The sequence below is a fragment of the Triticum aestivum genome, chromosome 1B (genome assembly GCF_018294505.1).
Source record: "Triticum aestivum cultivar Chinese Spring chromosome 1B, IWGSC CS RefSeq v2.1, whole genome shotgun sequence".
Lineage (NCBI taxonomy): Eukaryota > Viridiplantae > Streptophyta > Magnoliopsida > Poales > Poaceae > Triticum > Triticum aestivum.
Window position 1 is genome coordinate 586,929,023 of NC_057795.1, and position 144,179 is coordinate 587,073,201.

A 144,179-nucleotide genomic window follows, 5' to 3' on the forward strand; every position below is an offset into this window, starting at 1 on the left:
AAACTAATGCATAAAAACTGGGTATGAAAAGTATGATCAAAGTGTGAACTTGCATGTACTGTTGATGAAGATGATTCGCACTCAACTCCTGATAGTTCTATTCGTCTCACTCCGTTCATTCTATCGTAAGCAAGCAATAGTAACCACACATAAGCAATCACTCAAAAGATCGGAAAGAACAAAAACACAGTTCGGGAAACTCCAAAACCAAGCAAATAACTCTTGCAACATAAAACAATTTCTAACAGTACCAAAATTTAGTGAATTTGGCCTTATCAGAAAGTTTAGGTCAAGAGCTTCGATTTGCAAAAAGAATCGAGTAAAACGGAGTTATAGAACTCGAGTTACGATCAAACGAAGTTCAAATACTAAATTGTTTGAAAAACAAATTTTTAAACTTTCAGAAACATGTTTAAGTTGGTTATCTGGATAGAGGGGATCATAATAAAGAAGTGGGCATTTCTTTCATTGCATTTGGATACACGAGTAACAAGTTGTGAGCGTTTGAAAACTAGGGGCTAATTTGTAAATAATTATATTCACGGATAGGTCCCTGACGTAAATAAACTGAAAAAGAAAAGACTAAATCATGAAAGTTCACCGCTGAACTCTAAACTATGAACACGTTCGCTCTAGAGGCTTAGACCATGAACGTTTGCTAAATAGAGGATACCGGTTCGAGAATAATAAAAAAATTAAAAAAAACTAGATCTAATCGCAGCCCTAGATCTATGATCGGACGGGCGAGGGCGGCCGGTGGCTTACCGCGGCGACGGTGGCTGCCGGCAGCGAGGGAGATGGCGGCGGCAGCTCGGATGTAGATGGGGCCGCGGCTCCGGTGGGTCTCCGGTGGTGGCGAAGGCGTCAGGGGCTCGGCGCGGTGCGACGGTGAGGATGGAGGAGGCGGTGTCGGTCAGGAGGTGCGGGGCGACGGCGAGGAAGCTCGGCGGCGGCAGCAACTCTGGCGAGGCGGCGGCGAGATGCGGGAGGGGGCGGCGTGACGCGGTAGAGAGGAAAAAGGCGGCAGCGGCGCAGGCTTATATAGAGGGGGGGCGAGGGGTTGTGTGGAGGAGGGGGCAAGGCGGCGCGGAGGTGGCTGGGTCGGTCACGGCGGCAGCAGACGGCGTGCTGACGGTGGAGTCTCCGAGCGGAGCTCGGGGACGAGTAGAATGGGCCGTTGGGCCGTGGCCTGGTTCGGGCGCTGGCTGGGCCGCTTGCTGGGCCGGCTAGCCTGGCGCGGCGCAAAAGATTTTTTTTAAACAAACTCAGAGACAAAAATAAATGAAAATAAATACAAAATATACTATAGGCATATAATATATCAAAATTTTCAGAAAAAGATTCTCTACGACTTGAACATTTTTCTAATGTGAAAGAAAATCCACAGAAATTTACATAAATCAAAGAGTGCTACTCCTCTAATAAAATCCAACAAAAATCATTTTAAAAATACCGAAATTAATTCAAATTGATTTCTCTCCAATTTTCTAATGTAGGGAATCATTTTACCCTAATTTCCATATATTTTATTTTTGGAGAAAAATAATTTGAATAAAACCCAAATAAGTCCAAATTGAAAATAATTTTCTAAGGGGACTTTAAATTGGATTCTTCTAAACTCCCAACTCATATTTCATATGTTTTGAAGAATTCATTTTATATTCTCTCATGAAAATCATTGAGTTGCATAAAGTTTTTGAATTTAAAATATTTCCAAATGAAATTCAAATCTCTTCAAAACCCTTTTCATTTATTTCAAAGGAAGAAGTCATGTCATCTTCTCTCTAGGATTTTGTATTTGAAAAGTATTTGAATTCAAAGGTACCATAAAAGAAAGATGAAAGTTTGGGAAAGTCCTTTTATTCCCTCTCATTTAAGTTTCAAAAGTTCAAATGTCACTCAGTTTCACACAATCAATCAAACAATCAATCAAAACTCTCTATTAATATAACATTCCAAAATTTAGAATTTTGGGATGTTACAAACCTACCACCCTTAAAATGAATCTCGTCCTCGAGATTCGGAGAGGCTAGCAAGAAATAGGTTAGGATTTGGGGTCTTCAAAATCCATCGATCATCACCCGGGTCTGGGGTGCTACCACCCTTAGAAACATCGATACGGTTCCATCAAAACTCATATACTCCATCCTTATTCTTGACAGTGTCGGTCTTCTCAGATCTTCAAGACAATTCCTTCTTTGGCTCTTCCGGTAGTGGCATAAACTTTTCCTCAATTCTTCTGTCCTTTCATCTTGGTACGGTTATTCCGAGACTGGGTCTTCTTAGCTGACAGGTCTGGCGCCAATACTAAACAACTATCGATATCTCATGGTGGTCAACAATTTATGTTTTCTCCTACAGGAAATGGGTCTAGGTTGAACCTCACCATATATGCTACGATTGGCATCAGCTGCCTTGTACAAGGGGAAAATTGCTATACCACTCTAAGGTTTAAACAGGGTTTTGATCGTCGTCTCTCTACTATAGGTAAGTCACTCAGATTTACCATCCCACATAGCAAGACGAATAATAAGAGTAAGTCGGTATGGTGATCAATCCATCCTGCACCCAAATCATTACCTTGTATATGGTTTAGCGAATCTCACATTCTAACATTTGGTCATCCTCACAAGCGATGCAGAATTTCTCTTGTCGACGAACTAAGTTCGGATAAATCCATGGATTCTGCAAGCCAAAGAAACATCTATCGTTCCTTCACAACTCTCAGGTTTTGCGTTGCTCCTATGAAATCATCTATTGACAAAGTCATATCTTCTTCCAGGGTTTTTCCTTCAGAAAGAGCATGCTTGCTTCTTGGCAGATCCTGGGGCCTTTGGGTTATGGCCCATCTCATCACTTGCAAACCTTGAACTCATCATTGGGGCAACCGATCATTATTCCAACATCCAACTTCCTAGCATTTCCTTAAATCTATCCAACTATGCCATCTCCCTTACTTCTACTGGTACCAAACTAAGAAGTGATTACTCAAACTCATCATGGAGTTACAATTGCTCCATATTACCAACCTTATATCTCCTTTATATCCCATAATACTTCAATCCTTCATACTCTTGGGGTATCCCACATATCGAGACAAAACTCCTTCTTATTTTGTCCGAAGTCCACTCCGTGGAATATCATAATCCTCTCCAGAGGTCAAGGGTCCTCACAGGGTACTACCACCCTTAAAATGAACAAATCTTCCATAGACCATATTTCTCATTTCCTCGAAAAGGGTCAAAATCTTTCTTCATAGAGTAACATCTCATAAACTACAAATCAGTACCAACGATGCCAACTTTATTGATTATCCAATTACTACAATCTCATGTATTTCCATTACAGGCCTCAACTCAACACCTCAATAATAAAAATGTTCTCACTACTTCTACTATACTTCTCACAGACTCGACTATTTATCTCAAATCTCCTTCTCCTTGGGACAATCTCTAGCAAGGTGCCCTACTTCATTATAGCGGTAACATACTACTACTGACAATTCTCGAGGTTTCCTTGTGATCACATAGCCTCCTTGGGTCTTCGGCTTCCTTTTTGGCCAACTGCTGAGGTAGTGCCCTGACTCCTTGCACCTGTAACAGGTGATATGACTCAGGTCCTTCCTGGTATCCAATCTACTTCTCTTCCTGGATTTTTCCGTTCCAATCAGGGCTTCTATTTCCTGTGGGTCATACTTCACTTCCTCTGTCGGGAATGCTACTAGATCCCCCTTCAGACAATTCTGGGAAAAATTTCCTTCTTCTCCACACGGATAGCATGACTTAATGCATGCTTTAATTTTGATTCCTTTGTGTGTGTGCTCCACCTCTTTCTTCATCATAGGTTCTTATAAAGTTTCCTTGAGGGCTCCTTTCTTCTGCTGGATGGTTCTTTGTACCATGGGGTAAATGTGACACTGAGCAGGGTAGTGGGTAGTTCCTTCACACAAGAAACAAGTAATCTGCGTAGTTGCGCATTCTTCAGCTGGGTGACTTCCTTCACAATTAGGGCATTCATCCTTGTGTTCTTTATGGGTGTGTCCTATTTCCCCACAAAGCTTGCATGCACGGAGTTTCTTCATGTGACCTCCATAAGGCTTCAATTTCTGGGACACAAACCGAGACTTTGGCAAAGTCAACTTAAATTCCTTCCAAGTGGCTACTCCTTGCCATCCATTGATGGTTTGGTACATCATCCACCAAGTAGCAGCACCTCTTTCAAAGCATTGAAGAGCATGCTGGGCTATATCCTTTCCGTCTATAGGGTTATCCTTCATATGATCCTCCATGTTCTGAATCCATCGGTCCGTCTCCAATTGACTCATCAGTCCAGATAATATGAGATCATCTTCATTCATCTTCTATTGGGTCCAGGGGTTTTGGGGTGAGATAAGAGAGATAGAGGGGGGATACACACAATACAAACAATAGTTTTAAAAAGGCATTTTATTTTGTGGCTGTTGGAAAAACATCAAACAAATGACAGCTCACAAACGTCGCATCTAGCGTAAGTGTTTAACAGGGTTTTGGTCTTCTAAAGGTCAATAAATTTTCAATGTCGCCAAACTCTTCTTGTTCATGTCTCCGATGGCTTCTTCCGATCATGCTTGTCCTTCTCAGGTTCTTTTGCCAGATCATCTCTATTGACAGGAAGTCTCTCGTGATGTCCTTTAATATTCTGGAGTTGCGTTCCAAACTTCTGGGTTTCAACATCCTTGACATGAACCATGGTCCTACTGTCCTTCATTTCCTGACAAATCTCCGGTATCTCGAGGTTTAGCTCCTCCAGTTTGGCTACTTTCAGCTTCTGGTTCCGAGTGCTTCATGAATTGCCTCCTTGTCAAATATAGCTTCATGCATATCCATCTTAAACTTCTTGATGTAATACTCCAGGTCCTAGTGATACACCAGCTAAGGTTAAAACTTGATCTCTTGTTGGTAGGTGCTCCATTAGCCCTTTTGTCATCCAATTCTTCCGAAAGATGCATGCTTAACACCTCACGGTGATAATAGCATGAGCGAGCGATAGCATCATGGAAATCCATGTCTATGACTATGTCTCTGCCATGAGCTATCATTCCATAATTGTTATCTCATGTCTTGGGGTTTTCTCGACGACCAAAAATTTGAGTTTTGACGCTCCATGTTCTGGTCTTTCTCCGACACACCTTGATCTCGGGTATTGACAACTCTAATAGTCTCACTAGTTCCATAAGGGTAACTTTCCTAGGTCATACCAATCTAGGAATTCTTCAGAGCCTTCAAATTCTCCTAGTCCTTGGAGTCTTCAACCATTGTAGTTTCCATCATTGTAATGCACGGTAAAAATCCTCTTTATTCCAAGGTAGTCTTAGTTGTCCGATATCTTGTACTCCTTGGAGTGGTCTCATCAGCCGAATCTTCATGTGGTCAAAAGGGGAAAGGGGTATATTCTCACTAAAAGGAAATATTTGAATAAGCTCAGAGGAGAAGAGAGGTAAAAGATCCTTTTTGAAAAGGAAGTTGTAGAGAAAAATCTTTCCTATGGGCTTGTCAGTCTCTAGGGTCATGCCCTACAGTCAACATGTGCTCTGATACCATCTTGTAGTGACCCGACCTCAAACGGTCAAGTCTCTGTGCTCAAGTGTCATCCCTGGATCGGTATGCTGACCCACACAATACTCGAGGATTTATAATAGAGGTAAATCACATGTATAAAGTAACATAAATACAATTACCTCAATCCATAAAGCGGAAGTAACAATAACGTTGTGGATTCCCATCAACACCAACGACAAAGTTGAGTGTAGAAATCGTAACCCTAACGTATCACTTACTCGTCGTAAGAATCCTGCAACATAAGACGTTGCAGCCACAAAGGGTCAGTACATTGAATGTACTAGCAAATTCACACCATAGAGCAATGATGAATAATACCTATCACTACATGCATATTTGGCTGGTGGAAAGCTCTAAGTTTATTTTTGCATAAAGCCAGTTTTTTCCTACAACAAAGGAATATATTTTATTTAACTACCAAATTTGTTGAAAACATTGAGAAGGATCCTACAACTCAATCCCAAATTAATAATCATCAACCCAACAAATTATTTAAGTAACGTGATGAGATCAACATGATAATCCAAGAACTAGATACTCAAGATGTCCATAACCGGGGACACGGCTAACCATGATTAGTTTGTACACTCTGCAGAGGTTTGTGCACTTTTCCCACAAGACTCGATCTCCTCCGTTGGATTTCTCGCACTGCAAGGTGTTTGAGAAACAGATGGCCGAGACACAGTCTTTTAGAAGCATTAACTCCCTACTCCGGGTAGACGGTACCACCTACAACCCACTACATCTGCTAGTCTACCTCTTCAAGAGCTCACGCAACTTAATCAACTATGCTAGATCCCATAATAGCTTGTGGCTGCACACGGAAGTTTCTAGCATGAATAATCTTATGATCCCTTTGAGCCTGGGTGGCAGTCCATAGGAAAATCACACGGAACCCTGGGATTTCCAAAAAAACAAGCAACACTGGATTCCCCAGGTGCCTCAATCCACCCAGACGTGTATTAAAGTTGCCACCTTAAGTTGAACCATTAATTAACAATCTCACATTTGTCATGGATACACTCAAACCCAATCCACGTCTACGAGCATAGCATAGCAATATAAGCATAACGTTGAAGTAACTCCCAAGGGTTTGGTAATAAATAGGGCAATAGGTTCTACCTCATCAACTACTTCCCAGTACCCACATGTTATCAATTCCTAACCATGCAATGTTTGAGGGTTGAAACTAATGCATAAAAACTGGGTATGAAAAGTATGATCAAAGTGTGAACTTGCCTGTACTATTGATGAAGATGATTCGCACCCAACTCCTGATAGTTCTATTCGTCTCACTCCGTTCAATCTATCGTAAGCAAGCAATAGTAACCACACATAAGCAATCACTCAAAAGATCGGAAAGAACAAAAACACAGTTCGGAAAACTCCAAAACCAAGCAAATAACTCTTGCAACATAAAACAATTTCTAACAGTACCAAAATTTAGTGAATTTGGCCTTATCAGAAAGTTTAGGTCAAGAGCTTCGATTTGCAAAAAGAATCAACTAAAACGGAGTTATAGAACTCGAGTTACGATCAAACGAAGTTCAAATACTAAATTGTTTCAAAAACAAATTTTAAACTTTCAAAAACATGTTTAAGTTGGTTATCTGGATAGAGGGGATCATAACGAACAAGTGGACGTTGGTTTCGTCGGATTTGGATACACGAGTAAAAAGTTGTGAGCATTTGAAAACCATGGGCTAATCTGTAAATAATTATATTCACGGATAGGTCCTTGACATAAATAAACTGAAAAAGAAAAGACTAAATAATGAAAGTTCACTGCTGAACCCTAAACTATGAACGCGTTCGCTCCAGAGGCTTAGACCACGAACGTTTGCTAAATAGGGGATACCGGTTCGAGAATAATAATAATTTTTAAAAAAAACTAGATCTAATCGCAGCCCTAGATCTATGATCGGACGGGCGAGGGCGGCTGGTGGCTTACCGCGGCGACAGTGGCTGCCGGCGGCCAGGGAGATGGCGGCGGCGGCTCCGGTGGGTCTCCGGTGGCAGCGAAGGCGTTAGGGGGCTCAGCGCGGTGCGGCGGTGAGGATGGAGGGGGCGGTGTCAGTCGGGAGGTGCGGGGCGACGGCGAGGAAGCTCGGCGGCAGAGGAAACTCCGGCGAGGTGGCGGCGAGATGCAGGAGGGGGCGGCGCAGCGCGACAGAGAGGAAAAAGGTGGTGGCGGCGCGGGCTTATATAGAGGGGAGCGAGGGGTTGTGTGGAGGAGGGGGCAAGGCAGCGCGGAGGTGGCTGGGTCGGTCACGGAGGTGGAGTCTCCGAGTGGAGCTCGGGGACGAGCAGAATGGGCCGTTGGGCCGTGGCCTGGTTCGGGCGCTGGCTGGGCCGCTTGTTGGGCCGGCTGGCCTGGCGCGGCGCGAAAGATTTTTTTAATACAAACTCAGAGACAAAAATAAATCAAAATAAATACAAAGTATACTATAGGCATATAATATATCAAAATTTTCAGAAAAAATATTTTTGACGACTTGAACATTTTTCTAATGTGAAATAAAATCCACAGAAATTTACATAAATCAAAGAGTGCTACTCCTCTAATAAAATCCAACAAAAATCATTTTAAAAATACCAAAATTAATTCAAATTTATTTCTCTCCAAATTTCTGATGTAGGGAATCATTTTACCCTAATTTCCATATATTTTATTTTCGAGAAAAATAATTTGAATAAAACCCAAATAAGTCCAAATTGAAAATAATTTTCCAAGGGGACTTTAAATTGGATATTTTTTAAACTCCCAACTCATATTTCATATGTTTTGAAGAAGTCATTTTATCTTCTCTCATGAAAATCATTGAGTTGCATAAAGTTTCTGAATTTAAAATATTTCCAAATGAAATTCAAATCTTTTCAAAACCCTTTTCATTTATTCCAAAGGAAGAAGTCATGTCATCTTCTCTCTAGGGTTTTATATTTGAAAAGTATTTGAATTCAAAGTTACCATAAAAGAAAGATGAAAGTTTGGGAAAGTCCTTTTATTCCCTCTCATTTAACTTTCAAAAGTTCAAATGTCACTCAGTTTCACACAATCAATCAAACAATCAATCAAAACTCTCTATTAATATAACATTCCAAAATTTAGAATTTTGGGATGTTACAAATATGCTGGCAATGTAACACATAGAGAGAAATGAACAGAAAATGCTATCACTACATGCATATATGGCTGATGGAAAGCTCTATGGTTACAGTTTTGCATAAAGCCAATTTTTCCCTACAGCAAAGGAATAAATTTTATTTAACTATCATGGTAGTTGTTAAACATTGAGAAGGTTCACCCAACTCAATCCCAATTAAGCATCATCATTAAAACCCAACAATTAAATTAAAGTAACATGATGATATTCACATGATAATCCAAGTACTAGATACTCAAAACGTCCATAACCAGGGACACGGCTAACCATGGTTAGTTTGTACACTCTGCAGAGGTTTGTGCACTTTTCCCCACAAGACTCGATCTCCTCCGTTAGATTTCTCGCACTACATGGTGTTTGAGAAATGGATGACCGAGACATAGTCTTTCAGAAGCGTTTGCACCTTATGATGGGTAGACAGTTACACCTACTTTCCCCTACATCTGCTAGTCTACCACTGTAAGAGTTCACACGACTTAATCAACTATGCTAGAGCCCATAGTAGCTTGCGGATGCACACGGAAGTTTCTAGCATGAATAATCTCATGATCCCTTTGAGCCTGGGTGGCGGTCCATAGGAGAATCACACGGTACCCCGAGATTTCCAAAAATACAGGCAACACTGGGTTCCCCAGGTGCCTCATCCACCCAGATGTGTATTAAAGTTGCCACCTTAAGTAAACCATTAATTATCAATCTCACATCTGTTATGGATACACTCACCCAATCCACGTCCACTAGCATGGCATAGCAATATAAGCAAACGTAGAAGTAACTCCCAAAGGTTTGATAAATAAAACATGTAATAGGTACTACCTCATCTACTTACCAAAACCCACATATTAATCAAATCATAACCATGCAATTGTTTGAGGATTGATCTAATGCAATAAAACTAGGTAGTAAAGAGGTATGATCAAAGTGTTACTTGCCTTGTTGATGATCCTTGAAACCTAGAGACTCATAGTAGCAAGCGACGCACTCCGGGTGCTATGTCACAAACAAACAAGCATACAATAAGCACTCATCTAATGCACAGGTAAAACTCAAGTAAGAGATCTAACCAGAAAGTTCAACTTAGGAGCTCCGGTTTGCAAAAAGAATCAAATCAAACGAAGCAACGAAACTGAAACGGCGAAAGAAACAAGCTTCATTTACTAATTTGGACCTAAGTCAAATTTTACAGTAGCAAAAACTTGTTTGAGTTGGTTAAACGGAAAGAGGGTTTCGAGACAAAACTCTAGGCGCTTGAATCGCCTGATTCCGATAAACGAGCGAAAAGTTATACTAGAACGAAAATCGGATCTGAAATCGCGATCGGAAATAATCGCGGAAAATCCGAGAGAAAGAAAACCGGACGAACAGGCTAACGAACAAACGTTCCTTGTCTGCGGCTAAACGACGAAAACCGTTCGTTAAAACGAATGTACGGACGAACGTCCGCAAAATAGACTAAACCAAAAAAACCGAACCAGATCTAATAAAAGAAAAACCGGGTTTCTAAAAAAATGACAGTTAACCAAAAAACGGCGGCGGATCCGGCGGCTACCTCGACGGCGGGATCGGCGACGACGGGGCTCCGGCGACATGGGGCGGCGGTGGGGTCGGGCGGTGGCGGGGTCGGGCGATGGCGGCAGCGGCGGGCGGCTCCGGTAGCGGATCGGGCGACGGCGGGGGGTGCCGCAGGTAATGGCGGCGGCGGCAAGCGGCTCTGGCGGCGGATCGGGCGGCGGCGACGGGGTGCAGCGGCGGCGGTGACTAGCGGCGGCGGCGGCGGATTGGGTGGGGCGGGGCTAGGGTTTCGGGCGACTCGGGCCTCTCCTCTTAAAGGCCGGCCGGGCTGGAGCCCTAGTCGGGCACGACCCAGCTTGGTCGGTTGACTTAAAAAAAATAATTCCGCGCAGAAAAACAAATAAAAGAAATACTAAACAGACTCCAAAAATCCTGAAATAAATTTTCCCCTTCCTCTAAAAATAAGCCGGACAAGATGAGCATTTATTTGGGGCCTAAATGCAATTTTGAAAAATGCACATTTTTTTCCTAATTCAAATAAAATAGCGATAAAATTCCGAAATAAAATCTTATTTGATTTTATTATTAAATCCTCAATATTTTTTTATTTTGGGAAAGTCATTTTATTCCCTCTCTTTTATTTTTGTAATAGAAATAATTGAAGATAAAATAATTAAAATCAAATGATCCTATTTTCAAAATTTGAGAAAACTCAAATATGAAAATAACGAAATCCCCAACTCTCTCCGTGGGTCCTTGAGTTGCGTAGAATTTCTAGGATCAAGCCAAAATGCAATAAAATATGTTATGCAATGATGATCTAATGTATAACATTCCAAATTGAAAATTTGGGATGTTACAATTTTTGATGTGGAATGCTACCTAGCATAATTCTCAATATAATTTTCTTTATTGTGGCATGATTGTTAAGATCCAAATGATTCAAGATAAAAGCATATAAAACATAAAATATAGTAATACTCAAAGCATACTAACAAATAATCATGTCCTATCAAAATAGCATAGCCAAAGAAAGCTTATCCCTACAAAATCATATAGTTAGGCAATGCTTCATTTTCATTACACAAAATACTCCCATCATGCACAACCCCGATGATGAGCCAAGAAATTGGTTCATACTTTTTAACGCGCTTCAGCTTTTTTTCAACTCTTACGCAATACATGAGCGTAAGCCATGGACATAGCACTCTGGTGGTATATGGTGGTGGTTGTGAGGAAAAAAAGGGGGAAGATAGTCTCACATCAACTAGGTGTATCAACGGGCTATGGAGATGCCCATCAATAGATATCAATGTGAGTGAGTAGGGATTGCCATGCGACGGATGCACTAGAGCTATAAATGTATGAAAGCTCAACAAAAGAAACTAAGTGGGTGTGCATCCAACTTGCTTGCTCACGAAGACCTAGGGCATTTTGAGGAAGTCCGTCATTGGAATATACAAGTCAAGTTCTATAATGAAAATTTCTCACTAATGTATATGAAAGTGACAACATAGGAGACTATCTATCATGAAGACCATGGTGCAATTTTGAAGCACAAGTGGAAAAGAGATAGTAGCATTGTCCCTTCTCTCTTTTCATTTTTTTCTTTTTCTTTTCTCTTTTTTCTTTCTCCTTTTTCTTTCTTTATTTTTTTATTTGGTGGGCTTCTTTGGCCTCTTTTATTTCTATAAAGTCCGAAGTCTCATCCCGACTTGTGGGGGAATCATAGTCTTCATCATCCTTTTCTCACTTGGGACAATGCTCTAATAATGAAGATCATCACACTTTTATTAATTTACAACTCGAAAATTGCAACTCAACACTTAGCATAAAATATGACTCTATATGAATGCCTCTGACGGTGTACCGGGTTATGCAATGAATCAAGAGTGACATGTATGAAAATTATGAGGGTGTCCTTGCAACAAATACAATGTCAACTACATGATCACGCAAAGAGCAATATGACAATGATGGAGCGTGTCATAATAATGGAACAGTGGAAAGTTGCATGGCAATATATCTCGGAATGGCTATGGAAATGCCATAATAGGTAGGTATGGTGGCTGTTTTGAGGAAGGTAAATAATGGGTGCATGATACCGGCGAAATTTGCGTGGCATAATAGAGGCTAGCAAAGTGGAAGGGTGAGTGTGCGTATATCCATGGACTCACATTAGTCATAAAGAACTCATATACTTATTGCAAAAGTTTACTTAGCCCTCGAAGCAAAGTACTACTACGCATGCTCCTAGAGGGATAGATTGGTAGGAAAAGACCATCGCTCGTCCCCGATTGCCACTCATAAGGAAGACAATCAAAAGAGTACCTCATGCAACATATTTGTCACACAACTTTTACCATACATGCATGCTACGGGACTTGCCAACTTCAACACAAGTATTTCTCAATTTCATAATTACCCACTAGCATGACTCTAACATTACCGCATTTATATCTCAAAACAATTATCAAGCATCAAATTGACCCTAGTGTTTAATGCACTTTCTATGATAGTTTTTATTATACCCAACTTGGATGCTCATCATTCTAGGACCAAATTTATAACCATAGCAAATACCATGCTGTTCTAAAAGACTCTCAAAATGATATAAGTGAAGCATGAGAGATCAACAATTTCTTCAAAATTAAGGCACCGCCATGCTCTAAAAGATATAAGTGAAGCACTAGAGCAAAAACTATCTAGCTAAAAAGATATAAGTGAAGCACATAGAGTATTCTAATAAGTTTTAATCAAGTGGGCTTCTCCAAAAGGTGTGTACAGCAAGGATGATTGTGTTAAACTAAAAAGAAAAGACTAATATCATACAAGAAGCTCCAAGCAAAACACATATCATGTGGCGAATAAAAATATAGCTCCAAGTAAAGTTACCGATAAACGAAGACGAAAGAGGGGATGCCTTCCGGGGCATCCCCAAGCTTAGGATTTTGGCTATTCTTGAATATCTTTGGGGTGCCATGGGCATCCCCAAGCTTAGGCTTTGCCACTCCTTATTCCATAGTCCATCAATTCTTTACCCAAAACTTGAAAACTTCACAACACAAAACTCAAGAGGAAATCTTATAAGCTCCGTTAGTGAAAGAAAGAAAAGCCACCACAGAAGGTACTATAATGAACTCATTATTTATTTATATTGGTGTTAAACATACTGTATTCCAAGTTATCTATGGTTCATACCCTTACTTACTAGCCATAGATGCATCAAAATAAGTAAGCAACACACGAAAGGCAGAATCTGTCAAAAACAAAATAGTCTGTAGCAATCTGTAACTTTCGAATACTTATGGAAATCTAAAAATCCTACCAAAATAGGACGTCCTGGGAAATTTGTCTATTGATCTACAGCAAAAAGAATCAATGCAAAATCACGTTTGCATGATATTTTTTTTCTCATGAGCGCAAAGTTTCTGTTTTTTCAGCAGAATCAAATTAACTATCACCATAGGTTATCCTATAGGTTCTACTTGGCACAAACACTAAATAAAACATGGAAACACATCTAAAAAGAAGGTAAATGCAAAATTTATTACTAAATAGAAACAAAAACAAAAAACACAAATAAAATTGGGTTGCCTCCCAACTACTGCTATCGTTTAACACCCCTAGCTAGGCATAAAAGCGAGGATAGATCTAAGTAGTGCCATCTTTAGCACTTAATTCTTGAATAGAGCACTTATAATTTTTAGGAGTTTCTTTCTTTTTAGCAATGATTAAGCTCCTAGGCAAGAAATCAAGACAATCATTTGAAGCAAAAGGTTCCTTTATGATAGTGGAAAAACTAGGGTGAACACTTATGGATTTGAGATCCGCATTTTCCTTACTAGAAGATTCACCCTTATTTTTAGGAACATACATTAATTTGCCAAATTTAATAGGAGGAGTTGGAGTATTTTTCATAGATGAAAAGGCATTCCCTAAGCTAGTAATTATATCCTCAAGTTTAGCAATTCTTGTAGAATCTTGTTCTATTCTTTCATTGACTATAGGTTCCTTTTCTTTAAGATTTTTCAGAGTAGTCCCAACCTTAGATCCATATTGGGTAATTTGGTTGTGGATCTTTTTATCCAAATTTTCAATTAACTCAATAGTGGCAATTTTATTTTCAATAATTTCAAGCCTTTGCATCACATGTTCTAAAGTTAAAATAGTTCCATTAACCAAAAGAGGGGGTGGACCAAAGAAATTTAACATAGCATTATAAGCATCAAAAGTATGACTATCCAAGAAATTTCCTCAGGTAATGGTATCAAGGATGCATCTATTACAAGGGGTAATGCCCACATAAAAATTGCGAAGAAGAACGGAAGTAGAAGGCTTCCTAGTAGATCTATTTTGGGAATTGCAAATTCTATACCAAGCATCTTTTAGATTTTCTCTCTCCCTTTGCTTAAAATTGAGAATTTCATGTTCGGGAGTAATAACGAAGATAGGAGGACTAGCCATAGCGATAAGCAATCCGACACACAAGCAAACAGAAAGGCAAGCAAAAGAGAGAGGAGATTGGGAAAGAGAGGGCGAATAAAACGGCAAGGGTAAAGTGGGGGAGAGGAAAATGAGAGGCAAATGGCAAATAATGTAAATACGAGGGAGATGAGTTTGTGATGGGTACTTGGTATGTCTTGACTTGAGCGAAGACCCCCCTCGCAACGGCGCCAGAAATCCTTCTTGCTATGTATTGAGCTTGCGTTGGTTTTCCTTGAAGAGGAAAGGGTGATGCAGCAATAGTAGCATAAGTATTTCCCTTAGTTTTTGAGAACCAAGGTATCAATCCAGTATGAGACTCCTCACAAGTCCCACACACCTACACAAACAAACAAGAACTCGCAACCTACGCAATAAAGGGGTTGTCAATCCCTTCACGATCACTTGCGAAAGTGAGATCTGATAGAGATAATATGATAAGATAAATGTATTTTTGGTATTTTATAATATAGATTGGAAAAGTAAAGATGCAAAAAGTAAATAGCAAGCTTATATGATATGAGATAGACCCCGGGGCCATAGGTTTCACTAGTGGATTCTCTCAAGATAGCATAATTATTACGGTGGGTGAACAAATTACTGTCGATCAATTGATAGAAAAGTGAACAATTATGAGATTATCTGGGCCCCATCATGTATATAGACATCACGTCCGTGACAAGTAGACCGACTCCTCTCTGCATCTACTACTATTACTCCACACATCGACCGCTATCCAGCATGCATCTAGAGTATTAAGTTCATAAAGAACGGAGTAACGCATTAAGAAAGATGACATGATGTAGAGGGATAAACTCATGCAATATGATATAAACCCCATCTTTTTATCCTCAATGGCAACAATACAATACGTGCCTTGCTGCCCCTGCTGTCACTAGGAAAGGACACCGCAAGATTGAACCCAAAGCTAAGCACTTCTCCCATTGCAAGAAAGATCAATCTAGTAGGCTAAACCAAACTGATAATTCAAAGAGACTTGCAAAGATAACTTAATCATACATAAAAGAATTCAGAGGAGATTCAAATATTTCTCATAGATAAACTTGATCATAAACCCACAATTCATCGGATCTCGACAAACACACCGCAAAAAGAGTTACATCGAATAGATCTCCAAGAAGATCAAGGAGAACATGGTATTGAGATCCAAAGAGAGAGAAGAAGCCATCTAGCTAATAACTATGGACCCGAAGGTCTGTGTTAAACTACTCACAAATCATCGGAGAGGCTATGGTGTTGATGTAGAAGCTCTCCGTGGTCGATTCCCCCTCTGGCGGAGCGCCGGCGAAGGCTCGAAGATGGGATCTCGCGGATACATAAGGTTACGATGGTGGAAATAGTTTTTCGTGGTCGCCTCTGATGTTTTTAGGGTACGTGGGTATATATAGGAGGAAGAAGTACGTCTATCGACACTCAAGGGGCCCACGAGACAGGGGGGCGCGCCCAGCAGGGGGGCGCCCTCCACCCTCATGGCTTCCTCGATTGCTTCTTGACTTGCACTCCAAGTCCTCTGGATTGCGTTTGTTCCAAAAAGATCCCTCCCGAATGTTTCATTCCATTTGGACTCCATTTGATATTCCTTTACTTCGAAATACTGAAATAAACAAAAAAAAGCAATACGGGCTGGGCCTCCGGTTAGTAGGCTAGTCCCAAAAATGATATAAAAGTGTAAAGTAAAGCCCATAAACATCCAAAACAGGTAATATAATAGCATGGAACAATAAAAAAATATAGATACGTTGGAGACGTATCACCCCCTCCCTAGTCCAATTTGAACTTGCCATGGGGGAGGGGGCGGCCACCCTTGCAGCCCTCCTCTACTTTCCACTAAGGCCCATGAAGGTCCACTACTTCCCCGGGGGGTTCCAGTAACCTCCCGGTACTCCGAAAATTACCCGAATCACTCTGGAACCATTCCGGTGTCTGAATATAACCTTCCAATATATCAATCTTTACCTATCGACCATTTTGAGACTCCTCGTCATGTCCGTGATCTCATCCGGGACTTTGAACAAACTTCAGTCATCAAATCACATAACTCATAATACAAATCGTCATCGAACGTTAAGCATGTGAACCCTATGGGTTCGAGAACAATGTAGACATGACCGAGACATATCTCCGGTCAATAACCAATAGCGGAACCTGGATGCTCATATTGGTTCCTACATATTCTACGAAGATCTTTATTGGTCAAACCGCATAACTACATATGTTATTCCCTTTGTCATCGGTATGTTAGATCGTTGGTATCATCATACCTAGTTCAATCTCGTTACCGGAAAGTCTCTTTACTCATTCTGTAATGCTTCATCCCGCAACTAACTCATTAGTCACATTGCTTGCAAGGCTTATACTGATGAGCATTACCGAGAGGGCCCAGAGATACCTCTCCGATGCACGGAGTGACAATTCCTAATCTTGATCTATGCCAACCCAAAAAACACCTTCAGAGACACCTGTAGAGCATCTTTATAATCACCTAGTTACGTTGTGACGTTTGATAGCACACAAGGTGTTCTTCCGGTATTTGGGAGTTGCATAATGTCATAGTCAGACGAATATGTATAAGTCATGATGAAAGCATTTGCAATAAAACTGTAACGATCATAATGCTAGGCTAATGGATATGGGTCTTGTCCATCACATCATTCTCTAAGGATGTGACCCCGTTTACCAAATGACAACACTTGTCCATGGTTAGGAAACATAACCATCTTTGATTAACGAGCTAGTAAAGTAGAGGCATACTAGGGACACTATGTTTTGTCTATGTATTCACACCTATACTAAATTTCCGGTTAATAAAATTCTAGCATGAATAATAAACATTTATCATGATATAAGGAAATATAAATAACAACATTATTATTGCCTCTAGGGCATATTTCCTTCACTCTAGCCATATGGGCTTTTGAGGGCTTGGTGCGCCTAGCCCAATAAGGCTAGGGCACCTCTGCGCAACCCATGCTAGCCCTTGGGTCGTGTCAAACCCACTTGGGGACTTCCGTACCCCTCCAGAATCCTTTGGAACCTTTCAAAAACTTCCGGTACAATACCGAAAAAACTGCACCTTTTTCCAGAACCCAAAATATGACTTCCCATATATAAATCTTTACCTCTCGACCATTCCAAGACTCCTCGTGGCGTCCGAGATCTCATCCGGGAATCCTAACAACATTTGGTTACCACTCATCAAATATCCAATACTACTCTGGCATCAACAAATGTTAAGCGTGCGACCCTATGGGTTCGTGAATTATGTAGTCATGGCTGACACACCTCTCCGGTCAATAACCAATAGCGGGACCTGGATAACCATATTGATTCCTACATATTCCACGAAGATTTTTATCAGTCGAACCGTTATGACAACATATGTTATTTCCTTTGTCCATCGGTATGTTACTTGCCCAAGATTCGATCGTCGGTATCTTCATACCTAGTTCAATCTCGTTACCGGCAAGTCTCTTTACTCGTTCCGTAATGCATCATCCTGCAACTAACTCATTAGTCACTTTGCTTGTCAGGCTTCTTATGATGTGCATTACCGAGAGGGCCCAGAGATACCTCTCCAATACTCGGAGTGACAAACCCTAATCTAGATCTATGACAACCTAACAAACACCTTTGGAGATACATGTAGAGCATCTTTATAATCACCCAGTTACGTTGTGATGTTTGATAGCACACAAGGTATTCCTCCGGTATCCGGGAGTTGCATAATTCATAGTCGAAGCAATATGTATTCGACATGAAGAAAGCAATAGCAATAAAAATGAACGATTGTTATGCTAAGCTAACGGATGGGTCTTGTCCATTACATCATTCTCCTAATGATGTGATCCCGTTCATCAAATAAAAAAACATGTCTATGGTTAGGAAACTTAACCATCTTTGATTAACGAGCTAGTCTAGTAGAGGCTTACTAGGGCAAGGTGTTTTGTTTATGCATCCACGCATGTATCAAGTTTACTGTGAATACAATTCTAGCATGAATAATAAACATTTATCATGAAATAAGGAAATATCAAATAACAACTTTATTATTGCCTCTAGGGCATATTTCCTTCAATCTCCCACTTGCACTAGAGACAATAATCTAGTTCACATCACCATGTGATTTAACACCAATTGTTCACATCTGTATGTGATTAATACCCATAGTTCACATTGCCATGTGACCAACAACCAAAGGGTTTACTAGAGTCAATAATCTAGTTCACATCGCTATGTGATTAACACCCAAATAGTACTAAGGTGTGATCATGTTTTGCTTGTGAGAGAAGTTTAGTCAACGTGTCTGCCATATTCAGAGCCGTATGTATTTTGCAAATTTTCTTTGTCTACAATGCTATGCATGGAGCTATTCTAGCTAATTGCTCTCACTTTCAATATGTGTCCGGATTGAGACTCAGAGTCATCTGGATTGGTGCAAAAGCTTGCATCGTTGTAACTCTTTACGACATACTCTTTATCTCCTCCATAACCGAGAAATATTTCCTTAGTCCTCTTAGGTAACTAAGGATAACTTTGACCGCTGTCCAGTGATCCACTCATGGATCACTATCGTACCCCCTTGCCAAACTCAAGACAAGGTACACAATAGTTCTAGTATATAGCATAGCATACTTTATAGAACCTATGGCTGAGGCATAGGGAATGACTTTCATTTTGTTTCTATTTTCTGTTGTGGTCGGGTTTTTATGTCTTATTCAATTTTACACCTTGCAACACATGCAAGAACTCCTTCTTTGAATGTTCCATTTTGCACTACTTCAAAATCTTGTCAAGGTATGTACTCATTGAAAAATCTTATCAAGCATCTTGATCTATCTCTATAGATCTTGATGCCCAATATATAAGCAACTTCACCGAGGTCTTTCATTGAAAAACTTTTATTCAAGTATCCTTTTATGCTATCCAGAAATTCTACATCATTTCCAATCAACATTATGTCATCCACATATAATATTAGAAATGCTATAGAGCTCCCACTCACTTTCTTGTAAATATAGGCTTCTCCAAAAGTCTATATAAAACCATATGCTTTGATCACCTCATCAAAGCGTATATTCCAACTCCGATATGCTTGCACCAGTCCATAAATGGATCGCTGGAGATTGCACACTTTGTTAGCACCTTTAGGATCGACAAAACCTTCTGGTTGCATCATATACAACTCTTCTTTAAGAAATCCATTAAGGAATGCAGTTTTGACATCCATTTGCAAGATTTCATAATTATAAAATGCGGCAATTGCTAACATGATTCGGACAGACTTAAGCATCGCTGCGGGTGAGGAATTCTCATCGTAGTCAACTCCTTGAACTTGTTGAAAACTTTTTGCGACAAGTCGAGCTTTATAGACAATAACATTACCATCATCGTCAGTCTTCTTCTTGAAGATCCATTTATTCTCTATGTTTCGCCGATCATGGGGCAAATCCACCAAAGTCCACACTTTGTTCTTATATATGGATCCTATCTCAAATTTCATAGCCTCAAGCCATTTATCGGAATCTGGGCTCATCATAGCTTCTTCATAGTTCGTAGGTTCATCATGGTATAGTAACACGACTTCTAGAACAGGATTACTTCTCCATTCTGGTGCGGAACATGCTTTGGTTGACCTACGAAGTTTGGTAGTAACTTGATATGAAGTTTCACGATCATCACCATTAGCTTCCTCTCTAGTTGGTGTAGGCATCACTGGAACGGTTTTCTGTGATGAGATACTTTCCAATTTGAGAGAAGGTACAATTACCTCATCAAGTTCTACTTTCCTCCCACTCACTTATTTCGAGAGAAACTCTTTCTCTAGAAAGGATCCATTCTTAGCAACAAATATCTTGCCTTCGGATCTGTGATAGAAGGTGTACCCAACAGTTTCTATTGCGTATCCTATGAAGACGCACTTCTCCGATTTGGGTTCGAGCTTATCATGTTGAAGCTTTTTCACATAAGCATCGCAACCCCAAACTTTAAGAAATGATAGCTTAGGTTTCTTGCCAAACCACAGTTCATACGGTGTCGTCTCAACGGATTTAGATGGTGCCCTATTTAACGTGAATGCAGATGTCTCTAATGCATAACCCCAAAAACGATAGTGGTAAATCGGTAAGAGACATCATAGATCGCACCATATCTAATAAAGTATGGTTATGATGTTCAGACACACCATTACGATATGGTGTTCTAGGTGGCGTGAGTTGTGAAACTATTCCACATTGTTTTAACTGAAGGCCAAACTCTTAACTCAAATATTTACTTCCGTGATCAAATTGTATAAACTTTATTTTCTTGTTACGATGATTCTCCACTTCACTCTGAAATTCTTTGAACTTTTCAAATGTTTCAGACTTGTGTTTCATTAAGTAGATATACCCATATCTGCTCAAATCATCTGTGAAGGTCAAAAAATAACAATACTCGCCTTGAGCATCAACACTCATCGGATCGTATACATCGGTATGTATTATTTCCAATAAGTCAGTGGCTTGCTCCATTGTTCCGGAGAACGGAGTTTTAGTCATCTTGCCCATGAGGCGGGTTCGCAAGTATCAAATGATTCATAATCAAGTGATTCCAAAAGCCCATCTGCATGGAGTTTCTTCATGCGCTTTACACCAATATGACCTAAACGGCAGTGTCACAAATATGTTGCACTATCATTATCAAGTTTGTATCTTTTGGCATCAATATTATGAATATGTGTATCAATACGATCGAGATTCAATAAACCATTTACATTGGGTGTATGACCATAGAAGGTTTTATTCATGTAAACAGAACAAAAATTATTCTCTGACTTAAATGGATAACCGTATAAACATGATCTAATTATATTCATGCTCAACACAAACACCAAATAACATTTATTTAGGTTCAACACTAATCCCGAAGGTAGAGGGAGTGTGTGATGTTGATTATATCAACCTTGGAATCAATTCCAACACTCATCGTCACCTCGCCCTTAACTAGTCTCTGTTCATTTTGTAACTCCTGTTTCGAGTTACTAATCTTAGCAATTGAACCGGTATCAAATACCCCGGGGCTACTACAAACACTAGTAAGGTACACATCAATAATCTGTATATCAAATATACCTTTGTTCACTTTGCCATCCTTCTTATCCGCCAAGTATTTGGGGTAGTTCCGCTTCCAGTGACCATTCCCTTTGGAGTAGAAGCACTCAGTTTTAGGCTTAGGTCTAGCTTTGGGCTTCTTCATGGGAGTGGCAACTTGCTTGCCATTTTTCTTGAAGTTCCCTTTCTTTCCCTTGCCCTTTTACTTGAAACTAGTGGTCATGTTAACCATCAAAACTTGATGCTCTTTCTTGATTTCTACCTTCACTGATTTCAATATGGCAAAGAGCTCGGGAATCGTTTTCGTCATCCCTTGCATATTATAGTTGATGACAAAGTTCTAGTAACTTGGTGATAGTGACTAGAGAAATATGTCAATCACTATCTTATCTGGAAGATTAAATCCCACTTGATTCAAGCAATTTGTAGTACTCAGACATTCTGAGCACATGCTCATTGGCAGAGCTATTCTCCTCCATCTTGTAGGCAAAGCACTTGTCAGAGGTCTCATACCTCCCAACACGGGCATGAGTATGAAATACCAATTTCAGCTCTTGGAACATCTCATATGCTCTGTGGCGTTCAAAATGTTTTTGAAGTCCCGGTTCTATGCCTTAAAGCATGGTGCACTAAACTATCAAGTAGTCATCATATTGAGCTAGCCAAACGTTTATAGCGTCTGTATCTACTCCTGCAATAGGTCTTTCACCGAGCGGTGCATCAAGGAAATAATTCTTCTGTGCAGCAATAAGGATAAACCTCATATCACGGATCCAGTCCACATCATTGCTACTATCAACTTTCAACTTTGTTTTCTCTAGGAACATATCAAAAAACATAGGGGAGCTACAAGGCGAGCTATTGATCTACAACATAATTTGCAAATACTATCATGACTAAGTTCATGATAAATTAAAGTTCAATTAATCATATTACTTAATAACTCCCACTTAGATTGACATCCCTCAAGTCATCTAGATGATATGTGATCCAAATCAACCAAACCATGTCCGATCATCACGTGAGATGGAGTAGTCATCAATGGTGAACATCTCTATGTTGATCATATCTACTATATGATTCACGTTCGACCTTTCGGTCTCCAGTGTTCTGAGGCCATGTCTGTACATGCTAGGCTCATCAAGTTTAACCCGAGTATTCCGCATGTGCAAAACCGGCTTGCACCCGTTGTATTTGGACGTAGAGCTTATCACACCTGATCATCATGTGGTGTCTCAGCACGAAGAACTTTCGCAACGGTGCATACTCGGGGAGAACACTTATACCTTGAAATTTTAGTAAGGGATCATCTTATAATGCTACCGTCGTACTAAGAAAAATAAGATGCATAAAGATAAACATCACATGCAATCAAAATATGTGACATGATATGGCCATCATCATCTTGTGCTTTTGATCTCCATCACCAAAGCAACATCATGATCTCCACCGTCACCGGCTTGACACATTGATCTCCATCGTAGCATCGTGGTCGTCTCGCCAACTATTGCTTCTACGACTATCGCTACCGCTTAGTGATAAAGTAAAGCAATTACATGGCGTATGTATTTCATACAATAAAGCGACAACCAAAAGGCTCCTGCCAGTTGTCGATAACTTTTACAGAATATGATCATCTCATACGACAACTTATATCACATCATGTCTTGACCATATCACATCACAATATGCCCTGCAAACACAAGTTAGACGTCCTCTATTTTGTTGTTGCAAGTTTTACGTGGCTGATACGGGCTTCTAGCAAGAACTGTACTTACCTACGGCACAAAAACCACAACGGTGATTTATCAAGTTTGTTGTTTTAACCTTCACAAGGACCGGCCGCAGTCAAATTCGATTCAACTAAAGTTGGAGAAACAGACACCCGCCAGCCACCTTTATGCAAAACTAGTTTTGCATGTCTGTCGGTGGAGCCGGTCTCATGAACGCGGTCATGTAAGGTTGGTCAGGGCCGCTTCATCCAACAATACCGCCGAATCAAAATAAGACATTGGTGGTAAGCAGTATGACAATCACCACCCACAACTCTTTGTGTTCTACTCGTGCATATCATCTACGCATAGACCTTGCTCTGATATCACTGTTAGGAAACATAGCATGTAATTTCAAAAAAAAGCCTACGCTCACGCAAGATCTATCTAGGATATGCATAGCAACGAGAGGGGGAGAGTGTGTCTATATACTCTCATAGACCAGAAGCGGGAGCGTTTGCCAACGCGGTTGATGTAGTCGTACTCTTCGCGATCCGATCACGATCCAACCGATCTAGTCCCGAACGGACGGCACCTCCGAGTTTAGCACATGTGCGGCTTGATAACGTCTCCTCCTTCTTGATCCAGCAAGCGGGAGAAGAGAAGTAGATGGGATCACAACCAACATGACGGCGTAGTGGTGATGATGGTGGTGGAGCATCGACAGCGCTTTGCTAAGCGTCGCCGGGACGAGGCGGTGGAACTACGGAGTAACGGGAGAGAAAGGGGCGCCAAGGGCTTGGTGTGTCCTCTTGGGACGCCCCCTCCTCTCTATATATAGGTGGAGGGAGCCCCATCAAGCCCTAGGGCGGAGCTAGGGGGAGGACTTGGACTCCAAGTCCAATCCTATTTCTACTAGGACTCCTTCCTTTTTTGCCTTCCCTAGCCATATGGGCTTTTGAGGACTTGGTGCGCCTAGACCAATAAGACCAGGGCACCTCCCTGCAGCCCATGCTAGCCCTTGGGTCATGGTGAACCCACTTGGGGACTTCCGGACCCCTCCGGAATCCTCCGGAACCTTCTGGAAGCTTCCCGGTACAATACCGAAAAAACTGCACTTTTTTCCGGAACCCAAAATATGACTTCCCATATATAAATCTTTACCTCTCGACCATTCCGAGACTCCCCGTGACGTCCGAGATCTCATCCGGGACTCAGAACAACATTTTGTTACCACTCATCAAATATCTCAATACTACTCTAGCGTCAACAAACGTTAAGCGTGCGACCCTATGGGTTCGGGAATTATTTAGTCATGACTGAGACACCTCCTCGGTCAATAACCAATAGCGTGAAGACCTTTATCGGTCGAACCGTAATGACAACATATTTATTCCCTTTGTCCATCGGTATGTTACTTGCCTGAGATTTAATCGTCGGTATCTTCATAGCTAGTTCAATCTCGTTACCGGCAAGTCTCTTTACTCGTTCCGTAATGCATCATCCTGCAACTAACTCATTAGTCACTTTTCTTGCAAGGCTTCTTATGATGCGCATTACCGAGAGGGCCCAGAGATACCTCTCCGATACTCGGAGTGACAAATCCTAATCTCAATCTATGCCAGCCCAAGAAACACCTTCGGAGATACTTGTAGAGCATCTTTATAATCACTCAGTTACGTTGTGACATTTGATAGCACACAAGGTATTCCTCCGGTATCCGGGAGTTGCATAATCTCATATATGTATTTGACATGAAGAAAGCAATATCAATAAAACTGAACGATCATTATGCTAAGCTAACGGATGGGTCTTGTCCATCACATCATTCTCCTAATGATGTGATCCCGTTCATCAAATGACAAAACATGTATATGGTTAGGAAACTTAACCATCTTTGATTAACGAGCTAGTCTAGTAGAGGCTTACTAGGTACACGGTGTTTTGTCTATGTATCCACGCATGTATCAAGTTTCCGGTTAATACAGTTCTAGCATGAATAATAAACATTTATCATGAAATAAGGAAATATAAAATAACAACTTTATTATTGCCTCTAGGGCATATTTCCTTCAAAAAATGCATCCATTCTGATGCTTCTGTATGTTTCATGACGTCGGAAGGAAGAGGGAAGAGAACCCTTTTTGGTAGAAGGAAGGGGACATGGCCAAGGCATCGAGCCACCACTCCAAGAAGAGAACGTTGGGTGGGTTGGAGCAATGGTGGAACGGCACCATGCGAGAAACTCATACCATAGTTGACGAGAGAAGGAGCAGCCAACCAGGAGGTGTTGCATGGTCTTTGGTTCCTAGTCGCATAGGAGGCAACAATCAGCGTGAGGCAAGCCATGGCGTGTGACCCTTTCTGCGGTACAGCTTGAGCGGCCAGCCACATGAAGATCTTGGTGTTCAGAGGCGCCCAAGTTTTCCAAGTTAGCCGCCAGTGCAGGTCTGACAACGAGCCAATGAACATGGCGGAGTAGCAAGAAGTGGCGTTGTAGACTCCGGACTCAGTCCAACACTGGACGAGCTTGTCTGGGATATCTGAGAGGGTGGTGCGGCGAATCATGCACCAAAGGTCATCAGCATCGTGTTGAACATGTTGGGGCCATCGAATGTGAACCCGAGCCGGCACGCCGCCGCCGCTTCTTGGCGCGCACCTTGTCGCTATTCACAACACTCGCCAAACTCTTAGTTGGAGTGCGAGGAAGCCGGCAACCCAAGTTAGGACCCATGGTTTCAATCAGTCGATCACCATAACACGATAAATGACACAGAACAGAATATTCAAAAAGGGCCACAATACATTATAAGTGTGGTTTCAGCACACTACTTTTATATGACCAAATGGCAAATTGATAGATTCATATACAGGGAAATTACTAAGAAAAATATCAAAGTACTGATAACAATTTGTCACGTGGATCCTGAGCATCAAATACACGTGGCTTGCCACATCGTGATTTTCAAATATCAAAGTAGGGGGTAATTAGTGTAAACATTATCAAAGTAGGGAGTAAAAACTGGAATTTAGTCTAATTTCTACTTTTTTTGCAGGGAGGAATTTAGTCTAATTTCAAATATGTGAAACTTGGAACTTACTCCTTCCGTCCTACAAAATAACAGCGGTAATTTGCAACATACAACTTTGATGATGGCTATGCACGGTACTAAACATATTCTTTGTACTCCCTACTTGCACGTAAACATTGGAGAAATAATTGATTAAGGAATTGATGGACGTGATCTGGTGTAGTACTAATTAACGTCGATGTAAATAGGAAAATATTGGCGTTTAATAAGTTTAATAAGGAGAGAAATATAAGAGTAAATGAGTTGATCTTCAAGATCCGGTCACCCCCTCCCTATATAAACCCCACACCCGTACACAAGAGCATTGTACTCATAGCTAGAGACGTTGTCGAGCATAGGAGAGAAAAGGAGTCCCCTCATGGCGCTCACCATGAACAAGAAGGCGACGCCTATGTGCTTGGTGGCTCTCCTCCTCGTGATGTCCGCCGCTCTCCTCTCGTGCCACGCGTCAGGGAGGGACATAGGTACGTACGTGCGCACGCGCATCGGGCGTTTTCTTTAACCCCATTGTCGATATACTACCTCCTCTTCGGTTTATAGGATTTATCTCAAAATTTTAGTTTTTCCATTTTATAAGTCTCAATTGTATCTCTCCCGTCACATGTTCAATTTTCAAGGTGCATTAAATCGCTGCATGACAAAGGAAGTATATATGTGTGTCTACACTGTTACGTTTTGAAGCGTGCCAACGAAACTCAGCCAGGTGAACTGACTCTGCTGCTGCTGTTTGTTGTGTGTGCGTAGGCCCAGCGGAGCAATGGGCCAAATACTGCGTCGCCAAACCGACCTGCAAGACGGCGCCGCAGGCGGCCCTCGACGCGTGCAGGAACGACTGCAACTTCTTCGGCTACCCTGCGAACAAGTCCTACTGCTCGGCCGCCGAAGGCGGCATCTGTTGCTGCATCAGGTAGTAGAACCTGGCGACGGCGGGCACGTGTCGTCACGTGCTAGCTAGAAAGCCAACCGTGAATCAGTCAGTTCCCTTTTTTTTTTGTAACGGAGAAATCAAGCCTGCATTGTTTATGCAAGAGGAAAATAACAAGGTGGTCGAGAGGAAGACTTCGATTAACGTAGACCTGCGTGCGTGTGTGCCAACTAGCAACCGATAAAACGTGCGCGTTTCTCGCCTGTCGCTGCTGTAAGAAAAGTCGCAACTCATTCCGCAAAAAGGAAAAAAAAGTCGAACTCGCTACCGTAGTGGGGTAACTCGCACCGGGCCGGGCCGTGCGGAGCCTGAAGCGACACGGCCGCGGGGGAGTCGCTTGGGTCTAGAACACTGGCTTCTCCGCACTTCCTCGAACAAGCCCAAAATAAATCCTTAAACTTATCGTTGAAAGCTATATCGAACCTTGAACTCTTAATCCTGAATATCAGCACGCTAAGCTCTCCCAACCGGTCTTTTTTGAACCTTGATAGTTTTTAGCTGGTATTTGCTGATGTGGCAAAGATCGTTGGCAAACAGTGAGTCTGCGAACTAGGGACCTCTAACTCACGGCCGCCTCACCTAGCCAATCCCTATAAAGGAAGCTTGTGATTATACACCGTGCGTCAAATATAAGAGCAGATAGGGGCGTTCAGATTTGAAACATTTTGAAAAACTTTTGAGTATTTCTTGAAAAAGGATGTGAAGAATTTTCGAAAACTGAATACATTTTTTAAAACGCGAATAACTTATTAAATTAGAAAATCACTTTTTGAAAAATTGCGACACGGTAACATTTTGCCAAATACATTTTTATATTTTATAAAAGAGTAAAATACACTGGAGGTCCTAAAAATATTGCAAGTGTGTCAAGTAGGTCCTAAAAGTTCGAAATTGTTAACCACGGGTCCTAAATATGGGTAAGTCATTCACTGCGGGTCCTAAAACTATTTCAAGTGTGTCGAGTAGGTCCTAAAAGTCATGGGTAAAATACACATATAGAACCCGCGATGAACGATTTCAAACTTTTAGAACCTACTTGACACACTTGGAATACTTTTAGGACCTCTAGTGTATTTTACTCTTTATAAAATATACAACATTTTTTACATTGTTTAAACATTTTTGAAAATTTGTTCAGATTTCAATGTTTGTTCCCATTTTTTCAAAAAATGCTTATGTTTCAAAAAGTGTTCGCTTTTGCAAAATTGATTGTGTTTCTAAAATTTTTGCTCATATTTATTTTTTTTCAGAATTTTGAAAAGTGTTCGCACTTTACAAAAAATTCAGAGATTTGAAAAATTGTTCGGGCCTGCACGTTTACAATATTTGTTTGCCCATACAAAAATATTTCAAATGTCCACGTTGCGGTTTGTGGTTAAATTGTTCAGGCCTCATCTTATAGCAATAATAGGTAATGGTTGTAGTGGCTAGCTGAAGATGTCCAGCAGCTTCAGGTTGCTTGTTCGATTCTTCCTCAGAGATTACAAATCGCTTTGCATCTGTTGGCCCGGCCCTGCCACATCGACAATCTCTGTTTGGAACGCTCTCAAGGTTCAAAATTGACCGGGATTTGTGAGTTTGGTGTGCTGATTTTCGGGATTGAAAGATCAGGGTTTGATATAGTTTTTGTCTACAAAATCAAGATTTATTTTGGACTTTTTTCACTTCTCCGTCCGCCAATAAAAGGCAAGGCGTCGCACGGCAGTAGAGAGACCATCCCACCGTGCGGGAAAGTGCTCGCCGCACGGACGCGGGCAGCCTGGGAAGTAGCTAGGGCTTGGGCTAGCTAGTACTAGCAGCTTTGAGGAGTCCGCACGCACCACCACGTGGTTTTGAAATATCAAAGTAGAGGGTAATTAGCGTCAACGTTATCAAAGTGGGGAGTAAAAACTGGAATTCAGTCTAATTTCAAATATGTGAAACTTGGAATGTAGTCAATAGCAGTGGTTATTTGTAACTGAACAACTTTGATAATGACGATGCACGGTACTGTGTTAAAAAAAAACATATCTACTTCTAATGAAGCAGTTGGTAGCCTGGTACGATTTATTTTTGTCCGATTTTTCTTCGTCCCACCTCCTTCCACTGGTTTTTCTCCCTCCCATTAAAAATCCGTATCCCATTAGGGGGATCTTGTTTCATGCTTCCTTGCGTAGGTGTTGATTTAATTCAATCACGTAAACAATAAGTAATTAAGAATTCAAAAATTGCACCATATATATGAGATCACCTTCCTAAAAGAAAGACATAAGATTTTTCTTGATAACTTTCGATAATAAAATGAGATATTTCTTCATAAGAAATCACTAATCCCGTGTGCTATGTCATTTATTATTATCATTATCTCTACTATTAATTGAGAATCACAAGTTTCATATGGGCACACGCATCCGCGTGCCCCTGCGAAGGGGCATGGAAAATGTCGTGGCCGAGCCTAACGCTGGCACGGTGCTTGAGAAAGCCAGGGCGTGGATCACGTGGTTGAGGACGGACGTGGGGGGAGGCGGGTCATCCGACCGCCACGTGGACTCGATCATATTATATTTCTTGTAGAGCCAAACATGCTACATTCTCAAATCAGGTGTGTCCATTTAAATGTCAATAAATTCGTTACGGGAATGTGTCCAACATTACTCGGTAATCGTCATCATTGGCGTTTGTAGCAACTATTCATGCGAAAATATTTTAAAAATCGAGCACTAAATCAATTTTGAAATCAAACCATTGATTCAATTAATTAGCTAGACGGTTAATTACATATGCAATTAATTAGGTCCATTTAAATAGGAATCTCTACTCCTAATGAAGCAGTTGGTAGCCTGTTACGGTTTATTTTCGTCCGGTTTTTCTTCGTCCCACCTCCTCCCACTGGTTTTTCTCCCTCCCATTAAAAAACCAAATCCCATTAGGGGATCTTGTTTCATGCTTCCTTTGGTAGACGTTGATTCAATTCAATCACGTAAACAATAAGTAATTAAGAATTCAGAAATTGCACCATATATGTGAGATCACCTTCCTAAAAGACAGACATAAGATTTTTCTCAATAACTTTCCATAATAAAATGAGATATTTCTTCATAAGAAATCACTAACCCCGCATGCCTATGTCATTTATTATTATCATTATCTCTACTATTAATTGAGAATCACAAGTTTCATATGGGCGCACGCATCCGCGCGCCCCTGCGGAGGGACGTCGTGCACGACACCATGGAAGATGTCGTGGCCGGGCCTAATGCTGACACAGTGCTTGAGAATGCCAGGGCATGGATCACGTGGTTGAGGACGGACGTGAAGGGAGGCGGGTCATCCGACCACCATGTGGACTCGATCATATTATATTTCTTGTAGAGCCAAACAAGCTACATTCTCAAATTAGGTGTGTCCATTTAAATGTCAAGAAATTCGTTAAGGGAATGTGTCCAACATTACTCGGTAATCGTCATCATTGGCATTTGTAGCAGCCATTCATGCGAAAATATTTGAAAAATCGAGCACTAAATCAATTTCAAAATCAAACCATTGATGCAATTAATTAGCTAGACGGTTAATTATGTATGCAATTAATTAGGTCCACTTAAATAGGATTTTTTTACACCAAATCAATTTGGAAGTCGAGTGATTAATGCAATTAATTAATTTGTTAGACAATTATTTATGCCTACAAATAATTAGAAGTGGGGATATTTTCCAATTAGCTAGATAATTAATTGATTTGATTGACAGTTAATTAGGCATGCAGAGAATTAGGTAGGTCGTTAATTATTTATGTACTTAATCAATTAAGCAAGCAGTTAATCGCGGCAAATCATTTTGAAAGCGCTCGCGGGCAAGGACGATCAACGGGCTCTCGGCTGCATGGCCAATCACCGAGCATCGCTTGCCAACATGGACAACGTACACCATGCGCTTGGGACATGGGCAACCTAGCGTTCACCTAGATGAATGAAGACTATGCTCCGCAGGATGTCCACACGCTGACGGTTGTCGAAATATTCGCAGGTGAGGACAACACGACACAACATTGGCCAGGTGGTTCATGCAATAATAAGAAGAAAGAGTGTTCCAAGAACAAGAAGGAAAAATAACTAAAGCCACCAAATGGTACATGGTATTATTGGAGAAAGAAAAGAGTGTTCCAAATAATAAGAGAGAGAAAAAGAAAGAGTATTCATGAAAATAAGTAGGAACGAGAACTAAGATTGACGAGAAATGAGAAATAAGAAGATGAGACGTCGATGACGAACACACTAATATTGACATGGTGCTGGTTGGCGCCAATGAAACGGGTTAGCGAAGACGCGAGGAGTAGAAGATCTAGGGAAAGACGAGGAAGAGAAGAACGACAATTATCCCTTCTAACATATGTGGGATGGAGGTGGAGCTTATTGGCGACTAGAAATACGTTCATGTTGCCTCTCCTCCAGTGTCAATGTGCATTTGAAAAGTTAAATGGACATTTAAAAATGCTATCTGTAGTTATTTGTTGCTTTGTGTCAGTAGTATGTTGTTAGTTTAACCCACTCTATAATATTGTAAACATGGAAAATTTCATCTTTATTGCAATGCACGGCAAAGATAAGGTCTACGTCATCTGGTTCTAAAGGAGGTGCCTCCAACGAGAAATGTCCCGCTATGGCAGGAAGCCGATCGGGAATGGGAGGTTCCGACAGAAAAAGGAAAGGTACGTCGTTGAATGAGGTTTTTTGGTGTTGAACCCGAGTGTTACAAATAACATTGCGGATAGCCCGTAATAACGCATGGGCGTTCTGCTAGTTCTGCTTGTATCCAACTTGCACAAAAACACGGGGAAGTAATTGATTTAAGGAATTGATTGCCGTGATGTGGTGTGCTAATTAACGTCCATATAAATAGGAAAACAACGACGTTTAATAAGGAGAGACATATAAGGGTGAAGGCGCTGATCTTCAACATCCGGTCGTCCTCTCCGTATATAAACACCATGCCCGTACAGAAGAGCAGAAAAGGAGCCCCCTCATGGCCCTCACCATGAACAAGAAGGCAACGCCTATGTGCTTGGTGTCTCTCCTCGTGATGTCCTCCTCTCTCCTCCTCTGCCACGCGACAGGGAGGGACATAGGTGCGTGCGTGCGTGTACCAGATCGTTTTCTTTAACTTCATTCATCCATTGTGAACGTACTATCAGTTCATCTTCCATGCATGTGCACGTACACAATTATGTTTTGAAGCTGCCAACGAAGCCAGTTTTTTTTTTTGAGAAGCTGAATGTTCTTGTGGCGCTTGTCGAAACATTCTTTGCCTACAAATGACGTGAGAGCTCACAGTCACATGGCGGATTCGAGCGCTTGCGGCTTATGTGGAGCGGAAGACTCGTGGAGACACTCGCTTCTCAACTGCACAATTTCCAGATGCATTTGGGCGCTAGTGGATGGTGAACTTGCAGAACAATTAAGAGAGATCACTGAACCAAGTGCTAAACAATGGATTTTCTCAATGATCCAAGTCTTATCTCATGAAGCTTTTACCAAGGTCTATGTCACTTTATGGGCAATCTGGTCGGCAAGGAGGAAAGCGATCCACGAAGGGGGGTTTCAAAGTCCTCAAGCAACACATGAGTTCATCAAGAGATTCTTGGCTGACCTGGAAATCATGACGGAAAACCGACTAGTGGCTAGAAGGGAGGCTGTGCAACAGCCGGCTGTGGCGAGGACGAGGTCTAAAGCTCCACCCGTTGGTTATGCAAAAATTCATGTAGATGACAGGGTGACCAATTCCAATCGCCGCGGTTCAGCTGCAGCAACGGCTAGGGACTAGTTTGGTAACTACCTAGGCAGCTCGTCGCTGGTGATTGAAAGGTTACACGACCCATCGGTCCTGGAGGCGATAGCCTGCCGCGAGGGTCTCTCGCTCGCTGAAGACTTGGCTCTTCAGAGATGCGTCATTGCATGCGAATTCATGCTAGAGCTGCAAATATCACTTGTAATTTTGTTTTTGAAGGCCGGTCGGCAAACACGGAGGCTCATAGTTTAGATAAGTTTTCGCTTTCCCTAGACAGGGGTCGCCATTTGTGGCTCATTCAACCCCATAACCAAACTTGTATCCCACTATGTGTGGAGTTTGCTTGAATAAAGTTAGGTTAACTAAAAAAATCCATCCATCGACCATGCATTGTTTATGTAGAAAAACAACAAGGGTGAGAGGAAGATTTCAATAAATAAACATGGGTCCCGATAACTGCCACACGTGTGGTGTATCAGGTAGTTGTGCCACACGCCTCGTGTGGCATGGACAGCAACCACCCCACACATCTACGTGTGGGCAAAACAACTAATGCCCACACACCTCTTTTTTTCCCTCCCGAACCCTCTCACATGCGTGTGTGTGGGCGAAGTTGATAACGCCCACACGCCCGTATGTCAGGCCTCGTACCCTCCTGGTCCCGCACGCCACACGTGACGCCCACCGTGCGCCCGCAGTTGCCATGGTCCAGACCCTCGTCCATGTTCGTTTAACTGCAGTTGCCATGTCGCTGAACTACGGTTGCCATGTCGGACAACTGCAGTTGCCATGGTTGCTCAACTGCAGTTGCCATGTATGGTCTGATCTAATGTAGTTGCCATGATTTCATAATTTTAGGAGTTGCCACATACTAACACTAGGCAGTTGAGAGAGTTGTCATGTGCTCACAAGCATGCTAGGGCAGTTGCCATGTAAAAAGGAAGAGTTGCCATCTGCTTACGTGCACGTTAGGGCAGTTGCCATGTACGTGCACGTTGGGGCAGTTGCCATGTACCATGCAAAAACACATGGCAACTCGGTAAAAGAGAGTTGCTATCTGCTTACGTGCACACTAGACAGTTGCCGTGTACCCTGCAAAAACACATGGCAACTCGGGTAAAAAAAGAGAGTTGCCACCTGCTTATAAAGCACACTAGGGGCAGTTGCCATGTGCGCTGCGAAAACACATGGCAACTAGCAGCTTGGGTGTGGGAGAGGAGACGAACGTGTGGTCGAGATGGCAAATGCCCACACACTAGCCCTTGTGTGCGCGTGCAAAATGGCGTGTGGCGCGAACTGCTGAACGCCCACACACCGGCCACTCCGTATGGTAAAACGGATGTGTGGGCGACCTCTCTCACACACCATACACACGAGTTGTCTTACGTGGCATACAAAATCAGCTAATTCGTGTCAAGATTCGTGCAGAAGTTACTGGACGGTGATGAAGACGTGTGGGTGAGTTGGCTAATGCCCACACGTGTGGGCGTTAACATTTCCGATAAACATAGACCTGCGTGCGTGCCAAGTACCAACCGGTAAAACGTGCGTTTCTCGCCCGTCGCTGCCGTAAGAATAGTCGCAAGTCATTTTTTTTAGGCAACGCAAGTCATTTCGCAAAAAGATAAAAAGAAAAAGTCGATCTCGTTACCGTAGTGCTCACGGTAACTCGCACGGGCCGGGCCGGGCCGCGCGGAGCCCGAAGCGACACGGCCGCGGGGGAGTCGGCTGGGCCCGGGACACTGGCTGGCTTCTCCGCACCTCCTCCGTCCGCCGAGCCAATAAAAGCCAAGGCGCCGCACGGCAGGAGAGGAAGAGAGAGAGAGAGACCATCCCACCCCGCGGGAAAGCGCTCGCCGCACGCAGACGCAGGCAGCCCAGGAAGCAGCTAGCTAGGGCTAGCTAGCAGCTTCGAGGAGTCCGCACGCGCCGCCGCAGCCGCAGCCGCGCCCCATGGCCAAGGGCAAGTTCAAGGGCAAGCCCACCGGGCAGCGCACCTTCTCCTCCAAGGAGGAGCTCGGTACGTACGGCGCCGCCGCAATGCTCGCCCCCCTCTACTCTTTCCCGGTTCGATTCGCGCGCGCCGCTGGCGATTCGTTCGTTAGCTTGGTGTGGCCGGCGGCCGGCGCGCGCGGACGCGCGAGACGGCCCGCTTGTACTTGTTTTACTTAGCTTGAAGAGCGTACCGGAGTCGATTGGCGCCGCAAGGTCGTGCCTTTTGGGGTGGGAGGCGCAGATCGGACGGTTTGGTGCCCCGATCGATGCTTTGGCCACTTTAGGTTGTGTGTGCCGTACTCTGACCATTTTTTCCCTGGATGGAGGGTTTGCTAGCTTGAGTTTATCCTTCGGAAATATGGGGGGATGGTTAATTTGCTTGTGTATCCTCCACGAGCCGGTTCCACTAATTACTAGCTACTGCATTCCGCGTGTGTACGTTTATCCCTACCATTGTTTTGGTTGTTTCAGTTATGATTTACTTTGTTCACCTGTAGAATTGTGTTTGTCTGTGGTCTGGTTGTCTGCTTTGATTGGAAGCACCACCTTAGTTTAGCGTACTGTTTCATTCAGATTCATTGTGCGGGATAATTGACGATAACCCCTTGTGCAATGTGGGTATATTAATTTTGCAATGCTCTCTGTGGGTAAATGTTCCTGTTTATCTGTGTATGCTCTTGCGACGATTCCTCTAAACTGGGACATTGTGTTCTGGGGCATGGTTTTGTCTAATCCAATAGTAGGTGAACATTGTCAACACTTTGCCCAAGTTGAAATTAAGGTGGAAATTCGACGTTATCCTAGCATTGTGTTGCTGCGCGATAATTATTAGGACAAGTAGATGTTCCCGGTTTGCTGCAGCTACTTTCCTAAACAAAATGAAGCACCATCCGCTGGAAGCACTTTTTATTCACCTTTCAGTATTTTGTACTACCCCCGTTCCATAATTCTTGTCGTCGTTTGGAACCAAAACGACGGCAAGGATTATGGAACGGAGGGAGTACCTATGAATTGGCCCTTTTACAAATCTCTTCTCATAATTTTCATTTGAAACTGAATGCAGAGGCTGGTACTTCAGCAGATCGTCCAAAGACCTTTTCTAAGAAGGTTTGCATGCATCATTTTTTCTTCCCATTTACGAAATCAGTTTAACTAGACTATCTCATATGCTTGTTTTGGCTCTGGGCTTGTATTTGTAAACCAAGCAGAAGCAAGAGGTATCTAACAGAAGGGAAGAGTCAATTGAGGAGGAAAGTGATGAAGAGGTTGAGAAGACCGTAAGTTATTCTCTTCCTAAAAAACTTACATTGAACTCTAGGTAGACCCTTCAGTCCTAAAGTGTATACATTATTTATCTTATGTGACAATCTGCTTCTGTTTTTACTTTATCAGAAACACAAAGGAACTGCAGGTCTCATCGAGATTGACAATCCAAACCTGGCGAAACCAAAGAGTATTAAAGCCAAGGATGTTGATGTAAGTCTTTTAATATGTGTTTCCTGCTCATGTTCAAAATATAATGTACTTCCGTCCATGATTGTGGATTGGCTAGCCACATTACAAGTTTACTTTCCTAGAAAGAAGATTTGCTGTTCCAATATAAGAATTTTCTACTGCATGTATTTGACTCCTTCAGACTGTTATTATGCACACTCCTGTCATAACCTGTGTTATAGTTAGGGTCTTGTAAGCATTTATCAGTTCATATCTATTCGCTAACTCGTACTGCACCTGCACAGGTTGATAGGACAACTGATCTCTCCAGGCGTGAAAGGTGTGTGCATGCATTTCCTGGGCATGCTTCTTTATGTACCATTGATTCTGTAAAACATATTTATCTCCTTTCTATGCGAGCCATAGGTGCACTTGAAATGTTGCTGACACAATTGGTAGAAGTTCTGGAATGAAAAAGGAAATTTCAGTGAGCTGATATAATAGCACTATCTAGTAGTAGTACTCCATAAATTTGTTGGACAGTCGCCGTTCTTTTTGACGGTTCTATAGGTGTTGTTGCACAAGGAAATTCCACCCTTTGTTATGTTTTTATACTTCTGGGGCTGTTGAAGAAAAAAATGCCATGTTATGCTTTTATATTTATTCTGCTGTATGTACTTCGCTTGTAATTATAATCAACAATGATAATATATAATGCACTATTTGGAAAGATTAATAGCCTATCCAGAGAAGAGGATGTACATTGTCAATGCAGTACTGTTACTTCCAGTGCATTTTAATTACTACGTTTTTTTTTGCTCTTTCAGGGAGGAGCTTGAGAAGCAGAGAGCTCGAGCTCACTATATGAGACTTCAGGAGGAAGGAAAGACAGAACAGGCTAGGAAAGACCTAGGTGAGGGGTTAAGAGCGATTCTCTCAACTATTTTCACCTTCGGTGCGCATGATTATGATGATATTTCACATTATATATATTTTAAAATACAGCACATCAATCAAAGGTTATAATTAACTAGAAGAAAGGATCTACTATGTTCCCACTTGAGTCTTGTGTGCAAGCCCATTTTATGATATGGTTGTAGGCATGTTAGGTCTAATAAGGAAGTTGCTGCATTTGATGTCACATTATACTATGTGTCCTTAGTAGTACAAGAATAGAAAAAAAAATGTACTTCCTCTAATTCATCATTTTATTTTTGAATGTACTGCAAGTATATATGAGGTTGTCATATCTTTCATGCATTGGATGTTTACCATGGTTGCCGTTTTGCACGTTCGTTTAGTAGTATCGGAGCATCGTTCCTTTGATACAGGCAAACAATCATGATCTTTACCCATCTTTTTCGCAACCACAGATCGCCTTACCTTGATCCGGCGGCAGAGGGAGGAAGCTGCAAAGAAGCGCGAAGAGGAAAAAGCTGGTACACCTCTTTGCCGCTGCTAGTAACATTGTTTTAGCTTTCCTTCGACATTTGTTGAATCCCCGTGCGGATTCGTCTGAAGGCTGCATCAAACTATATCCTTGGCACGAAAGAAAAGACTGTCGTTGGCATGATGGTGCTTTACCTGTTGAATCGGCAACTTAATGAGCTTCTGTTGTGCTATAGGAATCAATTTGATTATTTTCCTTCTGATTTCTCTGTACCTTGTCCCTCTTATTTTAATACATAATCAGAACACCTGCTATTTTTTCCTGTAAAAAAAGTTTTTTGGCTCTGCTAGAATATTGCCATCGTAGGATGTCAGTGTAGCTCTGGCCCCTTTTCAAAGTTCAAACATTAAAAACTAGAAGGGCAAAAAATAAAAAACGACTCCGCTGGGGATCGAACCCAGAATCTCTGGTTTCGTAGACCAGCGCCTTATCCATTGGGCCACGGAGTCATTGATGGAAGAGTAGAAATTCATTTAGAAGAGTAAAATTCGTCTCTGCTTTCGTCAGATTAAGTTAAATGACAAATTCATGACCTTAGAAAGGTGAACAGTGGCATGCGCAAAATAAAATAAAATAAGTTGACACGTGAGCTACATAAAAATGAAAAAAAGTCATGATTTTAAAAGGTAAACAGTACACACGAGGTTCACTGCTAAAAAACACGCATCACCATCAAACTTTGCACCTCTGTACTATACATCCATATTATCATGTCGAAATTCTTTAAACATTTTCTAAAACTTCAAACTATTCAAAATAAAGTGCTCACTGACACATGTGTTCCAAAGTGACTTTTCTTTTTGCAAAAATAGTTTTATTCCTTGATAGATGCAAGATTTATTAGAGCAATACCAAACCATATAATATGGTAGAAGGACATACATAGGCATGGATTCATCATCCTTCCAGTTTCCCGCATTAACTGGACCAATTATCTTGTTCTATATGCATTGCAAAGAAACACCGCCCTCCAGCAAGGTTCTTGCGAAAAAAAGAGAAACCAGAGTGGGATTTAGACAACGGTGATGCCACCACTGCTACTCCCGCTGAAGTTAGTGCTCAGGAAAAGTTCCATAATTATATTTCTAGGATACTTGGATTTCACTATTACAAGGAGATTATCTCTGCACATGTCACACACAAGAGTAGTGGCCTACTATCTTAGTACCTCCAAGGTTGAGGATCCAGGATGTTTACCATTAGATGGTGATGATTGGATGAAGCCGTCTGTTGTATACACGCCTTGCTGGATGGAGAGTTGCTTGACAGCAAATATAGTTTATAAGCCAATACTGGGTTATAACACTTATTGCTTGTAGCAAGCTCTTTGTTTATGTTGAATTATCGTCATGATAAGTTGGACTTCTTTGACTTTCCATAGGCAAGCATACTAGAAGATAATCTCTGTTTCTGTGCGGGGCTTTGCACGCCTGAAAAGCACGCAATGTGACACAATTGGAGGTAGCCCATGCACCGGATCGTGTCTCTGCAGAAGCGCCTCGATGACCTCTGGATAGGTACCTAAAGAATCGATCCCTGATGCTCCTGATCATCACCATTCTCATTGATCACCGACGCGGCTACTATCTTGTCAACAGTTTGCATCGCGACCAATGTTGTATGGCTACTCGGTTTCGGGAACACATACTGTTTTGGTTCTGGCATCGTGCTCGTGGAGTTCCGCCATATTCTATTGTAATTGGCTTGTTGCATGAAACAAGATGGCATTTATCTGGAAGCAAAGTTTCATTTATTTGGAGATAAAATTCCTTTTTTTTGTTAGAACCACATGTAATCGCTAGAGTTAATTTGTGTTATGGAAACAAACAACTACATAGTTGGAGGCAATTCGCTAGTTGATTGAAGCAATATTGTGATGCTCGGACCCCAATAGTCGGGGAATGTCACCTAGGAGGGAGCCTCGAGCGAACTTCCCCCGTTCCCCAACGGGGAGGATCATGGCGACCCCAATTGGCCCAAAGATCGACAAAATAGTTTTTTTTCTTTAAAAATGCCATGATCATAAAATAAAAAATAAAAAATACCACAAAAGTTGCTATTTTCCTAATCATCACCAAAAAACTTGCAAAAAAAGCAGTAAAGAAGTGCCAACTCTAAAAAATCCCATCCTCACAATAATAAAAATGACCATCTTATTATAAAAATAAAAAAATGCCATGCTCTTATAAAAAACTGACCTCCTCTAGTAATTAAAATGCCATCTCACAATAATAAAAATGTCATGATTTTATAAATAAAAATTTCATACTCACAATAATAAAAATGCCATAATTTTATAAATAAATCTGGTATCCTCTCATAATAAAAAAGCCATCCTCTTATAATAAAAATGTCATACTCTTACAATAAAAAATGCCATGTGAAAAGTACAAAAAAATCAGGATGTTTGGACGAATTAAAAAACAAAAAAAAGCTATGGAAAATGAAAAAGTTATATATATAAATATTAGTTTTTACGTGAATGTTTACAGAACCCCTTCATCCCACCCGCAAACAGCATCGAACGCCTTCAGCCAGGCATTGCCCTACATTGAGATCCATGCAACGGCGATGGGGGAGTTTGTGGGGGTTGGTTTCCATGCTCATAATTATAATATCTACTTTATTTGCGGTAATCCATTTCTAAGCCCGGGCTCAGCTGCACCCACCCGACGAAAAAAATCAAAACAAATACTAGAAAAATTCAAAAAATTCCAAACTTTTTTTGTGTGGTAGATTTGATGCATGAGCTTCGCTCCAATTTTTAAATCATTTGGACATCTGAGCAGCTCTCGGCAAAAAGACAAATCCAGGGTCTGTAAAAATGTTATTGTTCACGCACTGTTATGACCCGATTTGTCTTTTTTTTTGAGAGCTGCTCAGATATCCAAATGCTCTAAAAATTGGAGCGAACCTCACGTATCAAATTATCTACCACACAATTTTTTTTAGAATTTTTCTAGTATTTATTTTGATTCTTTTACTAACCGGGTGCAGATGAGTCTAGGCACCGAAACGCTGCACTCCTTTATTGGACTCTTTTTTTGTTAGGTCGAAGCAAATTTGAATCAACATGGAAGAAAATTATCCAGTCGATGGAAGTAAACAATTACAGTACTACAACAAATACTTTTTCAGATATAACCAAAGCTGTCCGATCTCCGGTGCTTCCCCCAAAACAAGTTCGAGCTCCGATTTGATTCTTCAGTCCATGGCCAAATCCGGTACGTGATCCAACGCCCTATTTAAGGTTTTGCAATGGGGACGTCGTTCGGAGTGGCCCGGAGCCTGGATTGCTTTCTTCAGCTTCTTCGCCGGCCGGAATGGCGCGATCATCAAGTCCTCGGCTACCTCGGTTGGAGAGCCTTGGCACTTTGGTGGCTTTCACGGGGTCGTACTCGGACTAAAACAAATCGGAGTGTGAAACTGGAACGAACTCTAACCCACTACCCACCCACCATTGGCCCTCGCTATGTACATCTTCCCTTGTTGGTAGCCGAGGTAGAAGCAAAGCATCAGACTATCGAGAACCCTACCTACTTGTCTGTTCCTTTGCACCGCGGGCGCAGTCTCCATAAAACATGGATCCGGCGGGTCTGCTACCCGGCGACGTGCTCGCGGACGTCCTTGGGCGCCTGATGCCGCCCAGCCTCGCCGCCTGCCGCTCCGTCTGCAAGGCGTGGTGTGCCGTCGTCGACGCCCACGGCCTGCTGCGCAAGGACCTCCTGCCGCTCGCCCTGGCCGGCATCTTCGCCGTCTACCGCTTCGTTGTCGGCTATCACCTTCCCCCGGCGTTCCTCTCGCGCCCCTCTGTTGCGGGCAAGATTCAAGGTAACCTCGGCTACCTCGACGACGTCTGCGATGACTGGTCCCACATGACGGGCCACTGCAACGGCCTCCTCCTCCTCTGGGGAGGCGTGGCCAATCCGGCCACGCAGCAGTGGGCGTGTCTACCGTGTCACCCTGATCGGACCCCGACCAAAGGCTTCATCAAGCACGACTTCCTCGCGTACGATCCTATGCTCTCGCCACACTTTGAGGTGTTCTTCATGCAATGTGTTCGCCGCCGGTCCGAGAACGACGCCGCATTGGACCCCGCGAACCCAAACTCAGAGTGGCCTCCGTCGCCCTACACCATGAGCGCATTCTCGTCAAAGACATGGCAGTGGGAGGAGAGATCTTTTACCAGGGAAGGGATGGCTCCACGGTCGATCGACCCTAACCTACTACTACTCATGAAACACGTGTTCTCTCATGATTCTGTGTATTGGCGGGGACGTCTCTATGTGTTCAACATATATTTTGTTATCAGGTATGTTTTGTTTCCCTAATTTTTTCTAGAAAAGGTCACCCAATACCATGCACGGTGACTAGCTAGCTAACGTTGTGCAGTAAATAACGAATTTATTTATTTGTGCAGATTGGATTTAGAGGATAATAAGTACCGAGTAATTGAACTCCCCCCGATTAATGAAGCACGCGGAGATATTCATTTGGGAAAATCGGAGAAGGGCGTTTACTATGTATTCGCTGGTGGTTGGTGCAGACTTCAGATTTGGTTTCTCAATGAATCAATTGATCACACCGAATGGATGTTGAAGCATGAGATTGGCCTCAAGCCGTTGCTAGAAAATTTTCCTTGGGAACACAGTCATGGGTCTTGGTTCGTGCAAGGTGTGAGGGATAACAATGATGAAACACTTGACAGAGAGAAACCGGAATGGGATTCAGACAATGATGATGCCACTACTGCTCCTGCCACTGAAGCTAGTGATCGGGAAAAGTTCCATAAATACATTTCGAGGATATTTGGATTTCATCCTTACAAGGAGATTATCTTTTTGCACATGTCCCTCACAAGAGTAGTGGCCTACCATCTTAAGAACTCCAAGGTTGAGGATTTGGGGTCCTTACCCGTAGATGGCGATGATTGGATAAAGTCATCCTGTGTATACACGCCTTGCTAGATAGAGAGTTGCTCCCCGTGCTCCCCGTGCAGCCGGAGCGCGTCAGCATGGTGGCCCCCGACGACGAGGCCGCCCTAAAATGGGCGAATGAGGACTACCTCCGCGAGCAGGCGCGTCGCCAGCGCCGAGCATACAAGGAGCTCCAGGCCCGGCGCCGCGGGCGCGAGGAGGGCGGCGTCATCGTCCTCGACAGCGACGAGAAGGGCGAGGCCGGCCGTCCAGCGCCCCACCGCGCGTCGGCGACCCTAGCTAGGGGTGCAGCAGGGACGGTGGCGGCTCCGGCGGAGCGCGCGACGACGATGTCGGCGATGACGACTACACCCGTTTCTACAGGCTTCTCGGCATGTAGAAGGCGGCAGCGGGCTCCGGCGGGCGATAGCAGCGGCGTAGGAGGCTAGACTAGGCTAGGCTAAGTTGTTCTCTGTTCTTTTTTTTACAAATCTGAATGAGATCGCCGAGTTTATGTCGTGCTTGTGCAAATTTGAATCAAATCGCCGACTTTGTGCCCTATTTGCGCCGATTTGGGGGGCGGCGACTGGAAACACAATCGCCTCCATGCAAGATACGCCGGTTCGGTTCCAGACGGCGCTTTTTTGGCGTCCGGGGGCCGAACGGCTGAAGATGCTCTTATAAAAATATGTGCTCGCTGAGCTCCTTCACGCACATACATACATATGTGAACAGGGCTGCATGGCTGCATGGCGATTTAAAAAAAACGAGGCTAGCTCGACTCCTTCACATGCATGCAGATGTGAAAACCAATCTGCATCGTTGCGTTCGTTCGCCTCTTCCATGCGGACACAAATAGAGTGGTAAAATCATACCGCGGCAGAGAAAACTCCAAATATTTTCAGGCAAAGTCCAAATATTACATGAATTAAAGTACTAAAACTTGATGTTCGAAACAATTGCACACATTTCATACTCCCACTAGCTATCGAGAACAAGTCCAAAATATACTACGGAGTAGGAACAACATTAAGCCACTCTATTGACGCGTCAACGTAGTCCTTGTCAATTGTCAAGCGGACCAGCAATTTTCCTTCTTTCTCAAGTGTTTTTTTCTTCATGTGTGGTACATCACAATGAATTGTGCCCTTCTTGCGTATGATCTCCCTCATGCAAGCTTGGTGGCTCAAGAATATCCTACAAGATCAAGCAAATAATGTGTTAATTTCTTATGTAATGAAACTTTAACAAGTTAAAAAGATCCAAAGGGACGGACCTATTAAGTTTTTCATGTGGATATTCGGCTAAAGATTGGTTAACTTTAGCAAGAATTTCGGCAAGAGTCTTGGGCATTTTTTCCGCAAACATAGATTGGATTGAGGCAAACCAACCAAGATCTAAAATGTATGTGTCCGGTGAATTAGGTGGTTGATAAATCATCCTAATGTTCCAACTACCTCTAGCGGCGTCTATAAGAAACACTGGATCGTCGGGCCGTATGTGCGTTCTCGCATTATCTTGTTGAATATAGATTGTGTTGTTTCTATCCCAGGCCGGCCACTTAGCTTTTATAGCCGGTAGCACAAAGTTGCATAAATACTCCCTGCTTTTAGCCCTATCTACATCCGTGCAAGGCTTGATCTCCCACTCTCCCTTCTTCCTGTTGCAAATAAAATGATTTTTTGTTAGTGCGGAAACTTAATCAAGAAAATGTTGCGAGATATTTTTTTAACAAAACTAACCTATTAGTGCTTTTCTTTTGTGCTTGAACCCATTCAACATAGGCCCACACACCAATCTTTCCATCGAAAATGCAATTTCCTTGGGCATCATATCTTGGTCTAGCCATCGCCGATACAAACATTATCTTCTGGATATGACCCTGAGAGCGCGTGAGGAACAGGGCAAGAAACGCACGCAAAAACGCTCGGTGCACGAATCCTTCCGAAGCTCGAGTATGTACCACGTCACGGCTCTCCAGCGCCACTGGCCGTCTGTCCCCCACCAAAGCCCCATAGCGAGTACTAGTAGCCCCCACCAAGGCCCCGTAGCGTGCTACTAGTAGTACTCATATTGGCAGGATGACCGGTCAATCGTGTAGCTGTGGCCTGTGGGTTGTGGCGGGCACGCGGGTGACCTAAGCCGAGGCCTCGCATGCATCCCCTCGTCATGCATGACCGGGTCCGACGGTTCTCCTAGCTTTCGTTAAGCCCCTGTATAATGGCATTAATGCAAGATGCTTAGTTCAGAGATGGGTGAAACCTGATGTATATTTTATCAAAATCAATGTTGATGCTGCTTTTCATCTGGATGTTACAGGAGGATGGGGTATGCGGGCTAGAGATAATGAGGGAGTGGTCATTTGCCTAGTACACCCGATGTAGCCGATGTGTCGGAGGGAGTAGCATCGCCGGTGACATGGGGCAGTGAGGCCGTAACGGCCGAGAGCGACGAGGAACAGCTCACGCCAATTGGTATGGTTGCAGGTGGTGAGGTTTAGGGTGATAGGTACATGGAGTTTAATGGAAGTGGCGTAAATGGAAGTGGCGTAGGTGGAGGGACTAGGCGTGCTGGGGTTGGAGGCAACCTTCTGGGAGAGCTCGGCCTCGCGAGCATCGAGGGCGATGGCACGCTCACGGAGTTCTTTTTTCCTTTGCATCAATCTCGTTGGGAGTTCATGGTGGGGGTTGAGAACCTGAGATCAAGTGCTGCCAATGTCCAGCACGATGTGGTTGCGGTGTCCGGACTGATGCGTCATACAGGCCGCCGGAGAATGCAACTCCGCCGCCGACATCCATCGCCGTGATGGCTGCCGCCGCCTCCCGCGCCCGGTGCTTGGCACGCCGTGCCATGTTCTCGTCGGACGAGGCTCATGGTGCGTCCCAATGCTCGACGCGCTAACGAAGGGGTTGCGCGTCCGCCACCGCTTTTGGACACCAGACGGACCGCCTCCGGCGAGGCAGCTACGGCTGGCCTAGCGCCGGATCAATGCACCATTTGGGCGTACGGAAGGACTCCGAGCGCTGCCGTGCACGGGCCTCCTTGCGGGCGTGGCGGAGCGCAAGTCAGATGGCCATCTCCTCCTAGGGGCCGCGTGGGATGAGCTCGGGGTCGACGGATCTGGAAGTAAAGCACTAGGATCCACCGCCCGCCATGCTGGAGACGGCCGGAAGGCGTCGTACATGAGTTTGGGTGGCGGAGGGGAGTGGAGTGAAGAGGCTAGATTTTGGTCCGGCGAGCGAGGGGGGGGGGGAGGGGGAGGAATTTATGTGGGGTCGGATGGGACAACGTGGACCGGGTCCGATGTGGCGTGCGTGCTCGGGCGCGCCCGACGCCCCATATTTAGGCTAGATATGAGGGGTGCCGGTCAGGTCGGGCGTTTGAGGGCCGTTTGAGGCGCTTGTATTAGTCAAAAATTTATGACCGAATAGTGACCGGATGACCCACCTGAACGTATGAGACGGGTTTAATGCGTCCGGATGTAGATGCTTTAATAGCTTACAAAATTGTCGCAAACAAAAGTTACCTGACCAACTTCGCATACATTAAAGATAAGCATAGCAAAGCTTAAATCCGAGGCTCATAAATTGTCACTTAATACAATTTCAGCTACGCAACAATCGCGGATGGATTTCAATACCACTTCCATCCAAGAATCATTCAAACCACACTCTCTTCAGTCCACAGTAATTCAAGTGAAAAGAGGGTTGCAGTCTCGCAGAAGATAAGGATCGGATGTCAAAAGTCGGTCGCAGCGCAGCGCAGCGACTCTGTACTTTATTCAGCCTTTTTTGCGGGGAATTCAGTCTTTTTCTTGTGATCTACTAGCCTTGACCGTGGTCCTCTTGGTATCCTCTACTAGCCTCATTGCTCCGGCACCCATACGATGCCAACTTCTAGGACAATATGGGTTAGACTATGTATAGCTTCTGTACTTATGTACGTATATTGTATGTATTGTAACACATTCATTATATATAATGAGATAAGCCACCCCTAGAGGGTTGTGCTGGTTCTCCAAAACTTATTGTCTTACATGGTATCACGCTAGGTTACGATCGCTTCCACTTCCAAACCCTAATACCCGCACCGCCGCCGCAGCCGCCGCCGCCTTCACCGCCGCCATGTCGAGCGCCGCCACCACCGGTTCCACTGCTGCGGGGTTCCTCCCGGCCTCTCTTGCGGCTCTGCTCAACCTCCCGCTCGATGCCGTCGCCGTTCCGGCTCCGATCGGGACCAGGAGCATCGGCTCCGTCTAGTCCACGCCGCCGGCGCCCTCGCTTGGGCGCGACCTCGTGGTCCACACCGCGGCGCCGCCGTCCGCTGCGGACTCCGCGGGCATCGTCCCGCCGCTCCTGCCGCAAGCGGATCACACCGCCCCGCTGGCGGGGTTGGCGGCGTTCGCCCCGGCCGCGGGCCTTGCGGCGTCCGACCCGGCCGTGAGCTTTGCGGCGTCCGCCCTGGCTGCGGTCCCGCCTCCTCCCGCATCGGCTTCGGTGCCTCCGGCTGCCTCCATGGTGTTTGCACCCCAGGCAGCCCCCTCGATGGGATCGTCTTCGCCGCCGCCGTTTCACTTCGGTCATCTCATCACCATCAAGCTCTCCGCCGACAACTACATCTTCTGGCGTGCGCAGGTTCTCCCGCTCTTGGGGAGTCACTACCTGCTAGGCTACGTCGACGGATCGCTTCCCTGCCCACCCGCACTGGTAGACAGCGTGCACGGTCCGGTCTACAATCCGGCCCATCGCGTCTGGACGGGGCAGGACCAGGCGAACCTCTCCTCCATCCAGGGGTCGCTCTCGCCGGCAGTTGCCGGACTTGTTGTCTTCGCGAAGACGTCTCATGAGGCCTGGACCATCCTTGAGCGAACCTTTGCAGCGCAGTCCCAGGCTCGTGTCTCTGCACTCCGTCGTCAGCTTGGAGAGTGTCAGAAGCTTGACTCCACTGCCACTGAGTTCTACAACAAGGTCAAGGGCCTCACCGACACATTGGCCTCCATTGGACAGCCCCTCACCGACTCCGAGTTCAACTCGTTTATTGTCAATGGTCTTGATGAGGAGTATGATGCCTTAGTCGAGATCATCAACGAGCGGGGCAACTCGACACCCATGCTGGCACACGAGGTTTTCTCTCGGCTCCTTCTCACTGAGCAACGGGTCGAGACACGCCGCTCCAGGGGCACTGGCTCCCTCTCGGCCAACGCCGCCACCAAGGGTGGCCGCTCTTCTTCATCACCCCGGTCTCCCTTGGGGCTGCCACCGTCGCCCGCCTCGGCCCCCCCCACCTACTGCGACCTTACCGGGGGCTGGCGGTCCACGTGTGTGCCAGCTTTGTGGCCGCGATGGGCACTGGGCCTCCAAGTGTCATAAGCGCTTCCAGCGAAGCTTCCTTGGTCTTGGCAATGACGACAAAGATACACGCAACAATGCCCGTCAGGTCGCCATGGCTGATCGTCCCGCGCCGCAGAAGCAACAGGGACACACTCAGTCCTACTCCATCGATCCACACTGGTACATGGACTCTGGGGCGACAGAGCATCTGACCAGCGAGATGGGGAAGCTTCACACTCGTGAACCCTATCATGGCTCCGACAAGATCCACACCGCCAATGGAGCAGGTATGCACATCTCTCATATTGGTCAAGCATCTCTTCTCACTAGACATGCCAATAGGAGTCTTCAGCTTCGCAATGTTCTTCGAGTTCCATCTGTGACCCGTAATCTTCTTTCCGTTCCTAAACTCACACGTGATAATAATGTGCTTTGTGAATTTCACCCTTTTGATCTTTTTATTAAGGATCGGGGCACGAGGGACATTCTTCTTAGTGGGCGGTTGTGCCAGGGCCTCTACCGTCTGGAGCATCCTGGCGTCGCCCATGTTTTCAGTGGAGTTCGGGTCTCTCCGTCACAGTGGCATGCTCGTCTTGGTCACCCGGCCACACCTATTGTCCGTCATATTTTGCGTCGTCATGAGCTTCCTAGTTTGTCTAGTAATAAAGATGTAGCAGTGTGTGATGCTTGTCAGCAAGGGAAGAGTCATCAACTTCCTTTTTCAGAGTCCAGTCGTGAGGTGAAACATCCTTTAGAACTTGTGTTTTCAGATGTATGGGGTCCTTCTCAGACTTCTGTCAGTGGTCATAATTACTATATCAGTTTCGTTGATGCTTATAGTCGCTTTACCTGGCTTGACCTTATTAAACGCAAATCTGATGTGTTTGATATTTTTGTTCAGTTTCAAAAACATGTTGAACGTCTTCTCAAGCACAAAATTGTTCATGTCCAGTCGGACTGGGGGGGCGAGTATCGCAACCTCAACTCCTTCTTTCAGTCGCTTGGGATAGCTCATCGTTTAGCATGTCCACATACACATCAGCAGAATGGTTCAGTCGAACGTAAGCATCGTCATATTGTTGAAGCTGGTCTTACTCTTTTGGCCCATGCATCTGTTCCGTTTCGGTTTTGGAGTGATGCTTTCACCACTGCATGCTTTCTCATCAACCGTACTCCCACTCGTGTTTTAAACATGAAGACTCCCATTGAGGTTCTCCTTAATGAACAACCTGATTATACCTTTTCAAGGTATTTGGGTGTGCTTGCTGGCCGCATCTTCGTCCATATAATAAGCGCAAGCTTGAGTTTCGTTTTAAGAAGTGTGTTTTTCTTGGCTATAGCTCTCTTCATAAAGGTTACAAATGTCTTCATGTTCCCACTAATCGTGTCTATATATCTCGGGACATCGTGTTTGATGAGCATGTTTTTCCCTTTGCCAAACTTCTTGTGTCCACTGTCGAACCACCATCTCTGCATTCATCCTCTGTTGCTTCTGACCAATTTGATGATGTTGCATACTCTCCTTTGCTGTTACCTAACCATGGTGCAGGAACCGGACGTGGGGCTCGTTTGGAGCTGTTGGAGGATTCACCATCATCATCGCCGCCTTCTGATGGGCACGTCGATCGCCCTATGTTGCATGGCATCGATTCGCGTGCCCATGCATGGTCACCCGAAGAGCCCATCGCGCCGAGCATCTCCACTGCTCGGTCCGCTACGCCAGCGACCGCCGAGTATCCAGCGGCTCGGCCCTCTTCGCCAGCGGCCGCCGAGTCTTCAGCGGCTCGGCCTGTCACGCCGTCTTCGCCCGCGGCTCGGCCCGTCACGCCGTCTTCGCCTGCAGCTCGGGTCCGCGACGCCGTCCTCACGTCGCCTTCATCCGCGGATCGGCCCGCGACACCGGCCGCGCCACGGCCCACTATGCCGGGCTCGCCATCGGCCCGGTCTGTGACGCCGGCGTCGCCAGCTACTTCGTCTGCTCTGTCGGTTTCGCCGGTGGGCCGGCCTTCTTCGCCGACCGAGCCCGAGGCTACTGTGTCTGGCTCCTCGTCACCGGCTGACTCGTCAACGTCGCCGTCCTCCAGCCCGTTGCAGGCTGCTCCGTCGACCTCGGTGGTTCCTGTGTCCCGACCACATACACGCAGTCGCAGTGGCATTTTCAAACCTAAAGAACGTAAGGATGGTACAGTTGCTTGGTTGGCTGCTTGTTTGGCTGCTGCTGTTGCGGATCCATCTTCCGAGCCTCGCTCATATTAGGCTGCCCTGCGCATTCCACATTGGCGAGAGGCTATGGAGCAGGAGTTTCATGCTCTCCTTCGTAACAAGACATGGACTCTCGTTCCTCCACCACCACGGGTAAATGTTATTGACTCAAAATAGGTATTCAAAGTGAAGAAGCATTCGGATGGATCTATTGAGCGTTACAAAGCGCGACTTGTTGCTCGTGGTTTTCGGCAGCGCCATGGTCTTGACTATGAGGACACCTTTAGTCCTGTCGTCAAGCCTACCACTATTCGGCTTCTTCTCTCCATTGCTGTTTCTCGTGGTTGGTCACTTCGTCAACTTGATGTGCAGAATGCTTTTCTACATGGATTTTTGGAGGAAGAGGTTTATATGAAACAGCCGCCTGGTTTCTCTGATCCTGATCGTCCTGACTATATCTGTCGTCTCTCCAAAGCACTATATGGTTTGAAGCAAGCTCCTCGTGCCTGGCATGCCCGCCTTGCCTCTGCCCTTCGTGCTCATGGGTTTGTGCCGTCCACTGCTGACACTTCATTATTTCTTCTACAGAAGCCAGAAGTCACTATGTATCTTTTGGTATATGTCGATGATATTATCCTTGTCAGCTCTTCTCAGTATGCTGCTGATGCTCTTGTCTGCTCTCTTGGTGCCGATTTTGCGGTCAAAGATCTTGGGAAGCTTCACTACTTTCTTGGAGTTGAGGTCACTTCTCGTGCTACTGGTCTTGTCCTTACGCAGAAGAAGTACTCCTTGGAGTTGTTACAAAGAGCGGGCATGCTGAAGTGCAAACCGACCACCACACCCATGTCGTCTACCGACAAGATAACAGCTGTTGATGGTGAGCTTTTGTCTCCTGCGGATGCCACAGAGTACAGGAGCATTGTTGGTGGACTTCAGTACTTGACGATCACGAGACCAGATATCTCTTATGCTGTTAACAGGGTTTGTCAGTATCTTCAGGCTTCCAGAGATACTCATTGGGCTGCTGTTAAACGCATTCTTCGTTATGTTCAGTTCACCCTGACATTTGGTATGCATATTCGGCCGACTTCCTCTCGGGTCCTTTCGGCCTTCTCTGATGCAGATTGGGCTGGTAGCCCAGATGACAGGCGATCCACGGGGGGTTATGCAGTATTCTTTGGCCCTAATTTGATCGCCTGGAGTGCTCGGAAACAGACTACTGTGTCACGTAGCAGTACTGAAGCTGAGTACAAGGTTGTGGCTAATGCTACTGCAGAGATTATTTGGGTGCAGTCTTTGCTTCAGGAGTTGGGTTTGTCTCAACCACAGCCTCCTATTCTTTGGTGTGATAACATCAGTGCTACATACCTTTCTGCAAATCCAGTATTTCATGCCCGAACGAAACACATTAAAGTTGACTATCACTTTGTACGGGAACGTGTATCACAGAAGCAACTCCAGATCAAGTTTATCTCATCTAAGGATCAACTTGCAGACATCTTCACTAAGCCTTTACCTCTGTCACAGTTTGAGGCTTGTAGGCGCAATCTTACCCTTCTCAGTTCTTTAGAAAGTGGCTAAGATTGAGGGAGGGTGTTAGACTATGTATAGCTTCTGTACTTATGTACGTATATTGTACGTATTGTAACACATCCATTATATATAATGAGATAAGCCACCCCTAGAGGGTTGTGCTGGTTCCCCAAAACTTATTGTCTTACAATATGAAACATGAAAATCAATAAATCCTAGCTGAAACTTGTACTTTGCAACTGTAGCCGGAAGAGAGATGGGGCGGGCCAGCAACTGTCGCAGCATGCACCGCAGTGTACGAGCCAGCAACTGCTCCGATCTGTTCTGCTCCTGTCGGACACTAGGCTTTTCCTAGGCTGCATGCAAGAGATACCCAGTCAAGTACAACTTTGCAGCATGAAATACGACCTATCTTGCACCGCTCTACAGTAGATGACGACGCCCGGCCAATGCGAGCGAGGGGCCCCAGAACCCCAGCCGGATTAGGACCAGGACTAGTCCTGGCCATCTCAGGCTCAGCCCTAAAATCCAAGGGCTAGGCCCGATGGGCTTGCCGTGGGCCGGGCTTGGGCCTGAGTTTTGAGCCCACCAGCAGGGCCTGGATGGGCTTGGGCTTGGCATATTGGCATTTTAAGGAAGAGGCCCGGCCCACAGCCCTAAGCCCTAAGGGCTATTTACCAGATGGGTCGGGCTTGGGCTTGAAAAGTAGGCCCGATGGTAGGGTCTGGGCCTCAGTTTTCTGTCATGGGCTTTTTTAGGCCCGGCCCGACCCATGGCCAGATATAACCAGGACCATCACCATGTTGATCAAATCAAACACGTTAGAAAAAGAGCACCATTTTGAGCATCTACAACCATTGTTGCCTAATCTAGGGCCCTGCCGTAGTGGCCGGGCAGTCGTTATTTTCTCATCTTCATAACCACATTACCCATATGTCCGCACTGAAATCCATATATAAGCATGTAAATGTAGATCGAACAAGAAATATATATAGCAGTTTCAGACCCTAAAGAAATAGTTCACGTCGGCATAGTTTATGGGATACTGAGTTCTGCACCGGATAAATTACTAGATACACACTATATTAGCTAGAGGAGCCGTGGAGGCGGAGATCGCCATTTCTTGGCGGGGCCCTTGCCCTTGGGGTCACCGGAGCGCCGACACATCTCCTCCGTGTAGGCGTCCGCCATGGGAGAATCATTGTCGTCGTTGCCCGTCCTGGTGTTGCCGATGTCCGGCGCTGAGGAAGTGTAGCTGGAGAGGTGGTGGAAGGCGCACGCCTGCTCCTTCGCGTGGCGTGCTGCCTTGGCCTTGGCAGTTCTGAGTATCCAAGTTGAGGCTTTTAACGAGCGTTATCTGGGTCTTCCAACTGCCAGTGGTCGCATCACTAGTGGAACATTTGAGTATCTAGGAGAGAGGCTGAGAAGCAAACTCCAAGGTGGCGCAGAACGGCTAATCTCCTGCACTGGAAGAGAGGTTCGGCTTAAGGCCGTAGCCCAAGCAGTTCCAACTCATGCCATGAGTTGTTTTAAGTTGTCAAAGAAGGTTTATAAAGGACTATCTTCTCCTATGGCAAGGTATTGGTGGAGCAGCTCAATTGATCGCAAATCTCTGCACTGGATTGATTGGACCACTCTAGCCAAACCAAAAGTTGCAGGAGGCATGGGGTTTTCTGACTTGGAGGTGTTCAATATAGCTCTACTTGGAAAACATGGCTGGAACATGATTATGAACCCGGATTCTCTCTGTGCTCGAGTACTGAAGGGGAAGTATTTCCCCAACAATGAGTTTATGGAGGTTACCATTCCTAAATATGCCTCGACTACCTAGCGTGCGATCATTGCTGGCCGGCAAGCTCTGCGTGCAGGTTTGATCAAACGGATAGGAGACGGCACTTCGGTATCTGTTTGGAATGACAGCTGGGTTCCCGGGCTGATCTCCTTGAGGCCTACGGTCCACATAGGAAATATTAATATCAGTGCAGTTTCTGAACTTTTGGATGTTGACCGAGGTGTGTGGAATGTTGAAATGGTGAGAGAACACTTTACTGCTTCGGAAGCAGATGCCATTCTTAATATCCCCTTGAGGATTGGAGGTGGACTGGATTCGTGGGCATGGAATGCAGAAAAGTCAGGCGTCTACTCTGTAAAAACAGCGTACCGATCTCTAATTAACCAGCATGAGCATTCTGCTCTACAGGAAGGGACGGTTACAGAATCCTCAGAGAAACAAAAACAGATGTGGACTAGACTTTGGAAGCTTAAAGTTGTGCCAAAGGTGCGAGTGTTTTGGTGGCGAGTACTCCGAGGAATTCTTCCTACTGAGAGCACTCTGAAACATAGACACATCGCTACGTTGGCTCGGTGCAAAGTCTGCCTTGATGCAGACGAGGATATGTACCACACTCTGTTGAAATGTCCGCATGCTAACCTGTTCTGGAAGGAGGCGAGGGAGGGGCTGAGAATAAAAATTCCTAAACTTCACCCAGATACATGGTCAAGGGACATTTTATGTGATGCTAGATTTGATGTGGAGGATCAAGAAAAAATCATCACGGTCATGTGGGCAATATGGACTTCCAGGAACAATATAACGCACGACCGAGCGAGTCTGGATCCTACCTTCTCAATGAAGATGACTCGGGAGACTTTGGCACTGCTAGATTTACCACAGAAGCATGCGAAGATCTTGCCGGGTCATGGGTGGCGGCCTCCAGAGGGTGTGTGTGTCAAGATCAATACTGATGCCGGTTTGTCAATGGAGGCAAGAGGTTGTGGGCTGGGCGGTGTGGCCAGATCAGCTGAAGGCTTCCTAGGTGCTTGGTGTAAACCAGTTCGGGGCGTCACTGACCCACTGGTGGCAAAGGCGCTGGCCCTTCGTGAAGGAGTGATATTTGCCCAGCTCCGGGGCTTTGTGCGAGTCGAGATGGAGTCTGATAGCTTGAAGGTCGTCCAACTTTGGAACTCGTGCCGTATGTCGCGCTCGGTTATAGCGCCAGTGCTTCTAGATATTGAGGGTTTAGCTTCCAGTTTTTCATTTTTTGTTACTCTTCATGTAAAGAGACACGCCAATTTCGCCGCTCATCTATGTGCTAAACATGCAAGCACACTAGAGGTGTCGGAGTGTTGGATGGACAGTCCTCCGGGTCTGCTGGTAACCAGCCTGATGGCTGATCATGCCGGCGCCTGTTTGATTGAATAAAGAGCCCTCATTTCCACGCAAAAAAAAGAACCCCGGCCGGATCAGGACCAGGACCATCACCATGTTGATCAAATCAAACACGTTAGAAAAAGAGCACCATTTTGAGCATCTACAACCATTGTTGCCTAATCTAGGGCCCTGCCGTAGTGGCCGGGCAGTCGTTATTTTCTCATCTTCATAACCACATTACCCATATGTCCGCACTGAAATCCATATATAAGCATGTAAATGTAGATCGAACAAGAAATATATATAGCAGTTTCAGACCCTAAAGAAATAGTTCACGTCGGCATAGTTTATGGGATACTGAGTTCTGCACCGGATAAATTACTAGATACACACTATATTAGCTAGAGGAGCCGTGGAGGCGGAGATCGCCATTTCTTGGCGGGGCCCTTGCCCTTGGGGTCACCGGAGCGCCGACACATCTCCTCCGTGTAGGCGTCCGCCACGGGAGAATCATTGTCGTCGTTGCCCGTCCTGGTGTTGCCGATGTCCGATGCTGAGGAAGTGTAGCTGGAGAGGTGGTGGAAGGCGCGGGCCTGCTCCTTCGCGTGGCGTGCCGCCTTGGCCTTGGCAACCCCTTCCCCCTTGGGAGGCACACTTCGGTCCCGAGCCGGAGATCCTTCACATTATTGCACTGGAGGCGCCTAGCGTCCCTCTTCACCGACGTACGCGAACGACACATGATCACTTGGACGAGCTACTCCTCCGGACGATGGCGATGGAGTAAGCGCGTGGGCGGGAAGGACCGACCTTAGCCTCCCTCTGTGTGGCACGTTGCCGCTCACGGCGGGCTACTTTCACCATCAACTCCGGCATCTACATTCTCTGGGTGGGCGCGGGCACATGCACCCAACACTGCTCTGGAGGAGCAGGCATCAGAGGAGAAGGGGGAGAGCCATCCTACGCCAGATCTGGAGCGGTGCAGAGCGGGGTAGGCAACACCACTGAGGCGCATTACCACAACAGCCCGGGAGGAGCTCGCGGCGGACACCGTGGAGCTCGACCTCCCGCCAATGTCCAGCTGCGACTGCTCAATGGCGATGCGCAGCGCCAGCTACTCGTCGTCTGGCATGTCACTATCAGAGTACTGCTCGTTCAGGCGGTCGTCCCAGTCCGTGGCGGAGGGTGAGGGGACAGAAAGGGTGAGAGGCGGACAGGAAAGGAGTGGACTGAGTGAGAGGATTGGATAAAGAGTTAGGTTTTCGTCCAGTAGGCAAGGTATTTGTGGGGTCGTGGCAGGCGCGAACGAGCGAGTCCGGGCATCCCCATATCTGGCCCACATATGGATCGGGTAAGGGGATTGCCGGAAAGCCGAACATTTGGCCTGGATTTGACTGGTCTAGTTGGGTGTCAAAATCATGACCGGGCAATCCGCGCGGGTGTTTACCATCGATATGGGGGGCTGCGGTCGTAGATGCTCTCGCTGAACAAACAGAGCACAAGAAAACTGGGTTTGAAAACTATTGCACTGAAACTGAGCAAGAAAATTAGTAATTTTTTTATGGGAGAGAAATTTTTGATCTACTCATCAATCATTGCACAAAACACTAGAAGTGATAAAAAATAACCATGTTCATGGACCACCAACGATGATTACAAGCACCGGAGCGAGCCGAAGGCCCGTCGCTGTCACCGCCCCTCCATTAGTGGGGCTAGGCAAACATTGTTGTAGTAGACAGTCGGAAAGTCGTCTTGCTAAGGCCCTGAAGCAACGATCGGCAAGAGAGTTGTAATCGAAAAGATCAAACTTGTAATCACATGAACGAAGACCAGCACTGACCGAATCCCACGAGATCTGATGGAGATACAATTCTACACGTCCGACGACACTGTTCACACCATCGAGACGAGGATCGAACATGGGAGGCATATGAGGTCCTCCGCACCTCCATGGCCCAAAGGCCATCTGAGTTGGGGCGGATCGGCGGCGGTGCGAACAGGAGGAGGAAGAAAACTTTTCTTGGGAAGGAGGAAAGACCAGCGGGGTGCGAGTTGAGTCTGATTCCTTTCATGCTCATTATTTCGAGCCAGTTTACCCCTCCTAGTTGAAGCATGGAGAGCAACGAGCGGCGCACGTGATGTGGTGCTACGGTAGATGGCTCCATTTGGCGTGGAGTTGAATTAAGACTAGGATAAACAATTGCATGGGCTTGTGTCTCAATGTCCGTACAACCGCACCAGCATAGAACGGAACATAAGTAGTCCTAGTCCAGTCAAGTACTAATAGCTTACAAAACCGGTGCAAACAAAAGTTACCTGACCAGCTTGGCATACATTAAAGACAGAGCTAATCAAAGCTTAATCCGAGACTGGTAAATCGTCACTCATTTCAGCAACACAACAAGGATTTCAATACCACTTTCACCCAGAATCATTCAAACCACACTCTTTTCAGTCCGCAGTAATTCAAAGGAAAAGAGGGCCGCAGTCTGGCACAAGATAAGGATCGGATGTCAAAAGTCTGTCGCAGCACAGCGTAGCGACTCTGTACTTTATTCAGCCTTTTTTTGCGAGGTATTCTGGCTTTTTCTTCCACCCCTGTTCCCTTCCACCCCACCAACAGCAGGCGCCAGCCCGCCCGCCGCCACCACGCTCCCCTTGCCCCGTGTCTATAAGACCAACTCCACCGCGCGACCCCAAACGAATGTCCGTTTTGTCCGGATTCTGTCCACTTGGGCAGGGGATGGGGTCGTGTCCGGGGCTGTCCTGGGATGCGGTGGCCGTGCGCCCAACGCGCGGCCGCATCCTTTACCCCATCCTGTCCGCATCTATTCAAAAAAAGAGCAACGTTTCAAATACCAACCCCTAGTTCACGGCCACAGTTCATCACGCCGGCAACAAAGCCAGCGGCCTACACGTCCATCGCCGGCATCAGCCAGCGGTCGGTAACACAGCCAGCCTCCAAAATGAATAGTTGTCCTCGCCGGCAACACAGCCAACGGCTGGCAAGACAATCGGCCTTCAAAATGAATGTTTTTCTCGCCGGCACACAGCCAGCAGCCCAGCGGACGGGCGGCACCCATACCAGCCTCCAAAAAAGAATGGCCACGACCGATCGGACGACCTAGTTCAGGCCGTCGGCGTCGAGCATCTCCTTCTGCCTGGCCTCGAACAGGCCCTCGTCTTCTCGCTCATCTTTGACAAGTCCATACTCATGATCGCAAGGGTCACCTCCTTCGCTTTGGTGACGGCATTGGTGGCCTCGATGTCGAGCTGCCTTTGCCTGGCCTTGACGTTGTCTGCCTCGATGTCGAGCTGCCTTTGCCGGGCCGCCTCCTTCATGTCGAGCTGCCTCTGTCGGGCCGCCTCCTCCATGTAGATCTTCCTTCTCTTGGCCGCCTCCTCCATCTCAAGCTTCTTCCTTTGAAGGTCTAGGTATTGCTTCATTTGCTCATCCTTGCTTTGCCGCTTCTTCACGTCCCTCACATCCTTTTGCGACATCATGCCATGCAAAGTGTCATGCAATGACATGGATGAGGCATCATGTATGTCGTCAACCTTGGAGTTGGTCTTACCCCTCAGCCTCTTCAACGCCTCGCCATCTCCACCTCTGGCGAACTTGGCCGTCTTCAAGCCTCTCTTCCTTTGAAGTTCACGGTATTGGTCCTTAAACTTAGGGCAATTTGATCATAGTCCAACAATGTGTAAGAGTAAATGGCTTGTCATTGTGCTGGGCCTTGAATGCCTCCAAAGATTGAAATGCCTACACACATGATCAATAACAAGTGAGCATGCAAACATGTACAAGGCCGAAGTCTCATGGCCGTAGCAAGGAAAGGGCTAGGAAGAGGAGAGCATACCATGTCCCCAACGCCGAGAACACTCACGAGCCGTGCTTCAACGCTCTCAAATGCGGCTTGATACTTGTTGCACTCTTTGTTGGATGAACAATGATCTCTTTTGAATCGAGCCGATGCCACGGTTGCTTGTGAATTGGTAGGGCTCAAACAACTTCCTTTCGTGAAATGTTTTGTGGACTCTCGTCCAAAAAACAATGCCTTTTTGTTGCACGCTGGTCCTCGGATCTTGGCTAATCTCCATCCAAGCTTGGCAAATCAACTTGTCCTCATCTTGTGTGTATGAACCCGTGCGAATGCTCTTCCTCTTCTTTTGTGCTTCCGCTCTTTGTGTCAGCTCGTCGATGAACAATGGCTCACCACTAATATCAACGTCATTGCTTTCTTCTTCATCACCATCACCTTCGACATAGATGTCATCGTCTTCATGCCACGAGTCACCATGGTCGTAGTCAGCACGGTCGTCGACCTCTTCATCGGGGACGTACTGGGCGCGACCATCCTGACTTTGGGTCTCGTCGGGGTCGTAGGCACGGCCCTGCCTAGCCTCGAAGATCACGTCCTCCATGAACTGGTTGTAGAAGGGGTCGTCGGCCGGTGGCGTTAGTGTTGGCATTCCGTCAAACAAGACGCGGGGGAACGACATGGTGCCCGTGAACTATGCCCGTGCTTGCTTTCTTTGCATCTCCACGGACGGCCGACTGCCGCTTCTAGACCCAGGCGTGACGTTGAGGTCGATGACGGCCGAGGGGCGCGGTGTGGACGGCGCGAACATGCCAACGTTCGGCGACCCCCCGAAACGGGTCTGGCCGTCGTGCCTTGGCGGAGGAAAGCCGGGCGACAAGGGTGTGGTCCGCGACGTCGGCGACTGGCAGTGCGGAGGCCGGGCGACCGACGACCCTGTGCTCGTCGGACCGACGGCCCCTCCAGAGAAACCGGGCAGACGACAAATGCCAGCCATGAGAAGGGCGTGCGCTTTGCTGACGATGGCCTCCTTCTCGTCGACCTCGGCCTTGTGCCGCGCGGTCGGCGGCTCTCTTGGCCGCGGCGATGTTGTCCTTGGCGACCGCCCTCCGGCCCCTCCTCTTCGCCGATTCCACGTCCAACTTGGCGATCTCCTCCGGCGTGCACTCCGACCGCGGCTTCCTTGGCGCCTTGCCCTTCTTCTTCTTGGCTATTCCGGGTGGGTTGATGGCCAGCCCGCCGGAGTTCGGCTGGGCGTCGGCCATACACGCGGGGGGGGGGGGGGGGGGGACGAGCGGGACGTGGGAGGGTTTGCGGGGAATGGCGCCAAAGGGGCCGCGGGGAGGTTTTGCTTTGTGTCACCGGCAGGCGGGCCAGGGGCGGACAAGTGCGCGCGTCCCACCCGTCCGCGCGCTGTCCGTTTCACCCCAAAACCGGCGCAAACTTGGGCCGGGGATGGGTTAAAAGCGGACACAAAAACGGACAAAAGTCCGTTTGCTCCCGCGCGCTGGGCCGCCCGGTTTGTCCCTTTTATCCCAAACAGACGGGGCCGGACGGGATGGTGTCGCGCGGTGGAGTTGGCCTAAGAGGACGCACCGGTTTCCGCATCGCTCTCCTCCACACCACCCCTTCCATCAGCCAGCCCAAGCACCAAACCCGCCTCCTCCTCTGCACCGGCGAGGCACGAGCGACCGGAACTCTTTTATTATCATGAATAGTTATGTTTAGAGCACCTCGAAATGAGTTCTCCATATCGCTCCGATTTATGTGGGTCATACGGATCATTACCGTCACACATAAAATGCTATCAAGTGAACTCTTTCGAGGGAGGGCTAGTATATGCTCTCACATTAGGTAAGTCAATGAGATCCACAAAAATTCATATTTAAAATTTGTTTGTTTATTTATTATTGGACAATATATTTGCGGGGTGCGTCTACAACTCCGAAAAAACCAGCTCAAAACTCAACGTACATTTAGAGATTTAAAAACAACAATTTCGAATGCAAATGGTGGCAGCTTTGGAAGAATATTATTTTGACATTATTAACATTCGATTCTGTCTTTTTTGTTTCTATTAGTGTAGGTCAATTAGGAGCTGAAATTTTTTGAGATTGTACGTCAAATATTTATCCTGTCTATATATTTTTAAGAATGTTCGAACATGTTTTGTATTATCAAAAAGAGTGATCTCATTGGTCTCACCTAATGTGAGATCTAGTCTTCCCCGTTATTTCAATTTGACCAGATTAGTCGGACATAGCCTCAAATCGAGGGAAGGAGCAGAGAAGTTTAGATTGTCCGCCATGATGGCCGACAACCCACCCCCTCTTTTTAACTAGCCCCTTCCTTTCTCGCACTCACACTGGCACTGTGCTGCCCATCCAAACCCTAGAAGCCACCCATCATCCCCCTCCCCCCGCGTGAGGCAACAAGATTAATGCGGAGGAGCGCGGGCGCTGATGGGCTACGTGGTTGCTCGGCTCGGTCGCTGCCCTGACAGGACCACAAATTTGGTGGCAGATCGTGCTCCAGTTCGCGACGGCGGCATGACACGTCATCGTCTTGGCCTCTCCCGATTGCACCGCCATCTGTGACCTACACCTTCATCCTTGTTCGTGTTGTTATCGTCCTCCACCATGACAACACCCTCATTGTTCAAGCAGGAGGCGCGCGGATGGCAGCTCATCCGACTCCAATGATGGTGTCGATTGATCACACATTGAACGAGACTTGTTCGAGGACAAGTCCGATTGGCAGCTCCCGGAGGCACTGTAGAACTCGCTTCTCGAAATGGGGCCTCTACAGACACTGGACCCATTGTTGCAGTGACCCTCATCATTTCGATGCCCTCCCACCCTGCCATCCCTCTACGACACTACAAGTTGGTCCTCGGCGGGTCGAGCGGCTCGTCGCAGGATGCAACTTCCTCATCACTCCTATAGAGCTTCATGTTGCCGGAGCGACGCTCAGAGTCCTTTGCCAAGTCACAAGTGTCGCCGTCGTGCATCCTTGACGACTTGGAGCTTGCCACCACCTGGGCGGTCGACTAGACAAAGTTGACCAAAGAGTCGGACGGCCGCCACCTACACAGGCTCAACGCCAAGATGGTGCGGGAGGTGCTGGAGCATGACGTACGCCGGACCACCCCGAGCGTGACATGGCCGCCCAGGACGGATGTCGCGGCAGCTAGGGCGGCGCCCATGATTAGAGCGACGACGACGGCAATGTTGTAGGTGACATTGAAGGACCGGTGTTCGAGATCAGCATCTGGCTAGTTAGGTAGATTAGGCTAGGTTTTAACAAACTTTAACTAATTACTCCCTCCGTTCCAAAATAGATGACCCAACTTTATACTAATTTTGTATTGAAGTTAGTACAAAGTTGAGTCATCTATTTTGGAATGGAGGAAGTAGATGTAATATATTGGAATCGATTTTGACCGCTTCTTTGCAACATTTAAATTTGAAGAAACCACTAGGTGACACAACTTTTGGAGATGCCCCTTTACCGTGTTTGAAATGAATCGAGTAACTCTTAAACTTTTGGAGATGCCCCTTAACCGTGTTTGAAATGAATCGAGTAACTCTTAATCCACTATAGACTACATTCGGTCCCTCACATTAAATTCCACTTTAGTACGAAAGCTTGATCCACTGAAGAGGGTTTTAAAAAGTACTGTATTTTGATACACTAGCTATTTTATTTTACTTTTGAACCCCTCTTTTTACTCTCTCTCTCTCTCTCTCTCTCTCTCTCTCTGTTGAAGGTTCTCTTGTTACTCTCTAATAGGCTGGCTGTTTTTGTTGATCACAAAAGCACGCCCACGGGCCCGGGAACGGTTGAATGCTTTTTATTTTAGAGGAACAGTAGGATGCTTTTTGCTGGTTGTACCAATCAAATCCTGCCCGCCTGATTAGTACTATATAGTGTCTTCCGACGTCAAAAGGTCCGTTGATCCGTTTCGAAAAAAAAGTGAGTTGATGAAAACAAAGAGAGTGCTACTCCGATCGTTTTTTCTTTTTTGCATGGTAATCGTTTGACGAGCAATATATACAAACGCCCGGGCCCGTTCGCCGGCTGTGACCAGACACGCATACTAAATTTTTAAATTTATACAAAGACATGCAAACAAAATAACCTACGTACTATATCGATCATCTAGCTACTCATCGTCAGAGATGCCGACGATCTCCATGCCCGTCTCCGGCACGATTGGCGGCAACTGCGGGTCTGCCTCCTCCGACGTCTTCGGCTGCTCTGCTCCGGCCTCCTCCGCCTCTATCTCCGCATCGAGTTCGGCGAAGAGCGTGTCGGAGCGGGTGAGGAAGAAGGTGGATGGGCTCAGACTGACGGCTCAGAGAGGGGGGACGTGGGTGGACTGGGGCTACGGGACTTCGGCTGGGTTAAGTAGGACAATTTGCTCTCGGGCGGCAAGCCGGAGCGGCGCCACGCTGCGTTCACACCACGACGACGGAGAAGAGTTCGTCGGACCGCTAGGTTTCCGAACGAGTCCGCGTAGGACCCCTTCGTCAGTCCTACGTGGCAGGCGCGTCCGGGCACCCCATATCCGTCCCATGTTTATGCCGGTTGTGAGGGGTGTCGGTCAGCCCGGATGTTTGAGGTCCGTTTAAGGAGTCCGTCTGAATCGAAAAAACGTAACCGGACAATGATCGGCAGCCCGCCCGAACATATACGGTGGGTTTAAGGTGCCCCGCTGCTTAAACTGTCACAGCATGCACCATACTGCACGAGGCAGTAACTGTTGCGACCTGTGCTGCTCCTCCTGTCGGACACTAGGCTTTTCCTAGGCTGCATGCAGGAGCTATCAAGTCGAGTACAACTTGCAGCGTGAAATACGGCTAACTTTGCAGTACTCTACAGTAGATGACGACGCCCGGCCTATGCGAGCGAGGGGCCCAGAAACCCCAGCCGGACCAAAACCAGGACCATGCTGATCAAATCAACACGTTAGAAAAAGAGCATCATTCAATCAATGAACAAGTACTAGAGCAAGAAAACGGGTTTGAAAATCAGGGCATGAAAATTTGAGCAAGAAAAACTGGTAATCTATTTCTTAAGAAAAAACCTTGAAGATTAAAACATGTCCAACGCTGACCCGCAAATCGCACACCGCATACGTCCACGGACTTTAATATGGGAACCGGCCATCCAAGGGCGTGTTTGGTTGTCATCTGTCACTTAGATGAGGTATGCGTATCAACTTAGTCTGTCCCCGCTCAGACTGATCAAGTCACCACAACAACCACCTGGTGGGAAAAAAGTAGCCGCATACATTCGTCCTCAATTTTTCTAGTCCCATACATCCGCACGCTCAAAACAACAACATATCTAGTTTCAGTTGAGCTAAAAAACGTTCAAATATTCAAATGCAATAATAGTTCTAATTTAAATATTACACTTCAACAATGTTGTCCCCTTTAACCACCCACGGATGCTCAATCAGATCTTGCTTCAATTGCTCAATGTCGATTTTATTGATGCATTTGAATAAACTCATCAAATGTGGCTGGATTCTTCTGGAAATTCAATAGGATCACGCGTGTTAACAAATTCGAGACCTACGACAGCATCATCACCCTCATCCTCCACGACCATGTTGTGCATGATCACACAACATGAAACACTCCTACAAGGTCTACGAATCCCAGTGTTTAGCAGGTCCACGAACAACAGGAAAACTTGTCTGCATAACTCCAAATGCCCTCTCAACATCCTGTCTTGTTGTTTCTTGTTTTTGGATAGAGTGAGACTTTTTCTGGCCAACTACGTCAGAGATGGTCTTGACAAAGTTAGCCCATGGAGGATAGATACCGTCAACCAAATAGCAACCCATGTTGTATTTATGCCCATGGACAATATAGTGGCAACGAGGAGCTTTCGCTTAAGTCAGCCTGGCAAAAAATGGTGATTGTTTTAGCACATTGATGTCATTGTGTGGCCCGGGCATGCCAAAGAAAACATGCCAAATCCAAAGATCGTGCGATGCAACTGCTTCAAGAATGATGGTGGGCTTCTTAACATGACCCTGATATTGCCCTTGTAGATTTTTTGAGCAGCTCTTCCATCTCCAATGCATGCAGTCAAGAGATCCGAGCAAACCTGGTCACCCTCTTGCTTCAGATATTGCCAAGATCCTCTCGGTGTCTGCCACAGTTGGTTCCCTTGGATACTGAGGTCGAAACACCAAGATCACGGCAGTAGCAAATCTTACCACGACATCTCCGCATGTTCTCAGACATCCATAGGTATTTGTCCAACGAATTAGCAGCCATGCCATATGCAAGCATCCGCAGTGCGGCCGTGCAATTCTTGTAACTAGAAAGCCCAATCCTTCCCACGACATGCATCTTCAAGAAGTAGTTATCAAAGGAACCGGCCATGGTAGGGACGATCGAAAACAATTTTTCTCATCCGGAAGCGGTGACAAAAATTGTCAGCGAATAGGGCATCCATGCCAAAGTAGTCATCTATCAACTTCAAATGGCCGCGCACCCTATTGCGGTTGAGTAGTCGATGACCATTGATTGATCCCTTGAGATTGAGAACATGCTCTTCCGCACGCTCCGCATCTGCAAGGATCGCATGCATCATCGCCGTCTCATCCATGTAGCCCTCCTCGTCGGATGAGCCGTCAGACGACTCAACAGAGTGCTCGTATATGTACTCCATATCCGAATCCATTACTTCACAGAAGTTGGACAAAAAAAATTTAGCACGGACGTTTCACCGACCAGTTATCGGGCATGATGACTACCGTAGGGGCGGATGGTTCCTGTGCGGCGAACAAAGGAGAGGTATGAAATGGCGGCGGACGAGAAGCGGCCTGGAGCACGGGTGTAGCACCGGAGGAGACAGAGTGGTCGAGTTGGTGAGGTGTGACGGGGCCGCCCCGGTGGTGGAGCGGCAAGGGATGCAGAGAAACATCCTAGGATGGATGCATGTCTGGGAGGGGTTTTGGATGAGCCGACGGTGTTGGAGTCCTATGTTGCTACTGTCTGGACTCCCACAAAGCTTGCCAGTTTGTTTCAGCTTTGCGAAAAAAGGTGCATCTGGATCGATCGACTGACCAATACAAACCCAACATGGACGGCTAAACACGTCCATACTGCATCCTATGAACGGTTGCGGTCAAGATGCACTTAATCGCTAGAGCTTTACACAGGTTAAAGCAATTACAACCAGTGATTATATTTTGGAGACAGCTGTCCTCCTCTCTTTTTTTTTGCACGTGTGTTGTTTCTTCGTTTATTCAGCGAGGCGGTGCGCACAAGTAGTTTAACAAGAGCATAACCACTGTCCCAGATCGAATTCCTTTGTGGGCAGCCCCAGGGTTTGGTGAGAGCTCTCACGTTCCCCGAGACAGCCACATCATCAACACCATTATTTCGAGCCCCCTCCTACTCCTAGTTCATGCACGCAGAACAACTGGAACCGGCGGCGCACGGATGGAGTAGACGTACGGCAGTTGTATGTGGCAAAACCATAGGGATAGCGTCCCTCGCGTCCCTCGCGTCGCCCCCGCCCTGGGCGACTCGGGGGCCTCCAACTCTAGGCACCGCCGCCGCCCCCTCCTTCTCCCCTCCTCGCGCCGCTGCCGGGTGACGCCGCCGGATGAAACCCGTGTGGCAGACGGCGGCGGCGGGGGGATTCCCTCTCCCGACTCCCCTTCTTCCGCGGGCGGCGGATCTAGGCGGCAGGCGGCGGTGTCTTGCGGCGGCAGGCCTCGGCGAGCGGTGGCGGGGCGCGGGGCACGCGGCGGCGAGCCTCGGCAGGCGGTGGCGGCTGCGCGCGGGGCAGACTCCGGGGCGGCGGCGCGGGCTTGGATCCATCGCGGATCTGATCCTGTGGGCGCGGTCTCGGCCTCCCCTGCTCGGCCGGCGAGTCTCGGTGGGGGGCTTCTCCGTGCTGAGATCTGGCAAGCGGGATCATCCAGATCCCGGCAAGGACGGCGGCGACCCGTGCACGAGAGATGGAGGTCTTCGATCAAATCTGGGTGAAAATCTGCTATTGGCTATTGCCAAGGCCGGCGATGGCGACGCTGTCTGCATCGTTCCCTTCCTGAAGGCATCGCCGTGGAGATGTTCAAGGCCACTCTCTGCTACCTTCGGGGGAAACCCTAGATCAGTAGATCGGATGATGGCGGCTCTCTGGTGTCGTTTCCCCCCTGGGGGCATCATTCTTGGAGGTGCACACGGACTCGAGGGACTAGAGGACGGCGACTTTGGTGGAGCGGTGCTTCATCTTACACATTGATGGTGGCGGATCTCAACGGCATGGTGCTGTGGAGACTCGGTGCCTGATGCGCGGAGATGGACTCGTGCAGGAGGAGGATGCTGTCTGGCGTCATGGGGGCGTTGATGGCAGAGTGGCCAGTCAAGGTAGAAGCCTCAATATGATCTGAAGACGGACCTGTGAAAGATGGTGGCGACGACACACGAGTGCGTCTGACCGGATTGTGCCCCAGACCCGGTATGTGGCTCGGCTGGGGCTTCCGAATATGTTTCGGCTTCCGGCTTTTGATGTTAGGCTTAGGTGAGTGGTTTGGGTAGTGGCCCAGCTAGCACCCCTTCATCATTTTGGATAGGAGTAGCGGCATGTGTTGCCAAGACGGTGAATTCAGGCACATTGTTGTAATACTTTGTAAGGTCCTCGAGAATAATCAATAAAGTGGCCGTATGCATCTCCCAGATGCAGAGGCCGGGGTCATCCTCCTTTTCCAAAAAAATAAATAAAAAAATGTGGCAAAACCATATACATCTACAGTAGTGAAGCCGCAGGGCACGGATGTGGTGTTACCACAGTATAGTAGATTAATTTGACTTGAACTTGAATTGAAACTAGGATTGAGGAGTCCCATTTCCACAAAAGAAGGATAGAAGAAGATTACCACTGTCAAGAGCGTCCCAATCCGAAATTCCCCCCTCCCACCGTCTGTTGTCCAGTAGGTAAGATTCAAAAACAACCAAAAAAGTAGAGGATGGTCGTAACAGATGAGGTTCAACGCTGCCAAAGATGATCAGCTTTTGGCAGGCAAAAGTATGGCTTGATTCACAAGAAGCCCTTCGCCCACAACGGATCCCCCTGTGGTCTCCCCTCCTTTGCTTGCCATCCCATCCCATCCCCACCCCACCACCCAAGCCAGCCGGCCGCCACCCCTCCCTCGCTTGCTCAGCCTATATAAAACCGACCGAACAGAACAGATCCATCCATTTCCTCATTGCTAGTTGCCTTGCGCTGCTGCCTTGGAGGCAGCGCAAGCCCTCCTCCTCCTCCTGCCACGCCGGCGAGCAAGGAGCAGCCGCGCGACCTCTCCGCCGCGGCGGCCTCCAGGTACGCAAGCGCCGTCCTGCTCTTATTTCCTCCGATCGGGCCCGGATCCGTTCGATGGCGTGGTTCCTCGGCGCATGACGTCGCAGGCGTGGGCGCGCGGGTCTCTCCGGCGAGGCGAGTGTCGGCGGGTGGCGGTGGCGGTGGCGTAGGGAGCACTCGGGTCTCTCCGGCGAGGCGAGTGTCGGCGGGTGGCGGTGGCGGTGGCGTAGGGAGCACTCGGGTCTCGCTGCAGGACGGGAGTGCGTGCGGTCTTGGTCGGGCGAGGCGCGTGAAAGCGGGCGGAGGTACGAGCGCGCGGGGGTGTGAGTATCGCAGAGGTAGGCGGCGAATCGAGATGAGAGTAGCGACTAGCGAGGCTCGAGGCCCGCTGCTCTGCGGCGAGGCGCCAGGAGGCGGGCGGCGGTGAAGCCCAGAGCGCCGCTGCCGAGCTCGAGCAGATTTGTTTGCGCTCTTCTCGGACGAGGCGAGCTGCGTCGGTGGAGAGCTCGGGGGTATGGGTACCCCTGCCGGAGGCGGCGAATCGAAGGCGTCGACGTGCGCTCCTCTCCGGCGAGGCGCCTGCCGGCGGTGAAGAATGGAGCGAGCGTGCGTTTTGCGCTCCTCTCGGGCGAGGCGAGGCGAGCGGCGGTGGAGTAGAGGCGGTGAATCGGGCTCTGGGAGCGAGGCCCGAGGAGACGCTAGTTCTTGCTGTTTTCAATTTTTGGGTCGCTGCTATTATTTTCCTCATGCTTTCTCCTCGGGTTAATTATAGATCTGCACCGCATCATGACCTGCCTGCCTTGTTTTCTCAGGGTCACTACGAGATGAAGCCGTCCTCCTACCCCGGTGTGGCTGGTGGGACAGCAGCTTGGATGGTGATGCTGCTCGCCGTCGCAGCTCTCGGCTCTGCTCCCTCCGCATATGCCTCGGTCTCAGGTGAGATTCAGTTCCCCGTGCTCATAGTTGTCATGTGGACTATGCCCGCAAATTACATCGACCTGTGGTTTTATTTCCGAGTTGCGATTCCGCTCCGTGCGCAGGCACTTCATTTTGGGAATTTTTTTTGTTCGTTGCTCCCCATGTTTGAGATACAGACATAATAAGTTGTTCCACAGGCATTGATTTTCTTATGGGAGTTCGAGCTCGTTTTGATTTATTTGCATTCTTTATCCGTTTTTACATGTTTAGGCCTAGACGCAATGCTGACATTCCTCTTTCTAATCTGTTGAAGGTTGCAATGCCACCGAGCTGGCCATCGCAATCTCCAAGGACTGCATAGATGCGTATGAGCCGATGAGTACTTCTTGCTGTTCAGCCATTCTTCCCACGGTTGACATGGTTGGCTGTCTCTGTTCGGTGGTCGACGAACCGATGATCGCTGATTCCGGCACCACCTCCAGGGCCTTGTTTCGTCTTTATCTGGGGTGTGGAGGTAAGAGACGTTCCGGGGACAAGCCCTACGAAAGCTGTGATGATTTCTCTGGGAGATCTGCCCCATCCCTGCCCGCCAGTCCGCCTCCTCCGATGCCAAAGGACATGAATTCTGCTCCAACCAATGACCATGAAAGGCTGCAGATCGAGATATCAACAGAGGTTGGTGCGTGGCTATGCGCGGTGCTGTGCTTAATCGGCGTGGGTTACAAGGTTTACATGGTACACTACTAAGCCTTACTTCTTGTCAACCTGTTTCGCCTTCTTTTATGCCATTATATAGTACTGATGGTACTAGTCTTTCGGTTTGCAGGAAGAACTGCCACAGTTAACAGCAGGACTCTGCCAGCGGTGAACAATGTCTCAATCAGAGATCCCTCTCCAGTGAACAACAGCAATGGCCAGAGGTCAGAGGGGAACAGCACTGCACAAGGAACCCCCCCGGATGGAACTGAACTGGCTGCGATGACTCCGATGGACCAACCCAGCAGGAAGACAAGTCATCTGTGCTTGCGTTGGCGATCAGCACCTGATCACTGGGTACATGTTTTCCTACCTGGCATCGTTCTCTATTCTGATTGATGCGTTTTACATATCTCTGGTATATACAAGAGTGATTCCTGAAAAGCCTTGTATGAGTTTGTGCTGGTATATCTAGAATTAAATTTGTTCAATGAAGAACAGAAACTGGTCTTCCTAGTTTATTCTTCTACTATCAGATGTGAGCTATGTATGAGCTTGGCCAAGTAATTTTGCGATTGAACAACAAAATAAGTGCTAGTGAACTTTTCATTATTGGTCGTCGCTTGTGTTTCTTTATTTCTCATTTTATCTCTTGCTTATTGGCAGATGATGAGAACATAAGCAAGTTTGAGTAGAAGAGAAGACAAATGGTGTGGCAGATGAAGATCGATGGAAAAGCTACTTTGCAAGATTTCGAATCGTCCGAAGCTGCTTTACCTTTCTGTTTATCATATAAAAACAATTTCAGGGACTAATTATGAAGTTTAGTTTGAAGTGTACTAGAATTCTGAGTTTGTATCCAGAGGTTAATATGCATTTTAAAAATGTGTAATGTTGTTAAAGTGGCGCCAAATTTTGGTTAAAATATGTCTTTGCCTTGGACGCATGAAAAAAAATCCAACGTACTCCCTCCGTCCCATAATGTAAGATGTTTTTTGACACTACACTAGTGTAAAAAGTTCTTACATTATGGGACGGAGGAAGTATTTGCTTGTTTGATGAATTTGAAGCTGCGCTAGTGAAGCACTAGCAAATTGCATGTGAAAGCTGTGCTGATGTATTCATATTAATCTGCTTCTTGTGCTCTGTACGTGGAATTCTACAGAGCGCTGCTGATGTATTCGTATTACTGTGCCACGCCAAACATTGTTAAGGGAACTGTTGCCTTTACACAGTCGAACCATACAAAATATGATTTTTCCGGTCTGGAGCTGTTACACCGTGTAATCTGTTTCCCTTTCCCTTTACGTTACCACTCATGTAAACAAACACCTCCTAGGTTGTAACTGTTGTCTTCCCGTTGGCAGGCAAGCAGGAGAGCAAGGCTGAATTGGGCACCGGATCAGAAGAGATAATATCATGAAGAGAAAGCTGTTACCCCTTATTTTTCTTATTAGAGTAGTAGCAGCGACAAACGTAATGTGTTTTTGCTCCAATGTGACTCCCCTTCGATCTGAATATTGAACTTCAACTGTAATTTCTTCTGTGCACCATTTGCAGTGTGAATTTGTTATAAAGCTTTATCCTTGTTTTACGGAATAGTCTGCCTGCTATGATTTTTGTGACGCCTTTTTTCCAACTATGCCCATACCCTTGAGCTACGCTCCTTCTTGCAGTAAGAGCGTCTCCAACGTTGACCCATCAATTGCCCGCCGGATGTGATTTGCCATCGAACGTGGTATCCAATCCGGACCGGTTTAGATGTTGATTTTTCCGTAAACCGGAGACAAACAAAGGGGCTTTGCGGGAGTTCGAACTGTTGCCATGCACACTTTCGACAAATTGGTCCCACCCAAAACCCTCTCCTTCTCTCGCGCCCTTTCCTTTGTGAAGCGGTTGCCGCGCATTCAAGACGCTCCAGAGCGCTAGGGCCGCATTCATACCGGCCTAGAGTGGACGCGACCCCTCACTGATGCCGACATTGAAGTGGCGCATCAACTGAGAGCGCCGCGTCCTAGTGTCTGCGCCTGTTCAATGTCGAAGAAGCGTTATTGGATGGGATGGGATGTATATCTACCACATTAGAACGGGTTGCCTGTCTGTCCGCCTGCTATCATTAAAGAGGCACGTTGGTCGAGAAACCAACTCAGGCGTCCGCATTGACACACCCCGCCGCTTGGCCTGGCGGGCATCCGCAGTTTAAACGAAGTCACGCTTGGCACAAACCACACCACAACACGCCCGCTCCACATCCTCCTTTGTGCCCCACATCCGCCATGACCGCGGGCTCCAGTGCGTTGTGTGTGAGCCACTCGACGGAGCAGAAGCACGAGTTGGCTGCCCTTGCGACTGACTACCAGGGCCGTCATGCCGGGTGGATAAGATCCAATCATGCATGCATACATTTCAAAGTGAATTGGAACAAACCGGACGATTTTCATACAAACCAGGTGATTTCCATTTAAACTGGACCAAATTCATTAGATTTTTGATATATTTCAATTAAACAAAAGCCGATGAGACTTTTTTTAACCTAGTCTAAATGATCGCCAGTCATGGCGGCGTTCGTATCCCACGTCGTCTCTTCCCCATGTCATGCAAGTTGATCGGCCATGACCCCCTGGAAGTGAGGTTGCGGGAGAGTGCCCACGTCCCATGTACTACTCTTCTTCGTTGGAGTTTACCGTGCAGACGGGTGGCCTCGTGGTAGTTGCAGCAAGGCACAAACAACTGTGGCGTGACCGACGCAAAGCTGTTGAAGTCTGCAGTCGTCTGTGCCTCCTCTTCATCCGCCTCCTTGCCGAGCTCTGTAAACAAGGCGTTTCTCTCCACCACAGGTTTTGGAAGTTTAACTTGAAGACTTGCCACGAGTGATTGGACGAGGTTTAAGTGAGCTTAGCTCAAGAGGAATACACTGAAGACTGCGTGTCTTAGGAGTTCATCTCAGCCGCCTCAACCAGACATACAGTTGATACAACAACTAGAACTGGTCCTACCAAATCGTTGTGTCTTCACCGAGTCTACCTGGTTTCAAATTCCTCACCCCTTAACTTTATGTTATTCCGCTGCTGAGAATATGTGATCTACCTTCTGAAGAATTTGAACTGAAGACTTTCATCATGCTATCTTTTATTCTTCAGTTCATCTTCCTCATGCTTGAATGCGTATTTGATTACATGTTCTTCACTTACATGTATTCCATGTGTATGCTATGTGTTTCTGTGATGACTTGGTTCCGCTCGCGTTTCTATTTCTTCACTCTGGTCTTCGTCAAATTATTCAGACTCGGAGTAAACCCGCGCTTTCAAGGGTGGCTACATGTGTGCTTTGTCTGGGTTGTAGAGAACTGACTTAAACAACTATGGTCAAGTTATCCATGAAGTTCTCAATTTCACAACATTTAGCTTCGTCGTACTGAAATGTTGATCCTGCTGCCTGCCCCCAAACGCAGATTATGTAACTCACATCTAAGTGTTGTATTGAAACTTGCCCAATGTACCGTGTCCGTTTTAAACATGTTATATGCAAAAGCAAAGGTATATATGCAGTGCTTGTGGTTATAGTTTCTATTACCTGTCTCCTTAATGGTGCTATACCACGCTTTTTGATTTTGGTGTGCATAAGCATATATATTTTGTATTACTAGGCGTGCATTAAGTATATGTTCTGTACTGGGCTGCATTTTCTTCTCCAGCTTGCACTCGATCTGGTTTCTGTATAATGGAGCGGCTTAGATACGGTGAAGAGTAGATCAGAACAATCCAACCATGTCCTGATTCAGACCTTGTATGTGCATATGCAACTCATTATTGTTGATTGGAGATTGTTGTCTTATTTTGTTGTCCACAACGGCTGTTAGAATAAATCCAAGGCATACCGTCGATCATCCGAGGACCAAGCAATCACACGAGCACGACACCGAGATTTGTTAATGGGTTCACCGATATGGCTACATCCTCGGGGCCTGACTATGGGCGCTCCTCCCCATGACACCGCTACAATACCGCACCCGGTCGCCCTGGACACCGGCACAAGCCGCCGGCTTCCTCTGCGTTCCGGTGCTATTATGTTGGCATAAGTTACATCGTGTGTCTACCCTCGCTATATATGAGAGGCCTAGGATACAAGTGTCCTACTAGGACACGACTTCATATCCTATCTAAACACAATACTACTCAGAGTCCTACTGTAACCTACCTTGTACACTATATTCGACACAACTCCAACAACGGCGGTGGCTTGAGGAAAGGCCTTTCCAAAACTGAACTGACAAATACAAGCCTCTGTTCCCAAATGACAATTCTGAGGTATTCCTTGTGCACTTTCTAGGAATAGGAGCAATATCATTATGGGAATCAATAACCTACTCATCTAATGGGTTGTATGTGCCTTGGTCTTCTAGGAAAATGTAACGATGGCCAATGATCCTGCTGCCCTAGGCGACGAGGCGGATGGTACCACAAGGTATGTGCTCTACTCGCCCCCGGTGTGTAGTGATTCATCCATCGGCACCGCTGTATGTCGGTTTGACTCTTTTGCCTGTCTGAAGTAAACTGAAGGACGTGCCGTTGGCTGATGAGGTGATCCCCAAAAATGCTAAACGTACGGGCCTCTTACAGGAGTTTTACAGGCCCTTTCCTAATATACTCTCCGGCCCCCTGATTTTCACCCTGGTGGGGCCCGTCCCTCCCCCCTTAATCCAGTCACAACATGACAAATTAGTATCACCCCGTAAAACGCCCGTAACCTTTCGTCGATGTAGCGTTACTCAGGTGATCCCCACCAAAGCCAAGAAGGCCAGGCGCAACTAAAACCAGCCGGGTGGACGATGCGGTGGCCAGTTTATATAGTTATATACTAGTACAAATGCCCGTGCGTTGCAACGGGCATAGAAACTCGCAAAACTTGATCCATCTGCTGTTACGTTCCTTTTTTTCATTCAATCCTGATAAACATCGATAATTAATAAGGTTGCATTGATTATTACCTTTTGGAGTCTGAATTTTGGAAGTTAAGAAGCCACCTTAGCTTTCTTCATTGGATAGAAGAGTAGTGATTCATGGAATAATCTGTGAATACTTTTTATTTTTTATTTTTGGAAAGACATGGTTATTTATTAATTTTATATAAGAGTAGTGAACGCTGTATTAAAATTGGATTTTTTAGGAAAACATTTTTTGAACAGAATTTTAAAAAATGTGAATATTTCAAATTTCTGGAAATATTTCTAAATGTATTTTGTCAACTGGAACAAATTTTGGGTTTTTGACCAGTTTTTAAAGAGTGTTACATATACACATGTGTGCAATTTGTAAACTATTTTGTTTACTATGTTAAAATGTTTTTAGATTTTTTTGAGGCAAAAATGTATTTAGATATAGTTTGTAGTTTGGTTGGGAAGAGTTATTGTGTTTTTTTATTATTATTTAGGCTTGGCCCAAACAAAGAAGACATATGGCAATAAAAATATTATACACATAACATTTTTGTTGAAGTAATTTTAACTGGACGCAATTGTTCCTTCATACTTTCAAGCACGCTAAGCATGACATCTTCTTGTCTGAACAAGAACTTGGGTTAGATCAGACTCGACTTCTAAATGTGTTTTGGCATTGGTGGTATATCAACGTGTATATATAGGCAAGCTCAGCAGTGTCCGTTCTGGTGGTATATATCAACGTGTATATAGAGGCAAATTGAGCAGTGTCCGAAAGAAGTTCACTTTCCCGCTGTACGTCGTAGCCTCGTAGGTTCGTCTTCGTTTGCTTTCTTCCTGTACGTCAAGCTCTTACATGTTTTGTTTTGTTGGGCATGAGCAGCGCATGCAGTAGCAAACCTGCATGCAATGCATCACGCAAGCGTTCGGGGCTTGCCCGCTCCTGTCTTCCTCCCTGCTGTTCCTTTTAGAATTGGGCCAGCAATTTTTTTCTCCCTCGTTTCTTTTTTACTGCCAAAAGTGAAATCAAGAAATACCTCATCCAATCCGCAATATATGCATATCGTTGAAACCTCCTTTGGCCAATACATCCAGAAATTACGTGTGCATGGAATAAAGTCCGTTCACAGTACCGATGCCATGTTGACGCCGTCCTGCCGGCCAAAACTCCAAGTTCTTGAACCTTGATATTGGCATGTTCGCGCCCCACATAACGAGCTCGCTGTGCTTAATGTCGGCTGTCCGTCCTCCAAGAGATCACTGCCATGCAACTGGGCATAGTGCAAAATTATGAAGACCATCCACTCGCCATTGATAGCATGCTTGAATACGCGTGTAGCACCCGCCGAATTCTGCCCGCCCTCGGCCTCGGCGTGTGCTGCCTCATGCCCTCATCCACGACCTTCGGCGTCCCCATTGCCACTCTATCTGCCTCAACGCTCCAGCCCCCCCCCCCCCCCCCCCCCCCCCCCGGTGCCGATTGCTCCCCGTGCTCCAACGCCCAGCCGGTTCGGTTCAGAACTTCAGATACTGGCCTTTTGCTGCTGAAATTCCACTATGCATCAAACGCCGACATCCATCTTATTATCTTCAGTAAAGAAAAGGCTGACCACATGGCTTGAAGCATAACTGGCATTCAATCTTGGGGAACAACGTCCAACGATGTCATTGAAAGTGGGATCTGGCAGCCACCACGTCTTTTTGAGCGAGTTGAATATCCAGATAGTAGGCGCGAGCGTGACCACTATTCAGAGGAAATTTCCCTGACCAGTTTGTATGCATCCTGAAATCGACCAACGTGGATGAGGGTTGCATGATGGGGTTGCTGGTAACCGGATTGGCCTCGATCCTCTCCTCCCGCATCTCGTCGAGAAGAGATAGAGTGTGGTTTTCTGTAGCTCAGGCTACACGGTACCCCTTATCTTTGCCATCCATTTATGCATCAAGATCCGTGCAGACACATTTGTCTTTCTTGTTTCTCTCAAATGACACAACATATGAACTTTAACTTTTGCAGAACAACAATACATTCTAACTACAATCTAGGAAAAAAACTTTCAGATTTTTTCATGCATTTTAAATACTTGAAATAATATTTTTATTCAAAGAAAATCTCATTTTGTATATTTATATCAGACCAAAAAATCTGAAAGTTTTTTCACACATTGATGTTCTAATGTTTGTTCGATCTGCAAAGTTTGAAGTTCATATGTTGTTTCGTTTTCGAGAAACAAAAAAGAGAAATCTTCTTATTGTTAGTTAGTTGGAGAGTACGGATCTCAAAGCAAGGTTGGAGGGTTGAGGATAAGAGGTTCCATGTAGCCTGAGCTACAAAGAAACTTTGTGGAAGAGATACTGCCCGGTCTGTTGTATCAGACAAACGAAAAAGTCCCGCAGGAGACAACGGACGACGCTCGCTTGCCATGCTGATTGCTCCCCGTGCTCCAATGACCCATGCCCAGAGCTTTCCAACTCCAGCCATCGGGAGCATATTGTAGGTCCACGATCAGGCGTATTCCCCTCACGCCAGCACCAACACCACTCATCATAGGGCCACAAGCCTCGACACCAGGACATGCGGCCGCAGCCAATGCGGCCCTCGGACAACATCATCTTGCCTTGGCGTTGCACAGGCGCACGGCGAAGGTACCCGGCGAACACTCGATTCTCTGTCAACAGTTGAGCTTTTTTCCACGATCTTGGCCTCCCCCCAAGTTAACTTGATGTACGGTGGTAAAAACCAATAACGTGCACCACATCATCGACAACAACAACAACAACAACAATAATGGTGTAGAAGTATATATTCGATCTCTCTTACAAGTTACAATTCCTTCATGCTCATATCCTATTACATCACCAAACTTCTTATTGTCATTTCAACTACAACAAGGACCTTGCTCATATCCTATTACATCACCAAACTTCTTATTGTCATTTCAACTACAACAAGGACCTTGCATAATTTACTACCTGATTCTTCTAGGCTCAGGTCGAAGTAGTAAGTCTACTAATCCGAGCGCCTCCTCCGGAGACTCGATGTCAAGTTCGTCGGCCAACTCCCCAGCCTCCTTGGGAACCCAAAAATCTCTCCTGCCCGCCCATTCCCACCACACCAATACTTTACTAATCTCTGACCACTTAACCAAATAATCTGTCACCTCCTCAGTCAAGTATATTTCTCCCCTCCCCCATTGCAGAATATATGCGTCGCGTACGGGACGGAATCGTAAGGATTCCGGTCCCATGAGTATAATTTGGGCCATTGCTATTTTTAGGTCGCCGACAGGGATTGAAGTTGAAGAAGAGTCGTAGGACGAGAGGACGTGAATCGCATCTAGCAGCGACTCTTTCCCAAGTGGAACGTCAACTAGAAACTTATGGGAAGGTATGTTCTTTCCATCGGGTCCTTTGTGTACTCCCATGAGGTCCTTATAGCTTGGGCCAAAGGAAAGTGGATAAAACGGCTCGACAAATATGGCATCGTACCCTTTTGACGTATGGAGCTGGTTCGTCAAATTATTGGAGGCGAGGAAGTAGAGATTGTCGTTGGCGAACCATAACGTGACCTTGTCGTTCCCTCGCCCCTTCAGTGTGGGTTTGATCCAGGTGGCCGGCGGCACCGTCTCCTTGTCTTCAGGCTCCCGCTGCGGAGCCATGACATCGCAAAGGTCGCCGACTTTCATGCGGAACCCTTCTTCGACAGTTTCGATGACATGGTTGTGCCATGTATCGAGCAGCTCCGTGTGCTCTTGAGTCAGAACGTCATGCTCCCATGCGATCTCCTCCCCCTGAGCGGTTCTGGCAAATAAGACAACTATTGCCACGAAAACGGCCTCTGCGGAAAGACAAGGAACTCATTAGATTGACAGTCGAGTGAAACATGCATGAAGGGAAATTGTTGTGGATCCTTACTTGTTTTAGCACCGCCAAATGCTCCTCCGTTTGTGCCAGCTACTGGAGACATGCTCACGGCTGAAACTTGAGAATTTTGTTTGGTTGGACTCAAGCTCAACCGATGGTCTTTGTCACTGTTGTAGGGTTGAGCCTGCCGATATATATAGGTTTCAATTGCAAGGAAGCACAATCTTTATGCTCGCGCGGGGGAAGTTAGTTCAAAGAGCGAGAGAAGAATCACCACCTTGGTGCTGCGGTCTGCACTTGGGCTTTAAAAAAGTTTGTTTACTTTGTTTGTTTTCTGCAAGAACCCAACACACACAAGTAGTGCATCTTCCGAATTTAACCACCTAAACCATTAATCTTTGTTGATGAGAGCCAACAATAAAGATTTCAGAACATTGCGCCAATTTTATTTTCTTCATTGTCGTGCAAATAAACTAGATTTTTTTTTCATTACAAAGGGTAAATTTAATAGCTTTGTTCTGATAGTGTTCCTTTTATTATATTTTTGCGTTACTTACTCCTCTTGTTTTTATGTGTGTTTTCATTTTGCTTTTCCACTTTTTTCTTTCTATTTTTCATTTTCCCTCACTTTTCCAATTTAGGGATGTTTTTTTTTCATTTTACCATTTTTCCGAGTAACACCTCGAGTAGGGCACACGGTTCGTACATTTCATAAAAAAGAAGCGAGTTGTGCTGTTAATCTTCCCTAATAATAAGGACGTGGCTATGGAGAGCTGTTGCGCTTGTTGGTTGTTTTGAGCGCACCACAATATAAAGCAAGTGCATGTCATTGTAGCCAGGTGTCTACGCTAGAATAGGAAAGAAAACTGTTCGGTCACATTCCCTAGCGCGCATGGCTATTGATGGAATCAGCCTAGATCTTGTCCACACGTGCATTTATTTGGGATTCAAAAAGTCTTAAAAGCCGTAACTTTTGATTCAACCATCGAAATCTAATTCCGTTTTCACCGTTAGGTTTCTCACAACGAGTTCTTCAAAAATAGATCTTATATGGGTAGGTTTTCATAAAGAAAAGTCGAGAGCAACTTTAGGTGTGATGGAGGCAACTATAGTGCGATAAAGAAGCAACTTCTTCTTTTTGGCCTAATAGGACCACCTATTAGGTTGGTTTGTATAAGAATGATAAAAATCACACAAAACATAAGGTGTCTTTAGTGGTACATACAAAACAACTTCACTGCACTATGTGCACCTGTGAATTTTGCTAGTATTATCTCAACTTTCCTATCATGACTGCTCAATTGCCTATTGTTGCTGGTCAGTTGCCTATGGTTGATGTTCAATTGCTTATAAACACTATAAATTGTCTATCATTGATGCCCAGTTACCTGTTATTGGTAATTAGTTGCCTACAATTGCTGCTCAATTGCCTAACTTTACAAAAGAAGTTGCCTACAAATATTGTGAAGTATTTTACCATTGTTTTTCTAAGTTGCCTACAAACACTTTGAAGTGGCCTAGATTAACCATCATGTTGCCTACCATAACTAGCATTAGCAGACACGAAAAGCATCAACGATAGACGACTTTATTGTATTATAGGAAATTTTGAAACAACGACATACGAGCATGACCAATAGGCAATTTAGAAGTACCGACGAGGAAGTTAGGAGAATGTTACATAAAATTAATTAGGACACAAAATGCAGTGAAGTTGCCTGTTTTTAGCACTAAAGTTGCCTCTAGTAGAAGGAAAGTTACATATGAATGTGGTGTGATGTCATATACCCCTATTTCGAAGTTGTTCTCTATTATTAGTTAGTTGCTTATTGTTGCTAATTAGTCACTTTTACTTGACTAAAGTTGCTTCTCTTTAGCTCTAAAGTTGCCTCATCTAGTATTAAAGTTGCTTCTGAAAAACATCAAACACATCCATGAGGGGTTTAGTTTGAACAGTAGCAACATGCAGTGGTAAAAATATTGTCCCATTTGGGGTAGGTTGGGGTATAAGCTTCTCACAAACCAGAGCTTCTCGCAACAAGCCTCATGGTTACGGTAGGGAACGTTTCACCTTTCTGGACGAAATGATATCCGTTGCCTCTTCTTGATTTAAATTTTTGCTGTAGTGTCAACATAGAAGTGTTGTGTTAAATTTTGGAATTTATCAGGGTTCGTTTGGACATTTTTATGCATTAATAGACCTTTCAATGCATTTATGTGCATAATTCAAATTTGAACTACATGCACAGGCTCTCATGCATATAAATTGGTTAAAATTGAAATATGTCTCCTTGGTTGCATGCTTAGGTCCCATGCAAGAAATGGGAATGAATGTCAAACACTCTGCCACCATCACTCGACCACAAACATTGAGATACCTGATTTTTAAATTCTAGTAAATCCAAAACTTGTCTATAATTCATGAAACATGGCATGCTATCATGGAGCAGCATCAACATGCCGTCATAATTTTTTTCCCATTTGGGACAGGTTTGGGTATAAACTTCTCACAAGCCGGAGCTTCTCACAACAAGCCTGATGGTTTCGGTAGGGAACGTCTATTTCACCTTTCTGGACGAAACGATAGTCGTTGCCTCTCGTTGATTCCAATTTTTTCTCTAGTGTCAACATAGAACAACATGAGTGTTGTGTTAAATTTTGGAATTTTTTGGGGTTTGTTAGCAAATTTTTATGCATTAATTGAGTTTTCAATGCATTTATGTGCAGAATTCAAATTTGAACTACATGCACATGTTGTAATGCATATAAATTGGTTGAAAATTCAAATCTGTGTCCGTGGTTGCATGCTTACGTCCCATGCAAGAAATACGAATGAATGTCAAACACCCTGCCATCGGCACTCGGCCGCAAACATTGAGATACCTAGTTTTTAAATTCTATGAAATCCAACCCTCATCTGAAATTCATGAAACCTGGCAAGCTATCATGGAATGGCACCCGACATGCCCGTGGTAAATTTTTTGTCCCATTTAGGGCAGGTTTGGGTACAAGCTTTTCACAAACCAGAGCTTCTCACAACAAGCCTGATGGTTTCGGTACGGAATGTTTCACCTTTCTGATTTCAATTTTTTCTTTAGTGTCAACATAGAACAACATAAGTGTTGTGTTAAATTTTGGAATTTTTCGGGGTTCGTTAGCACATTTCTTATGCATTAATTGAGTTTTCAATGCATTTATGTGCATAATTCAAAATTGAACTACATGCATATGCTCTAATGCATATAAATTGGTTGAAAATTCAAATATGTGTCCTTGGTTGCATGCTTAGGTCCCATGCAAGAAACGGGAATGAATGTCAAACACCCTGCCACCGTCACTCGACCGCAAACATTGAGATACCTGGTTTTTAAATTCTAGTAAATCCAAAACTCATCTGAAATTCATGAAACATGGCATGCTATCATGGAATGGCACCCGACATGCCGTGGTAATTTTTTTCTCCCATTTGGGGCATGTTTGGGTATAAGTTTTTCAGAAACCAGAGCTTCTCGCAACAAGCTTGATGGTTTCGGTAGGGAATGTGCCACCTTTGGGGACAAAACAATACCCGTTGCCTGTTATTGCTTTCGAAATTTTTCTAGTGCCAACATAGAACAACAGGAGTGTTGTGTTAAATTTTGGAATTTTTCGGGGTTCGTTTGGACATTTTTATATATTAACTGGGTTTTCTAGGCATTTTATGTGCATAATTCAAATTTGAACTACATGCACATGCTCCAATGCATATAAATTGGTCGAGAAATCAAATCTATGTCCTTGGGTGCATGCTTAGGTCCCATGCAAGAAATGGGAATGAATTTCAAACACCAGGGCCCTATTGACTGCCAGCAAAACATTGAGATACTTTGTTTTAAATTCTAGTAAATCCAAAACTTGTCTGAAATTCATGAAACTTGGCATGCTATCATGGAATGGCACCCGACATGCTGTGGTAATTTTTGTGTCCATTTTGAGAGAAGGCACACTCGAATAACAATCAATAAAGGCATTTTGAAACAACTAGCTGCCACTCTAACATCGCAAATGTTTTAGATAGAACACCCGTATGTACACTGACAGCTTCCCCAGTAAGCCAAGGGAAAGTGTGTCGAGCAGGATTTGTGCAGCTCTTCATCGCAAACGTTTTAGATAAAACACATGTATGCAAAGTGAGAGCTATGGTCTTCTGCAGTAAGCCAAGGGAAAATTCGCTGCGCATGATCTGTGCATCTCTTCAACGCAAACGGTTCAGATTGAATAAGGTATGCAAAGTGAGACTTCGGCGCTAAGCCAAGAGAAAATTTCACAAGCAGGATTTCTACCTCCCTTCAACACAAATGGTTTTTTCGAATGACCCGTGTGCAACCATGTACAGACAATTTGATAAGATTTGCATCTGTCATATTGGGTATATTGCCATTTGTCAAACTAGAAAGATTGACATTTGTTGACCTAATGACATTGCCCTTTGTCAATCCTTGTAGCACTGCGATTTGTCAAAATATGCAGCTAAAAATCACTAGCAGTACCTAACTTTTGCAACTAAAATTTAGTAATTAAGCATAGATTTCATTCATAGATTAAGCAATCATGCTTAATTCAAATAGTTCAATTTTATAACTGAACCGACCAAACTTTTCCTCAATTGTTGCCAACCACATACTGAAGTAGCTAATTCAACTAGATATGCTAGCTAATTTTAAGTACGTTGTACATTTCCACCACATCTATAGTCAGATGAACTGAACAAAATAGCTCCTAAATACCACTACTATGGAGGGGCTTTGTACTACTTCCGGCAGCCTCTCCTCTGCCGAGTGCGCTCAATAAGAGGAAGAGGTGGAGGAGCCTACCGATGAGCTGGACAACTACTACGGTGCCTACCGCTGCTGCACCTTCAGCGACGCTCACCTCGAACGCCCTCTGCCACTCCAGACGACCCCTCTCGAAGCGGCCGGACTACTCATAGATCTCCTGATTCCTCGCCTCTACGTCGGCGTGTGCCGCGACCACGACGGCGGTAAGGCTCTTTGCGTGCTCGACGAGGCACTCCTCCTCCTCCGGCGGGGACTCGATGTAGCATGCAAGGTCGCTGCCGCACGTGCGGGCCTCCACCTCCGCCTCCCTCCTGCGGGCGGCGGTGGTGGAGTGGGTGATGATCCTAGCGGTCAACGGTGGGCTGGCAGCCACATCGGACGACGATGGGGTGGCGGCCACGGCCACCACCTCCCGCCTTCGGGCCGCGGTTGCGGAGCGGGTGATGGCCACGGTGGCCGGCAGTGGGGTGGCGGCCACGACGGCCACCTCCCGCCTTCGGGCCGCGGAGGCGGAGCGGGCGATGGCCCTGGCTTTCGACGGAGCTGTGGCGGCAATGGCGGCCGAAAACAGCTGCCGACGGGCACCGGCGGCCGAGCGTGTGGTGCGTGTTCCGCGCACACCCAACTGGGACGTGATGTCTACTACGCAAACTTCTTCTTGTAGACGTTGTTGGGCCTCCAAGTGCAGAGATTTGTAGGACAGTAGCAAATTTTCCTCAAGTGGATGACCTAAGGTTTATCAATCCGTGGGAGGCGTAGGATGAAGATGGTCTCTCTCAAGCAACCCTGCAACCAAATAACAAAGAGTCTCTTGTGTCCCCAACACACCCAATACAATGGTAAATTGTATAGGTGCACTAATTCTGCGAAGAGATGGTGATACAAGTGCAATATGGATGGTAGATATAGATTTTTGTAATCTGAAATTATAAAAACAGCAAGGTAACTAATGATAAAAGTGAGCACAAACGGTATTGCAATGCTAGGAAACAAGGCCTAAGGTTCATACTTTCACTAGTGCAAGTTCTCTCAACAATAATAACATAACTGGATCGTATAACTATCCCTCAACATGCAACAAAGAGTCACTCCAAAGTCACTAATAGCAGAGAACAAATGAAGAGATTATTGTAGGGTACGAAACCACCTCAAAGTTACCCTTTCTGATCGATCTATTCAAGAGTCCATAGTAAAATAACACGAAGCTATTCTTTCCGTTCGATCTATCCTAGAGTTCGTACTATAATAACACCTTAAGACATAAATCAAACAAAACCCTAATGTCACCTAGATACTCCAATGTGACCTCAAGTATCCGTGGGTATTATTATATGATATGAATCACTGTCGTGGAATTATCACGTCAGATGTCCTAGTGTGAGGACTTAGTCGTGGAGCCATCGCAACGAGATTAGCTTAAAGGGGTTAAACCGGAAAAAGGACACGGGGAGTTTATACTGGTTCGGCCCCTTGCGGTGAAGGTAAAAGCCTACGATCCAGTTGTGGTGGAATTGATGGGATTTCGATGACTAGGGAGTGAATCCGCTTTGCCTCGCTCTCGAGTTTTTGTTTCTTGTCCCTTGAACCGCTGTCGGGTCGTCCCTTTATATACATAGGTTGCCGCCTGACGGTTTACAGAATCCCGGCTGGCTCATACACGTGTCCGGCTCGGTTTCTACCCTTTCCTATCTTACAACACAAGTTACACATTATATGCCGGTTTATGTCTACGGGCCCTAATCCGCCTTTGGGCCCTGGGCCTCTAAATCTCTACAGTAAAGCGCCATACTCCTTGTCTTCATGGCCTTCAATATGGATGACTCATTACAGGTATAACCCGGCCCTACCTGGGCGGTTTATACTCAGTAGTTATATCCACAACATTAGGCCCCAGATTGGTTTGAATCTGTTCATGTCAATCTTCCACACTTCAGAAAAATCCTTCTAGAACACCTTCGCGTGAACCTTGTAATCCGCCATGACGTCATCTTCCAAGATTATAATAAACTGCCATGACGTCACCTGCTTATTAAAAAACCGTACATACCTCCCCTTTATTAATGAGCTTCCGAAAATCGAGGCAACAGCTCTGTCACATATCCATTTTTTGGGCTCCTCGATTCTCATGCCTGTCTCTTATCCCTTCGCCTTATAAATAACGCCGAGGGTCATTTTTACTTTTGCCCCTCGTGCCTCTTCACTTCTTCTTCCTCCTCGCGTCGACCTAGCGCTCAAGCTTAGCTGCCGCCGCCGCGTCTTCGTCCTCGACCTCAACTCCGGCCGCTGCATCACCCTGAGCTTACCAGAGAATCACGGTGCCTCTCCGCTGCTCCCGTGACACCGGTAAGTCCTCTTTCCTTCCCCCTAGATCTGTCATTAGGGTTTTTGTACCCATCGATGTTCATCAGTGTTCGTCATTGCTTGTTTCTGCACAACAGTTCTTGATCTAAACCTTGATATTTATCCTATATAGAGATAGCCATGATCCTTCCTTTCCATTAGTGCATCTCATTTTAAGTATAAAACCCTATCTGGATCCTTCAATTGTCCAATGCCAGAATATTTAACCCTGAATATTTTTTCATTTTTCTGACACACTGTAGATCCAGATTTGTAATGTCAATTTGTGAATCTTGCTTTTCAACACTTAGTTATTTTCAGATCTGTACCTTCCATACCAATGTAGCCGGTTTAACTTTAAGAAAATTATAGCCCGCCAGGTAGCATTAGCCCTCTCTTAAACCGCCGATTCGTCATTTCTATAACCCTGCCAATGTCCGAATCCGGTATATATATATATATATATATATATATATATATATATATACATACCTCAACGTCTTCGCCCTATGACCTTGCGATGCTTTATACTTGTCAGTCATGAATCTTAAACCGACATTGAACTTTTTCCAGCTTTTTCTTGAAATGGCCAAACAATTTTATGCTTGCAATTGTGTCCCTTCCCGGGTTACGGAAGAGCAGCTGAACGGGTGTGTTGCAACCGACGCTTTAGCGAGTAAAGAAATCGTCCACTAGAGGGTCCCCGGTCCAGAAAATCCTCCTGAGCCCAAGGATGGAGAGGTGATTGTGTTTGCTGATCATCTGAGTCGAGGGTTTAGCCCTCCCGGATCAAAATACTTCTGTGACGTGCTTGCTAGCTTCCAAATCCGCCCTCAAGATATTGGACCAAACTCCGTGTCCAATATTTGCAATTTCCAAGTGTTTTGCAAGGCTTATCTGCAAGAAGAACCTACTGTCAAATTATTCAGAGACTTCTTTTACTTAAACCGCCGTACTGAATTTACGGACGGGACCAACACTGAACTTGGTGGAGTTTCAATTCAGAAGAGGAAAGACGCCAATTTCCCTCATGCCAAGCATCGTAGCCACCCCAAAGACTGGAATCAGACTTGGTTTTATTACCGAAACACAGCTCCAGATGACGAAAATCCTCTGCCGGTTATCGTGCTCACCGGCTTACCAATACACATCCAGTTCCCCAACGACTCACGGCAAAGGAACGAGCTAAGTATGCACCACAACTTTCAAAACTCTGAGCCTTTATGGCGAATGGTTTAACTGGCATCGACTTTGTCCGCTGTTGGGTCTCTTGGAGTATCTTGCCCTTAAGCCGTCGCCCTGGTTTAATGTGCGAGTACACAGGAGATCTCAAAGATCCTCAACGACATATTGATATTCAGCTAAGTGACGAAGAAATTACTGAATCTATCAAGTAGATGCTGGATGAACCGGTATCTGAGTGCAGCAAGACAGGGCTCAGTCCTTTCTGTGTTTCCAATAAACCGCCAGCTGTAGGAATTGCACCATTCTTGTCTTAATCCATCCCCTCTTAAATATTTCTTTATAACTTGTTGTCCATCTTTGCAGGGTGATGATCCGTTCTGGAAGAGGAAGCCGCAGGATAAACCGATGAAAGCGCCTCGCACTAAGACCAAAGTCACAAAGAAACCTACGAAGAAGAAAACTGCCGAATCCCCTGACCTGCCCAATGATGAAGAGATTGATGATCCGGAGTCAGAGGTAGAACTTGATTCTCTTGGCTCTTTTTTCATACACCTCATTGACAATGATCATTATCAGGATAATGCGGAAGCTAGCCGTGCTGGTGACGTAGAGGTAGTTATTCTTTCTTCCGACTCAGATCCTCTGCCAACACCGAAAACCTGTCAAGCGGTCCGGAAAGTAAGATTTTCACACTCTCTAGCTTATTTGGATCCACACTTTCTTTTGAAGACACAACAGCATGAAGCTCACCGCACAAGCCGACATAGTGGCCAAGTGGTTACTTTCTCCAGTTTACCGAACACTCCGGTTCGTAAATGCCGCCAAGAGGTCTCTTGTACTTCTGATACACCTTGTCCCAGGGTGGGTTATTTTCGATATCCTCTTAATCCGTTTAACTCGAATTACCAGGGGACCTCCCATTCATCTTCTAACGAATCAACAGGGACGAAGCTTCCGACCCTTAAGACGGTTCCTGGGTGAGTAAATTTTGATAATCCATCATACCTTAGTATTTTTGGTCCTTGCATTGTTCTGATGCATACCTATTATTTTCCAGGGCTAAAGCCAGAACCAGCAAGAAGGCCAGAGTGAACAAACCAGCTGAAGACCCCAATCGGGATGAAATGGAAAAAACTCCTGAACCGTCACATCCAGATGTTGACTATATTCCTGATGGCCCGTCGTTGCCGGATCAAGCAACTGAAGCTGAGCGCATGGATATTGATCCGTCGGCTCATGCTGATAATCTGCCAAGCCCGGCTAAAGGTGCTGACGACGATGTTGTCGTTACTGGCATTGGTCACACTTCCCCTGGCAATCCTATCGCTTTTATAAAAGTATAGTGCCAAGGAAGAACTTTCTGTTATGGACAAGGGCAAGTGGAAAACAGATTTATCAAACTATGCCCACCTCAACGCCCAAGACATTCATTCTAGATTCTTAAACCGCCTGTACACAAGCCACGACTATGAAGCCGGTTTAGTGGGCCTGATGAAGGAGCGGTATGAGGTAAATATCACTCACTCCGCATAAGCTTTCTTTCCTTATGACCGTTTAAACTATCAATTCCAGTAGCCCCCAAGGGTCGGTTCATAATATTAATGTGAACCGGGACTTGTAGCAGAACAATATTTAATTTTGCTTGCGTAGCCCCCAGGAACCAGTTTTATACCTGTAGGATGAACCAGTACCTTTCTGTCATGAAGGTTCGATTTTTTTTGATAATCATCTTTGTAATTCGATTGAGGAGAAAAAACCCATAACCTGTACTTGAGCAAATATGCATTAGCCCCCAAGTGCCAAGTGTATAACTTGTTATATGCTTGGGACTTAAAATGACAGTTGAGAAGAAGCAATATGCATTAGCCCCCAAGTGCCAAGTGTATAACTTGTTATGTGCTTGGGACTTCAAATATGCACTAACAACTCTTTAAACGTCTCTTGCAGGCTGATCTAAGCAAAAAGGAATCGCAAATCGCCGACCTTCAAGAAAATATCAAGTCCCAGCAAACAGAAGCTTCCAAGGCTAAAGAAGAGCTGACCAGCGCTTTAACAACCATGGAACAACTGAAGGACAACTTTAAAAGTGAACGGGCAGGATGGGATGCTGAAAAAACGACTCTGCTAAAGCGGGCGGAGGACGCTGAGGCAGCCCTTAATCCGGTAGTAGAAGAGTTGACTGGCTTAAAACAACAAATCAGTGCTATGACCACTGCTGTCTTCGGTAAATATCCTCTTCATAAGCTTTAAATAAGCAACATCCATGACACTACTGGTTTACTAATATTTTGACCATTGCAGGTAGCCGCGTTACTCATCTTGGCTCAGACATGCGCAAAAAACTGAAGGCTGCTTATACACTGATAGAGAAATTATATACCGGCATTCAACGGGTCATCTGCACAGCTTCTCATAATAAACCGCCCCCAACTTTAATCAAGGTAACATTGGAAAAGTTATCTATGATGCCTGCCCGGATTGAGGAACTGAAGAAATCAGCTGCTAGGGCCGGTGCTCTTACTACATTGACTCGGGCCAAGGCATGGATATCTGACCTTGATCCGGAGGATATTGGAAACGGCTATCCAAGCCGAAAAGAAGACGGGTCAGAATTTGATAATGATGACCTCAGGGCCCTAACGAGGGAAATGTGTCCACTCGCAAGCAAACTGGCAGAAGATACCGATTTGTCATTTTACCAGACGATTTATGATGTCAACAACAAACGGATTGATGCACGGACGTATGATGTGCAAAATCTTATCCCGCCAATCCGTAAGCACACCTACACCCCTGATGTTGAACCGTCCACCCTTATAAGTGAAGAAGCTGTCTTCCAAGCCTTAACTGGGATTAACTGGGCAATCGTTGACTTCCAGCCTCTAGGTGGAGAGGAGGAGGATGAATCGACGTAGGATGATCCACAACCTTCAGGTCAGCCTGGTGAAGAATCATGATCCGGAGGCCGGTTTAGCTTCTGCACACTGCAATCCATGTGATACACAATTATCCTTTTGGGCCATCAAAGCTCCTTGTAATAGGCTACTTTAAACACTTGGTCTGCAATGCCATCGTGCATGTTCACTTTGCAATATTGTTAATCCGTCATGATTATGCTATGTCTGCTTATGATGCTTAGCAGCTTTATTCAATCATGTTTCTGCATACAATAAGCTTAAAGTGTCCTGGCGGTTTACCGTCGGATGGGTCATAACACCCAACATAAAGCCAGGGTTTATAACCAAGGCTGTACTTTTAAGAAAAATATGAAATATATCATACCTGTGACATTGAATCACATCATTGGTTTACCAACTTATTGTAGTAAAGGTGATAACCCAAATCTTGAGTACTGATAACTCCCACCATGTGTTGCCGGTTTATAATGAAGCCATACCAGGTTATAATAAACACCGGATTTTCCATATATCATACTGGCGACTTGTAGTCAAAGCCAGACCAGGTTAACAAACATCAGACTATAGTTGATCGTGTACTGACCACTTATAGTTGAAAGCCAAGCCGGATCAATTGACGCCGATCATCTTGTAATTTTGTACTTGGCAACTCAAAAACCAGACCGGGTTAGTAAACACCGGATTTAATATAAACCTCATCAAAATAAACATCGAAAAGAAAGACTTGCAAAGAAAATACGTAAAAAGGCGAGGCTTTTCATGGGCTGCCAGGCCACTGAGTTAAACCATTTTACAAAGCCTTATAAGATGGACCTCACATTAACCAATCATCAATTTAACGATGACAAGTTTAGGGTCTTTATCAGATTGACTTGTCAAACATTTGACGGGTCTTACCAGGATTACCTGGACGGAGTGACTTACTTAAAAAGGCAGGATAACCCGGGCTTTTAGGTGAATACACCTGGTTTCCAAGCCTGGATTTTATAGCCTATTGCAAGGTTATAGACTCTTTGTTCTTGTAGAAGCAAAGAGCCCCCAAGCAATATTTTGAGCTGTGCTCAGTGGGCGCCTATGTTTGAGTTGTGCTTTGCAACAAACTCTCTTTGGCTCCTTATGATGTTGGGTATGAAGCCCCCAAGCTCTTTTTTTGTAGCTTTATAAGCCGGATTAATAGACAATCAGAACTCCATTTTATAAACAGAAGCCCCCCCTGTAACAAAGAAAACTTTAAGGAAGAACGGCAGAGGCCCCGCTTTAGCAAGGATGCCGGTTTATTATATTGATCATAATATATACATTGTCAAGAATATGTACATAATAGGAGCCTATGGCTCAGGTATAGTAAGGCCGAAGATGAGCAATATTCCACGGCCGGCGGGTCTCCTCCTTCGATTTGCATGAGTCTTTGTGCTCTCGAACATCGATAAGGTAGTATGACCCGTTGTTCAGATTTTTGCTGACAACAAAGGGTCCTTCCCAAGGTGGGGATAACTTGTGCATATCGGTCTGATCCTGGATAAGCCGGAGCACTAAGTCGCCTTCTTGGAAAGCTCTGGTTTTAACCCGGCGGCTGTGATAACGCCGCAGATCTTGCTGATAAATCTGTTGGAAATATGCCCTAGAGGCAATAATAAAAGTATTATTATTATATTTCCTTGTTCATGATAATTGTCTTTTATTCATGCTATAACTGTATTATCCGGAAATCGTAATACACGTGTGAATACATAGATCACAATCTGTCCCTGGTGAGCCTCTAGTTGACTAGCTCGTTGTGATCAACAGATAGTCATGATTTCCTGGCTATGGACATTGGATGTCGTTGATAACGGGATCACATCATTAGGAGAATGATGTGATGGACAAGACCCAATCCTAAGCCTAGCACAAAGATCGTAGTTCGTATGCTAAAGCTTTTCTAATGTCAAGTATCTTTTCCTTAGACCATGAGATTGTGCAACTCCCGGATACCGTAGGAATGCTTTGGGTGTATCAAATGTCACAACGTAACTGGGTGATTATAAAGGTGCATTACAGGTATCTCCGAAAGTGTCTGTTGGGTTGGCACGAATCGAGACTGGGATTTGTCACTCCGTGTAAACGGAGAGGTATCCCTGGGCCCACTCGGTAGGACATCATCATAATGTGCACAATGTGACCAAGGGGTTGATCATGGGATGATGTGTTACGGAACGAGTAAAGAGACTTGCCGGTAACGAGATTGAACAAGGTATCGGTATACCGACGATCGAATCTCGGGCAAGTACAATACCGTTAGACAAAGGGAATTGTATACGGGATCGATTGAGTCCTTGACATCGTGGTTCATCCGATGAGATCATCGTGGAACATGTGGCAGCCAACATGGGTATCCAGATCCCGCTGTTGGTTATTGACCGGAGAACATCTCGGTCATGTCTGCATGTCTCCCGAACCCGTAGGGTCTACACACTTAAGGTTCGGTGACGCTAGGGTTATAGAGATATTAGTATGCGGTAACCCGAAAGTTGTTCGGAGTCCCGGATGAGATCCCGGACGTCACGAGGAGTTTGAATGGTCCGGAGGTAAAGAATTATATATAGGAAGTGCTATTTCGGCCATCGGGACAAGTTTCGGGGTCATCGGTATTGTACCGGGACAACCGGAAGGGTCCCGGGGGTCTACCGGGTGGGGCCACCTGCCCCGGGGGGCCACATGGGCTGTAGGGGGTGCGCCTTGGCCTACATGGGCCAAGGGCACCAGCCCCAAGAGGCCCATGCGCCAAGAGAAGAATAAAAGGGGAGAGTCCTAAAGGGGGAAGGCACCTCCGAGGTGCCTTGGGGAGGATGGACTCCTCCCCACCCTTGGCCGCACCCTTCGTTGGAGGAAGGGGCAAGGCTGCGCCCTCCCCCTCTCCCTTGGCCCTATATATAGTGGGGAAAAGGAGGAGCAATCATACCTAAGGCCTGGCGCCTCCCTCTCCCTCCCGTGACACATCTCCCACCTCCCGCAGCGCTTAGCGAAGCCCTGTTGGAATCCCGCTACTTCCACCACGCCGTCGTGCTGCTGGATCTCCATCAACCTCTCCCTCCTCCTTGCTGGATCAAGGAGTGGGAGACGTCTCCGTTCCGTACGTGTGTTGAACGCGGAGGTGCCGTCCATTCGGCACTAGGATCATCGGTGATTTGAATCACGACGAGTACGACTCCATCAACCTCGTTCACTTGAACGCTTCCGCTTAGCGATCTACAAGGGTATGTAGATGCACTCTCCTTCCCCTCGTTGCTGGTTTCTCCATAGATAGATCTTGGTGATACGTAGGAAAATTTTGAGTTATTGCTACGTTCCCCAACAGTGGCATCATGAGCTAGGTCTATTGCGTAGATTCTATGCACGAGTAGAACACAAAGTAGTTGTGGGCGTTGATTTTGTTCAATATGCTTGCCGTTACTAGTCTTATCTTGATTCGGCGGCATCGTGGGATGAAGCGGCCCGGACCAACCTTACACGTACTCTTACGTGAGACCGGTTCCACCGACAAACATGCACTAGTTGCATAAGGTGGCTGGCGGGTGTCTGTCTCTCCCACTTTAGTCGGATCGGATTCGATGAAAAGGGTCCTTATGAAGGGTAAATAGCAATTGGCATATCACGTTGTGGTATTTCCGTAGGTAAGAAACGTTCTTGCTAGAAACCCATAGCAGCCACGTAAAACATGCAAACAACAAGTAGAGGACGTCTAACTTGTTTTTGCAGGGTATGCTATGTGATGTGATATGGCCAAAGGATGTGATGAATGATATATGTGATGTATGAGATTGATCATGTTCTTGTAATAGGAATCACGACTTGCATGTCGATGAGTATGACAACCGGCAGGAGCCATAGGAGTTGTCTTAATTTATTTATGACCTGCGTGTCAACATAAACGTCATGTAATTACTTCACTTTATTGCTAACCGTTAGCTGTAGTAGTAGAAGTAATAGTTGGCGAGACAACTTCATGAAGACACGATGATGGAGATCATGATGATGGAGATCATGGTGTCATGCCGGTGCCGATGATGATCATGGAGCCCCGAAGATGGAGATCAAAAGGAGCAAAATGATATTGGCCATATCATGTCACTATTTGATTGCATGTGATGTTTATCATGTTTATGCATCTTGTTTACTTAGAACGACGGTAGTAAATAAGATGATCCCTCATTAAAATTTCAAGAAGTGTTCTCCCCTAACTGTGCACCGTTGCTACAGTTCGTCGTTTCAAAGCACCACATGATGATCGGGTGTGATAGATCCTTACGTTCACATACAACGGGTGTAAGACAGATTTACACATGCAATACACTTAGGGTTAACTTGACGAGCCTAGCATGTACAGACATGGCCTCGGAACACGGAGACCGAAAGGTCGAGCATGAGTCGTATAGTAGATACGATCAACATGAAGATGTTCACCGACGTTGGCTAGTCCGTCTCACGTGATGATGGGACACGGCCTAGTTGACTCGGATCATGTAATCGCTTAGATGACTAGAGGGATGTCTATCTGAGTGGGAGTTCATAAGATGAACTTGATTATCCTGAACATAGTCAAAAGGTCTTTGCAAATTATGTCGTAAGCTTGCGCTGTAGTTCTACTGTTTAGTTATGTTCCTAGAGAAAATTTAGTTGAAAGTTGATAGTAGTAATTATGCAAACTAGGTCCGTAAACTGAGGTTTGTCCTCATTGCTTCATAGAAGGCTTATGTCCTTAATGCACCGCTCAGTGTGCTGAACCTCGAACGTCGTCTGTGGATGTTGCGAACATCTGACATACACGTTTTGATGACTACATGATAGTTCAGTTAAACGGTTTAGAATTGAGGCACCGAAGACGTTTTTGAAACGTCACGAAACATATGAGATGTTTTGAGGGCTGAAATTGGGATTTCAGGCTCGTGCTCACGTCAAGAGGTATAAGACCTCCGACGATTTTCTTAGCCTGCAAACTAAGGAGAAAAGCTCAATTGTTGTGCTTGTGCTCAGATTGTCTGAGTACAACAATCGCTTGAATCGAGTGGGAGTTGATCTTCCAGATGAGACAATGATGTTTCTCCAAAGTCATTGCCACCAAGCTGCTAGAGCTTTGTGATGAACTATAACATATCAGGGATAGATATGATGATCCTTGAGGTATTCACGATGTATGACACCGCGAAAGTAGAAATCAAGAAGGAGCATCAATTGTTGATGGTTGGTGAAACCACTAGTTTCAAGAAGGGCAAGGGAACAAAGGGATACTTCATGAAACGGCAATTCAGCTGCTGCTCTGGTGAAGAAACCCAAGGTTGAACCCAAACCCGAGACTAAGTGCTTCTGTAATAAGGGGAACAACCACTGGAGCAGAATTACCCTAGATACTTGGTAGATGATAAGGCTGGCAAGGTCGATAGAAGTATATTGGATATACATTATGTTAATGTGTATTTTACTAGTACTCCTAGTAGCACCAGGGTATTAAGATACCAGTTCGGTTGCTAAGTGTTAGTAACTCGAAATAAAAGAGCTACGAAATAAACGGAGACTAGCTAAAGGTGAGCTGACGATATGTGTTGGAAGTGTTTCCAAGTTTGATGTGATCAAACATCGCACGCTCCCTCTACCATCAAGATTAGTATTAAACTTGAATAATTGTCATTTGGTGTTTGCGTTGAGCATAGACATGATTGGATTATGTCTATCGCAATACGGTTATTCATTTAAAGAGAATAATGGTTACTCTAATTATTTGAATAACACCTTCAATGGTCTTGCACCTAAAGGAATGGTTTATTGAATCTCGATCGTAGTGATACACATTTTCATGCCAAAAGATATAAGATAGTAATGATAGTACCACCTACTTGTGGCACTGCCACGTAAGTCATATCGGTATAAAACGCATGAAGAAGCTCCATGTTGATGGATCTTTGGACTCACTCGTTTTTGAAAAGTTTGAGACATGCGAACCATGTCTATTGGTGTATATGCATGAAGAAACTCCATGCAGATGGACCATTTGAACTCACTTGATTTTGAATCACTTGAGACATGCAAATCATACCACATGGGCAAGATGACTGAAAGCCTCGGTTTCAGTAAAATGGAACTAGAAAGCAACTTGTTGGAAGTAATACATTTTGATGTGTGCAGTCCAATGAGTGCTGAGGCATGTAGTGGATATCGTTATGTTCTTACTTCACAGATGATTTGAGTAGATGTTGAGTATATTTACTTGATGAATCACGAGTCTGAATTATTGAAAGGTTCAAGTAATTTTAGTGTGAAGTTGAAAGATCGTCGTGACAAGAGGATAAAAGATCTATGATATGATCATAGAGATGAATATCTAAATTACGAGTTTGGCATAGAATTAAGACATTGTGGAAATTGTTTCACAACTAATACAGCCTGGAACACCATAGTGTGATGGTGTGTCCGAACATCATAACTGCACCCTATTGGATATGATGCATACCATGATGTCTCTTATCGAATTACCACAATATTATATGGGTTAGGCATTAAAGACAACCACATTCACTTTAAATAGGGCACCACGTAACTCCGATGAGATGACACCGTATGGACTATGGTTTAGAGAAACCTAAGCTATCATTTCTTAAAAGTTTGGGGCTGCGACGCTTATGTGAAAAGGTTTCAGGCTGATAAGCTCGAACCCAAAGCGGATAAATGCATCTTCATAGGACACCCAAAACAGTTGGGTATACCTCCTGTCTCAGATCCGAAAGCAATAAGGGATTGTTTCTAGAATCAGGTCCTTTCTCGAGGAAAAGTTTCTCTCGAAAGAATTGAGTGGCTGGATGGTGGAGACTTGATGAGGTTATTGAACCGTCTCTTCAACTAGTGTGTGGCAGGGCACAGGAAGTTGTTCCTGTGGCACCTACACCAATTGAAGTGGAAGCTTATGATAGTGATCATGAAACTTCAGATCAAGTCACTAACCAACCTCGTGGGATGACAAGGATGCGTACTACTTCAGAGTGGTACGTAATCCTGTCTTGGAAGTTGTGTTGCTAGACAACAATGAACCTACGAGCTATGGAGAAGCGATGGTGGGCCCGGATTCCGACGAATGGCTCAAAGCCATATAATCCGAGAAAGGATCCATGTATGAAAACAAAGTGTAGACTTTGGAAGAACTACTTGATGGTCGTAAGGCTATTAGGTACATATGGATTTTGAAAGGAAGACGGACAATGATGGTAAGTATCACCATTAAGAAAGCTCGACTTGTCGTTAAGATGTTTTCCGACAAGTTCAAGGAGTTGACTACGATGAGACTTTCTCACTCGTAGCGATGTTAAGAGTCTGTTGAAATTATATTAGCGATTACTGCATTATTTATGAAATCTTGCAGATAGGATGTCAAAACATTGTTTCCTCGACGATTTTTCTTGAGGAAAGGTTGTATGTGATACAACCGGAAGGTTTTGTCAATCCTGAAAGATGCTAATAAGTATGCAAAGCTCCAGTAATCCTTCTAAGGACTGGAGTAAGCATCTCGGAGTTGGAATGTATGTTTTGATAAGATGATCAAAGTTTTGGGTGTATACAAAGTTTATGAGAAACTTGTATTTCCAAAGAAGTGAGTGGGAGCACTATAGAATTTCTGATGAATATATGTTGTTGACATATTGTGGATCAGAAATGATGTAGAATTTCTGGAAAGCATATAGGGTTATTTGGAAAGTGTTTTCAATGGAAAGCCTGGATTAAGCTGCTTAAGCATTGAGCATCAAGATCTATAAGGATAGATCAAAACGCTTAATGGAACTTTCAAATGAGCACATACCTTGACATGATCTTGAAGGTGTTCAAGATGGATCAGTCAAAGAAGGAGTTCTTGCCTGAGTTGTAAGGTATGAAGTTAAGACTTAAAACTCGACCATGGCAGAATAGAGAGAAAGGACGAAGGTCGTCCCCTATGCCTAAGACATAGGCTCTACAGTATGCTATGCTGTGTACCGCACCTGAAGTGTGCCTTGCCATGAGTCAGTCAAGGGGTACAAGAGTGATCCAAGAATGGATCACAGGATAGCGGTCAAATTTATCCTTAGTAACTAGTGGACTAAGGAATTTTCTCGATTATGGAGGTGGTAAAAGAGTTCGTCGTAAAGGGTTACGCCGATGCAAACTTTGACACTAATCCAGATTATTTTAAGTAGTAAACTGGATTCGTATAGTAGAACAGTTATTTGTAATAGCTCCAAATAGAACGTGGTAGCTGCATCTAGGAGATGACATAGAGATTTGTAAAGCACACACGGATCTGAAAGGTTCAGACCCGTTGACTATAACATCTCTCACAAGCATAACATGATCAAACCCAGAACTCATCGAGTGTTAATCACATGGTAATGTGAACTAGATTATTGACTCTAGTAAACTCTTTGGGTGTTAGTCACATAGGGATGTGACCTTGAGTGTTAATCACATGGCAATGTGAACTAGATTATTGACTCTAGTGCAAGTGGGAGACTGTTGGAAATATGCCCTAGAGGCAATGATAAAAGTATTATTATTATATTTCCTTGTTCATGATAATTGTCTTTTATTCATGCTATAACTGTATTATCCGGAAATCGTAATACACGTGTGAATACATAGATCACAATCTGTCCCTGGTGAGCCTCTAGTTGACTAGCTCGTTGTGATCAACAGATAGTCATGATTTCCTGGCTATGGACATTGGATGTCGTTGATAACGGGATCACATCATTAGGAGAATGATGTGATGGACAAGACCCAATCCTAAGCCTAGCACAAAGATCGTAGTTCGTATGCTAAAGCTTTTCTAATGTCAAGTATCTTTTCCTTAGACCATGAGATTGTGCAACTCCCGGATACCGTAGGAATGCTTTGGGTGTATCAAACGTCACAACGTAACTGGGTGATTATAAAGGTGCATTACAGGTATCTTCGAAAGTGTCTGTTGGGTTGGCACGAATCGAGACTGGGATTTGTCACTCCGTGTAAACGGAGAGGTATCTCTGGGCCCACTCGGTAGTACATCATCATAATGTGCACAATGTGACCAAGGGGTTGATCATGGGATTATGTGTTACGGAACGAGTAAAGAGACTTGCCGGTAACGAGATTGAACAAGGTATCGGTATACCGACGATCGAATCTCGGGCAAGTACAATACCGTTAGACAAAGGGAATTGTATACGAGATTGATTGAGTCCTTGACATCGTGGTTCATCCGATGAGATCATCGTGGAACATGTGGGAGCCAACATGGGTATCCAGAACCCACTGTTGGTTATTGACCGGAGAACATCTCGGTCATGTCTGCATGTCTCCCGAACCCATAGGGTCTACACACTTAAGGTTCGGTGACGCTAGGGTTATAGAGATATTAGTATGCGGTAACCCGAAAGTTGTTCGGAGTCCCGGATGAGATCCCGGACGTCACGAGGAGTTCCGGAATGGTCCGGAGGTAAAGAATTACATATAGGAAGTGCTATTTCGGCCATCGGGACAAGTTTCGGGGTCATCGGTATTGTACGGGGACCACCGGAAGGGTCCCGGAGGTCCACCGGGTGGGGCCACCTGCCCCGGGGGGACACATGGGCTGTAGGGGGTGCGCCTTGGCCTACATGGGCCAAGGGCACCAGCCCCAAGAGGCCCATGCGCCAAGAGAAGAAATAAAGGGGAGAGTCCTAAAGGGGGAAGGCACCTCCGAGGTGCCTTGGGGAGGATGGACTCCTCCCCACCCTTGGCCGCACCCTTCCTTGGAGGAAGGGGCAAGGCTGCGCCCTCCCCCTCTCCCTTGGCCCTATATATAGTGGGGAAAAGGAGGAGCAATCATACCTAAGGCCTGGCGCCTCCCTCTCCCTCCCGTGACACATCTCCCACCTCCCGCAGCGCTTAGCGAAGCCCTGTTGGAATCCCGCTACTTCCACCACGCCGTCGTGCTGCTGGATCTCCATCAACCTCTCCCTCCTCCTTGCTGGATCAAGGCGTGGGAGACGTCTCCGTTCCGTACGTGTGTTGAACGCGGAGGTGCCGTCCGTTCGGCACTAGGATCATCGGTGATTTGAATCACGACGAGTACGACTCCATCAACCCCGTTCACTTGAACGCTTCCGCTTAGCGATCTACAAGGGTGTGTAGATGCACTCTCCTTCCCCTCGTTGCTGGTTTCTCCATAGATAGATCTTGGTGATACGTAGGAAAATTTTGAATTATTGCTACGTTCCCCAACAAAATCACCGAATGAGCTGCCGCTATGTCCCGTTTTCATCTAGTAGGTCCAATGCGTCTTGGCGTGCTTGCTCGTTGTCCGCGTCAACATAAGCTGTCACCCGAGGCGAGTCATGGCGAATGTCACTGGGGAGAACTGCTTCTGCTCTGTAAACCATGAAGAAAGGTGTATAACCCGTAGATCTATTGGGTGTGGTATTAATGCTCCATAATACGGAAGGCAGCTCTTACGCCCAACAACCCGGCGTCCTGTGCAAAGGAACCATAAGCCGGGGTTTGATGCCTTTCACGATATCTTGATTAGCCCTCTCAGCTGGACCATTAGACTGGGGGTGAGCCACTGATGACACGTCAAGCCGGTTGTGCTCACGTTGACAAAAGTCTTCCATAGCACCCTTGGAGAGATTCGTGCCATTATCTGTTATGATGCTGTGTGGAAAACCAAAACGGAAAATCACCTTCTTCATGAATTGAACTGCCGTGGTTGCATCACACTTGCTGACTGGCTCCGCCTCTACCCACTTAGTGAACTTATAAACCGCACCAGAAGGTGAGTATTCTTATCCTTGGACCTCTTAAGGGGCCCAACCATATCCAACCCCCAAGATGCAAACGGCCAGGTGATTGGAATCATCCTCAACTCCTGAGCCGGAACATGGGCTCGGCGTGAAAACTTTTGACAATTGTCACACTTCCTAACCAAATCCTCCGCATCAGCATGAGCCATTAGCCAGTAAAAACCGTGTCGGAAAGCTTTAGCCACAAGGGATTTTGAACCGGTATGATGGCCACAATCCCCTTCGTGGATTTCACGCAAAATCTCACAGCCCTCGGAGAAACGCAGCGCTAAAATGCCCCCGAGACACTGCAGTGATGTAACTCGCCATTGACAATAGTCATGGACTTGGACCGCCAGATTATCTGTCTAGCCAAAACTTTGTCCTCGGGTCACTCGCCCTGGTCATGTACGCCAGGTATGGCACCGTCCAATATGGGATAGCATGAAGAACCGCCACGAATTGAGCCTCCGGGTCTGGAATAGCCAGATTATCCTCCGTTGATAGTTTGACCGACGGGTTATGCAAAACGTCAAGAAAGACATTGGGCGGCACCGGTTTACGCTGAGACCCCAGTCGGCTTAAAGCGTCCGCCGCTTTATTCTTGCGCTGATCAATGTGCTCGACCTGGTAACCCTTGAAGTGACCAGCAATAACATCCACCTCATGCCGATAATCCACCATGAGTGGATCCTTAGAATCCCAAGTACCAGAGACTTGCTGAGCCACTAAATCGGAGTTCCCAAAGCATCATACTCGGATTAAGTTCATTTCCTTAGCCACCCGAAGACCGTGGAGCAAGGCCTCATACTCAGCTGCATTGTTAGTACAAGGAAACATCAAGCGGAGAACATAACAAAATTTGTCACCTCTAGGGGAAGTAAGAACCACTCCAGCCCCCGAGCCCTCCAATTGTCTGGACCCGTCGAAGTGAATGGTCTAGTATGTGTTATACGGTTTATCCTCCGACGCCTGCAACTTTGTCCAGTCATTGATGAAATACACAAGCACTTGGGACTTGATGGCCGTACGAGGCATATATTTTAACCCATGAGGTCCAAGCTCGATAGCCCACTTAGCGACTCGGCCAGTTGCTTCCTTGTTCTGGATGATATCTCCCAAAGGAGCAGAACTGACCACAGTGATGGGATGGCCCTGTAAGTATTGCTTATGCTTCCGGCTCGCCATAAAAACTCCATACACAAGCTTCTGCCAATGTGGATATCTCTGCTTCGACTTAATAAGCACCTCACTGATATAATAAACCGGCCGCTGAACCGGATACTCCTTACCTGCCTCCTTGCGCTCCACCACAATAGCCACGCTAACAGCCCGGGCGTTAGCAGCCACATATAACAGCAATGGTTCTTTATCAATGGGGGCAGCAAGAACAGGCGGCTCGGCTAACTACTTCTTCAGATCCTCAAACGCCGCATTAGCAGCATCACTCCAGACAAAATTGTATGTCTTTTTCATCATCTGATATAGAGGGATGGCCTTCTCTCCCAACCGACTGATAAACCGGCTTAGCGCTGCAATATGACCCGCCAGACATTGAACATCGTTGATACACGCCGGTTTAGCCAGAGACGTGATAGCTTTGATCTTTTCCGGATTAGCTTCAATGCCCCTGTTAGACACCATAAAACCCAAGAGCTTGCCTGCCGGTACACCAAAAACACACTTGGCTGGATTAAGCATCATCTTATAAACTCGGAGATTATCAAAAGTTTCCTTCAAATCATCTATTAACGTCTTCGCTTTCTTGGACTTCACCACGATATCATCCACATAAGCATGAACATTGCGCCCAATCTGATTATGAAGACAATTCTCCACACATCACTGATAAGTCGCCTGGGCACTCTTGAGCCCAAAAGGCATAGATACATAGCAGAAGGCTCCAAAGGGAGTTATAAAAGTTGTATTCTCCTGGTCCTTAACTGCCATTTTGATTTTATGATAACCAGAATAAGCATCCAGAAAGCTTAAACGCTCACAACCCGCTGTAGCATCAATAATTTGATCAATACAAGGGAGAGCAAAGGGATCAGCTGGACAAGCCTTGTTCAAATCTGTGTAATCCACACACATACGCCAAGTGCCGTTCTTCTTAAGTACTAGCATCGGGTTAGCTAACCACTCAGGGTGAAAAACCTCCACGATACACCCTGCTGCCAAGAGCCAGGCTACCTCCTCACCGATGGCTTTGCGTCTTTCTTCATTGAAGCGGCGGAGAAACTGCTTGACCGGTTTAAACTTGGGATCGATATTAAGAGTGTGCTCAGCGAGTTCCCTCGGTACACCTGGCATGTCAGAAGGTTTCCATGCAAAGATGTCCCGGTTCTCACAGATGAACTCGATGAGCGCGCTTTCCTATTTCGGATCCAGGTTAGTGCTGATGCTAAACTGCTTGGATGAATCGCCAGGAACAAAATCAACCAACTTAGTCTCATCAGCCGATTTAAACTTCAAATCCGGATCATGCTCTATAGTTGGTTTTTTCAAAGAAGTCATATCCGCCGGATCAACATTGTCCTTGTAGAACTTCAACTCCTCTGTTGCACAAACTGATTCGGCATAGGACGCATCACCTTCCTCACATTCCAAAATGATCTTATGGCTTCCATGTACTGTGATGGTCCCCTTATGACCCGGCATCTTGAGCTGCAGATAAACGTAACAGGACCTTGCCATGAACTTAGCATAAGTCGGCCGTCCAAACAGGGCATGGTACGGGCTCCTGATTTTCACCACTTCAAAAGTTAATGTCTCTGATCTTGAATCATGATCATCTCCAAAAGCAACCTCCAGAGCTATATTACCGACTGGATAAGCCGATTTACCAGGCACCACACCGTGGAAAACGGTGTTTGACGGTTTAAGATTCTTGTCTGACAACCCCATGCGACGGAAGGTTTCATAATACAAGATGTTGATATTGCTCCCTCCATCCATGAGCACCTTGGTGAGCTTATAACCTCCAACCTAAGGTGCCACCACTAATGCCAGATGACCCGGATTATCAACCTGGGGTGGATGATCCTCTCAACTCCACACAATAGGCTGTTCAGACCAGCGCAAGTAACGGGGCACCGCCGGTTCAACGGAGTTCACTACCCTTTTATGAAGCTTTTGATCGCGCTTGCACAGGCTAGTGGTGAAGACATGATACTGCCCACTATTCAACTGCTTCGGGTGGCTCTAGTAACCTGACCGTTGCTGGTGCTGACTCCCCCGTTGATTATAACCACCCTAGTTGCCCTGATTGCCTTGATTGCCTTGTCCGCTTTGATTGCCTTTAAATCCTAAGCCAGAACTACCTCCACCATATATAACCCGGCCCATGAGACCCGGGTCCTGAACCGCCGGATGGTCATTGATCATATCGGAAAAGGTCCGAGTTTTTGAACTCCCGCATAATAAAGCAATCCTTCCAGAGGTGCATAGCTGGCTTCTCTCGCGTCTCGTGCCTTGGGCAAGGCTGATTTAACAGGCGCTCAAGATTGACACCTGATCCTCCACTCCACGGGGGCGGCTTACCCTTACGACACTGACCATTATCCTGCGCGTTGGTGTTAGCCACAAAATCTGAACTATTATCCGCTTTACGCTTACCATTGTTTCCATGGCCCACCGGGTTATGCTGCTACCCTTTGGTGCTGCCGCTCTTCTTTTTCTTCTCCGGTTTTTCATCATCAGACTCGGGATCCTTGGTACTATCAGAGCCGACATAGTTAACCAGAGCTACCATAAGCGTTCCCATGTCATTGCTGTGACACCTAAGCCGTCCCAACTTCAGCTTCAGAGGCTTGAACCGGCAATTGCCCTCCAACGTCAAGACTGCTGAATCAGCATTGATGCGGTCTGATGAATGCAAGATTTCTGAAACCCGGTGCACCCAATGGGTTGTCGATTCTCCTTCTTCTTGGACACAAGCGGCTAAGTTCACAATTGACATGGGCTGCTTGCATGTGTCCTTGAAATTCAGGATAAACCGGTCCTTTAACTCGGCCCATGACCCAATGGAGTTAGGCGGCAAAGTTTTCAGCCAAGTGCGAGCTGTTCCTTCCAACATCATGGTGAAGTATTTAGCACATGCCGCATCATCCACATCCAACATCTCCATTGCCATCTCATAGCTTTCGATCCATGACTCGGGGGGTAAGTCAGCAGTGTAATTGGGCACTTTGCGAGGACCCTTGAAATCCTTGGGCAGCCACACATTGCGCAGAGCCGGGGTGAGACATGGCACCCCAAAGAACTGAAAGCAATGCCTGGTTCCACTGAAACTGTTGGACGAACTGGAGTAAGCTAACGAGCCGCGTTCTGCGCCGCTAACTCGGCTTCTCGATGTGCTCTACCATGATCCACCACTACCTGAGCATTAGCACCACCGCCCACTGGGTTATACCCTCGAGGGGGGTTACGGTTCCGCGCACTGCTTGACACAGCCGGTTCAACAATATGCCTGCTGTAACTACGGCTTGGTCGTGGGGTGGAATGAATCCTGTCTCGACTATACGAATAAGCCTGCTGCTGAACCAGAGCCATTTGAAGGAGATCTCTGGCCCGCCATGTCTCAACCGCTGCTGGAGACTCGCCCTCCATTGGAATAGCTGCCAATCACGATGCCGCATCGATCATGTTATCCAAAGGGGTAGAAAAGTGACCCGGTGGTGTTGGCATATACTGAGGCGGGTCATGGTTCTGTCGAGGCGGGTCCGTCGTCCGTGGCTGATCTGGCGCTCCTGTCCCAGGTGCTTCAACCCGGTTTACCGCTGCCGGGTTGCTGGTTCCTGCTCCTGGCGTGTTAAAGAGATTCATTGCTTCATAAACCGGTGGTAGTCGAGACCGATGCCTCCTCCTCAGCACGTCGTTTTAAGCGTTCTGATCCAGCATGAGCCGGTAATTTTCTGCCTGAATCTGCTGTGCCTGAGCATCCAAAGCGGCCCGCTCCTCAACCATCCTGGTTTCCTCAGCTGCCAAGTCCTCCTTGGCCTGGGCTATCTGATCTCGCAGCTTCGTGACCTCCACGTTACGCTGATCTCGATTATCCGGGTTAACCTCTATGGTCAACACTGTTGTCCACGCGTCCAATAAACCGGACAGGACTTGAGCCGACGGGCACGCAGGGCCTTCTGCCCCGGCCGCCATCGCCGCTGCTGATCCAGAAATTATGGCTGCCGCAGTTGAGGAGTGCTACGTGGGCTGCGTACCGGCCATGAAGATCGCAACCCGGTTTGTTGGCTCAAGGGGGTCCGGAATACTGTCGCGATCAGAACAACCCCCAAACCGGCCATCTTGCAGTGGTACACTGACTCGGTCTCATCGGTGGATGATTCGCCATCTGAATAGACAACCGTTTCACCATCGGACACGGGTTCAGATTCTGCACCATTGATGAATCCTACGAACGCACGCTTCATGGCGGGCTGAACCCGGGCGGGGCTTGCATGCTGAGCCGTCTCGATGAGGTCGGTGCAGATGTCCGGCTCAGGGCCCGGTTCGCCGATCTTACCAATGAAAACATGAATTCCGCCAAAGGGGACCCCGTACCCATACTCGATTGAGCCGGCGTCGGGGCCCCAGCCTGCGTCGTCGATGTAGAGCTTGCCCGGATGACTCTTGGTCATCCGGCCCACTGCGTGTCCCTTGAGTCCTTCGAAATTGCCCTCTAAGAACTCGAAACCATCGCGCGATTGCCCCACGGTGGGCGCCAACTGTCGTGGAATTATCACGTCAGATGTCCTAGTGTGAGGACTTAGTCGTGGAGCCATCGCAACAAGATTAGCTTAAAGGCGTTAAACCGGACAAAGGACACGGGGAGTTTATACTGGTTCGTCCCCTTGCGGTGAAGGTAAAAGCCTACGATCCAGTTGTGGTGGAATTGATGGGGTTTCGATGACCAGGGAGCGAATCCGCTTTGCCTGGCTCTCAAGTTGTTGCTTCTTGTCCCTTGAGCCGCCACCGGGTCGTCCCTTTATATACACAGGTTGCCGCCCGATGGTTTACAGAATCCCGGCCGGCTCATACACATGTATGGCTCAGTTTCTACCTTTCCTATCTTACAACACAAGTTACACAGTATATGGCGGTTTATGTCTACAGACCCTAATCCGCCTTTGGGCCCTGGGCCTCTAAATCTCTATAGTAAAGCGCCATACTCCTTGTCTTCATGGGCTTCAATATGGATGACTTGTTACAGGTATAACCCGCCCCTACATGGGCGGTTTATACTCAGTAGTTATATCCCTGACAATCACACAATCTTAGATTCATCTATTCAACCAACACAAAGAACTTCAAAGAGTGCCCCAAAGTTTCTACCGGAGAGTCAAGACAAAAACGTGTGCCAACCCTTATGCATAAGTTCACAAGGTCACTGAACCCGCAAGTTGATCACCAAAACATACATCAAGTAGATCACATGAATATCCCATTGTCACCACAGATAAGCACATGCAAGACATACATCAAGTGTTCTCAAATCCTTAAAGACTCAATCTGATAAGATAACTTCAAAGGGAAAACTCAATCCATTACAAGAGAGTAGAGGGGGAGAAACATCATAAGATCCAACTATAATAGCAAAGCTCGCGGTACATCAAGATCGTGCCAAATCAAGAACATGAGAGAGAGAGAGAGATCAAACACATAGCTACTGGTACATACCCTCAGCCCCGAGGGTGAACTACTCCCTCCTCGTCATGGAGAGTGCTGAGATGATGAAGATGGCCACAGGTGATGGATCCCCCCTCCGGCAGGGTGCCGGAACAGGGTCCGATTGGTTTTTGGAGGCTACAGAGGCTTGCGGCGGTGGAACTCCCGATCTAGGTTATTTTCTGGAGGTTTTTGTATTTATAGGAATTTTTGGTGTAGGTCTCACATCAGGGGGGTCTTCGAGTCATCCACGAGATAGGGGCCCACGCCCAGGGGGGTAGGGCGCGCCCCCACCCTCGTGGACGGCTCTGGACTCTTCTGGCCCAACTCTTTTACTCCGGAGGCTTCTTTTGGTCCATAGAAAATCATCAAAAATTGGCACGTCAATTGGACTCCGTTCGGTACTCCTTTTCTGTAAAACTCAAAAACAAGGAAAAAGCAGAAACTGGCATTGGACTCTAGGTTAATAGGTTAGTCCCAAAAATCATATAAAATAGCATATAAATGCATATAAAACATCCTAGATGGATAATATAATAGCATGGAACAATCAAAAATTATAGATACGTTGGAGACGTATCAGGATGCCGCGCGCACTACACTACACTGGGGACTGCGCCGCCGCCACGGTGTAGCCTCCCAGCTAGAGCTGTGCTCTGATGACGGTGGAGTGGCTGAGCAACGACGACGGTCTGGTGCCATTGCCGATTTTGGGAGAAGCAGACGAGATAAGCTACAGGGAGGGAGGGGAAAATGCGACGCAGGACTCACCTGCCGTGAGGGTTTATATAGTAGGCTGATAAGCATTGGGATTTGGGGGATTTCACCAATTCGGGCGGGAAGCTTGCGCGGGAACCTGCGCGGTTGCGCGGGAATAGGCTCAACACCATTTGGCCAAAAGAACGCCCCTGCGCGCTGCTCAAGCTTGCGCTCCGACCGTCTGCAGCAGCTGGGTGATAAGACGTGCGAGAGAAGGACGAAAGGACACGTACACACATGTTTAATAAAAAACGTTTGCGATTTAATTAACTACTATACGCCCGTCCTGGTTTATAAGTAGGATTTAATTAATAAAATATGAATGCATGTCGTCAAAGATTATATCGTTGGATTGGTATTTGAACATAGTTCCTAGTTATATAATTTTTGTAACATGCATTACCATTTTGTTGGTTAAATTTGAGGTTATATACCAGCAAGCATTTGTCCATAACACACACGGCGACAACCTCTGTTTGCGTCCCTCTGCAAGCTCTGCTAGCCGTTAGGCGCCACAACACGCTGTGCTCTCCATTTGGCGCCGTGGCGCGCTTTGCTCGCGCCAGTCTACGCGCTCGGGTTGTGGACAGCTTTTCCTTGCGTGTTCAACTGCTATATGCATATGTATGGTTGCTCGCCGTTGAGGCGATCGCGGAGCGCTCTGATCGCGTCCCTCTGCACGCGCTTTGCCAGTGGGTGGGCCTGCGCACGATCACGTTGGGGGCGCCATATGCATGCGGTAGCGCCGCGCGCGTTGCGATGAGATGCAGTTACGTGCGGCATGATGGAGTTATGCGCTGCGAATTAGAACTGCCACTAGGGCGAGCCGATCGATATTCGAGGCCGTCCGGCCTCCCCTTTAATTCCCACGGCCCTTATAACCTTAGTCTCTTCAACCTTTCGATCGCGCCCCACAACACAACAAGCACACCCACGAGGACACATAGAGAGGGGATGTCTAGCGGCGCTCCAATGGAGTTCGGCGAGCATAAAGTGGAGACCCACGCGAGGGAGATGGATCTCTCGGTGGTGTACACCATCGACCCGGCCATGGTGGACGACTACATCAACACCATTGAGATGTTGCTTGTTGGAGACCAGTACAAGGTGGTCGGCATCGACATCCAGTACACCGCCGGTCTTCCCGGCAAAGATCAGAAGGTTTCCGTCGCCCAATTGTGCGTGCGCCATCATGTCCTCATCTACCACTACTGCATGGCCACAAAGCCTTGCGTCTGTTTTGCCAGGTTTGTCAACAGCACCGACTACAAGTTCGCTACGGTGGAAACCACCGACGATGTAAAAGTGCTCAGGGTTACGGGCTTGGCCTGCAAGAACCTTGTCAAAATCCGTGAGAACTATAGGGTCTGGGGCAGCACGAAGAAGGACAACCTGGTTGAACTCGCCTCGGCCATCATCGACCCCTACTACAAAAAGATGAAGCAGGATGCCCACAGAACAAGTCCTGTATCCTGGCACAGGGCCTGGATGCGACAACTGAATGAACCTCACCTCAGGTTCACGTCTGAGAGCGTGAACACATGCTACGAGATGCACAGGCAGATTGTTGACATGAGGAAGTGCCTCGTTATCCAAACCGACGAGCCCGAATCGAGCCCAAGCAGAGCAAGCGTCAGAAGCGGTAGATGATGATCAGATGATCGTTTATGCTAGTTAATCATGCATGTAATTTATAGTTTACTTTTGTGTGTGGAAACGGTATGTGTGTAGTAGCCACCTATGTAATTATGCATGTAATAGTTTACTTTGGTGTGTGCAAATGCCATCGTTGTAGTAGCCACCTATGTAAGTGGATGTTTAATTTGGTTATGCAACCATGTCCTTATAAGTGTGTGTGTGTGTGTATAGGGTGGGTCTATTCTAATAAGACCTTATTCTGCACACCGAATCGCTTATTCTGCTAACACCTCACCTAACCCACTCAATCGACTCGACGCGAACTGCACGCACAAAAAAAAACCTCCCCACCGGCCCATCTCCCCCACTCTCCACCTTCCTCCCGCTCCCCGTGTCCAAGCCCCACCTCCAACCTTATTCCTCCCCTAACCCGCTGCTTGTAACCCAACCACCGTCCCCTCCTGCCACCTTCCTTCACGTCCGGAGCCACGCCCGCGTCGTCCCACCCTCCCCTTCCTCCACCGGACCATCGCGCCCCAGCCTGCCTCGCGCCATCCCCGCCCCTCCCGCGCCGTCCCACCCTCCCCTTCGCCAGATCCGACACGGTCGCAGCCCCTCCTGCGCCGTCCCACCCTTCCCTTCGCCAGATCTGATATGGCCGCGACCTTTCCAGTGCCGCCCCACCCTCCCCTACGCCGGATCTGAAGCGGCCACGACCCCTCCATGCTGGTGTGAGCGCTGCAACCTTCGACGAGGCCCCCCCGCGGCGCGGTGCGGCCATGACGCAAACCACTCCCCCGCCACCTGGAACCAACCGCCACCGAGCCTCCCTTGCATCCTCTCCGGTCCCTCCCGCACGCAGTCCATGCCTCCGGTCGGATCCTCTCCGGATCCACCTTGCAGGTGAGATTTGCGAGGATGTTTACCATCAAGGCGCCCTTCTTCCTTCTATTCTTCTTCGAACAGCAAATCATCTAGTAGTGCCCTGCTTCTCTCTTCCTTTCTTGCAGTTCGCTATGTGATTCACGGAAAAAAATCGTTTTCTAGTGCAGGGAGCAGGGCGGGGAGGCCACGATGACCATTTCTGGGATCCCTCGGCCACCGCTGCGCTAGGGGATGGATCTGTGCTCTCTCCCTCACCGCTGCCATACTCCGCGCGGGCGTCGGGGGAGGCTCTGCTCTAGCGCAGGCTAGCAACCATGAGAGGGAGGTACTCTGCTTCTCCACCGACGGACGAGCAGACGACTCCCCAGGCAGTTTGGTGGCCTCCACTGTGCAGTAGGACTAGGCATGCCATGCTGTTCGGCAGTGCTCTTCTGCACTTCAATGACTTTGTAATTTCTGAAGAGAGAAAAAAGTGCAAACGAAGCCCGCTATTGTTTATTATTGAGGTTCATTTTACTCATTTTTGCAGGGAAAAGATGAAGTGATGCAGTTCTATTGGATGCCCCGGTACTCAATTTCGTTGTTGTTCAAGAGTGCACTTCATTAGTTCATTGTAAAAACTGCAGCCGTGTAGTCCGCAACCACGGCCATGCAGCTCAAACAAGCCTGCAATGAAGTCCCATCCTGTTTGCCTGGACTGTTGAAGTTTGCCTGGGTCGTCGCTGCAGTATGGCTAGGTGTTGAAAGCTGTTTTTTGTTGATTTTTCAGGTTTTCAGAGACTGCAGTTCATTATAAAAAAGTGGCATCTAGTTCCCTTTGTAAAAAGCAATTTGTATGGCACCCATTTACTTTGATAAATTGTCTGATGCAGTTTGGAACACCAAAAAATTGTATAAAATGCACTTCATTAGTCTCCTCTCGGAGTGAGTGAGAAAAAGACAAAAATTATGCAGCTCGCTTGCCCGTCTGATGCAGTGCGTTTTCATTCTGAAGCAGTGCGGATGGTTGTGTGATGTTGTTTATCCTGTAAGTGCAAAAAATTGTTACGGAAGCGAAAAAAGTAATGTGGTTAACTTCTTGATAGTGTTGTGGTTCATTTACTCCCGATGTGAAGTGCACTCTACTTTCTCGTTCTTAAAAAAATACATTTGAATAAAAGAAACCATGCAGTTCTCTTACCCGTGTGATACAGTGCGGTTTTCGTCCGTTGCAGTGCGGTTTTCAGTCGGATGAAGTACCCACGTCGATATGGGTGGCGCGAAAAACAGAGTGTCCGCATTTCGATAAATTTGAAATTCCTCTTAAACTGTAAAGAATTAGAGAGAGTGTTCTACATGAAAGTGTTGCGTATCATCGATATCTTTCCAGCGGTGTATCGTTTGAATAATTCTGACTAGCCGTTTGCAAAAATTTCACGAAAAACGGCCGCTGCCACTCGTCATGCGCTGCACGATTTTCAAAATTAACTTAAAACCATAAGGAATCTCAAAAATATTTCAACATATGAAAGTTTCACCTTGTTCGTAGCTTTCCAACGGCGTATCACACGCCTCGTTTCGATAAACGGTTCAAAAACTGGAGCGAAAACAGTACTGAAAATTTTAAAAAACTTGAAAAACAGAATTCCGCGATTTAGTACATTTGAAACTGCTCTTAAACCATAATGAATTAGAGAAAGATTTATATATGAAAAAGATGCGCCTCGACGATATCTATCCAACGGCGTAGCATTTGCTTTGTTCGGACGAGTGGTTTAGAAAAAAGGTGAAAAAACACTCGCTACCACTCGTCATCCGCCGCACCATTTTCAAAACTGCTCTTAAACCGTGTGGAATCTCGAAAAATGTTCAACATGTCAAAGTTGCGCTTAATCCATAGCTTTTCAATGGTATATTACACGCCTCATTCCGATAAATGGTTAAAAATTAGAGCAAAAACAGTACCGAAAAAATAACGCGTGCAGTTTTTTCCGACGAGAAGTTCACTCGTGTGAGTACTGCAGCACATTTGGTTCAAAGAATGACGTGCACTTGCGTTCAGTGTGCAGTGCGGAAGTGGTGTGCAGAATAGTTATTCTGCTAATATTAGCAGAATAGACCGTCTGTATATATATATATATATATATATATATACATTGTTGTTCTGTATGCAATCCCATCGCACAACACACACGTCTTATTAGCAGCAATCGTCTGTGTTATTATCGGTCTTCGCACATATTTCTTATTATAGACCTGTTTGCTGCGTATCACACACATCTTGTTATATTGAACCGTTTATGTTCTCTTGTCTCAACACAAATATTTCATTCGCATGAACCGCATGCCGTATATCGCACACACCTTGATCTGGCTGACTGTTTCTTTTGTGTTGCCTAATCACAAACAGTTCATCCTAGTGAACCGTATGCTGTTTATCGTATACACCTTCATCTGGCTGCCCGTTTCTTTTGTTGCTCATTGCAAATGGTTAATTGCACTGAACCGTATTCCCTACATCACACATGGAACTAAAACCTGAACTGTGTTTGGTGCATCCGTCATCGCAAATGTTTTGCACCTTTTTTGACGGTTTTTTACACCATCGTTTGCGATTAATGCATCGCACACAATTTCGTCAAAGGGTCTCTGATCATAATGTCGCGTTAGCATCATCTTGCACTAGTGACATGTCATAATGTAGGGGGTGGTCCACTATATACTTTGTGTGATAAACACGGTGTACGTATGGAACATGGTTTAGATTATGAAGATCTAGTTAGTACATCAAATGTACTATTATTTCGAATCAGCATCAAGTGTATTAAAAAAATTTGAAATCAACTTCAAAATCCTCAAATATTCCAGAAAAAATCATACTAAATTTACAGGGCATTTGGAGCACTTTTATTTTCGGATTATTTTTTAATGCACGGATAATTCAGAAAACAGACAGATAATACTATTTTTGCTTTATTTACTCTAAATATCAGAAAGTAAAAAGAGGGTATAGAAGGTTGTGCCTTCTAGTTTCATCCATCTCGTGATCATCAAAATGAACCCACTAACAAGGTTGATCAAGTCTTGTTAACAAACTCATTCCAAATAACACGGAACCGGAGAAATTTCGAATAACACTAAGTTACCTCAACGGGGATATGAAAATCCCCAACAATAAGAATATCATACTTTTTCTTGACAGTAGGGAGAGGAAATTCAAAACCTCCAAAAATGATAGTTGGAACTTTTTCAATAGAATTTATGCTATGAACTTGAGGTTGTTTCCTTGGAAAGTGTACCGTATGCTCATTACCATTAACATGAAAAGTGACATTGCCTTTGTTGCAATCAATAACAGCCCTTGCAGTATTAAGAAAAGGTCTACCAAGGATAATAGACATACTATCATCCTCAGGAATATCAAGAATAACAAAGTCTGTTAAGATAGTGACATTTGCAACCACAACAGGCACATCCTCACAAATACTGACAGGTATAGCAGTTGATTTATCAGCCATTTGCAAATATATTTCAGTAGGCGTCAACTTATTCAATTCAAGCTACGATATAAAGAGAGAGGCATGACACTAACACCGGCTCCAAGATCACATAAAGCAGTTCTAACATAATTCCTTTTAATAGAGCATGGTATAGTTGGTACACCCGGATCTCCAAGTTTCTTTGGTATTCCACCCTTAAAAGTATAATTAGCAAGCATGGTGGAAATTTCAGCTTCCGGTATCTTTCTTTTATTTTTAATGATATCCTTCATATATTTAGCATAAGGATTTACTTTCAGCATATCAGTTAAGCGCTCAAAATCCTCATCATCCTTCGACTTGGATGGTTTAGGAGGAAAGGGCATGGGTTTCTGAACCCTTGGTTCTCTTTATTTACCGTGCTTCCTAGCAACAAAATCTCTCTTATCATAACGTTGATTCTTTGATTGTGGGTTATCAAGATCAACAGCAGGTTCAATCTCTACATCATTGTTTTTGCTAGGTTGAGCATCAACATGAACATTATCATTAACATTATTACTAGGTTCATGTTCATCACCTGATTGAGTTTCAGCATCAGAAATAGAAATATCATTGGGATTCTCAGGTGTGTCTACAGTAGGTTCACTAGAAGCATGCAAAGTCCTATCGTTTTTCTTTTTCTTCTTTTTAGAAGAACTAGGTGCCTCTAAATTATTTCTCTGAGAATCTTGCTCGATTCTCTTAGGGTGGCCTTCAGGATACAAAGGTTCCTGAGTCATTCTACCAGTTCTAGTAGCCACTCTAACGGCAAAGTCATTTTTATTATTTAATTCATCAAGCAAATCATTTTGAGCTTTAAGTACTTGCTCAGCTTGAGTAGCAACCATAGAAGCATATTTGCTAACGCGGTGAAGTTCATCTTTAACTGTAGCCAGATTATCACCTACGCGTCCTATCTCGAAAGGATTATTCTTTAACTCTCTACCAACATAAGCATTAAAACTTTCTTATCTAGCCATAAAGTCATCAAATTCATCTAAGCATGGGCTATGAAATTTAGTAGAGGGTATTTCAACTTTATCATATCTATAGAGAGAATTTACCTTTACTACCTCTGTCAGGTTATCAAGACAATATGGTTCTTCAGACGGTGTCGTGGAATAGTCACGTCAGATGTCCTCGTGAAAGGACTTAGTTGTGGAGCCATCACAACTATGAAGATTGAAGGGGTTAAATCGGGACAAGGGACACGAGAGAGTTTATACTAGTTCTGCCCCTTACGGTGAAGGTAAGGCCTACGTCTAGTTGGGTTGGTATTGATGTTTCGATGACCAGGGAGCGTGATACGCTATGCCCGGTCTCGATGAGTTGTTTCTTGCCCTAAGCCGCCAGCAGGTCGTCCCCTTATATACACAGGTTGACGCCCTGTGGCTTACAGAGTCCCGGCCGGCTTATAAACAGTGTCCGACTCGGTGACTAGTTAAATCTACCTTATGTTACAAGTCATGCCATCATGGCGGTTTACTACAACGGGCCTTAAGCCTCCTGTGGGCCTTAAGCCCTTTATTGAACCGCCATCTTCATGCTTGGTCTTGGGCTTCCTCCGATGAGTCCTCTTTGCGTAACCCGGCCCCTCCTGGGCGGCTTACACAAATAGTCATATCCCCAACATTAGGCCCCAGATTGATTTGAACCTGTTCATGTTAATCTTAAAATATACTTCGAAGAATAAATCTTCAGTCTTCTGACTGTACAGAGGGCTTTCTTTTAACCTGCCGTGACGTCATCTTCTGGATCCATCTTAACCCGGCATGAAGTCATCGTTTCTTTAATTCATTTTCTATTCCGTCGTATCCTTCAACGGATCTCTGCCTTATTAAGTGTTCCGAAAATCGAGGCGTCGGGGCCGCTGGATAGTAATTCTTATCTCCTCGTTTCCCGCGCCGTCTCAGTTATCCTCTCCCTATAAATAGGCGTGACCTTAGGTCTTTCATTATTCTCCTTCCACTCATCTTCTTCCTCTCCTCTCTTCCACTCGAGCTCCGCCGCCACCGCCGTCGACCCCCTCGTCTGCATCGACTCAGGCCGCTGCATCGACCAGACTCTGACCAGAAAACGTCGGCGAACCTCCGCAGCTCGTCTTCATCCGTGAGTTCCTCCCCTCCCCTTTCTCAGATCTGCATTGGAACTCCGCTGAGTTCGTCGGTGTTCATCAGTGCCCGACACAAACCCTCGCTAGTTCTCACCTTCAACACCCTGTTTAGGTCGTAAAACTGTACGGAACTGCCGCGGTAGTTGTTTGTATTGATCTTTCATAGAAATAGATCTCAGTTTCCTTGATTAGAAACCCTCTTCAAATGTATGAACTTCTCTGCTCTGTTTCTAGGTCTAGAAATTTTTTCTTTCAGAACAATAATTTGATCCATGATAATAGCTGTCGTCTGTGAAACTTGTTTCTATCACCCGGAAAGTTTCTTCTGTAAAACGTGCTTCTATCACTGGTGTCTAAGTGTTCGGTTTAAATAAGTGGTACTGAACTGTGAACCTTGCCTTCCTCTCATGATCTTAATTTTTTTGAATTGCTCTTAATACTGATAGCGGCTTAAACATTATTGCACAATCACCCTTATATCATTAGGCCCCTTTCTTAAGCCGCCACTGTGAACAATTTAGATATCTCTCCGGATTAAAGTTGAACCGGAGCTTTCTTATTTTGTCATAGGCCAACTATTGTCATGGCTCCTAAGGCGGCCAAGGCCCCTGTGACTTGCAATTGGGTTCCATCCACAGTGACCAAAAGCAAACTCGCCGAATTCGTGAAGTCTGGCCATCTGCCAAAGAAGGAGGCCATGTCTTATCGTGCCCTTCACGTGTCTGAGGAGATACCTCAACCCAAAGATGGGGAGGTAGTAGTTTTCACAGATCATATGAACCGGGGATTTGCCCCTCCCGGCTCAAAATTCTTCAGGGAAGTTTTGGATTTCTTTGACCTGAAGCCTCAAGACATTGGACCCAATTCCGTGTCAAATCTGTGTAATTTCCAAGTCTTCTACGAGGTATACCTAGGAGAGGTGTAGGGGAACATAGTAATTTCAAAAAATTTCCTCGCACACGCAAGATCATGGTGATGATATAGCAACGAGAGGGGAGAGTGTTCATCCACGTACCCTCGCAGACTGTAAGCGGAAGCGTTAGCACAACGCGGTTGATGTAGTCGTACGTCTTCACGATCCGACCGATCCAAGCACCGAATGTACGGGGCCTCCGAGTTCAGCACACGTTCAGCTCGATGACGATCTCCGGCCCTCCGATCCAGTAAAGGCTCCAGAGATGAGTTCCGTCAGCACGACGGCGTGGTGACGATGATGATGTTCTACCGGCGCAGGGCTTCGCCTAAACTCCGCGATGATATGACCGAGGTGGAATATGGTGGAAGGGGGCATCGCACACGGCTAAGGAACGATCCGTAGATCAACTTGTGTGTCATGGGGTGCCCCCCTGCCCCCGTATATAAAGGAGCAAGGGGGAGGAGGCGGCCGGCCAAGGGAGGGCGCCCCAGGGAGGAGTCCTACTCCCACCGGGAGTAGGACTCCCTCTTTTCCTAGTCCAACTAGGAGACCTTCCATGTAGTAGGAGTAGGAGAGAAGGAAAGGGACGAGAGAAGGGAAGGAAGGAGGGGGTGCGGCCCCTCCCCCTAGTCCAATTCGGACTAGGCCTTGGGGGGGGCGCGCAGCCTGCCCTAGGAAGCCCCTCTCTCTTTCCCGTATGGCCCAATAAGGCCCAATACTTCTCGCGACGAATTCCCGTAACTCTCCGGTACTCCGAAAAATACCCGAATCACTCGGAACCTTTCCGAAGTCCGAATATAGTCGTCCAGTATATCGATCTTTACGTCTCGACCATTTCGAGACTCCTCGTCATGTCCCCAATCTCATCCGGGACTCCGAACTCCTTCGGTACATCAAAACTCATAAACTCATAATAAAACTGTCATCGAAACCTTAAGCGTGCGGACCCTACGGGTTCGAGAACTATGTAGACATGACCTAGAACTATTCTCGGTCAATAACCAATAGCGGGACCTGGATGCCCATATTGGTTCCTACATATTCTACGAAGATCTTTATCGGTCAAACCGCATAACAACATACGTTGTTCCCTTTGTCATCGGTATGTTACTTGCCCGAGATTCGATCGTCGGTATCCAATACCTAGTTCAATCTCGTTACCGGCAAGTCTCTTTACTCGTTACGTAATGCATCATCCCGCAACTAACTCATTAGTCACATTGCTTGCAAGGCTTATAGTGATGTGAATTACCGAGAGGGCCCAGAGATACCTCTCCGACAATCGGAGTGACAAAACCTAATCTCAAAATACGCCAACCCAACATGTACCTTTGGAGACACCTGTAGTACTCCTTTATAATCACCCAGTTATGTTGTGACGTTTGGTAGCACCCAAAGTGTTCCTCCGGTAAATGGGAGTTGCATAATCTCATAGTTACAGGAACATGTATAAGTCATGAAGAAAGCAATAGCAATATACTAAACGATCAAGTGCTAGGCTAACAGAATGGGTCATGTCAATCACATCATTCTCCTAATGATGTGATCCCATTAATCAAATGACAACTCATGTCTATGGCTAGGAAACTTAACCATCTTTGATTCAACGAGCTAGTCAAGTAGAGGCATACTAGTGACACTATGTTTGTCTATGTATTCACACATGTATTATGTTTCCGATTAATACAATTCTAGCATGAATAATAAACATTTATAATGAAATAAGGAAATAAATAATAACTTTATTATTGCCTCTAGGGCATATTTCCTTCAGTCTCCCACTTGCACTAGAGTCAATAATCTAGTTCACATCACCATGTGATTTAACACCAATATTCATATCTGTATATGATTAACACCCATAGTTCACATCATCATGTGACTAATACCCAAAGGGTTTACTAGAGTCAATAATCTAGTTCACCTCGCTTATGTGATTAACACCCAAAGAGTACTAAGGTGTGATCATGTTTTGCTCGTGAGAGAAGCTTAGTCAACGGGTCTGTCACATTCAGAGCCGTATGTATTTTGCAAATATTTTATGTCTACAATGCTCTGTACAGAGCTACTCTAGCTAATTGCTCCCACTTTCAATATGTATCCAGATTAAGACCTAGAGTCATCTGGATCGGTGTAAAAGTTTGCACCGATGTAACTTTTACAACGAACTCTTTTATCACCTCCATAATCGAGAAACATCTCCTTAGTCCTTACTAAGGATATTCTTGACCGTTGTCCAGTGATCTACTATTAGATCAAAATTGTATTCCCTTGCCAAACTCAGAGCAAGGTATACAATATGTCTGGTTCATAGCATAGCATACTTTGTAGAACCTATGACTGAGGCATAGGGAATGACTTTTCATTCTCTTTCTATTTTCTGCCATGGTCGGGTCTGGAGTCTTACTCAATTTCACACCTTGCAACACAGGAAAGAACTCCTTCTTTGAATGTTCCATTTTAAACTATTTCAAAAATTTATCAAGGTATGTATTCATTGAAAAATCTTATCGAGCGTCTTGATCTATCTATATAGATCTTGATGCTCAATGTGTAAGCAGCTTCACCGAGGTCTTTCTTTGAGAAACTCTTATTCAAGTATCCTTTCATGCTTTGCAGAATAATTCTACATTATTTTCGATCAACAATATGTCATTCACATATACTTATCAGAAATGCTGTAGTGCTCCCACTCACTTTCTTGTAAATACAGGCTTCACCGTAAGTCTGTACAAAACTATATGCTTTGATCAACTTATCAAAGCGTATATTCCAACTCTGAGATGCTTGCACCAGTCCATAGATGGATCGATGGAGCTTGCACATTTTGTTAACACCTTTAGGATTGACAAAACCTTCTGGTTGCATCATATACAACTCTTCTTTAAGAAAACCATTAAGGAATGCAGTTTTGACATCCATTTGCCAGATTTCATAAATTGTGGCAATTGCTAACATGATTCGGACAGACTTAAGCATCGCTATAGTTGAGAAAATCTCATTGTGGTCAACACCTTGAACTTGTCAAAAACCCTTTTTTGCGACAAGTCGAGCTTTGTAGATAGTAACACTACTATCAGCATCTGTCTTCCTCTTGAAGATCCATTTATACAATATGGCTTGCCGATCATCGGGCAACTCCACCAAATTCCACACTTTGTTCTCATACATGGATCCAATCTCAGATTTCATGGCCTCAAGCCATTTCGTGGAATCCGGGCTCATCATCGCTTCCTCATAGTTCGTAGGTTCATCATGGTCTAGTAACATGACTTCCAGAACAGAATTACCGTACCACTCTGGTGCGGACTGTACTTTGGAAGACCTACGAGGTTCTGTAGTAACTTGATCTGAAGTTTCATGATCATCATCATTAGCTTCCTCACTAATTGGTGTAGGAATCACTGGAACTGATTTCTGTGATGAACTACTTTCCAATTCGGGAGAAGGTACAAATTACCTTATCAAGCTCTACTTTCCTCCCACTCACTTCTTTCGAGAGAAACTCCTTCTCTAGAAAGGATCCATTTTTAGCAATGAATGTTTTTGCCTTCGGATATGTGATAGAAGGATTACCCAACAGTTTCCTTTGGGTATTCTATGAAGATGCACTTCTCCAATTTGGGTTCGAGCTTATCAGGTTGAAAAACTTTTTCATATAAGCATCGCAAATCCAAACTTCAGGAAACGACAACTTGGGTTTCTTGCTAAACCACAGTTCATATGGTGTCGTCTCAACGGATTTAGATGGTGCCCTTTTAACGTGAATGCAACTGTCTCTAATGCATAACCCCAAAACAATAGTGGTAATCAGTAAGAGACATCATAGATTGCACCATATCCAATAAAGTGCGGTTACGATGTTCGGACACACCATAACGTTGTGGTGTTCCAGGTGGCGTGAGCTGTGAAACTATTCCACATTGTTTTAATTGAAGACCAAACTCGTAACTCAAATGTTCGTCTCCGCGATCAGATCGCAGAAACTTTATTTTCTTGTTACGATGATTTTTCCACTTCACTCTAAAATTCTTTGAACCTTCCAGCTATTTCAGACTTATGTTTCATCAAGTAGATATACCCATATCTGCTCAAATCATCTTGTGAAGGTCAGAAAATAACGATACTTGCTACGAGCATCAACACTCATTGGATCGCATACATTGGTATGTATTATTTCCAATAAGTCAGTAGCTCGTTCCGTTGTTCCGGGGAACGGAGTTTTAGTCATCTTGCCCAAAAGGCACGGTTCGCAAGCATCAAATGATTCATAACCAAATGATTCCGAAAATCCATCTTTATGGAGTTTCTTCATGCGCTTTACACCGATATGACCCAAACGGCAGTGCCACAAATAAGTTGCACTATCATTATTAACTTTTCATCTTTTGGCATCAATATTATGAATTGTATCACTACGATCAAGATCCAACAAACTATGTTCATTGGGTGTATGACCATCGAAGGTCTTATTCATGTAAACAGAATAACAATTTATTCTCTGACTTTAAATGAATAACTGTATCGCAATAAACATGATCAAATCATATTCATACTCAACGCAAACGCGAAATAACATTTATTTAGGTTTAACACTAATCCCGAAAGTATAGGGAGTGTGCGATGATGATCATATTAATCTTGGAACTACTTCCAACACTCATCGTCACTTCCCCTTCAACTAGTCTGTATTTATTCTGTAACTCCTGTTTCGAGTTACTAATCTTAGCAACCGAACAAGTATCAAATACTCAGGGGCTACTATAAACACTAGTAAGGCATACATCAATAACCTGTATATCAAATATACCCTTGTTCACTTTGCCATCCTTCTTATCCACCAAATATTCAGGGCATTTCCACTTCCAGTGACCATTTCTTTTGCAGTGTAAGCACTCAGTTTCAGGCTTTGGTATTCTTCACGGGAGTGACAACTTGTTTGCCATTCTACTTGAAGTTTCCCTTTCTTTCCCTTTGCCCTTTTCTTGAAACTAGTGATCTTTGTCAATCATCAACACTTGATGCTCTTTCTTGATTTCTACCTTCGTCGATTTCAACATCACGAAGAGCTCGGGAATCGTTTTTCGTCATCCCTTGCATACTATAGTTCATCACGAAGTTCTAGTAACTTAGTAATGGTGACTAGAGAATTCTGACAATCACTATCTTATCTGGAAGATTAACTCCCACTTGATTCAAGCGATTGAAGTACCCAGACAATCTGAGCACATGCTCACTAGTTGAGCGATTCTCCTCCATCTTTTAGCTATAGAACTTGTTGGAGACTTCATATCTCTCAACTCGGGTATTTGCTTGAAATATTAACTTCAACTCATGGAACATCTCATATGGCCTATGACGTTCGAAACGTCTTTTGAAGTCCCGATTCTAAGCTGTTAAGCATGGTGCACTAAACTATTAAGTAGTCATCATTTTGAGCTAGCCAAACGTTCATAACGTCTGCATCTGCTCCTGCAATAGGTCTGTCACCTAGCGGTGCATTAAGGACATAATTCTTCTGTGCAGCAATGAGAATAAACCTCAGATCACGGATCCAATCCGCATCATTGCTACTAACATCTTTCAACACAATTTTATCTAGGAACATATCAAAATAAACATATGAAAGCAACAACGCAAGCTATTGATCTACGACATAATTTGCAAAATACTACCAGGACTAAGTTCATGATAAATTAAAGTTCAATTAATCATATTACTTAAGAACTCCCACTTAGACAGACATCTCTCTAGTCATCTAAGTGATCACGTGATCCAAATCAACTAAACCATGTCCGATCATCACGTGAGATGGAGTAGTTTTCAATGGTGAACATCACTATGTTGATCATATCTACTATATGATTCACGCTCGACCTTTCGGTCTCCGTGTTCCGAGGCCATATCTGTATATGCTAGGCTCGTCAAGTTTAACCTGAGTATTCCGCGTGTGCAACTGTTTTGCACCCGTTGTATTTGAACGTAGAGCCTATCACACCCGATCATCACGTGGTGTCTCAGCACGAAGAACTTTCGCAACGGTGCATACTCAGGGAGAACACTTCTTGATAATTTAGTGAGAGATCATCTTAAAATGCTAACGTCAATCAAAGCAAGATAAGATGCATAAAGGATAAACATCACATGCAATCAATATAAGTGATATGATATGGCCATCATCATCTTGTGCTTGTGATCTCCATCTTTGAAGCACCGTCATGATCACCATCGTCACCGGCGCGACACCTTGATCTCCATCGTAGCATCGTTGTCGTTACGCCATCTATTGCTTCTATGACTATCGCTACCGCTTAGTGATAAAGTAAAACAATTACAGGGCGTTTGTATTTCATACAATAAAGCGACAACCATATGGCTCCTGCCAGTTGCCGATAACTTCGGTTACAAAACATGATCATCTCATACTTAGCATCACGTCTTGACCATATCACATCACAACATGCCCTGCAAAAACAAGTTAGACGTCCTCTACTTTGTTGTTGCAAATTTTACGTGGCTGCTACGGGCTTAGCAAGAACCGTTCTCACCTACGCATCAAAACCACAACGATAGTTTGTCAAATAGACTCCGTTTTAACCTTCGCAAGGACCGGGCGTAGCCACACTCGGTTCAACTAAAATTGGAGAAACTGACACCCGCTAGCCACCTGTGTGCAAAGCACGTCGATAGAACCAGTCTCGCGTAAGCGTACGCGTAATGTCGGTCCGGGCCGCTTCATCCAACAATACCGCTGAACCAAAGTATGACATGCTAGTATGCAGTATGACTTATATCGTCCACAACTCACTTGTGTTCTACTCGTGCATATAACATCAACGCATAAAACCTAGGCTCGGATGCCACTGTAGGGGAACGTAGTAATTTCAAAATTTTTCCTACGCACACGCAAGATCATGGTGATGATATAGCAACGAGAGGGGAGAGTGTTCGTCCACGTGTCCTCGTAGACCGTAAGCGGAAGCGTTAGCACAACGCGGTTGATGTAGTCGTACGTCTTCACGATCCGACCGATCCAAGCACCGAACGTACGGGGCCTCCTAGTTCAGCACACGTTCAGCTCGATGACGATCTCCGGCCCTCCGATCCAGTAAAGGCTCCGGAGATGAGTTCCGTCAGCACGACGACGTGGTGACGATGATGATGTTCTACCGGCGCAGGGCTTCACCTAAACTCCGCGACGATATGACCGAGGTGGAATATGGTGGAAGGGGGCACCACACACGGCTAAGGAACGATCCGTAGATACACTTGTGTGTCATGGGGTGCCCCCTGCCCCCGTATATAAAGGAGCAAGGGGGAGGAGGCGGCCGGCCAAGGGAGGGCGCGCCAGGGAGGAGTCCTACTCCCACCGGGAGTAGGACTCCCTCTTTTCCTAGTCCAACTAGGAGACCTTCCATGTAATAGGAGTAGGAGAGAAGGAAAGGGAAGAGAGAAGGGAAGGAAGGAGGGGGTGCGGCCCCTCCCCCTAGTCCAATTCGGACTAGGCCTTGGGGGGGGGGGGCGCAGCCTGCCCTAGGCAGCCCCTCTCTCTTTCCCGTATGGCCCAATAAGGCCCAATACTTCTCCCGGCGAATTCCCGTAACTCTCCGGTACTCCGAAAAATACCCGAATCACTCGGAACCTTTCCGAAGTCCGAATATAGTTGTCCAATATATCGATCTTTACGTCTCGACCATTTCGAGACTCCTCGTCATGTCCCCAATCTCATCCGGGACTCCGAACTCCTTCGGTACATCAAAACTCATAAACTCATAATAAAACTGTCATCGAAACCTTAAGCGTGCGGACCCTACGGGTTCGAGAACTATGTAGACATGACCTAGAACTATTCTCGGTCAATAACCAATAGCGGGACCTGGATGCCCATATTGGTTCCTACATATTCTACGAAGATCTTTATCGGTCAAACCGCATAACAACATACGTTGTTCCCTTTGTCATCGGTATGTTACTTGCCCGAGATTCGATCGTCGGTATCCAATACCTAGTTCAATCTCGTTACCGGCAAGTCTCTTTACTCGTTACATAATGCATCATCCCGCAACTAACTCATTAATCACATTGCTTGCAAGGCTTATAGTGATGTGCATTACCGAGAGGGCCCAGAGATACCTCTCCGACAATCGGAGTGACAAAACCTAAACTCGAAATACGCCAACCCAACATGTACCTTTGGAGACACCTGTAGTACTCCTTTATAATCACCCAGTTACATTGTGACGTTTGGTAGCACCCAAAGTGTTCCTCCGGTAAATGGGAGTTGCATAATCTTATAGGTACAGGAACATGTATAAGTCATGAAGAAAGCAATAGCAATATACTAAACGATCAAGTGCTAGGCTAACGGAATGGGTCATGTCAATCACATCATTCTCCTAATGATGTGATCCCGTTAATCAAATGACAACTCATGTCTATGGCTAGGAAACTTAACCATCTTTGATTCAACGAGCTAGTCAAGTAGAGGCATACTAGTGACACTATGTTTGTCTATGTATTCACACATGTATTATGTTTCCGATTAATACAATTCTAGCATGAATAATAAACATTTATCATGAAATAAGGAAATAAATAATAACTTTATTATTGCCTCTAGGGCATATTTCCTTCAAGAGGAACCAAGTCTGCTGCTGTTCAGAGAACTTTTTTACTTGAACCAGCAGAATGAACGTGCCAATAGGCCTAGTCTTGAGCTTGGCAGCATCTCAATCCAGCGGCGGAGAGATTGCCTTTTTCCTTACGCTGAGCTGCCGAGTCACCCAAAGGACTGGAACCAGACGTGGTTCTACTGTCAAGACACCTCTCCGGCTAATGAGAAGCCTCTGCCCGGCTTTCGTGCCCTGTGTCTTGAGTCCAACCATCATCTGGCGGACAAGTTGACTGCTGTTGAGCGCCTGCCTCTTAATCCCACCATCAAGAAGATCAAAGCCCTTTTAGGCAACAGGTTAAGTGGCATCGATTTGGTCCAGGTCTGGGTCACCTAGCGGATACTACCATTAAGCCGTCGCTCCGGCTTAACGTGTACTTACACAGGCAAGAAAGAAGACCCAATGCGTCATAGCCCTGAGGACTTACCAGATGATGTGGTAGATGCTACAGTCCAGTCTCTATTGAAGGAGGGCACTATAACCAGCAATACCTTCGGTTTACTTCCCTTCTGCAAGAAGAACCCGGCTCCTGCGGTAAGTTACTAATCTTCACAAATACTCTTTTATATGTTACCTTCTTGTAATTATGATTCTTTATCTGTTTCCACAGGCCGGTGATAATTTCTGGAAGGTCAAGTATGACCATGAGGCTGCCAAATAGGCCAGGGCGGCCAAGAAGACTGAAAGGAAAGCCGCCAGGACGGGCACCTCTAAGAAGAAGAAACCCAGCGCCTCTGATATGTTCAAATTGGATGACTCTTCTTCAGATGAGGAAGAGGTAATCCTTTGATTTTCTTAACTCCTTTGTCATTATTTTACTAACATTCTTATCCTTTTAGGAAGACACAGGGAATAGTCAAGCAGTTGATGAAGAGGTAACTATAATCTCCTCCAACTCAGAGCCTTTGCCAAAGCAAAAAATCTGAAGGGTGACCCGGAAAGTAAGATTTTCACATCCTCTAGCTTACTAAGATCCTCAATTTCTTTTGAAGCAACAACAGCTTGAGAACCGGAGGCAGACTCGGGCCAACCAAGACGCAGAACTCTCTTCCAGCTTACCCGACGTAACCAGGAAGCGTCAGACCGAGGTTACCTCCGATTTACATTCCGCTTTACCTTTGGCGGGTTTAATTCGTCAGCCTCTCAACTCAACTGACTCCAATTATCAGGACAACTCTCCTTCCTCTGACGAGTCGATGCAATCAAACATGCCGGCTTTCAAAATGGCTCCCGGGTAATATAACCTTTCTTACTTTAAGTTTTTCCATACTTATACTTTGATGCTTATCCTTCCACTTTGATGACAGTTTGCAAGTAAAACCCAGCAAGAGGGCAAAGAAAAATAAGCCATCACGAGACCCGGTGGTCACTGAACCGGTGCTTGACTCATCCATTCCTGACAGCTCCACTCATCACCCACCACCTGAACCGGCTTCTGACATTCCAGTGCCAACTTCTGACCCGCCTGCAGAAGACATTATCCACAACTCGGATGACCCAGAAACTCCTAGCCCGGTCAAGACGACTGACCCGGAGGTTGAAATTGTGAAGAGCCAATATGTTGAACCGGGCCGGCCTACTGTTCTTGCCCAATGCACTGCCAAGGAGGAGTTTGCCCAGCGTCGGAAAGCTAAACAGGACATCACTGATTATTCTCACCTAAGTATTGGTGATATAGTCTCAGGCTATCTGAACCAAGTGCACAATAGTCGTGACCTGGAAATTGACATGGTGAAGCAAATACAACATAAATCTGAGGTATAATTTATGCTTTTACTCTGAACCTTACTTACTGTACCAGCCCCCAAGTCTATTGCTTATGAATGAATATGCTGTAGACTTAATAATCTACTTATTGTTAGTTTTGTCCGGTTTAAATTGAATATGTTTAACCCGGCGATAGCATGAGACTTTGAATTTGGGTTACACATTAGCCCCCAAGTGTCAAGTACCTTTACTTGTAAAGTGCTTGAGACTTAATATGTATGACTCGGTAAAATAGGTTAAAAAAATTCTTTAAGCATACATTAGCCCCCAAGTGCCAAGTATCTTTACTTGTAAAGTGTTTGGGACTTGAATGTTATCTTACCATGATTCTTACCATAACCTGATGTCGATGCAGGCCACCATAAGTCAATTTGAGGCGGAGATTGCTGATCTGAAGAGCCAGTTGAAAACCCAAGAGCTCAAAGCTCAGAAAGCCAACTCCAACTTTGAATTTAGTGTCTCCAAACAAGAGAAAATGAAGAAATTTTTTGAATCGGAGAAGAAAACTTGGGTTGATGAGAGGGCTTCGCTGGTGACTCGGGCTGAAACAGCAGAAGCATCTCTTGCCGAGGCAACAAACGAGCTGTCCGACTTAAAACGGCAGATATCCCAAATGATCTGAGCCATCTTTGGTAAGTCACTCATAAATATTGTAATCTTTCAAGGGTTATCATAATAGTTACCTCCGGCTTACTGTTATATTTGTGAACATACAGGCCCCAGGAGTACCAATCTGAAGGAAAATATACTGATTAAGCTTAAGGCGGTGTATACCTTAGTGGAGCAGCTGTACTCCGGGTCACAACGTGCGTTGGCCATTGTGGCCTTATCAAATACCACTCCTCGGCTTCTACAAGATGTGTTGAGGCATCTTTAGGTGCTACCTCAACGAATTCAGGATTTAAGGCGGGTATCTGCGAGAGCCAGAGCCGTGGCTGCATTAAGTCGGGCAAGAGCATGGGTGCCGGAACTTGACCTTGCTGATCTCTCTCTCGGATATCCAAGCCTTAAAGAGGACGGCATTGCTTTTGACGACCAAGACTTCACTGCCTGTGTTAAAGTCGTACGTCCCCTGGCGACTCTCATTGGGAATGATACTGATCTTACTAAGTATTCGCCGGGCTACGATAGTGAGAACCGGAGAATCCCAAACGCCCCATATGACCAAGTCAGCCTGATCCCTCCAACGCGTAAGCATACCTTTGCCCCTGAAGTGGACCCGGCCAGTTTAATAGATGATGAAGCTGATTTTGAAGCCTTGAGCGGCATTGACTGGGCCTCGTCCACCTTCCAGGACAAAACAACCGAAGGAGAGGCGGGGAAGGATAACCCGGAGTCATCAAGCCAGCCGGAGGAATGAACCGCCAGGCGTGTTACAACCTTTGCAAAGAACAAGGCTTCACTTTGTTTAGACTCGGGGAGTCTTGTAATAGGATAGAAAAACTCCTTAATGCTGGTCATGCCCTTGCGCATGTTTATGGTGCTTATTACTTTTGTAAGCCGCCATCACTATATTTTGCTGGCTTATGTGAACCATGTATTTCCTTGATGTTTTAACTTGCTTTACCTTACCCTGCACATAAACAAGTAAAGACTTCCGGGGCGGTTTACTGCGCCAGGGGGTTATAGGGTATTGATAACCCGGAACATGATCAAAAGACAACATGTATAAGCCGGTAAATGATATAATCACACAGCATACCTGCAACCCTTTTAATAGTCTCCCCGGCTCATATAAGTTTTTACCTGGCACTTTTTAGAGCCCGAGGTAATCAATATAAAACCAGAAGGATCAAGAACCATCTCCTCAAGAAGGTTTCAATGATAGTTAAAGTAATCATACTTATAAGCAATGTTCACAGGCTCCTGATTCGAATACGATCAGAGAACCGTTCCAAAGGGGTTAAGCTAAGATTCGGATACGATCATATAGCCCCCAGTGGCTTTGGCGATGCCGATCAAGTGGGTATCGACAGCTATGTTCTCTTTGGTTCGAATATGACCTATGTTTGAACAGGAAGCCCCCAAGTGAACATAAGAGTTGTTTAATGACCCTGATTCGAATACGATCCACGTCAGACCCAAAGGGGTTAAGCTGTGATTCAAATATGATCAAGAAGGCCCCAAGTGGGTTTGGCAGTATGCCGATCAAGTGGGTATCGACAGCTATGTTCTCTTTGGTTCGAATACGACCTATGTTTGAACAGGAAGCCCCCAAGTGACCATAGCTAGATTTAGATATGATCATAAGCCAGACCAAAGGGAAAGCCAGATTCAGATATGATCCGTCCCCTGTTGGTAGTGCCCATCACCTGATAAAGAAGACATGAAACATTCTTTATGGGAAAAAAGGACAGAGGTCATGCGTTATTGCTTTATATAATATGTACATCGTAAAAAGTATCTTAAGAACTGGTAACTTAAGTATAGTAAGGCCGGAGATGAGCTATATTCCACGGTCGGCGGGTCTCCTCCTCCGATTTAAGTGAGTCCTTGTGCTCTCGAATATCAATGAGATAATATGACCCGCTGTGTAGATTCTTGCTGACCACAAAGGGCCCTTCCCAAGGCGGAGATAGCTTGTGCATGTTAGACTGATCCTGGATGAGCCGGAGCACCAAGTCGCCTTCCTGAAAGGTTCTGCTCTTAACCCGGCGGCTGTGATAACGGCGCAGGTATTGCTGGTAAATCGCTGAGCGGGCTATTGCCAAGTCTCGCTCCTCAGCCAACAAGTCAAGTGCATCCTGACAAGCCTTTTCGTTATCCGCCTCAATGTAAGCCACCACTCGGGGTGAGTCGTGCCGGATGTCACTTGGCAGGACCGCCTCTGCTCCATAAACCATGAAGAAAGGTGTGTATCCCGTAGATCTGTTAGGTGTAGTGTTGATGCTCCAGAACACGGAGGGTAACTCCTCCACCCAACAACCCGGAGTCCGCTATAAGGGGACTAAGAGCCGGGGTTTGATACCTTTCAGGATCTCTTGATTAGCTCTCTCTGCTTGACCATTGGATTGACGATGAGCAATGGCCGAAACATCAAGCCGGATATGTTCTCTTTGACAGAACTCTTCCATGGCACCCTTAGAGAGATTAGTGCCATTATCAGTTATGATGCTATGTGGAAAACAAAAACGAAATATCACCTTTTTCATGAACTGAACCGCCGTGGCTGCACCACACTTACTGACCGGCTCTGCCTCAACCCACTTGGTAAACTTGTCCACTGCCACCAGTAGATGTGTCTTTTTGTCTTTAGACCTTTTGAAAGGTCCAACCATGTTAAGCCCCCAGACTGCAAACGGCCAAGTGATTGGGATCATCCTCAATTCTTGAGCCGACACATGAGCTCGTCGTGAGAACTTTTGACAACCATCACATTTACTAACCAGATCCTCCGCATCAGCATGAGCCGTCAGCCAATAGAAACCATGACGAAAAGCCTTGGCTACGAGCGATTTTGACCTGGCATGATGGCCACAATCTCCTTCAAGGATCTCACGAAGTATTTCTTGGCCTTCTGTAGGTGACACACAGCGTTGAAACGCCCCCGTGACACTTAGGTGATGTAACTCGCCGTTAACAATCGTCATGGATTTGGAGCGCCTGATAATTTGTCTTGCCAAGGTCTCATCCTCCGGCAACTCACCCTGGGTCATATAAGCCAAGTAGGGCACTGTCCAATACGGGATAACGTGAAGAGCCGCCACCAGCTGTGCCTCCGGGTCTGGCACTGCTAGCTCCTCCTCGGTAGGCACCTTGAAAGAAGGGTTATGTAACACATCGAGAAAGGTACTGGGCGGCACTGGCTTACGTTGGGATCCCAACCGGCTTAAAGCATCAGCTGCCTCATTCTTCCTTCGATCGATGTGCTCCACTTGATAACCCATGAAGTGACCAGCCACAACATCTACCTCACGATGATAAGCCGCCATAATGGGGTCCATGGAATCCCACTTGCCTGACACTTGTTGAGCCACAAGATCTGAGTCGCCCAAGCATCGTACCCGGCTTAAATTCATCTCCTTAGCCATCCGGAGACCATGGAGTAAGGCCTCGTATTCAGCTGCATTATTAGTACATGGAAACATAAGCCGGAGTACATAACAAAATTTGTCACCTCGAGGGGAAGTCAACACCACTCCAGCCCTCGAGCCTTCTAGCTGCCTGGACCCATCAAAGTGAATCGTCCAATATGTGTTATCTGGCTTCTCCTCAGGGGCCTGTAACTCTGTCCAATCATTGATAAAGTCCACTAAAGCCTGAGACTTAATAGCAGTACATGGCATGTACTTCAAATCGTGAGGCCCCAGCTCAATGGCCCACTTGGCGACTCGTCCTTTGGCCTCCCTGTTCTGAATGATGTCTCCCAAAGGGGCAGAACTTACCACGGTTATAGGGTGGCTTTGAAAGTACTGCTTCAACTTCCGGTTGGCCATGAACACCCCGTAAACAAGCTTCTTCCAATGCGGGTACCTTTGCTTGGATTCAATAAGCATCTCACTGATGTAATAAACCGGCCATTGAACCGGATGCTCCTTGCCAGCTTCCTTACGTTCCACCATGATGGCTACGTTGACGGCTCATGAATTGGCAGCCACATACAACAGCAAAGGCTCCTTATCAATTGGAGACGCGAGAACCGGCGGTTCAGACAATTGTCTCTTTAAGTCCTCAAAAGCAGCATCAGCGGCCTGGCTCCAGACAAAAGTGTAAGTTTTCTTCATCATCTGATACAATGGGAGGGCCTTCTCACCTAGCCGACTTATGAACCGACTTAAGGCGGCAATGCGACCCGCCAGTCGCTGAACATCATTGATGCACGCCGGTTTAGCCAGAGAGGTAATCACTTTAATCTTCTCCGGGTTAGCTTCGATGCCTCTGTTGGACACCAGAAAGCCCAAGAGCTTGCCTGCAGGAACACCAAACACACACTTGGCCGGGTTAAGCATCATCCTGTAAACCCGGAGATTATCAAAGGTCTCCTTTAAGTCAGATATCAAGGTCTCCTTTTCTTTGGACTTCACCACAATGTCATCCACGTAAGCATGAACATTACGCCCAATTTGATCATGCAAACAGTTCTGCACACACTGCTGATAAGTCACCTGGGCACTCTTGAGCCCAAACGGCATAGATACATAGCAGAAGGCTCCAAACGAAGTGATGAAAGCCGTCTTCTCCTGGTCCTCAACTGCCATCTTGATCTGATGGTAACCAGAGTAAGCATCCAAAAAACTCAATCGTTCACAACTCGCCGTAGCATCAATGATTTGATCAATACGAGGAAGAGCAAAGGGATCAGCCGGACAAGCCTTGTTTATGTGTTTGTAATTTACACACATCCGCCAGGTGCCGTTCTTTTTGAGGACGAGCACCGGGTTAGCCAACCATTCCGGGTGAAAAACTTCAATGATAAACCCAGCCGCCAAGAGCCGGGTGACTTCCTCTCCAATAGCTTTCCTTCTCTCTTCGTTAAAACGTTGAAGAAACTGCCTGACCGGCTTATACTTTGGATCAATATTGAGAGTGTGCTCAGCGAGTTCCCTCGGTACACCCGGCATGTCAGAAGGTTTCCATGCAAAGATGTCCCGGTTCTCACGGATGAACTCGATGAGCGCACTTTCCTATTTGGGATCCAGATTGTTGCTGATACTGAACTGCTTGGAAGGATCACCCGGGGTAAAGTCAACGAGCTTTGTCTCAGCTGCCGATTTAAACTTTAACGCCAGGTCGTGCTCTGTAGTTGGCTTCTTCAGGGATGTCATATCCGTCGGGTCAACATTATCTTGATAAAATTTTAGCTCTTGTGCTGCATAGGCCGACTCAGCATAAGCCGCGTCGCCTTCTTCACACTCCAGTGCCACCTTCTGACTGCCATGTACAGTGATGGTGCCCTTGTGACCCGGCATCTTGAGCTGCAAATAAACATAACATGGCCGGGCCATAAACTTAGCATAAGCCAGCCGCCCGAACAGAGCGTGGTATGGGCTCCTGATTTTGACCACCTCAAATGTCAACTTCTCAGCTCTGTAGTCATATTCGTCTCCAAAGGCCACCTCCAGCTCAATCCTGCCAACTGGGTAAGCCGACTTACCAGGGACAACTCCATGGAAAACAGTGTTGGATGGTCTCAGATTTTTATAAGTTAATCCCATGCGTCGAAAGGTCTCATAGTAGAGGATATTAATGCTACTACCCCCGTCCATGAGCACCTTAGTGAACTTATACCCACCAACCTGAGGTGCCACTACCAAGGCCAATTGACCCGGGTTATCGACCCATGGAGGATGATCTTCCCTGCTCCATATGATGGGCTGCTCTGACCACCTCAAATAACGAGGGATTGCCGGCTCAACAGAATTGACGGCCCTCTTATGAACCTTCTGGTCACGTTTCCATAAGCGAGTGGTAAATATGTGATACTGCCCACTATTCAATTGCTTCGGGTTGCTCTGATAACCCGACTGCTGCTACTGCTGCTCTCCTTGACCAGACTGCTGTTGGTTATATCCCCCTCCTTGACGTCCCTGAAAGCCGGATCCTGAGCCGCCGCCTGGGCCATGGAAACCGCCAGCTCCTGAACCACCACCAAACCCATTATGGCCATCATAGGTGTTGGAATTCTTAAACGCCTTCATGATTGCACAATCCTTCCACAGGTGCGTGGCAGGCCGCTCCCTGGTGCCGTGTCTCGGGCAGGGCTCATTGAGTAACTGTTTAAGAGATGGGCCTGACCCGCCAGATCGAGGCGGTTTGCCCTTACGTCTCGGATTGTTACCCTGCGCATTGGCATTGGCTACGAGCTCTGGGTTACCGTCCGCCTTACGCTTACTGCTGTTTTGATTCCCCGGGTTATGTTGTTGACCCTTTCCATTGCCGTTCCTTCTTCCCTTCCCTGTCTTCTCATCGTCAGACGCGGGATCCTTGGTACTATCAGAATCGGCATATTTGACTAAAGCCGCCATCAGCGTACCCATATCCTTGCAGTCACGTTTAAGGCGCCCCAACTTCTACCTCAGCGGCTCAAAGCTACAATTCTTCTTCAACATAAGGACTGTAGAGCCGGCATCCATATTGTCAGACGAATGAATTATCTCCTTGACCCGGCGCACCCAATGGGTGGTGGATTCGCCCTCCCCCTGCTTACAATTGGTTAAGTCCAAAATTGACATAGATTGCTTGCAGGTGTCCTTGAAGTTCTGAATGAACCGGGCCTTTAACTCTTCCCATGAGCTAATGGAATTGGGTGGCAAACCCTTCAGCCAAGACCGGGCTGTTCCATCTAACATCATGGTGAAATATTTAGCCATCGCCGCATCACTGACCTCTAGCAGCTCCATGGCCATCTCATAACTCTCGATCCACGCCCTGGGCTGTAAGTCGGCCGTGTAATTTGGTATCTTTCGAGGTCCCTTGAAGTCCTTGGGCATACATACATTGCGCAGAGCCGGTACCAGGCAAGGAACACCGCCGGTTCTAGTGGCCACCCCCGCCTCAACAGACGTTGTAGGATACTCCGGGTGATCCTGATAAGCCGCTGCCTGAGCCGCTCGTTCGTTCTCCTGACGTATTCGGTCTTGCACCGGGTGATAGCCACCGGGCTGGTTATGGCGTTGGGCGTTGCTTGACAAAGCTTCAGACTCCATGTGCCCACTGTAACTCGGGCTCCGGTTCTAGCGGGGCGGCGCTAACCAAGGCGGGGGAGTTGAATGGATTCTGTCCCGGCTATAAGAATAGGTCTCCTGCTGAGCCAAGGCTGTCTGAAGAAGTTCTCTGACTCTCCGGGTCTCCACTGGCGCCGGGTCATCACCGTCCATGGGAAGAGCCGCCAAACGTGTTGAAGCTGCAATTAAGTTCTCCATAGGGTTGGAAAAGTGACCCGGGGGGATTGGCACATAACGTAGTGGCAACATGCTCATGTGAGGCGGCACCGTCTCCCGGGGCTGAGTCGGCCCTCCTGTTCCGGCCGTCATAAGCTGATTGGTCTCTGGCGGGTTACTTGGGCCGGCCCCGAGTGTCGCAAAAAGAACCCGAGGATCGTAATTCGGAGGCAAACGGAACTAAGTTTTCTGATGTCTCCTCCTCATTACCTCATTAGACGCGTTTAGGCTCATTGTTAGCTGATAAGCGTCTGACTGCAAGCGTTGCGCCCGGGCGTCGAGAGCCGCCCACTCTGTAGCTAGTCTAGTATCCTCAGCTGCCAAGGCCTCCTTGGCCTGAGGTATCTCCTCACGCACCTGTGCTACCGCTGCGTCATGCTCATCTTTATCTGCAGGAATAACTGTGGCGGTTAACAGGGCCGTGAGCTTGTCCATGAGGTCTATCAGCACCTAAGCCGGTGGGCGCACGGGGCCGCCTGCCCCGGCTGCTCCTAAACCGGACGTTACCGCTGCAGCTGCTGTAGAGCTTGAGCCGGGCTGAGTCCCAACCATGAAGATTCCGGCCCATCTTGGTGGCTCAAAGGGGTCCGAAATACTGATGCCATCGGAACAGCCCCCGAGCATGCCGTCTTGCATTTGGTACAACGAATCTGTTGAACCGGCGGACGAATCATCGTCCGAGAGGACCGCCGTCTCACCCCTATCTTCAGATCCTTCAAAAAAGTCCTCTCCGTGGACGCAGCCCACGAAGGCATGCCTCATGACCGGTTGAGTCCGGGTCTTCCTCGCACACTGAGCCGTCTCGACGAGGTCGGTGCAGTTGTCTGGCTCAAGGCCCGGCTCACCGATTTGAATGATGAAGACGTGGATTCCGTCGAAGGGTACCCGGTACCCGTACTCGATTGAGTCGGCGTCGGGACCCCTGCCTTCGTCGTCGATGTAGATCTTGCCGCGACGACTCTTGGTCATCCGGCCCACTACGTATGCCTTGAGCCCTTCGAAGTTGCCCTTCAAGAACTCAAATCCACCGTGCGCTGGCCCCATGGTGGGCGCCAACTATCGTGGAATAGTCACGTCAGATGTCCTCGTGAAAGGACTTAGTTGTGGAGCCATCGCAACTAGGAAGCTTGAAGGGGTTAAATTGGGACAAGGGACACGAGAGAGTTTATACTAGTTCAGCCCCTTACGGTGATGGTAAGGCCTACGTCTAGTTGGGTTGGTATTGATGTTTCGATGACCAGGGAGCGAGATACGCTATGCCTGGCTCTTGATGAGTTGTTTCTTGCCCTAAGCCGCCAGCAGGTCGTCCCCTTATATACACGGGTTGACGCCCTGTGGCTTACAGAGTCCCGGCCGGCTTATAAACAGTGTCCGACTTGGTGACTAGTTAATCTACCTTATGTTACAAGTCATGCCATCATGGCGGTTTACTACAATGGGCCTTAAGCCGCCTGTGGTCCTTAAGCCCTTTATTGAACCGCCATCGTCATGCTTGGTCTTGGGCTTCCTCCGATGAGTCCTCTTTGCGTAACCCGGACCCTCCTGGGCGGCTTACACAAATAGTCATATCCCCAACAGGCGGTAAATTAAGACCATGTATTTCTTCAATAGGAGGTAAATTCTTAACATCTTCAGCTTTAATACCTTTTTCTTTCATTGATTTCTTTGCCTCTTGCATATCTTCAGGACTGAGAAATAAAACACCTCTCTTCTTCGGAGTGGGTTTAGGAATAGGCTCAGGAGTTGCCTTAATTGGTTCAGGAATTACTTCAGGAACTGGCTCGGGAAGAGTAATTATTTTCATTAGTCAACATATTATTCAATAGTATTTCAGCTTCGTCGACTGTTCTTTCCCTGAAAACACAACCAACACAAGTACCCAAGTAGTCCTTGGAAGCATCGGTTAGTCCATTATAAAAGCTATCAAGTATTTCATTTTTCTTAAGAGGATGATCAGGCAAAGTATTAAGTAACCAGAGAAGCCTCCCCCAAGGTTGTGGGAGACTCTCTTCTTTGATTTGCACAAAATTATATATTTCCCGCAAGGCAGCTTGTTTCTTATGAGCAGGGAAATATTTAACAGAGAAGTAATAAATTCTATCCTGGGGACTACACACACAACCAGGAGCAAGAGAATTATACCAAGTCTTAGCATCACCCTTTAATGAGAACGGAAATATCTTAAGGATGTATAAATAGCGAGACTTCTCATCATGAGTGAACAGGGTGGCTATATCATTCAACTTGGTAATATGTGCCACAATAGTTTCAAATTCAAGGCCATAAAAAGGATCAGATTCAACTAAAGTAATAATATCAGGATCAACAGAGAATTCATAATCCTTATCAGTAACACAAATAGGTGAAGTAGCAAAAGCAGGATCGGGTTTCATTCTAGCATTAAGAGACTGCTGCTTCCATTTAGCTAATAATTTCTTAAGATCATTTCTATCATTGCAAGCAAGAATTTCCATAGCAGCTTTTTCATTCATAACATAACCCTTAGGAACAACAGGTAATACATAATCATTGGGGGGACCTTCATCATCACTATCATCAGTAATAGGATCTTCAGTAATTTCATTCCCCCTAACTCTAGCAAGTTGTTCATCAAGAAATTCACCTAATGGCAAAGTAGCATCAAGCACAGAAGTAGTTTCATCATGCATAGCAGAAGTGGCATCATCAATAACATGCGACATATCAGAATTCATAGCAGTAGCAGGTTTACGTGTCGCAAGTCTACTAATAACGGAAGGAGAATCTAGTGCAGAGCTAGATGGCAGTTCCTTACCTCCCCTCGTAGTTGAGGGCAAAATAGTAGTTCGATCGTCTTTCAAGTTCTTCATAGTGATCAACATATATAAATCCCAAGTGACTCAGAGAATAGAGCTCTGCTCCCCGGCAACGGCGCCACAAATTAGTCTTGATAACCCACAAGTATAGGGGATCGCAACAGCTTTCGAGGGTAGAGTATTCAACCCAAATTTATTGATTCGACACAAGGGGAGCCAAAGAATATTCTTGAGTATTAGCAGTTGAGTTGTCAATTCAACCACACCTAGATAACTTAGTATCTGCACCAAAGTGTTTAGTAGCAAAAGTGGTATGAAAATAAAGATAACGGTAGCAAAAGTAAAGATAAATGTTTTTGGGTTTTTGTAGTAGTTGTAACAGTAGCAACGGAAAAGTAAATAAGCGAAGAACGGTATGTGAAAAGCTCGTAGGCAATGGATCAGTGATGGATAATTATGTCAGATGCGATTCCTCATGCAATAGTTATAACATAGGGTGATATAGAACTAGCTCCAATTCATCAATGTAATGTAGGCATGTATTACGTAAATAGTCATACGTGCTTATGGAAAAGAACTTGCATGACATCTTTTGTCCTACCCTCCCGTGGAAGCGGGGTCCTAGCGGAAACTAAGGGATATTAAGGCCTCCTTTTAATAGAGAACCGGAACAAAGCATTAACACATAGTGAATACATGAACTCCTCAAACTACGGTCATCACCGAGAAGTATCCCGATTATTGTCACTTCGGGGTTGTCGGATCATAACACATAATAGGTGACTATGGACTTGCAAGATAGGATAAGGAACACACATATATTCATGAAAACATAATAGGTTCAGATCTGAAATCATGGCACTCGGGCCCTAGTGACAAGCATTAAGCATAGCAAAGTCATAGCAACATCAATCTCAAAACATAGTGGATACTAGGGATCAAACCCTAACAAAACTAACTTGATTACATGGTAAATCTCATCCAACCCATCACTGTCCAGCAAGCCTACGATGGAATTACTCAAACATGGTGGTGAGCATCATGAAATTGGTGATGGAGGATGGTTGATGATGATGACGACGACGAATCCCCCTCTCCGGAGCCCCGAACGGACTCTAGATCAGCCCTCCCGAGAGAGATTAGGGCTTGGCGGCGGCTTCGTGTCGTAAAACGCGATGAAACTTTCTCCCTGGTTTTTTTCTCCCTGAACGTGAATATATGGAGTTGGAGTTGACGTTGGTGGAGGTCCAGGGGGCCCACGAGATAGGAGACCGCGCCCTAGGGGGGGTGGCGCGCCCCCCTGTCTTGTGGATAGGTTATGGGCCCCCTGGCATTAATTCTTTCGCCAAAAATTCTTATTAATTCCAAAAAGTGCCTCCATGGATTTCCAGGATATTCCGAGAACTGCCCTTTTCTACACATAAAACAACATCATGGTAGTTCTGCTGAAAACAGCGTCGGTCCGGGTTAGTTTCATTCAAATCATGCAAGTTAGAGTCCAAAACAAGGGCAAAAGTGTTTGGAAAAGTAGATACGTTGGAGACGTATCAGATCCAATCTTGGAGCCTTCGCCGGCACTCTGCCGGAGGGGGAATCGACCACGGAGGGCTTCTACATCAACACCATAGCCCCTCCGATGAGTTGTGAGTAGTTTACCACAGACCTACTGGTCCATAGTTATTAGCTAGATGGCTTCTTCTCTCTTTTTGGATCTCAATACAATGTTCTCCCCCTCTCTTGTGGAGATCTATTCGATGTAAACTCTTTTTGCAGTGTGTTTGTCGAGATCAGATGAATTGTGGGTTTATGCTCAAGTTTATCTATGAATAATATTTGAATCTTCTCTGAATTCTTTTATGTATGATTGAGTTATCTTTGCAAGTCTCTTCGAATTATCAGTTTGGTTTGGCCTACTAGATTGATCTTTCTTGCCATGGGAGAAGTGCTTAGCTTTGGGTTCAATCTTGCGGTGTCCTTACCTAGTGACAACAGGGGTTGCAAGGCACGTATTGTATTGTTGCCATCGAGGATAAAAAGATGGGGCTTATATCATATTGCTTGAGTTTATCCCTCTACATCATGTAATCTTGCTTAAGGCATTACTCTGTTCTTTATGAACTTAATACTCTAGATGCAGGCAGGAGTCAGTCCATGTGTGGAGTAATAATAGCAGATGCAGGCAGGAGTCGGTCTACTTGTTGCGGACGTGATGCCTATATACATGATCATGCCTAGATAATCTCATAATTATTCGCTTTTCTATCAATTGCCTGACAGTAATTTGTTCACCCACCGTAATACTTATGCTATCTTGAGAGAAGCCTCTAGTGAAACCTGTGGCCCCCGGGTCTATCTCTTATCATATTTGCTTCCAATCTACTTATATTTGCATCTTTACTTTCTGTATCTATATTATAAAATACCAAAAATATATTTATCTTATCATACTATCTCTATTAGATCTCACTTTTGCAAGTGGCCATGAAGGGATTAACGACCCCTTTATTGCGTTGGTTGTGAGTTCTTTGTTTCTTTGTGTAGGTGGGTGGGACTTTTGAGGAGCCTCCTACTGGATTAATACCTTGGTTCTCAAAAACTGAGGGAAATACTTACGCTACTATTGCTGCATCACCCTTTCCTCTTCAAGGAAAACCAACGCAAGCTCAAGACGTAGCAAGAAGGATTTCTAGTGCCGTTGCCAAGGAGGGCTTCGCTCAAGTCAAGACATACCAAGTACACATCACAAATCCATCTCCCTCGCATTTACATTATTTTCCATTTGCCTCTCGTTTTCCTCTCCCCCACTTCACCCTTGCCGTTTTATTCGCCCTCTCTTTCCCAATCTCCTCTGCTCTCTTTTGCTTGCTTTCTTGCTCCTTGCTTTTGTTTGCCGTTATGTCTGAAATTGGGGGTATTATCATCGATATGGACAATAATGATATCATGGAAAATTATGAGGCTCTGGCCGAAGAATCCCCTATCTTGCATAATAAAAGGTTTCGAATCGGTAGTGGTAACATCATTGGAAAAGGTGTTATTCAAGATTTCTTTACTTGTGCCGGTGGTTTGCCTTCCATTGGTGGTTCTATTCTTCATAAAACTAGTAGTCTTGCGGATGCCATTGCTATGCTAGTAGTTGAGCTTGAAAGACAATTTATGCATATGCATCCTTGCATACAAAGAATTTTTCTAGAATTTTCCAATATTGAGCATTCTTCTATTAAACACGTTGTTACTATCTTTTTGACTCATGAGTTTAGATTTATCATAAGAGAGGCCAAACAAATCTTTGCGCACTATAGGGTGGACGCCGGTCGTCCTCCCGTAGAGGCGATCCTCTATGATCAAGAGGAATTTAGGCGTTTTCAATCTTCAGACTACGTTGCTTTCAATGAAAACCTTAGAAAAAAGGTTCCTACCAATGTCTTGGTTGATTGCATTGATGAGCTTAATAATGATTTTAACTTCGAAACAATGAGCTAGGATACTCTCTTGAGTATAGGCTCACAAGATTTTGCCAAAAGAATACTTTTAGTGATGAATTAGTTGTGCACTATGAAGGGGCAAAGGAGGAACCCGTTCCTCCTGAGATTGATCTTGGGGACTTTTGTCTCGCTAAATTTAGCCTTTTTGATTACTTTTGCTTGCCTCAAAGAAAACTTGCTGCCGAACATAGAGAATACGAGATCAGCTTTGAAGATCTATCTTATTATTATGGCACTACTTAGATCTATCTTCGCTTTTATGCCTAGCTAGGGGGGTTAAACGATAGCGCTAGTTGGGAGGCAACCCAATTTTCTTTATGTTTTTTTGTTCTAGTTTAGTAATAAATCTTGCATCTACCTTCTGTTTAGATGTGTTTTTATCTTTTAATTAGTGTTTGTGCCAAGTAGAACCTATAGGATAACCTATGATGATAGTTGATTTGATTCTGCTGAAAAACAGAAACTTTGCACACACGAATTTAGTTTTGTTAAATCACAGAAACGTGATTCTGCATTGATTCTTTTTGCTGCTTATCAATAGACAAATGTTTCAGGACTTCCTATTTTGGTAGGATTTTTTAAGTTCCAGAAGTTTGCGTTAGTTACAGATTTCTACAGACTGTTCTGTTTTTGACAGATTCTGTTTTTCGTGTGTTGTTTGCTTATTTCAATGCATCTTTGGCTAGTAAAATAGTTTATAAACCGTAGGGAAGTTGGAATACAGTAGGTTTAACACCAAAATAAATAAAGAATGAGTTCATTACAGTACCTTATGTGGTTGTTTTCTTTTCTTTCACTAACAGAGCTTATAAGATTTCCTGTTGAGTTTTGTGTTGTGAAGTTTTCAAGTTTTGGGTAAAGCTTTTATGGACTATGGAATAAGGAGTGACAAGAGCCTAAGCTTGGGGATGCCCATGGAACCCCAAGATATTCAAGGATAGCCAAAAGCCTAAGCTTGGGGATGCCCCGGGAAGGCATCCCCTCTTTCGTCTTTGTTCATTGGTAACTTTACTTGGAGCTATATTTTTATTCGCCACATGATATGTGTTTTGCTTGGAGCGTCGTGTATTATATTAGTCTTTGCTTTTTAGTTTACCACAATCATCCTTGCTGTACACACCATTTGGGAGAAGCCTATTTGATTAGAATTTGCTAGAATACTCTATGTGCTTCACTTATATCTTTTGAGCTTGATAGGTTTTGCTCTCGTGCTTCACTTATATTTTTTAGAGCCTGGTGGTGACTTAATTTTGAAGAAATTGCTATCCTCTCATGATTCACTTATATCTTTTTGAGAGTCTTTTAGAACAGCATGGTATTTGCTATGATTACAAAGTTGGTCCTAGAATGATGAGCATCCAAGTTGGGTATAATAAAAACTATCATAGAAAAGAATTGGATGCTATGATCAATATGATGCTTGATAATTGTTTTGAGATATGGAGGTACTGATATTGGAGTCATGCTAGTTGAGGTGATTATGAAAAGTACTTGTGTTGAGGCTTGTGATTCCCGTAGCATGCACGTATGGTGAACCGCTTTGTGATGAAGTTGGAGCACAATTTTATTTATTGAGTGTCTTCCTTATGAGTGGCGGTCGGGGACGAGCGATGGTCTTTTCCTACCAATCTATCCCCCTAGGATCATGCACATAGTGCTTTGGTTTTTGATGACTTCTAGATTTTTGCAACAAGTACATGAGTTCTTTTGACTAATGTTGAGTCCATGGATTATACGCACCTCACCCTTCCACCATTGCTAGCCTCTCTTGTGCCGCGCAACTTTCGCCGGTACCGTACACCTACCATATACCTTCCTCAAAACACCCACCATACCTACCTATTATGGCATTTCCATAGCCATTCCGAGATATATTGCCATGCAACTTTCCACCGTTCCGTTCATATGACACGCATTACTTTTGTCATATTGCTATTTGCATGATCATGTAGTTGACATTGTATTTGTGGCAAGGCCACCTTCATAATTTTCATACATGTCGCTCTTGATTCATTCCATATCCCGGTACACCGCCGGAGGCATTCATATAGAGTCATATCTTGTTCAAGCTTTGAGTTGTAAATCCATAAAAGTGTGATGATCTTCATTATTAGAGCA

The 144,179-nt window shown here is 45.6% G+C and overlaps 3 protein-coding genes, 1 long non-coding RNA gene and 1 other non-coding gene across 5 annotated transcripts; 3 read left to right on the forward strand and 2 right to left on the reverse strand.

The window, feature by feature from the left end:
- Nucleotides 1-26,977: 26,977 nt before the first annotated feature.
- On the forward strand, nt 26,978-27,728 carry LOC123096238 (uncharacterized). Its single transcript, XR_006446517.1, has 2 exons — nt 26,978-27,135; nt 27,416-27,728. It is a non-coding gene; the product is annotated as an uncharacterized lncRNA (long non-coding RNA).
- A 7,432-nt stretch (nt 27,729-35,160) lies between these two features.
- Nucleotides 35,161-40,100, forward strand: LOC123096246 (28 kDa heat- and acid-stable phosphoprotein). The gene is made up of 8 exons (XM_044517925.1): nt 35,161-35,376; nt 36,415-36,458; nt 36,560-36,628; nt 36,744-36,827; nt 37,091-37,125; nt 37,613-37,698; nt 38,159-38,224; nt 39,617-40,100. Exons 1-8 carry the CDS (start codon nt 35,310-35,312, stop codon nt 39,634-39,636), a joined length of 471 nt encoding a protein of 156 aa, XP_044373860.1. The 5' UTR covers nt 35,161-35,309; the 3' UTR covers nt 39,637-40,100.
- Nucleotides 38,612-38,684, reverse strand: TRNAR-ACG (transfer RNA arginine (anticodon ACG)). The gene has a single exon. It is a non-coding gene; the product is annotated as a tRNA-Arg (tRNA).
- Nucleotides 40,101-68,221: 28,121 nt separating the features above from the next.
- Nucleotides 68,222-71,256, forward strand: LOC123080117 (uncharacterized). The gene is made up of 5 exons (XM_044503003.1): nt 68,222-68,539; nt 69,331-69,454; nt 69,750-70,171; nt 70,263-70,489; nt 70,799-71,256. The coding sequence occupies exons 1-4, from the start codon at nt 68,222-68,224 to the stop codon at nt 70,302-70,304; spliced, it is 906 nt and encodes a 301-aa protein (XP_044358938.1). The 3' UTR covers nt 70,305-70,489; nt 70,799-71,256.
- Nucleotides 71,257-77,854: 6,598 nt separating this feature from the next.
- On the reverse strand, nt 77,855-79,110 carry LOC123096252 (uncharacterized). Its single transcript, XM_044517937.1, has 2 exons — nt 78,984-79,110; nt 77,855-78,906 (listed from the first exon to the last, which is right to left on the reverse strand). Exons 1-2 carry the CDS (start codon nt 79,033-79,035, stop codon nt 78,038-78,040), a joined length of 921 nt encoding a protein of 306 aa, XP_044373872.1. The 5' UTR covers nt 79,036-79,110; the 3' UTR covers nt 77,855-78,037.
- Nucleotides 79,111-144,179: the final 65,069 nt, after the last annotated feature.

Bases quoted from the DNA above. Each gene is read 5' to 3' on its own strand.
- LOC123096246 (XM_044517925.1), top strand. From the start codon at position 35,310: ATGGCCAAGGGCAAGTTCAAGGGCAAGCCCACCGGGCAGCGCACCTTC. The intron at 36,828-37,090 runs GTAAGTCTTTTA...GCACCTGCACAG, and splicing joins TTAAAGCCAAGGATGTTGAT to GTTGATAGGACAACTGATCT. The intron at 38,225-39,616 runs GTACACCTCTTT...GACTTTCCATAG, and splicing joins GCGCGAAGAGGAAAAAGCTG to GCAAGCATACTAGAAGATAA.
- LOC123080117 (XM_044503003.1), top strand. From the start codon at position 68,222: ATGATCAGCTTTTGGCAGGCAAAAGTATGGCTTGATTCACAAGAAGCC. The intron at 68,540-69,330 runs GTACGCAAGCGC...TTGTTTTCTCAG, and splicing joins TCCGCCGCGGCGGCCTCCAG to GGTCACTACGAGATGAAGCC. The intron at 69,455-69,749 runs GTGAGATTCAGT...AATCTGTTGAAG, and splicing joins CGCATATGCCTCGGTCTCAG to GTTGCAATGCCACCGAGCTG.
- LOC123096252 (XM_044517937.1), bottom strand. From the start codon at position 79,035: ATGTCTCCAGTAGCTGGCACAAACGGAGGAGCATTTGGCGGTGCTAAA. The intron at 78,907-78,983 runs GTAAGGATCCAC...GTCTTTCCGCAG, and splicing joins ATTTGGCGGTGCTAAAACAA to AGGCCGTTTTCGTGGCAATA.